This window comes from Taurulus bubalis (genome assembly GCF_910589615.1).
Source record: "Taurulus bubalis genome assembly, chromosome: 1".
Classification (NCBI taxonomy): Eukaryota; Metazoa; Chordata; class Actinopteri; order Perciformes; family Cottidae; genus Taurulus; species Taurulus bubalis.
In genome coordinates this window covers 7,685,796-7,829,974 of record NC_136589.1, presented here as the reverse complement: position 1 = coordinate 7,829,974, position 144,179 = coordinate 7,685,796, and the positions used below count along the sequence as shown (strand labels likewise).

General features: G+C 39.8%; 9 protein-coding genes and 1 pseudogene across 10 annotated transcripts; 4 read left to right on the top strand and 6 right to left on the bottom strand.

The window, feature by feature from the left end:
• Window positions 1-34,429: 34,429 nt before the first annotated feature.
• Window positions 34,430-37,460, bottom strand: LOC306736574 (large ribosomal subunit protein uL13). Its single transcript, XM_079218221.1, has 7 exons — window positions 37,435-37,460; window positions 36,727-36,799; window positions 36,386-36,451; window positions 36,074-36,175; window positions 35,432-35,517; window positions 35,181-35,240; window positions 34,430-34,674 (listed from the first exon to the last, which is right to left on the bottom strand). Exons 1-7 carry the CDS (start codon window positions 37,453-37,455, stop codon window positions 34,465-34,467), a joined length of 618 nt encoding a protein of 205 aa, XP_079074347.1. The 5' UTR covers window positions 37,456-37,460; the 3' UTR covers window positions 34,430-34,464.
• Window positions 37,461-41,147: 3,687 nt separating this feature from the next.
• Window positions 41,148-43,700, bottom strand: LOC306746414 (large ribosomal subunit protein uL13-like; annotated as a pseudogene). The gene is made up of 8 exons (XR_013771249.1): window positions 43,680-43,700; window positions 43,472-43,523; window positions 43,123-43,185; window positions 42,821-42,909; window positions 42,175-42,260; window positions 41,903-41,962; window positions 41,668-41,752; window positions 41,148-41,457 (listed from the first exon to the last, which is right to left on the bottom strand). The product of XR_013771249.1 is annotated as a large ribosomal subunit protein uL13-like (transcript).
• A 508-nt stretch (window positions 43,701-44,208) lies between these two features.
• On the bottom strand, window positions 44,209-46,477 carry atp5if1b (ATP synthase inhibitory factor subunit 1b). Its single transcript, XM_079232483.1, has 3 exons — window positions 46,384-46,477; window positions 45,544-45,656; window positions 44,209-45,360 (listed from the first exon to the last, which is right to left on the bottom strand). Exons 1-3 carry the CDS (start codon window positions 46,450-46,452, stop codon window positions 45,219-45,221), a joined length of 324 nt encoding a protein of 107 aa, XP_079088609.1. The 5' UTR covers window positions 46,453-46,477; the 3' UTR covers window positions 44,209-45,218.
• Window positions 46,478-47,525: 1,048 nt separating this feature from the next.
• On the bottom strand, window positions 47,526-53,027 carry zmpste24 (zinc metallopeptidase, STE24 homolog; the record flags this gene model as incomplete). The annotated part of the gene is made up of 9 exons (XM_079219334.1): window positions 47,526-49,007; window positions 49,123-49,266; window positions 49,399-49,500; window positions 50,097-50,272; window positions 50,442-50,583; window positions 50,743-50,895; window positions 51,436-51,639; window positions 51,917-52,063; window positions 52,920-53,027. The coding sequence occupies 9 exons, from the start codon at window positions 53,025-53,027 to the stop codon at window positions 48,783-48,785; spliced, it is 1,401 nt and encodes a 466-aa protein (XP_079075460.1). The 3' UTR covers window positions 47,526-48,782.
• A 1,512-nt stretch (window positions 53,028-54,539) lies between these two features.
• Window positions 54,540-68,525, bottom strand: rlf (RLF zinc finger; the record flags this gene model as incomplete). The annotated part of the gene is made up of 8 exons (XM_079221320.1): window positions 54,540-59,384; window positions 59,983-60,124; window positions 60,330-60,466; window positions 63,169-63,371; window positions 63,497-63,632; window positions 65,395-65,476; window positions 66,027-66,181; window positions 68,346-68,525. 8 exons carry the CDS (start codon window positions 68,523-68,525, stop codon window positions 54,768-54,770), a joined length of 5,652 nt encoding a protein of 1,883 aa, XP_079077446.1. The 3' UTR covers window positions 54,540-54,767.
• Window positions 68,526-69,195: 670 nt separating this feature from the next.
• znf593 (zinc finger protein 593) lies at window positions 69,196-71,900 on the top strand. The gene is made up of 4 exons (XM_079226441.1): window positions 69,196-69,230; window positions 69,422-69,629; window positions 70,986-71,048; window positions 71,191-71,900. Exons 2-4 carry the CDS (start codon window positions 69,430-69,432, stop codon window positions 71,330-71,332), a joined length of 405 nt encoding a protein of 134 aa, XP_079082567.1. The 5' UTR covers window positions 69,196-69,230; window positions 69,422-69,429; the 3' UTR covers window positions 71,333-71,900.
• A 794-nt stretch (window positions 71,901-72,694) lies between these two features.
• selenon (selenoprotein N) lies at window positions 72,695-78,080 on the top strand (the record flags this gene model as incomplete). The annotated part of the gene is made up of 12 exons (XM_079216606.1): window positions 72,695-72,883; window positions 73,600-73,717; window positions 73,844-73,974; window positions 74,257-74,469; window positions 74,549-74,673; window positions 75,310-75,447; window positions 75,541-75,622; window positions 76,296-76,484; window positions 76,580-76,685; window positions 77,275-77,387; window positions 77,483-77,584; window positions 77,872-78,080. The coding sequence occupies 12 exons, from the start codon at window positions 72,695-72,697 to the stop codon at window positions 78,037-78,039; spliced, it is 1,674 nt and encodes a 557-aa protein (XP_079072732.1). The 3' UTR covers window positions 78,040-78,080.
• A 2,218-nt stretch (window positions 78,081-80,298) lies between these two features.
• Window positions 80,299-92,229, bottom strand: LOC306735148 (oxidation resistance protein 1). The gene is made up of 16 exons (XM_079216592.1): window positions 92,164-92,229; window positions 91,224-91,437; window positions 90,133-90,329; window positions 89,821-89,900; window positions 88,263-88,409; window positions 87,646-87,801; window positions 86,317-86,448; window positions 86,049-86,233; window positions 85,570-85,952; window positions 85,312-85,471; window positions 83,693-83,891; window positions 82,038-82,148; window positions 80,984-81,136; window positions 80,779-80,874; window positions 80,545-80,618; window positions 80,299-80,436 (listed from the first exon to the last, which is right to left on the bottom strand). The coding sequence occupies exons 2-16, from the start codon at window positions 91,322-91,324 to the stop codon at window positions 80,301-80,303; spliced, it is 2,310 nt and encodes a 769-aa protein (XP_079072718.1). The 5' UTR covers window positions 91,325-91,437; window positions 92,164-92,229; the 3' UTR covers window positions 80,299-80,300.
• A 764-nt stretch (window positions 92,230-92,993) lies between these two features.
• Window positions 92,994-99,032, top strand: mtfr1l (mitochondrial fission regulator 1-like). The gene is made up of 8 exons (XM_079226182.1): window positions 92,994-93,052; window positions 93,908-94,019; window positions 94,515-94,622; window positions 94,735-94,844; window positions 95,238-95,449; window positions 96,358-96,730; window positions 96,883-97,044; window positions 97,215-99,032. The coding sequence occupies exons 2-7, from the start codon at window positions 94,005-94,007 to the stop codon at window positions 96,998-97,000; spliced, it is 936 nt and encodes a 311-aa protein (XP_079082308.1). The 5' UTR covers window positions 92,994-93,052; window positions 93,908-94,004; the 3' UTR covers window positions 97,001-97,044; window positions 97,215-99,032.
• A 10,997-nt stretch (window positions 99,033-110,029) lies between these two features.
• On the top strand, window positions 110,030-136,506 carry stac (SH3 and cysteine rich domain; the record flags this gene model as incomplete). The annotated part of the gene is made up of 12 exons (XM_079218066.1): window positions 110,030-110,143; window positions 111,279-111,311; window positions 113,351-113,684; window positions 121,004-121,137; window positions 124,650-124,731; window positions 124,942-125,048; window positions 125,851-125,932; window positions 127,354-127,421; window positions 130,153-130,250; window positions 132,863-132,914; window positions 133,368-133,505; window positions 135,226-136,506. 12 exons carry the CDS (start codon window positions 110,030-110,032, stop codon window positions 135,322-135,324), a joined length of 1,341 nt encoding a protein of 446 aa, XP_079074192.1. The 3' UTR covers window positions 135,325-136,506.
• Between the last annotated feature and the right edge of the window lie 7,673 nt (window positions 136,507-144,179).

The window sequence follows — 144,179 nt, the reverse complement described above, 5'->3', positions numbered from 1 at the left end:
CAGACTAGATGACCTGGCAGAGAGCAAATGGAAACAGGCCGGTATATATGCTGCTCGACTATTCAGGCGAAATGAGAATCAGGTGAGTGAGTGGGTGGCGAAGTTCATATGGTGGATACAGCAGGAAAGAGGTTGCTGCAGGGCAAGAGGTTGGGGCTGGATCTGGAATGACATAAAAGTGTGAGGCTTCGGTCAAATAGTCTTTTTTGTTCCTCACTGAGTGAAATGACCCAGAATTATTTTAGTGGCAGCCATAATAAGAGCTGGTCAAATTATTTAAGGAAAGGTGCTTCAATGCTTTTCCTTTCCTTGCTACAAAACTAGATTGTGATGCCTATCTCCTTGGTGTAGCCTCTGAGGGGTTAAAAAGACTACAGTGTGACATGTGGTCCAGGGAGCACATCACCCCTACCCTTCAGAAACTGTATTAACTTGTTTATAAATCATGGCTACTGTACCGATCCAATCTTCTCCATCATTAAACACCTACTTGCTCACCTACTCTCCACTACCCCCTCCATGTGCTGCACTATGGGTGACAGGGCCTTCAGTGTGGCCTGCTCACCTCTGGAATGCTCTCCCTCAGGGTCTGCGCCAGAGCTCGCAATTTATAACTCACCTTTATAGATTAGCCTTTCCTGGTGCTTCATAATGTGATATCATCTCCACCAGAATATAATGAGATTGGCCATGTGTGCAGATGAGTGTGTGCGTGCGTGGTGCGTCTGTCCACAGCTAATCCTGCATACTGCTGCACCAAACGGTGTCATATATGTGAGGTGTTCATTTGGCTGCATGCTCACCTTTTACTTCCTGTTTGATACTGCCATTGGGGGTTTAGTGTTTTGCTCAAGGATACTTCGACATGCGAACTATGATGAGATCATGAGAACCGCTACCCTTGCAGTCGCAGTCCACGACCACTCTACCCATGAAACGTTTGAAAAGTTTGCTTCATGTTTTGGGAACATAATCCTATGTTTGTGTCTGTGAGTTTGTGCAGATTTGACTCAATATAAATGTGGTACTATTACAAGTGACTCTAGTCCTTGTAACACTTTTACTAGAGCTAGAAACTGGAGTGAGGTGAAAAGATTTGCTTGATTTGACTGAACTGACCCTGTGCTGAAGTGCATTTCAGGAGTTGTAAATTAAGTCTGGGCACCAAGCTTTGTACATAAACTGTAGCTATACTGTAGGATAGTATCTAGCACCTCCAAGAAATGTCTCTGGTTTAGTATTTAACATTTTCTTAAGTGTGTTTATGAGAGTGCATGCACATGAGTTTTCATGAGGGGCTGTTTGCTCCGCTCAATATTTTATATATATATATATATATATATATATATATATATATATATATATATATATATATATATATATATATATATATATATATATATATATTCGATTTTCACTCCAGTCAAATCGCTCACCGGTTGCTCGAGAGAAAAAAAGTGCCTCGTATTTTAATTGGGCTTTACCAATTGTCATTTTATTCATATGTTAAGCTTCTCTTGTGTTTTTTGGATAAAGCTTTGATTATCTTCAACCCCATAGCACTATCATAGAAAATCGTTGGCGCCGCCACCGGCTGTGTAAACCTGCAGGGAGAATCAGGGCTTGTCTGGGAATCGTGAGATTAAAAATATATGCAGGCATTCATCCTGTAGTTGCAGCAGTTATCAGTAATCCTTCAATCTAAAAGATAAATATTCTGAAGGGTCTTCATGCATTTGGCAGATTTGCATCAGAATCCAGCGTTGCACATGGAAATTACGTGACTTTTCCTGAAAATCATCTCTTCTTTGTAATTAGTAATTAGTGTTGTCATTGATGAAAGCCTTTTTCTGGACTGATTTCCAGTGTGTGTGTGTGTGTGTGTGTGTGTGTGTGTGTGTGTGTGTGTGTGAGAGAGAGAGAGAGTGTGAGAGTGTGAGAGTGTGAGAGTGTTTGTACAGGTGTGTACATGGATGTGTCTGGTTTACCCCACACTCGACAGGAAATTAACTGACTGGACATCCAGGAAAAGGAGAGACGACGGTCTTATTAAAATGTGTCAGATGCTGGTAGATTCAGAAACATGCCAGACTGAACTGTACAACATGTCTTTGCAATCATCACCTTGTGGTTTCAACATTTTAAATACACAGAATAACACATTTCTCCCGTTTTTCTCGTGCACATGTTTGTGTATCTAACAAGATGGCTTGTGATCTGATTACCCACCAGAGCAGGGATGGAGTCCGCTATCTGTACCCTCACTTCACTGCTCGTCTTTCAAAAAGGACAGTTGACTTCTGCTATCAAACAGAAAAAAAATACTGTATTTTCCTCTGGAAACTATACAGCAGAAGTAAAGGCAACCTCTATTACTTTTTAGCTCAATAGAAGCAGCTTTGCAGAACCTTCAGCTCGAGTACCAAATCAATATTGGCTCAAACACTCGTCCGACAATTATTTTTATCTCACTCTATTACAAAGAGTGGATTCCTTACAGAACATGTTGTTCTGTCATCTCTCGGATGCTTCCCGGAGGAAAAGCTCATGGAAGCAGCTGTGCACTGTTCTTTGATGAAGGTGGGGAAGTTAACCAGACATGTATTTGCGAAACCAATAGGACTTGAAATAGTTTATATTGCTATGTACATGCACTGGTGCATGTAACCTTTACAATGAACTTGACTGTTTTTATTACCTGCTCCACAAAAATAAATGTCACTGCACCTTCTCTCTCACCACCAGGCTGCGATACGAATGAAAGAAATCCAGCATCGACCATTGCAACATTGCTGTAGATATGAAGAAATCATTAATGTCTACACAAAAATAACTTAACATTTTACAAGGGCATAATGTCACGGTCATCCCGAACAGGGTTAAATTGAAGGTCATAATAAAAAACATTTAATATAATTTGTGAAAGTTAAAAAAATGAGGCCATCTTCAATCTGTTCAAAATCATTTGAGTAGTGTAACTACATCACATTGTATATGGTCATAGTCTGAGACATTTTGAGCAGAAATCCATTGTGCTTCTCAACAAGCCTATTATGGAAATGATGTATTTAATGTGTGATGAATAATTGCTGTAATGTAAGTCTTTCTTTGTCCTTTGTGGACGCTCCAAGTGCCAGTGATATGCTAAATGGCCTTTCGCATAGAAGTCGAAAATGGAAAATGCAGAAAAAGTCGACATAGCAAAAAAGTCAATCAAAGCTCAACGCTTTGATTGACTTTTTTGTATTGTTGTTGAAACTGGATATTTGTGTTGAATTTCATGTCAATCAGCCATAATAAATAAGATGGGTATGGCTTTTCAAACTTAAAAACAACTCTAGGGGGCGCTGTAGAGCCCTTTCCTTATACCCAAATGCAAGACCCTTAAAATATCAAAATTTTCACTAGTCCTGATAAAGCCCCCAAAAAGCCAATTCATTTGGCAGAATAAGAAAAAGAAGAAGCACTACCGTTATTAGGGCCTTCGCTGGTGCTTGGGCCCTAATAATAATCCAGGTAGTGACTGAAATGAAGAGATCATGAATTTAAGAGGCTTAATGAGTTTTCTTCTCACACAGACTTGTCTGCCCCAAAGGAATGGGATGAGCTCAGATATCAGAGGGAACTCTCACCACTCACTGCATGTTAATCAAAACCAGTTGAGACAGTTTGGGAACCTGTCGAGGTATTCCAGGCATGCCCAGCGGAGAGAAGACCCCGGGGCACTGAGCACATACTGAAGGGATTACATATCCTGTCTACTTGGGAACGCCGTAGAATTCCAGAGAGGAGCTGAAGAACGTGACTGGAGTGAATGACATTAGATTTAACTTGCTGCCAAAGCAACTTAAATGGCAAAACAAAATGGACAGATGTAGGAGTGACAGACACAAGTTTATAAGCACCGTGCATTATTTTCATGTTCATACAGCCTGCACCATTGATAACCATTATCTTTGTTTACTTGCACATGAGAACGATATAATTCCATTGTCCCAATATTATCTACTTTTTAAAACAAATATAAAAAAGTGAACTTTGACACGTTTCGAGACAAAACTTGCCGACAAAACCAAAATGCAGTCGCTTCTTATTTGGTGAGAAACAAAAGCAAATTTTAAAAGAAAAAAGAAAAAAGTGCTGTCACAGCCTTAGTAATGTAGTTTGTTACACCACATACATAGAGATTGGGTTGTCAAAAACAGATTACAGTTTGATTTAATTGTATTTACATTTTTACTCTATTAGACTCTGGATGAGCAGCTTTGAAACTTCAAACCATATTTTCTCACATTCACTGTTTCTTTTGTTTTCTGCTGTTTGCCTTTGTAAGGCAGAAGAGATACATCTGTGAAGATAAAGGTATGCTTTTTATAATACATTTGCAGAGAAAGACATGGTGAGTGCCTCTAAAATAGTTATAGGGTTAGAATATTTATGTCATGTGTCTGCACTTTTCCTCGTTCCCGTTCTCAAGCCTCAAAGCCGCCCTTGGCCTGAACCTTTGACGGTTGGATAATACTCAGTGCAGTTAACCTTGTGCACCACAGAAAAAGAGCATACCAGGGAAACCAAAATGTTGGAGTGTTTTATTGTTCACCCCCTCCCCAGGAATAGAAAAGTAGCTCTCTTTGCCTAAAATGTTATCCCTGAAGAAAATTAAATATTAATATCCTGATATATTCATTTTATAAACAATATTCTTGAATTATGTAAATGTCAAGAATTACTTTGAATAATGTTGCACTTCTCTTTTATCGTCTTACTTTGGCCTTTCACAGCAAATGATTCTCCACGGCACATTATTTATTTTGAGTGAGAGGATGTGATGCCTCAAAAAAGAAAAACAATGATAACCTCAGTCACCAGTTCCCGCAGTGCTCTAATTAATTGCTTAATAAACAAGCCTGAGGAGTAGATTCTGAATAAATAATTGCCCAGGAGTTTTGAGGCAATGACTCAAACTGTGTGTTGAATATAAATCACAAAGTGCATTTTCAATTTGATCATTTTTAATTGAAATCAAACATGATGTTTCTAAGATTTGATTAAAAAACTGCCCACTTCATCCCCCTGGTTATTGGTAACCTCAAAGTCCTGCCACTGAGTTCCTACTCTGGAAACGGCACAACGTTTCAGTGGGTGAAGAAGACGGTTACGTAACAGCTGGTTATGGCCACCGCGAGATGAATGTGGGCTGAATGTGGGCTTCTTATCCACCTGATTATTCGGCCATCGCGATGACTCAAAGCTCGCTGTATGGCGACTTGGCACACTGTCACACCCACACGGCTGTCAGATGAAAGAGTTGTCTTCCATTATCAAACTGTAAACTTCTAAGGGAATTTAGAAAAATTCCAAATCCACCATATTTCCGTCAGATTGGCTACAACAGCGATTAGCATTTGGAAGCCAGACCTTTAAGACTTTGAAGGCCAACGTGATGCAATATGTGAAACACAAGCGTTCGGTACTCTGCTCCCCTCGCACGTACAGTCAAGAAGCCTGATTAAATTAGCCTCAATAATATGTTTAAAAGAGCAGGTTTGCACAATTAATGGCGTGTTTGTTTTTTAAATGCAATACCATGATGACAGACTCATCCCTTAAGGCTCTGGGCTCTAGGAAAATAAATTACTCTGAAGCTTTCACATTGATCAAACGTAATGGCACTTTCCTGTCTTAGCCATTGAAGATCCGGAGGTAGGAAATCTACAGGTTTATATAACTATTTGTCTTTCTCAATATCTGTTTGTGTTTGGCTTTTACAGTTTGTAAACAATGATGCAAACGTAAATGTGTGCATACAGTTTGACGACGGAAGTACAGTGGATTGCAATAGCTTGTCAAGATATGCAGCGGCATTAACCACCAAAGATCGCAAATGCAGCCAAAACAAATTGACTTTCCAGATCCGTGTGCAAGTAGTGAGAGGGTAGAATATATTAGCAAGTAGCTGAATATTTAACGGCCTAATGAAAACATTTCATTCGCGGGAAACCCGACAAATACCTTCATTGAGTCATTGAATCAGTCCAGTCATTTTCCTCAAACTGTACTGACTGATTTCTAAGTGCAAAGCTGTTGATAGAACAAACCTTCGCCCATTAAATGTCCTGGTCTCGGACCGGCCAATACCAACGGTTTCTCTACATGTGTTGGGTCGTACGCGGCGCCACGAGAGGATAAGGTGCTGATATTGGTCCACGCTGTCTCCGGAGGAGAGAGCAGGAAGGAACTATATTATGGAGGAATACAACTTGCAACCGCAAGTCACATTCTGGAGTCGTTTACTGGCGGAAGGAGAGCTCCGAGATCATATTTATTTTAACTCTGAACACCATCAACATAGCAGCTGCAGCAACAACAGATGTGTTTTTGATAAGACAGTGTTTTCGCATTGTGGTCATCACCACAATACGAAGGACTTTGGATTGTTCTGCTTTAACTCGTTAAACTCTATAATAAGTCTCTAGTTGAGCAAAATGTTTCGAGACTGACTTGTGAATCTACAAAGGACATAATCAGTGTCCTCACTCCTCACTACTTGTTTTATTTCTCTCTGGTCAAATTGCAGTCAACGCCTCTTCGTCCTTCCACCACACCAAAGGCCCCTGTTGTCAGCGCCCCATATGGCTAATAGCCATTTATATGGTTTTATCCCTATCAACCAATAGTCAATGGAGTCCATGCCAAAGTCTGCCTTTTTGTTTGTCGTGTCTTTCCTGATTGAACTTTCTTCCACAACATGTTCCTGTTTGTTATTTATGATGGATGCTGTCTAGCTGTTTTAAAAAAATAATGCTCTTATCCGGATAATTCTCCAGAGAAGATAAATAAATCCTCCCAGCACAAATAAAGTGCATTATGAGTTGTCAGTCAAACTTGTTTTCCCTTGTGGGTTTGTGCAGCACAGAATAACAGGTCACCAAAACTTTCCAATTAATTAGTTATCTCTCCGTCCATGTCGCTTCATATTTACAGCTCTTGGTTTGACAACAACAAATCTGTTCTGCTTTGGTCTAAACCAAGAGAACATTAGTACAGATGTGAACATAGCCACAGATGTGTGAATGCATGTGTCTCTATGCATGCGTTTGTGTGCAGAGACGTTGCAGTTTACAAGGCAACAGTTATTTAGATGCGTCATTCTAAGGGCGGTAAAACCTTGAGGATGACTAAAAAAAGAAAGCAGGTAGACAAAAAACTATTTTTGGTTTTCATCCGGCAAAGTGCATCAAAACACAAAAATAGCATTACAGATATGTTTTCCTGTGGTATACGGATGCCACTGAAAATGTATTTTACAACCAAATAAAGAATGTGTGTTTTCTACCGGCTGGCAATGGCATCGTCTATAAAATGTTGTTCATGCTGACATAAAAAGAAGCAAAATCATGAATTGATTTGTCACGCAGAGACAAAAATGTGAATTACAAAAAAGAAAACAAACCATGGAAAATTGATAAATCTGCCGACGTAATTACCACAAGGATCAAACACTGCTGTAGAGCCTGTTTGAGCCTCAATGTTCTGGATTTTACTCTTATTGCTTGTATTTGCAGTCATTGGAAAATGTCCTCAGAGTGTTGGAAGGCTTGGTTAAACATTAGGATTTGTATCAAGTATTTGTCGAACCAAGATGTTTCTTTGCTATGCCCTTTTTTTTCACAAAATGTTGATGAAAATCAGGATATTAAAAATCATGAAACTGTCTATTTTTCTGCACTCTCCTGTGGTATAATGAAAGAGGACTCTATATCCTCCAGTGCAACTTTCATTCCACCCAGACTCGCTGAAATGAATAGACTGAATGCAACAGAGAAAAACGGACAATGCTATAAACACATACAAAGAGTAACTCCATAATATTTATTTGAAGGAGTAAAAACACTGTAAACACAACACACACTTATATAATACTGCTGAGAACTGCGCATTCTCCCTGAACTTCTCGACATTGTTTTTAAAAGTACATTACACAGAAAAGTCAAAGAAGAAACCAGAGATAGACTGCAGGTGCAGCTACTCCAGTTAATATGGTAATAGCTTCAATCAATTCAGCCAATGCTGATGGTGTCATTTTTTATTGCTATTACATTATGCAATCAAAATGTATAATAATAAGTTAAAGCAAAAAAAGTGTTTATTGCCACTTTAAATGTACTTTTTAATGAGTAGATAGGATGACCTTTGGCCCCCAGTACAGTTCAATGGCTTTGTCTTCATTTAGAACCATTAACAGCACTGGAATACAAAATTACTTTTTTAATGCGAGTGAATAAAACAGTCATGGTTTTTCAAAGTCATCCATCAACTACTGATGTAATGATATATTTAGTCATTAGTAAGTATAGTAATTTGGGAATGAAACAAAAATCAAGCTAAAATACAACAGTCTCACACTGTATGCCAACATGTCTGCACCGAACTCTGGTTTCTCCGAGCCTCTGAGCTGAGTATGTTTGTGTTGTGTCTTCCTGTGTGTTCAGTATAATATGAGGCTCCCTGAATCATGTATGAGGTTCATACTTAGCCACCCAGCAGACACAGCAGGTCTGATTGGCACCCTCACTTGTAATTGCTCTCACAATTACACAGCTCCAATAAGACACTGACACTGCTTGTGTCAAAATACCTGAAGGTTCAAGCTGGATGACTGTTGATTAAGCTGTCACATGACAAACATGTAACCCAGTGTCAGACTCATTAAGGCCTGCATTCATTTATTCTCCATACACACTGATTATACAAATGTATTCAGTGGAAATAGAAGTCTTGCTTCCACAGTGGAAAGTTGAGGAAAGACTCTTTGTCACTGGCAAATGGAAAAAATACTTCCTCCCCCTCTATTCTGATGTCAGTTTCCTGTCTGTTTCCAGCGCTGTCTCCTCTTTCATGGCGTGGAAACAAAATTCTCTTCCTTTCATTTACAAAGAACATGATTTGCATTTTAAGACATGCTCATTTCATGATATTTCATGAGCCTGCAGACTGTCTGGAGCTTAGCAAAGAGGAAGACTCCCAGCAATGCAAGCTAATTAGGCAGAGGGGCAAGTATTTTTGAAAAGCTCATACGTTTTCTCTTTTTTATTTTAAGTCTGTGGTTGGCCTGCTAACTAATGCACTCCAATGCTCTTCCAATCAAGAAAACGCGATGAAGTGCCCTCTAGTGCACACTTTCTGTGCAGAAAACATGATGCTGTGCACTAATGGATGCTCTTAAAATGGCAAAAACTGTATTCAGCTAGGCTGCCCTTTAAGCTATGAAAGGTTTGGAACTGTGAACAAAATATGTAGTTTTATTTGCCCTTATACAAACTATTTTAAATGTTATTTTGGGAATTTAATCTGGAGTTTCTTCCCCATCCTCTAATGCCACCCAACTACTGTAAATGTTCACTTGCGCTTCAGCTCATGAACTTTGTTTTTACCCGCCAATATGATTGCAATTAGTATTGTGAAAGTGCAGCCTCTCAACAGAGATGAGTAGGAAGTGAGATGGCTCATTTCCATCATCAGTACTAGGACAGCACAATGCAAGATTTACGAGCCTGACGTGTTATTTTACTTGACCCAGTGCAAGCTGCAATCCTTATTGTTTAGCCTTGCTTTGTCATTTAATTTTCACATGGTTACATTTTGAAAGAAGAGAGGCTCTATAGGGATGGGATGTATGTGAGTCAAATTCCACCTTGTGGAAACGATTTCCTTTGGCAGCAGTGAACTGAATGATTTCCTCCCTCTGTCGCCGATTCTATCGTTTCAATTGTATGATAGGAAATGTAGAAATAACTTTCATGTAAGAAAAGCTGCTACACCGAAGGAAAGATTTGAATGTAGAGTGATTCACAGTGGGTATTCATGTATCCCAGGTGGCTGCAATGTGCAGTTCAAACTATCTTGTATATCATTTGTCAAATCTGCGTATAATGAAATCTGTGAAAAGAATTATGGTATATTTAGTTAGTGTATTCTAACACATTTAAGTTTAGCAACTCTTAACTTTGTGTTATCTGCTTTAGTAGTGACTCCAAACACATTTCCTCTAGATATACATGTCTGTGGGATTCCTACAGGGAGTTCTCTGTCTGGCTGCTTACACATTGCAGTTCCCCACAATATTTACAGCAGTGAAATTATAGTTTGCTTGTAACCATAGCAGGTAAGACTAATTCAATGCTAACTTCTCTTTTATTTCCTAATGAAATTATAAGTAGTCTACAGTAATTGCACAGATATCATAATATTCTCAAGTAAAAAGGCTCAAATTAAGCCGGAAGCTTTGATTGTAATTTGCTGAAAAATAGAAATGTAAGCAGTCGTAGATCAGGAAGTCTTTCCTATCTGTCTGTAGTTCTCAGGATTAATGTCTTTCCTTCAAGATTTCAGATAAAAAAAAATGGATCCTGTGCGAGTTTCACAAAATTTGCGCCGTCCAATCTTTGTTTGGCATGATATCTTTTCTCTTTGATTTTGACTAGTTCAACAAATCAAAAGCACCCCATGCGTGATCATGCCAGAATCCTCAAGGACACGTGAATTGATCTGCAACTTGTATGTGATGATCATTTCTGAAGCATGTAGCGGAGCCCCTGGAGTTTCGTCATAGACCATTAAACTGTGAGGCCTGTGATGAGAGAAGCTAATGTGATTTGTTATTATTGAAGGTCACCCACATGTTGATGATTTATTCCTTGAGCTAACAATTATCCGCCCTGCTTCTTTTTCCCTTTAACGTTGTGTCCAGATATAATTTGCGCCTTTGACCACAGATGCGTTGGCCACACTTAAATGCACTCCCTTGGAAGCTGCAATTGTTCTTGTCTCCCGTTTCAGGAAATTTGTCTTCAGAGTACATCTTTTTTTAACGTAAATTAATGAGATCTTTCATTCAAGTTTCTATAAAAGTGACACATTTTCTTTTCCTATGTGCTGAAGAAATTGTTGTGTTTAATCTCAGTCTTGTCCTGCTCTCGGATACGCTGTGTGTGCTTCAAAACTATCAAAGCTTTTGCTTGTTAAAGCAACAGTAGTTCCAGTACTTGGGTCTCCATCGTTTATATCAATGTAGATGACACTCAAAGTCCTGCCAAGCAAGTCTAATTCCTTTTTAACTATTGCGTCACTGACATTGATTTACTGTAGTGTATTATGGGGCATATGCTTATAGGAAAAAAAGATTATCAGTAATGAGAATGTCAGAAACAGGGAAGCAATAGGAGATGTTTACAGCGTGGACCACAGTCAACTGTCATGATTTATGGTCCAAATTTATTTTTCTCTCACCTCATCTCTCTTCTCTCTTCTATTCTTGTCTACATCTTAAATAAATATGTTGAATCACCTATTAGCTCATCCATCCAACCAGGACACCCACTGCAGCAGTAAAGAAGAAGAAGTCGGCAACTTAACAAAAAGCAGAGAGACTAACTCAGATTTGTTAAAAAATAAAATATTGAATGCAACATTTTCCATTCAGGTTTTTGTTTTGTTTTTAGATACATGCCTAGTAGAGGTTTCTCTGAAAATGGACTATAACTCAACAGCTGTTTTAGGGTCTGCTCATTCCTTCCAGTGGCAAATAAATGCTCCACCCATCATATGATGATTCATTTTTGCTCGTCAAATTAGGAAAATAAAACCCAAACTATCTGCATGGCTAGATAAAATAATGAGAAATAGTTTGTTTAGTTTTTTTCCATGTGAGTGAACCCCAGAGCCCCCCGGCGCCTATTATCGGACAGGAAAGAGAAAAATAAGTCAAGTGACGTTTCGGAAAGTATCTCCGAAACCACAACGTTGATTAACTTCATTTAAATTGCTGAAATACAGTAAAGCCTTGTGGGAAAAGTTCTATCTGAACAGAAAAAAAAAACGTTACGTTAAGTTAATGTAATTACATAAACCCAGTAACATCGCCGTCATTTTTGGCGGCGGCCGTAAAATTTTACAAAAGAGTTCATAAGTACACTTTACAAAGTCGGATTTCAATAAAGGATCCGTGTGCACCCGGACTGTTTTTTTTTCTACTTTCTTGTTGCGTTTTCGACTCTGGAGGCTTCTGTGAAGGTGGGAGGTTTCTTAGACTGCGCAATACGTTTTCGTCAGAGCTTCCTGGAAATTTTATCTTTTGTTTAGGCCTTGGAGTTGGAAAAACTCGGGGACGGCTCGACAAGGCATTTTTGGGGAATCTTGATAAAATTATGCTCAGATCATGCTGGATGTTCATAGTTAAGATACAAATATGTTATACAGGTGAGTTATTTGAAAATATACATTTTTTTCACAACTAAATTCAGAAAAAAATGATATAAAATAACACAACTATTAGACCTCATCTTGAAGAATGCGTAGAGGGAACCCTAGAGTGCCTGATCTGGGGTGTAAAAGTTTAAAGAAGTTATGACCTGTTCAGAAACATATTTGTCATCTGCATCTTTCAATGTGGGTAAAACAATACACTTTTCTGTGATGTTCCTATTGGTAGCTAGACTTGAAGGCAAATTGCCCCAGCATAAACAAACTCAGAATTTATTTATGCAGTCAACCAAAACTCTTTCTGAAACAACCAACAATGTGTCACCTTCAGCAAGAGCCTGAAAACAATGAGAGGACACTATCTGAACCAAACCACCCTTCTATCTCACGTCTGTCTCTCCAGGCCAGGGTTGAAAGCAAATTCAACAAAGCCAAACATGGAAACGCTATATCAGTTTTCTCCTCTCGCTTCAGTTTCCAGTCGTCTCTTTGTCAGACAGGACAGACCATTTGTTATTTTGCACAACAGAAGGGATTTTTCCTCTTTTAAAGTTGCAATGTGTAAGATCTGGACAGAGTTTTTGTTAAAATCATGCAATAAGAGAACTAACTTTATCGACTGAATGTGAAGAGATCACAGGGTTGATATTATGTCAAAGATGTTTATGCATTGTGTTGCAGAGATAGCAACTGAAATTGTTATGCTAACCAGCTCGCTCCATCTAACTGATGACTGTACATTTAGATTGTGTGGATAGAGGTGAAATGTAGCATGTGGCCAAATCCTACTCATTGCACCATTACAGTAAATTGACAATGGATGAATTCAATAGAGCTGATTCTTCTTCTTCTTCTTTTTTTATGCAGATTTATACAACTAAAGGTGCATTACCGCCACCTACTGGCGTGCCAGCTAGCAGGCATCGTCATATAGTTTAACGGCCCCCCGATTCCAATGTGATTGTGAGCAGACGCTTAACATGCGCTCTGTTGCTCAGCCTTCAGCCGAATGCCTGCGACAAGCAGGGCGCAGGCTCTGCAGAGTCTGCTGCCTGAGCAACACAGGAGCTGAGCAATGAGAAAATAAGCTAATAGGGGAAAATAATTATAATACATGTAGTGTATTTGTGAAAAACAATTGCATTATAAAATAGCTATAACTTTTAATTACTTAAAAATAAATCTTCTTTTTTTTAATTTAAATTTAAACTTTGTGATTCTGTTTAGGCCAGCAGAGAAGGCTTAGCAGGCCCTGACGGCCCACCACTGCCTAAACCCTAACCTCCACTGTTTCAATGTTTGCAACGTGCTACAAAGTTCACCACGCACAAACTTTCAGCATCGAGTTATTACGCAAAAGAAGGAGGATTCTTGTTCTTCTTGTTTTTCTTGTTCTTCTTGTTCTTCTAGCTGCACATTTGATGTCTACAGGGGCATTTGACACAGAACTGAAGAGAAAGCAAAACTTAACATCAATATCTTGCTTCATCCAAGGAAGGGAAGTACCTCAAGGTCGGTCTGAAGTTACAGTTTGTGATTCCAAAATAACCAAACTATTCATTTATGCCAAAGCTGCTGCTGATGGTTATTTGTGGAAAGTTGCAAAAAAACTCCCAAAGGCGGTCTCTAGTTCTCAGTGTGTATGTTGCTAGTGCTATAGTCAGCATTTTCTGCCTTGCAGAGCAATGAAGGTATGAGAAGTGAGTGTAAATAGAAATAAATTGAAATGCAGTATTCTCCCCCATACAGCAATGAGGTCTCCATCCCTGAGGAAACCCTTAGACAGACTACTGTTTGTGGCTGTAGCTCATGGGGAGAGTGGTTGTTCTGAGTCCACAAGGTAGCCGATTCGATCCCTGGTTAGTCCTTGAGCAAGACACTGAACCCCCAGTTGCTCCCCGGCCGACTCAGGGCAGCACACTGCTCCTAAAAAGGATGGGTTAAATGCAGAGACCAATTTCCCCAAGGGGATTAATAAAGGATCATTTCTTCTTTCTGTTGGCACCTCTCAGGTTTCCATACAGAGCCTGCAGCTTCCACTGATAACAATGGCAGATTTACTTTCTATCTTCGAAACAATGGGTACATGATATTCGACAGACAGTTGATTTTACTCATGAGTCAAAAAAAAAAAATCCAGCATCCTCAGTTATTTGTTTCAAGTAGAAGACATGGGAATATAGGAGCAGCATTGCTCTACTATGGAAAGATCGAGTCCAGGTTCACCAGGTCTGTGACAAAACCAGCCGAATGGCCATTAAAAACAGTCCAAACAAAACCCAATACCAAAACTCAAAATAAGCCCCTGCCGAGCCTTACACACTGCTTTTGAAGTCCAATCATTGCTAAATGTATTGTAGCCTAATATCTACCAAGTAACACCATTCATGTGAACTATGCCAGTATTAAAGGCAGTTTTCCCCTACAGTTATTTAACCCGAGTCCTAAAACGTGATTAGACACATTATATTATCTTAATTCAAATATAGATATGTAAACATATAGACCAATTAACTGATGAACAAACTAACCTGTTACTTGCTATGCATTATTGTAGTCTTTACTTCTGTTTTTGCATTCCCAATCTTACCCTAGTCAAACAAAGCCGTGAAATTAATCAGAGAAGTTTGTTAAAGTTTGTTTGGCAGCATGAGTGTACCATCTCATATATATATATTATTCTGTGACTCAGTTGTTCTGACGTGCTTGTTTTCTGGTCCTGCTTGTCTTTTTCAAGGCTCAACAAACCCCGATGTTGTTTGTTTCTGTCCATTGGTCTATAGGGAGCTGCAGGCTGGCACACTGTCTTTATGCTTGTTAGAGTCGAGTATTAGAGTCTCAGTGGAAATCCTCCAGAAGAGACTGGCAGCACAGAAATAATGACATAATGCATGAGAAAAGAGGAATGGACAAAGCAGTGAGAGTTGGGAAAAAATAATTCAATTGTGCTTTCCATGCATAAATAGTCTGCTATACATGTCTGCAAGTATGGGAAAGACATCGAAGGAGGATGTTAGCATGGAAATGAGTATTCCAGCCATATGTAATAAATATGCATTCTTCTGGGCTCTCAGATGCGAGCAAGTCATCTGCCTCCATTTCTCATTCTCACCTGGGCTTTCACTTTCCCATGGGTGTTCCTAGACTTTAAAGATCCACGTTCCTTGACATTAGACTCTCACAGAGTCTACTCACACAGCGACAGAGAAGAGAGTGGATTGAAGACAGAGGAAATGGAAACAGCAATGGGAATTTTAAGTATTAGACAGGTAACAAATTACACATTGACACACAGCTGATTATCTGCTGCTATCATTCCCTTAGAGATCTCTTCATTTCTGTCCTTCTGTCACCTCTGTGTTTGAACAACCGCCATCATTCCCGTCCCCGTACATAACTGGATCCAACAAGGGCCAAGACTGGAAAGGCGGCCACAAAGAGAGCTTCTCACTAGGGATTAAGAAGGGGAGACAGGATTCCCTGGGAGTGGACAGTTGCCCGATAAATATATTAACAGTATAACCGGAAGAAATTGTTACGTTCCAGAAATGAAACAAAAAGGCTGATACACACTAAAGTCTGGGTATCATGACATAAATATGTAAATTCTTTGAGTGGCTGCAACACAACATGCAGTTTAACACGCAACAGAACATAAAGTCAGTCTCAGCATTTACAAATTTGTTTGGTATACAATGACAAATATTTAAATATCACGTCTATGAGGCTGTTCTCAGCAGACAGATCACAGACAATTTTATATTCCTCGCAACTAAAGTGAAACCTTATGTTATCAATCAATCAGTTTATGTGTCACACAAACTCGTACAATAATATATTATTGAGGAAAATATGAATTACAGTGCATTCTCTAAAACGTGAGCAGAGCAGAAAGCAAAACAGAGCTGCTGTCCGAAAGACGCTATTCACATTTAAGCATGACTTAACTGATTAATTCAGAATCTAAAAGTTTAGTTCTGTTTCCTTTGTTTATGCATTATTCATAATAAGCACACGCCGCCTCCTTCCCTTCTGCCAGAGTCTCCTCTGCCAGATTGGTAGACAGAAAAACAGTCCCCTGGTTGAACTTGGCTGTCCTCCTGGAACCCCAGGATCCAGGCAAGTCTCAGAAAAGCATAGGAAACTGCAGCTCATTGTTGTGTTGACAAACATAAATTACATTCTTGTAATAATTGTTACATTCTTAACAATTATTAATACCACCAAAAAAAACCTAAAACGTTCAGGTTGGGAACCCATGCATATTTTTCTTTGTTGCATTTAGTATTGCTTGAAATATGCCCAATTTGTCTTTACTGTAACTGAAGTTGTGCTTCTGCTCCTAGGACCGAAAATGTCAAATTTTCAGGAACAATATGAATCCCTATTTACACTACCGTAATAGTGCATTTGTGATTCCTCATGATTTGCTATTTAGTGCTGCAGAAATGAGTCCTAAAACCTGAAGTGTGAGTTAGCATCTTCAGGTTATCTCATCTCAAAGTCAATGGGCTTTTTGAATGGGTGTTTGGTTAGATGCTTGAAATAGGTCTGGGGGGAATACTAAATGCAAAGGAGAGTTTCTCGTTCTGTAAAAATACATCATTAAATACTCCACTTGGGAATTTTGAAGCATTTACATGTCTTACAAAATGTGGTTGCTCACAATTAGCTTGACAAGAATTAAGAGGTTGTCCGGTTGTCTTCACAGAAACTCAAAACGTTCAACCTATGACATACGAGTTGTAAGCATCTAGTGACTTGTATTTTCTTAAATGGAAGCTTTTCAGAGGCTTAAGATATGGAGTGTGGAATTCCACAAGGAAGTTTACTTGGCCCTTTACTTTTTTCTGTTTTTACTAATGATCTTATACTTACTCTTTAAAAAGCCTAGTTGTCCAGATATGCTGAAGATACAACACTATTTAACCTTAAACAAACTGTTGCAGACAGTCTATCTAAATGACGAAGAACATCATATACTGTATGGTTCAAATCCCTCCTTGAGTTCTAGACCCCAGCAGAATTTGATGATGAAAAATGTCCATCAGCTGATGCAGAACATCCGCTATTGGGATCCTAATAAAAACCTAATGACGCATCTTTACAGTGCGGTCATTTTATGTAAAGCCATATCTAAATATTTTCTTAACCTCTTAAAAAAACACAACAATATTGCAGCTTGCAGTTTTTCTCGAGAGCAGCTCATCCAAACAACTTGACACTCGACACCACACCCGCCAAGTGTGAAGTCAATTGGATGAATGGTTGCTGAGAAAATCAAAGGATGGACAGACAGACAGAGACTCCTTCTAATTTAGTTAGATGTCCATAACTCATCAGGAAGTTACCCAGCATCTTCCTGCTAATGAATCCCTGAGCAAACACACTTTACTTTTGAGTTTGAGAAATAATTCCACCTCCGAGGGCAATGAGTTCTCTATTTTTCTCTCTTTCTCTGTGAGTTCCTTCTGCTCTGAGGGAAAACTCCAGAGAAATGCACGGGGACAGGGGCCAGAAGAAAAAGGTTTCAGGGAAAGAAATAATGTATTCCTAGTCATTTCCAGGTGAACATCATGAATAAATTCAGAGTTAGGTCAGCATTTGTACATGCCTCTCTGAATGTGTCATCTTGTCATGGTAAAAACATGGGAGGTGTTACTATTTACGATATGTACATATTTTAAATCGTTAAACTTATGCCATAAAATGAATATTGTATACTGATCATTACTGATATTACTGTTTATTATTTTATTAAGGTTGATTCAGGGGAGGTTGCCCTGTCTGGCTAAAAACCTTAGTTTGAAATACATGATCATAGTCAGAAACGCACTAGAAACGGGGTGCCATCATTTCAGAGATTTTAAACTTTAGATCCCTGTCAGGAAGGACCTTGTAGCAGAAAGAGAGAAAAAGAAATGCACAGAATAGCCCTTTCCACCCGGACAGGAAAAGCAGGTGGGAAAATGAGGAGGTAAATGAGACACACTGAGCTGGGGGAGGGGAACAATCAGCTAACAGAAGCAGCATGGAGGAGATCAGAGATAGGAGTGAAAGTGGCTAAAGGAGGAGATAATTTAAGTAATGTTCAGTTTCTGCTTAAAGAAGCTAAAGAATTAAATAGTTTATGTATACTAAACTAAACGGAGCAACAAGGAATCAAAGAACTGCCTGGTTGTATGAACTTCTTGGACAAAAAAGGCATTGAGGAGTGCAGATCCCCGGAGTAGATGGTTTCCAAAGAATCTTGTTCAGCTTCATCCTGGATCTTAACCTGTTTTTCTGTTTTTACCCAATTCCATGGGTTTAAATTGTGTTTGAACTTGTTTCTATTTTAATCTTGCTTTATTTCCACATCTATGCATATGTCTTTATGTTTGTGTAAACATATATGTCTGTCTTTGGGAAGCACTTTGGAGCAAAAGTTAAAACGTGTTGACCTTCAAGAGGGTTCATGAATGAATTACATTTGAAACTTGAAGTTGTCCTGGTCCTTGAATTGCTGTAAGCAGTTTTACAAGAAGGATTCAAACTTTGTCTTGTCAGCTTGAATTCAACTTGAACTTCACTAACCTCAACTCAAAGTAATATTAAGATATTGTTCCATTGTGCAAACTATTTTTGCCAAACCAGAACATGGAAAAAACAATGTGCTCTCATAATTTTTACTTAAGGTTACCCAAGAGCATTGCAATAATGGAAATGGTTTGCTTTACCACTTTTGATTTTTATATTTTTTGTATTTAATCTTTCTAAAGCCTCTCCCACACAAGCTTGCATATTAAACAAAAGAGGAAATTGCATCAAAAGCTAAATTATTTTGGTTTTATTGGTATTTGTTCAATGAAAATAAATCTAATCTGAAACTTGCTACCATTTCCAAATACACCATATTGTATGGAAAACCTGGACAAAGGTACCTTATTCTCACAAAATCCACTGAACATTTTCTTATGTTGGTGAAAGTGAAAATCTGTATTTCCATTCAGAGGGGAAAAGCAAATGCTGTTTAATGGTTTGATGTGGGGAGGTAATTGGCTTCCTCAATAACTCACTCACTCTCACTCACTCACATAGTTCCAATTACACTTCAAATATATTTTTGTCTTTGCCTTTTGCTCACACTCTCTGTCTCTCCTCATCATAAGAAAAAAGTACACTGTGTGTGCTGCTCTTCATGTATATAATACTGGGTTTTTAATGAGGTTTGAAGAACAACTTACACACCATCAAAGAATAAAGGAGAGATACCAAAATGATAGAGTTTGTTAGGTTGCTTGTTTGTTTTGTTTCAAACCAATTTAATTTAAATTAAAAGTTTTAAACAACTTAAATATACTCTATTTATACCCTGTCAAAGACCATCAGTGGTCAAACAAACACAGGACTTTTACACAGGGGACCAGCGTTGGTGAAAACAAAAGTTGAGTGATTTTTACTGATGGTGCTAAATCATGGGATGTTATGTCACATGCTACATCACTGAGTCACATAGCGTTACTTCCCTAGCTTAGGTTACATTACAAGTCTTATTTTAAGCCAAACCATGATGTGTTTTATAACCCAAACCATGTTGCTTTGTTGCTTAAACCTAACCACAACGTTACCACGTGTTACAACGTTAATCGTGACCATTTCATAATGTTAACCACATGCAACCTACTGCATAAAAGGCTTCCCCTGGGGGCTTCTACCCAAGCGGCACAATATGAAGAGTAGGGATTAGATCACATTGACTATGAACACAAGATCCACAATGGAATATCCTCAGGTCAATGTGTTCACACACTCCTTGCTGTAACAGTGAAAACAGTCAAAAGGGCAGTTGTACTGTGGTCTGTATCCGTTCTTTTTCTACCCCAGTATCAAATGGTAGAGCGTTATACCCTTTTTTCTCAACGTTTTAATCATTAAAAATAAGCAAAAATTAGGAAATGAACATCAGAAAATGAACTGAAAAAGAGGATAAAATGAACAGAGAACTAAAGTGAGAGGAAAAGTAAAAGGTCTTAAAAGCTGTCGCAAGAAAAGCCCGATGCTTATTGGAGAATTGATGAATGGAGGTAAAGCCAGAACAAAGCAGAGTCCCCTGTGACTGTGCTGCAGTGGCGATAGAGACACTATTCGCTTGTACAATCATGAATGATTGTCAAAGAGAGGCTTCATTGTGACTGGAGTGTGTTACTGGAGAGAGAATCAATACTGAATGTGCAACTCAGTGAGTGTCATTACGGATTATCACGATCAATTTACAATTCTCTGAGCACTCCGTCGCCCTTCCTTATATTTGCTCATGTCCCTATTTGTTAGAATCGAGGAAAAATAAACTAGAAAACGTAGTTTCTAAATTATTTTTGCCAACTTGCAGGTGGATATGTGGGAGTACAGCAACTTGCTCCGAGTACAAGGATACCGCTGTTCTTGTACACTGCCTCATTAGAGATGTTCATCACTGTGTGGGTTTCTGTATTCAAAGATCTATCTTTGCCTCTGTATGTGTCATCTAAGATTCCCCAGCAAGCTTCATGCAGTGAACAGAAATAAAAAAAAACGTTTGTCAGTGGCTTGAAGTAAGTTAAACTCTTCTCATTTAACCTTTTAAGCCCCAAGGCATTTTTTAGGATTTAGCTCGAAATAGCATACCCAAACTAAAAAGGGTGTATCTCTGCAACCGCAAGGGCTATTTGAATAATTTTGGTGTTATAATAAAGGCAACCCTTGTGAGCTTTTGGTCAGATGTGTAAATATTAGTATATATGTTGCTGGCTAAGAGTAAATGAAGATTAAAACAAAGAACAAATAGAAGTTCCAGGTCCGTCTATAGAAAAAAGCATTTTCAGGATGATTATCTCCTTGAAATGATGCTTCACTAAGCCCTGTGGCTCTCCCAAATCACAGCACAATATGTGAACAGTCTCTCTGCACTGTTTTCACTTGAAAAAGTGAAGCAGAACAAAGTCAGATTGGGTAAAGTACAGAAAGAATTCAGGCGAGGTTTCCAAATTTGCATTTCGGCACATTTGCGCATATTTTCGTGCATCTGTGACATTTGAATTTTTTCATGTAGCAAACCTTATATTTCACTTTCATATGACTTATGGTGTTAAATAAACTTGTATCAGTGTGGATTTACTGGGGGAAATGCATTTTTTCAACAAAAAAAAATAAAGTTTCAAAATGTGCTGACTCAGCGATTTATGTTGCTGTGTTCTTTGGTTCGTATCTCGGTGATGCTTTGCAGCACAGGGATTTGGTGAATAGATTTGGAATCTGTGTGGAATTGTCTTGCTTATTGCTATTTGTCTTTTTCTGATAGCACCAAGCTACGGGCTGCTAGTTCCGGAAACATGCAGAGTGGGCTGACTCGTGACAAAATTATAACTATTTTATTTTAATAATTATTTTAGTTGGTGTTTGAATTGTGTTGAAATGGCTGACTAATTATTCTAGCCCAGGTTCTCTTGTTTAATTTGATGTGTAGCATCAATATATTTGTTCATGATTATTGTAATGTTTTACACAGTTTAATTAAAATTTTAAAAAAGGACCTATACAGGTCCATTCGGGGCTTAAAAGCGCTCGCTGCTATATTTGGTAATATTTGAAACGCGTCTCTTCTCCTCTGGTGCATCTCATCTAATTAAAATCCCATACATACAGGATTTGAATACAGATACAGTTTACTGTCTAGTGAGATTTATAATGCCCTAAAGTCACAGTTAAACAGTATTTAGAGCGGCGTGACGCATTTTTAAACGACATAGAATAGAAAATCGAATGAAACATGTCACGATTTGCTGCAGTTTACTTTCCCTATTGTAAGACAACAGCATCCACTACAGCACTCGATATTCAAACTGGTCTCAAATACCGCGCCTTATAGGTGTTTGTGTGAGACGCACCGGGCTTTCAACCAACTCCAATGTGAACCCATTTGCTCACAGCAAAGGACATAGTGTTAAGAGCGAGAAAGTCCTCCAAGGGTGTGGTGGAGGGGCAGTTATTAGGTTAAACCAACACAGGACTTTCACCCAGGGAACTGGTGTCCATGTCCTGTGTGAAACCAAAAGTTTTGTTATTTTTGTAGCCTAAATCTAACCATTTGACAAGGTTAATCACCTGTTACAACGTTAACCATGTGCGAACCTTCTGAGTCAAGAAACTACGCAAAAGGTTTCTGCACAAGTGATAAAATCTTCTGATTGAGATCACGTAGTGATATTAGAAATGTAAACCTTTCTTGGAAGTTTAAAAATCATCATAAAAATTGGACTTGCTCGTGGACTCGTCTCTGTCGAATTGTGATGTTCATCCTGCAAAGGTCGATGGCTTTTGGGAGAAAACACCGTCCATATCTAAAGATATGAAGCAAACCACACAACATGTTGAGAAAGGCTCAGTTGAGGACTTGTAGACGTTAGCGTCTTTACAAATGTCAGTGGGATTTTCATATTGCTTTGTTTCCTACCCAGACTACCGGTCAGCACTACTGCAGTACCTGTTTGTGGCGGCTTCCAGCAGCAAGTATGCAGTCAATGGGCGCTTTTCGCTTGTTTATAAAAATTGACATGTCACTCTTTTGGATCTCTAGCAACATAACCGCCAAGTGTGAAGTTGATCGGATGAACGGTTCTCCAGATAAGTAAAGAATGTACAAATAGAGACTCCTGGCTTCCTGTTAGATGATGCGCTGTGGTTGTTTTTCATGATCAACATAATAGGATATGTTTATGTGACTGCCCCCAAGTTGAAAATTTGTTATCAAAAATATTCGTATGTTTTACAGGAAAAGGGAGATTTTTTTTCCTACTTATTAGCATTTAACATGAAATGAATTAACATAGTGGGTTGAAGTGAAAACATTTTTAATTTGAGTGTGTCTTGAAATAGCTCGAGGGATCCTTTCAGCAGTCACTCTTTTTGTTGTATTTTGTATATTATATAAGCCACATATAGTATATTAGATAGATATATATACAAACATATTTAGTGATAATCTGCTGGCATGTTGATGGGATGTTGTGCAACTGACATGTTTCAAATGGTGTTGAATTTATGGGATTGAACTCAACTCCAGCTTTCAGATGAAGTCTCTCTCTTAATACCAATAAGCATGAGGACAGTGCAGATTGATGTCAACACAGAAGAACATCTGAAGTCTCTATCCATTGAGCGGTCATAGACATGAGCTGCTTGTGCAGAAAGCAGATGGCTAGAAGTTATGTGGAGGATCATTATATTTGCTGTGGCTTATTATGACCTTGGGAACATGGGAGTGTATAAAAATAGCTCTTTTGGGTATTGCTTGCTCTGGCAGTGGTGGAAAACCAGTACACTCAGGGGGATTTGTGCATTGACATATTTATTTAGAGCAATTCCATATCTTGCTCATATTCCCAAGTGTGTGCATGTATGTTGATTAGTTGGGGAGGAGGAGGGGATTGCTGCATATTTGTGCTTGTTGTCTATCCCACAATTCTCTCAAGACTGGTTATGCAGTATGCAGTCCACATACAATACCACCTGAAAATCTTGGATGTGCAAAAATGTTACTTGTGTGTTGACCTTCCTCAGCTTGTCTGCACAACATTTTATCTGAACAATGGTGGGGTTTTTATAGTGAGTAAGGACATATTGGTGTGAAATTAGTCCCCTGACATCAACAGCCTCACTCTGTATCTCGCATTACAGGTCATTTCTATACAAGCAAAACAGCCTCCTCGGGGGTCACGTGATGCAGCGAAGCTAGGTAGACGCAGACCCACAGGCTCTTCAAACAAGTCCATTTTAAATTATTTTAAAACACCCAAACTTCGTCCGAACTTGGTCGGATAGCTTTATTATGGTCCGAAAAAACAGAAATAAGCAACTGAACTCAGCTGGTGAGCAAAACTAGTGTAGCTGTAGCATTGGATTCTGAAAAGGCCTCTGATAGGCTAGAGTGGCTGTATTTATTAAAAGTTTTGGACAAGTTTGGATTTGGCCTTTTGTTTATCAATTGGGTGAAAACACTTTACCATAAACCCAGAGCCAAAATTACCACAAATGGACAGACCTGGACAGCATTTCCCTTGAATAGATTGAGTCGACAGGGCTGCCCTCTGTCTCCAGGACTCTTTGTCCTGGCTATTAAACCACTGGCTGAAGCAATTAGACGGGATCCAGATATAAAGGGGTTCAGAGTGGACCAAATAAATCATACAATTAATCTCCAGGCAGATGATGTAATTCTGTATCTAACGGACCCAGTTAACTCTCTCACTAAATGACAGATGCTGCTAAACACCTACGGTGCTATTTCAGGATACAAGGTCAATTTGGAAAAAAGTGAAATTATTCCACTCACAAACTTTGATCACACCGAACACCAACAAACAACCCCATTTAAGTGGCTCCAGAATATTAAATATCTAGGAATAATTATAGACTAGAATGTGTACAAACTTAATTACCTCCCATTACTGAGTAAAATGGAGGAAGACCTAAACAGATGGAGGAACCTAACCGTTACTCTGATTGGTCGAATAAACTGTGTGAAAATGAATATTCTCCCGAGGTTACAGTATCTTTTCCAGTCCTTACCCTTTCCATTACCTGAAACCTTTTTTAAAACACTCAACAAACACGTTTTTGTAGTTTTTATGGAACTGTAAAAAAAACTGTCTTTTGAAGAACTGAAGAGGAAGTATGACCTGTCCAGTAGAACTTTATTTTGCTACCTCCAGTTAAGATATTTTTTGAGAACCAACCTGGGCCCTGAAATGACTCCACCTGTGTTAACTAATGTGGAGAAAAAATGCTTCATGAGGGAAATGTGTGTACATTTATTTCTAAAATGTACTCCATGTTGCTGAATGAGAGCTCAAAACCAGGATTACACAGATCCAGGATGAGATGGGAATCAGACTTGAATATAGCAATTGATGAAGATCTCTGGTCAGATTTGTGCTAGAACAGTTTGTCAGCAACGGTTAATGCCCGGTACAGACTTGTACATAATATATAATTTTCTTCATCAACTGTACCTCACACCACAGAAGCTACATAAATCCAAACCTGAATTGTCAGAAATGTGTTTCAGATGTGGTATAGCGGTTGGCTCCTTCCTACACTGTACCTGGCTTTGCACAAAGGTGAGGTCCTTTTGGTATGACTTTTGTAATGTCTTAATTAAGATCACAGGGGTTACCTTTCCGTTGGATCCTGAGCTATGTTTACTGGGAAACTTCACAACTTTCAACGGGTCTTTAACAAAGCTTCAAATTAAATTTGCAGGAATTGCTCTATGTGTGGCCAGGAAATGTATAGCAATGACTTGGAAGTCTGATTCCCCAACTCTCATCGACAGATGGTCTGTGGAAATGAACAGTTGTATTCCTCTTGAAAAGATCACATATAGTCTCAGAAAGAAAAATGAGTTCTTTTTGAAAATCTGGCAGCCTTATTTGGAGTACATGGGTACATCACTAACGGTACCATAGAACTGTAACTATTTGGAGCTCTGAATAACTTTATGCATCTGTGTCATTGCGGTATCTCTCTCTGTGCTTTGTCATCCTATGCATCAACCTTTTATGTATTTTTATTTTTCTTTGGGTGGGGGGAATTATCTATTTACTTTATTTATTTAATTAGTTTTATTTCATCTACATGTGCATTCTTTTTCTTGTTTTTTTATTTTCTGTAATGTTTAATGTAGTGTGCTCTGCATGCTCTTTTGCAGTGTGAAAATATTAAAAAAATAAAAATATTTTAAAAAAAGAATAAAGAAGATTATAATAATTAAAAATAAAAAAAACAGCCTCCTCAAAGCTGCGACAACAAAAACATATACTTTTACAGTCCACGTTGATCAGGGTTCACATTGATTAATTAAGGTTGTTCTGGAGGCGCTCCATCAAACGGGGTGGTGCATGTGTGTATGTGTGTGTGCTCGGAGGTGGATGACTGCATCTGAAGCCTTAAAGGGTCATGTGCTGTGCTGCTGAGAGGTCATTCCTGAGAACATGACAGTTTTAAAGCCCTGTTCATGCTGAAAGAGACTGAAATTGGCAGCAGGAATGCCTCCCAGATGCGTGTGGAAAGAAGCATTAGCTCCACAGGAAATTCACTTGTTTCACGTACAGCTCCAGGGTAAATGCCTTCTCATTTGAAGATCAACCATTTAAGGCGCCGTTTTACAGAATGTACCAGGATATTTATCTGAACAAAACTCAATAAATGCACCAGTTCCTTTAGCTGTAATATCACCTAAATTGCCTCTTTGTTTGCAGCTATAAATAGAAAGCTGCACTGGATATAGCCAACCAAGAATCAATACACAGCAATTGTTTATTGTTCCACAGAGACCAATAATAAAAAATGGCTTCTGTCCTTCAACTTTGATAACCCTGCTCTTTGCCCTCCTGTGGAAAATCAGGTTGCATAATCAATGGAGCAGTGGAGCAACTTGTGAGCCCTCCAAATAACCAATGATTCCAAAAGATGAGGGAAGAATACAGGTCACATTCTAACATGTTTGCTTGTCACAACATTTCTGAATTGAGAAAGGCATTCCTTGTACTTACTGCATTATCTTGTCTTTGTTCTTGTCTCTATGTGATTTGATATGTCAGCTAAAACTTCGTCATTCAGCATCCATTTATTTGCGTTTTACCTTCTAAAGCTGATTTAATTCCATTTATTTTCTTTGCCACATACATGTATGTATGCATGCATGTATGTATGTATGTCTATCATATCGTATTTCTTTGGATTTCTGTCTGTTGCAGTTCCTTAATATGTGAAAGAGAAGGTTAAAGCTGCCCACAGGGCTTCTTGGGATATCTATTCTTTCCTGGGGTAGCCCACATTGAATTTGAATATAATGTTAAGCGATAGATCAATTCAAGAGGATAATGTGTCTGATAATTCTTGCTTGAACTCATTTAATGTGTATCTATTGTTTTATAAGACCAACTAAGATGTTTATTAAAAATGCAAGGTAATAAAATCTCTGTTCCTAAAAAGCTGACATGTAGAAAATACTGCCACTTTACTGCCACTTATCATGAAAAATGTACCAAAGCTACAAGCAACAAGACAGTTATACAAGTTCAAAATTAGATAGCAATATGTCTCAGCTGCAAAATGCCTGACTGTCAACATATTTACAAGATTAAACACCCAGAGGCAGTATAATCAATAATTAAATTAGAGTTGCAACACTCAGAAAGTTGCCAAATTGCCTTAAAAAAAATCCCTTCATTAATGATGAAGAAAACTGCATCCACTGATGAACACAAAGAACATGATAGTAGATTAATGGCACTTAAGACCTCAGAAATTACCACTTAACTGAATCAATATCTCTGTGAAAAAGACTGCAGATGGTGAACTTCACGAAGCTGCTTATTATGTGAGGTGAACCTGGAACAAGGAGAATAAACGCTGGAGCCTTGAGCAATGGAGAAGAAAAGTAATATAGAGCAATACGTTATTTTTCCTTTTTCCACAATCATAAAGGGTTTACATTCAAAGGAAGCCGAAGGATGCCTTCATGCTGTTGGAGGAGACAATCACACAGGAGTCAGTGATTACTCCAATGTTTAAATATAGGGGACAATGTTACAGGACAATGGGCACTCACACTATTATACAACACCGTTTGTCTCGTTATGTCCGCATAACCCCAAGACTATAATGTTTCAAACTTCTTTCATACCCACTAGGATGAAGTCAAGAGTCAATCATCGCATATAGAGAATAGAAGTATTGCCCTTAATCAAAGAATACAACTATTTCACTTTAGACAGCTTAAGATTTAAAGGCAGCGTGTGTGATATTATCAATAAAACTTGAGAATGTAGAATATTTTAAACGTACCAAAACACAGATGTGAGATTGTGTTATGCGACTGGAAGCTCCAGAAACGCTACACAATTGACCTTTTGGTGAGATTGATTTGTCATCTGTTATTTTATGGTGAAGAATGGACTTAAAGATCTCAAGGGCAAATGGCGAGGCTCTGGTGACCACTTTACCAAAGATGACTTTGACAGAAGACAGAGTGAAACGTAAATCTAATTAATCTCATTAAATTTAATAATAAAATCAAATGAATGTGGAGATCCAAAGTTTCTAAAAATGTCAAGATGAATTTTATTGAAATATGTATCAATGCACAAGAAATATAGAATATCCGTTTTTTTTAAGAAATTATGCATGCATAAAAATGTGGATTCTTGGGTTTGAATATTTCACACTATTGAAATAGAGAGAATGGAGAGGCCAACTACCACGTTCCATACGTGGTAGAGGTTCTCGTTGTTTTTGGATCTGAGCTTGTGTGAACGTTGTATCGTGTGTGTTTGCGTCAGATGTGCTTCATTACAATGAACTGATAAAAGTCTCTGTGATTGGTCGTTCCTGGATCTAAATTTCTGAATCCAATCGGTGCCTCTGCGAGCCCAATTGCAATCTCTCACCGCAGCGCTCTTGTCTGAATTCTACAGCTGCTCTTATCTGTAAATGGATGTAATGACTTCAGCATGAGTGAATGAATCGAGTTGCACTGCTGTCATTCTAAATCAATTCAATTACACTCAGAGGTCAGTGAATATAAACAAGGCGGGGACATGGCCGACTCCATTTCATGTTGATGAAAATGCATTACAGGGCTGCACAGGTGCATACATCATGTAAGGAGGTTGTTTAAAAGGTGCTTATGACCTGCCATCAACGGCTCGGAAAAATGTGTGTTGGTCTATATTGCAGGGATAAGCAATTTCCGTCTTCATTTTTTTTCCCATATGTACGTGCATATTGTGTATATATACTATTGCCCAGTGATTCCCAACCACGGTTCTTGTATCCCAGTCTCTTGTATATATATTTTTTTAAAGGAAGGAACCACAGTTATGGAAGGCAGATCATTTTACTGAGATGTTATTTGAAAAGAGTTTCAGTCAGTGCAACATCACAACAAGGGAATATAATTGACACTTTAGACATCATGATTGATCATCATCACATCAAGACTAAAGATGAGAACATGTCAAAGGGATGTACCTCAGTGACCAATGAGGGAAATGCTCTGTCTCTTAGTGTGAGGGACAGCAGAAGCATGAATACATTATATGAATCTTTACATCACACTAAGGAGAAGAATCAAAACTATTGATCTGAGTACAGTGGTCGTCTATCTGTGGACAAATAATGGGTCATTAAATTCATGTGGCAGTTTTTGTTTTGCAGATTTATGGGTACCTGAAGTTTGCTTCTCAGTCAGGTCGGTGATTCTCTGAATTTTTTCCGAGTTTTTATTTGTTTGACCAGACTCCAACTCTTTCCTAAATCTCTTTCTCTTGCTCTTTATCTTTTTGTAATATTTTCTCAAATCAGCCTTTGAAACATAGAATAAATGTGTTCCCATTCAAGGGTGACTTCAGCCGAGACCGGAAAAACTTTACTCTAAGGAGGGACTTGGCTCGTTTATGGCACTTCTTCATAGACACACAAAAATGCAGCATATTTTCACCAGGAATAAATTAGGTATGATATTCAAACTGTGCACCCTCCTCGTTGCTAATCTGATTTTAAAGCTATCTTTGGGACCATAATGACTCAAGAGCATAAGGTTGAGACAGACTCAGTAGTAATGAGACATTGCTGAAACATCAAATGAAGGCTTAAAATCTAATCAGCTGGTGTTGGCATATGGGAAAGCCTTAATATCGTCCTCATTACTCACACCTTTGTGCTTTGGATGCACACTGTGGTAAAACCTGCATCAGATGTGGTACAATCTCTCAGGTGTGTCACAACAAGAGCAGATAAATAAAGGTTAGCATTGTCCGACTAAAATCAAGTGAGACTTTAAAGTAAAAGTAATTCTTTGCTCGGATATCAGTATATACATTTGTAGGGTTCTGATGTGTAAAAGGCTACTTCTACTTGATTACTCGAGAACAAATTGAAATAGTATTTACGTCTTTCAAATCACAGAATGACAGGAGCTGTTATTGTGGGTTTTGACAGGCTCAGCTAATGCGAGATGAAGCCCTTCTTTTGTATAATGGGCTATAGGGCGAACACAGTGGGAGCTGTCAATGACTCAGCAGGTGTTGATATAACATGAATGATAGGCAACATCTGTTATAATTAGGTATTAGCGAGCTATGCTAATTAGCTTCCACTTTCTGAATGAATGAGAGACTGCATCAGCACAGTCTTTATACTACAGGTTTAAATATTGCATGTTGTCTTAAATTGCTGACAGTAGATTTTAGGACTATGGTCTTGCTGGAAAAAGGGAGACAAAAAATGTGTTTGTTCGTCGGCTTCAGAGCTATGACGTGGTCCAGACATTTAAAAGTACACCAAAGAAGTTGACAATATATATGGGAAACGCTCATCCACAGTTGTAAACACAATGCTGTTTCTACTAATATAAACGGATATGTGCAATTTGAAAAATATGCACAGTAGCTGCGCGTCAGTATATTTGATATATCCTTCAAGTTGCAGTTTGGCTTTAAATCTCATCCAATTACGAGACTGTTTTATCTCCCACACAGATGGACGCTCACATTCTGAAACTGAACACAAAACACCAGCCAGTCAAAGAAGGAGGAAGAGGAGGAGGAGGAGAAATCTCTTGCCTATGATTTTTGGAGCCCATAACAGGCTGGGCCTGCGGGACCAGTTTCAGACAATCATGGTCTTTTCAGTCTATCTCAGATTGCGTGATTAGAGAACGATTTACTGCAAGCATCATCCAAAAATCTCATTATTGGAGCCGTCGCAATGATTTCTCCATCTGTGTGCTGAAGACATAGCGTCCCTCCTTAACGCAGGTAGGCAGGCGTCAGATTGGCCTCCCGCCTGATCCACAGTGGGCCTGCTTTTAGGAAAAGCATGTGTGTTTGTGTAGCATATTCTATGACACAGAAAGAGGGCAGACAAACATAGAAAGTATGGGATGTCTTGCCAGCTTTGGATAATACAAGAATCCTCCGTACAACATCGGCTTTAATCAGAAGACGTTTCGCCTCAGTTGGAGTAACTCAAAATGAGAAATGCCATGACACAAATACAATGCCCACACATGCGCAACTAATCACTTTAAGACATTGCAAGATGCTTGGAGGAAGTGCAGGGGCAGGCAGGTTTTTGTTGAAGGATGTACTTCAAGCGTTTCGTCTCAGTATCCGAATCCAACTTCAGCAAATAGAGGAGCTACATGCTGGGTCTGAAGGTGTCACAATTTGAGACATCAACATAATTCTTCACACATCTTCTATGATGTCAAAATGAGATTAAGAGGAGAGAGCGAAAATACAGTTAATCCATTTAAAAAGAAGCCTTCAGAGCTTGTTGGGATTACATACTGAGCAGTTATGAAGATTGACAGTCAACAGGCGAATGATCTCAACAAGGATTTAAAAAAGCAACAAATTAAGATCTCTGGATTATATTTGGTTTAAAAATGTTATCAGCACAAAGACACGATAAAGCTGAGTATATTTATGTTTAAAGGTCAGCAACCTTTTCGGCGTGTGACCTCTTGCCATAGTGCGCGCTTCTCTTTCTCTCTCTCTAAACTTCTCAGATTGTTTCATTTGAATAATTTTAGAGACATGTTGAGATGAAGAGTTTTGAGTATTTCGCAAGAAAAAAGATAAATACAGCCATTTCTGTATATGGATCTGTTGACTGTACTTAAGCAAAGCAGTGATTTAAGCTAAATGCTAACATCAGCATGCTCACACTGACAATGACGACATTTAGCAGGAATAATGTTTACAGTGTCAACACGCTAATTTGCTAATTAAAGTTAAAGTAAACCTGAGGCCGATGGGAATGTCGTTAGTTTTGCAGGTGGGCTTATTTGGTCTTGAAAAACTCACTAATTAATTTGCTTTTTCATGGCGGAAAGGGGCGAGGTTTATCTCTGTGGCTTTTCTCTGTATTATCCGTAGGCACACACAGCTCCAGGAACAGAGTCTGAATGAAGCCACTTCCAGCGCTTCTTCAGGCGGACCAGCAGCAGTTTGATTCAGCAACGGCAGGACGGCAGTGACGACGGGTGGAGCTTCTCAACGCTGATTGGCTTCCGCAACTCGGCGTCACGCACATTTTTCGCCTGAGTTGAAATATTTCAACATGCGTGAATGAGGTGAATTTTTCCCAACGCGCCATTCGCGCCGCCCGGCAGAAATTTGCGTTGTTCACAACCATTCGCGCCTGTGCATTGACTTTGCATGCAATCTACTCACGCGAAAAATGTGCAACGCTTTTGGTGTGAACGCAGCATAAGCTCCTCCTTAAGATAATTAGCTTTTTTGGAGGGTAATCTTAAAAAAAAAATCCACATTATCAGAATTGTGTTTTGAATTATCTAACTAAAATCATTTTTAAGGTTTTTGAAGGATTGTATAATTTTTATTTAAAAAATACACACTATATTGACAAAGAAGATACCTTAAGCTAAAAACGGATCTTCTTTTTGCTTAATGTCCTCAGTGCAAAAGAAAAACAGCAACCAGTATTATTTCATTTACCGCTTCTCTAATAAAAAAATGTAAATACTGAAATAATTTTAGTTAATTTTCTTTATTTTGTATGATTACTCTAGAGCAGTGAATTCTTGACAAAGCTCCAAATGCAACTTGGTTAATTTTGTATATATGAATCCTTTTGAATTGCACTTTTTGTTTAATTTGTTTTGAATTTATGGAAAAGCTGCTCCTCAAGACAGTGACTTTTTCTATAGTAAAGTGTTTGTCATAGATTCAGTGAGTGTCTATTCTCAGTCAAAGTTAGGTAATTTGAGTCTTTTTGAAACTACTTCTTAGTTGTTGGACTTTTTTGTTTGTGAATGAAAGCTGTTGAGTCTGTTTAAAAATGGCTGAAGATTCTGAATTGTTATGTATGTTGTAATACCTCGTGTCCTGAAGATGCACTTTTGTTTGTTCATTAAAATGCAGCTAATTGAGTTTAAAAGGGCATAGTTTCCTCTCTAGCATCGCCACCAGTTGGTCGTTTTGGTTTATCATTAAACTTGTTTTTGTGTTGGCATTCATATTCTGTACTATCTCAGGTTCAAACTGCACCATCTTTTCATTCAATAAATTTGAGAAATTGAGAATGTTTCTCGATTTGGGTCGCAGCTTGTCATTCAGGGGTGATGGTGGGTCCCAGTTGAGAACCACTGCTTTAGAGAACCATGATTCCACAACATAAAGTCAAGTAGAACACTGCACTCTGCTGGTAGAAAGGTTCAACTGCAGTCGGCAAGACGACTTGAGTTCAACAGGTCACCTGATTTTGATGAAACTCTGGTTCCCATGAAAATGATTGAATTGAGACAAGATTATAATATAATTTGTCTTGTCAACTGTCTTTAAATGTCTCGTCATCTGTAAACTAAAACAATGTAGCAACCTTTTAATTATTGCAAAGGCAAAAATTGCATTGAACTCCCATAATCCTATTCTCGTGTGTTTCATGTTAATTGGCAAGCAAATATTTCGATAAAGAGGGAATCTTATATTGATTGGTAATCACTTAGTCCTAAAAAAGTCATTGCACCATCTGGGGAAATAAACGCAACTTCACATTTTAATTTAATGGCATTTAAAAACTATTCAAATGTTATATGGTTACTTTTGAGATTTAAATCGAAAAACATTTGAAGCATCAGATTTCTTCAATAGCAGCTTTCAGTTGAGAACTCAACATGTAGACTTCAGAATTCACAATTGTGAATAATTTAATTTCTGAACATTAAACCCTCACATCATGATGTAAGGTTACTGTCAGACATCTGAGAGAATGACTAGCTTATACAATATAAACTAATTATTTCCTTTGCCAGGAGAGCAGAAATAAGATTGTTCAGCAGTTTCTGGAAGTATGCAGCGTCTTTCCAATTACAAGCAAGATAAGGTTTCGGCAAGAGTGATGAAAGCGCAGCAGGGACTAGCAGCGTTATACATTTCTCAAGTATAACTAAATTGACAGGGTTTTGAAAACTACTCGTTTAGTACCCCCTCTCCATACTTTCAGATCTTATCTATGGTCAACATTGTTATTAGCCTGGACGGAACTTATTAGCTAACTTAATTTCAACTGAAGTGCCACTTTCAGCCAAGATAAAGAAAAAAACAATACACCTTCTATAAACATTTATTCATCTTTATTGGCCAGACAACCAGCTCAAACAAGGATTCCATATTGTTTCAGAACGTTCGTGTATTGTGCAATCTTGCTCTCAACGTTCTTCTCTGCCAGCTTGGTCAGCTTGACCTCTGTCTTTTTCTTGCCATAGCGGAGCTTAGCCTTCTCCTTCCTCTTCTCCTCCAGAGTGGCTGTGATAGCCTGGTATTTCCAGCCGACCTCATGTGCCAGACGGCCAAGGAGGGCGAACTAAGAAAGAAAGTGTCAAAGTCAATACGTGGCAGTGTGTCACTGGCAGGTCTAAATTTATTGCAGCAGCTATTATAAGATTACCATAAACAGATCTGCAATGTCTGTTCAATATAGCAAAAGTATTGAACGGTCTCTTCTATATTAAAAAAAAAAAAAAAAGTATGGATACTTTGTTCCTGTAAGTTGTCAACAATAAATTCCTTTTGTCTACGACAGGCTGCAAATATTTCTTTAAAATGATGGGGATTCCACCCAACACCACGTTCTTTGATGTTTGTTTAAAGCTTTAATACAAAAACAGCACAACTTTTATCCAACTCAAAATCAGTATCCGAGAAGTTGACTCATTAACAGATGATCAGCTACGGGATAAGGTTCTCATCAGTCAAGAAAGTATTGTTGTGGCAGGTAATTTGAAGCGTTTGCAAATTCTACAATACAAATCAATGTGACCAACATCATATTTATTAAGTCAGCACTGAAATCAAATATGTGTGGCTCACCTTGCGAGTGGGCTTCAGACGCACAATCTTCAGGGCAGCTGGAACAACCATGCGCTTCCTCTGTGAAACAAAAGCCAAAATCAGATACAGAAGAAAACTAAACATCTTTCCATTGACAGGATAGCATGTCTCAGATATTGTATTTCTTTTCATTTGTTTTTCAAATAAGGGTGATAAGGGTAGTTGTTCATCATCACAGACAGCAGAGTGTAACATGTACAGGCCAAACAGGGAGATATTGTGTTCCTCACCTTGTCATAGGGTGGGGGGATACCGTCAAACACCTTCAGTCTGTCCAGAGCAGCCTGTCCTCGCTTGGTTTTGTGGGGCAACATGCCTGGTTAGCAGAGGACAAATTGCAAGTTAAATACATTTACAAAAAGAAACAATTGCAGTTGTAGCAAAAGTTGAATCTGTCCAAGCACAAACTTACTCAACTCAGGAATCAGATCCGAAAAGTTTCATCAAAAGATGATCAGTTTTGGAATAACGCTCATCATTGTCGAGCAAAGAACTTGTGCTGGATCAAATTAACGCAAATATCTCACTTTACAAGACAACTCTGCACTCAAATTATCTCTATCCAACATTGGATCATTGTTGGGTTCTCTTAAAAAGGCCCACTATTGGATCAATGGGGCATCTTAGCCACATTTTTGCAAATCGCCAAAGAATTTAAATATCGCATGGGTTATGATAAATGTGATGCTTTCATGTGCAGCCTACGCTTAAGAGCACATATACTCATCTTGAACAGAGATCTGCAAAGAATGTTTGTGAACAATCTACAAAGTACATTAAATGACATTTACTGTATATGTATGCCAAATGCGCCGTTTTAGAATCCTTCATCAGTATGGCAATAATGTATTTCATGCAAGTGTCAAACTCACCTCTAACAGTCCTCCAGAAGATCCTGCTGGGAGCTCTGAAGTGGTACGGTCCACGAGAGGGGTTGGTGTTCATCCTCTTGCGCAAGAAGGCAAGGTACTTCACTGTAGAGGGGAACAAACATTTAATCTGAGTTACAAATACTTCAAGCATTAGGCAGTGGCACCCCATTTAATATTCAATGTCTCAGATGGTAGTGCATGTAAGGTAGTCTCATGGTCATTGAAACTCGAACAACAGTGTTAAAAACATCACCGACAAGCATATAAAAAAGGAGGAATAATGAAAGGTTAATTAAACAACCATGTACTTACGCTTGTTACGGTAGAAGTTTCCGGAAATGTTGATTCCTTCACATCTCACCACAACCACTTTGTGTCCTAAAAGACAATAGTTTAGTGATTGGACATCAAACAAATCCAGTCATTTTAATGATTACTGGTATCCTGTCTCAGATGGTAGTGCATGGGAGTTTTCTCATGGTCGTTAAACTCAAGCAAAGCTGTAAATTCATCATCATGGACAGACTGCGGCAACACTGCATCATCTAATACTGTGCTGCTTAGTATGTGCAATTATTGTTCATCTGGCTTGGGCAAAAACAGTTCAGTCAAATTTTAAAATGGTAACACAAGTATTCGTATTCAAAACTTACCGAGCAGAACCTGTTTGGCCACAAGGGCAGCAAGCCGACCGAGTAGGTGGCCCCTGCCATCAAGTAGCAGAACCTGCAACAAACAAAGATGTAATGGTACCGTTTCGGACATTTTTCACCTAATGAAGGTAGCATTCCTACCATACACTAAATCAGACCGGAGCTTCACATTCTCACTGTTAAGAGTTACTGGTCACATTGTATATCAAAATGTACACTTAAAGCAATTACACGTTGAAGAACTTCGAGAAACGCATTTGCCCACAAGAGCATTTCAATAACTGCCACATGGAACTTGCCGATGAGAATGTAGCATTAGCTTAGCATCAACGTAAAGGCACGACGACACGTTAGCTAGCATTATTATTTAGATTACGAGGTTATACGTTCAACTAAATGAAAGTGTGACAATTAATGTTACAACATTTGCGCGTGTGTTGCCTAGACCTACAATATAAACAAGACACATGTTTAAGCTAGCAAGCTAACGGCATTGACTGGCTCGGAAGGCTGCCATGATGAAGGCATGTACCCAGACAAGCGGTCTCAAACATGTCTTGAAATCAAGTCTTAAGAGTAACACCGAAAACAACTAAGCTATCACTAAGAGGTACCGTAGTTATCACCTGTACATCATCTAAAAATTATCGGATTCAACTTCCAATAAATAGGTAAAAAACAGATATTGACTCCGCAGCGGTTGCACACCTTATTGAACCGGTCCGCCATGATGCGCGAAAAGAAAGACAGACGGGGTTGCTCGTGCTGAAAGGCACGGGCAGGCGGAAGTGACGATGTTGTTCCTTTACGTGGGAAGTGTGCACAAACGCTGCATCGCCGCCGTTTGTATGGAGGGAGAAGTTTACCTATATATTTTTTATAATAATTTGATCTATACAAGTTAGTTTGTGATTATTTGATGACATTTATATTTTTTTGGCGGTATGCACCACTAAAAAAGAATATCAACTGAAATGACACACAATCCCATGTTCACAAAATGCATTTAAACCCAGTAGGGTTGTGTGTCAAAATTGAGACGGTGCATATTCCTAAATATTCCCATTCCATTCCATTCTTATAGAAGCAGCATTGAAGCAGCATATATTTTCAATGCTTCACATGGCAACAACTTCATTAACGTATTTCCTTGTGTTTTGTATAAATACATTTGTAGTGAAAATTGCATTTATAGCTTTATCTTTTAGTGCTGGGACGATTAGTTGATCAATAGAAAATCCAATGATTTTGCCAATGAATTTGAAATTACTTGTTTTAGTAATTTATTATGGAAATTTACCAAACAATCTCTAATTTCAATGTTGCATATGTTAAGATTTGCTGCTTTGTTTTATGTTGATGCACATTAAAAATGGAAAATTACCATTTCATTATCCAAACCGCTTATCCTATTCAGGGTCATGGGGCGCTGGAGCCAATCTCAGCTGACATTGGGCAAAGGCAGGGTTCACCCTGGATAGGTTGGCAGTTTGTCGCAGGGCACATACTGTATGTGGCACAGTGGTTAGCAGGGTCATATAAAATGATTGTATATATATATATATATATATATATATATATATATATATATATATATATATATATATATATATATATATATGTATATATATATATATATATATATATATATATATACATATATATATATATATATATATATATATATATATATATATATATATATATATATATATGTATATATATATATATATATATATATATATAATGATAATATAGACAGACTTGAAAGAGATTTAAATTTTATTTATTCTATTCTTTGAAAAAGCACAGATGGAGGAGTCACAAAAGGTTGGACCATTTTGTTACAATTTTTTAATCTGAGCATGAACAAAATTCATCCTTAGATTCTCACCTATGTGCAATTTTTTAGAGTCTTCAATAAACCTTAAGATGCATGTATTTGGACTGTGGTAGGAAGCCGGGGGAATCCGGGGGGAACTCACACTGCGACGGGGAGAACGTGCAATCTCCACACAGAAGGACTACCCGGGACAACCATCCCATTGGACGTCAACAGGCTCAAAACCCCCGCAAAGCAGCCGGCCCAGACTCTGTCTCTCCCTCCACCCTGAATCATTGTGCACGTACCAGCCTGCTTCAAGGCCTCCACCATCATCCCTGTCCCCCAAAAAACAAGGATCACAGTTACTACAGGCTGGGGCTCTGACCTCTGTGGTCATGAAATCTTTTGAGCACCTTATCCGGTCCCACGTGAGGCCGGGGAAACACGTCTCAGGCTCTCAGACCATCAACACCGGTCCCCCCCCAAAGCTGCATTGTTTCCCTTCTGCTCTTCTCCCTGTACACCAGTGGTTCTCAAACTTGTTCTGTCACACCCCACTTTGGAGGGAGAAAAATGTTCAGGCCCCACCACCCCAACAACATTGTAACAAAATGGTCCAACCTTTTGTGACTCCTCCATCTGTGCTTTTTCAAATAATAGAATAAAGAAAATTTAAATCCCTTTCAAGTAATTCAGATCACTCCATCAGACAAAAAACAATAACATGTGCAATCACTTTGTTAGAACAATGCAAATAAAGTTATATCTGTGCGAAAAATAACTACTATTTGGCAAAATAATTACCTATTGTTGCTGCAAATAACCTGTTTTGCACTGAATATATTTTCAAGATAATACCAATAACGTTCAACCTGTGCAAAACAAACGAGTGCAAATGTGTGAGCCATCACGTTGTATCACTATTAGTGGCTGCAGTGATCTGCTTTCCTATACAAATATTTTTAAAACGGGGTTGTAGATTTGATATGGCCACTCTCAATTCATGCTCATTGTTGAGCTTAAATCTGTATTCTGTTTTGAGAGACGCAACAGCAGAAAAGACCTCACAGAGAGCTCACGAAGGGCTTTTAGCAAAATGCCAAGAATCGACAAGTCGCAGATGCGCAAGCGTAGCCTGTTAACGGCGTAACATAAACATTTTCACGAAAGTACAGGTATTTCGCCATGTATTTATTAATGGCAGTTTATGTCCATGTACTTTGTACTTTGTGAAGTTCTCATGTAGTTCATGTAGAGAGTGGTCGTCCTGAAACCAGCCGGTTCGATCCTTGTTCTCCCCATAGTTTGCATGTCAAAGTGTCCTTGATCAAGACACTGAACCCAAGTGGTGGGATGTGCATTTTTTACCTAGGCCTGCTGTCTGATATCATATACATAAATATGCACATGACAGGATGCTGTTTGGCGCGCACCCCCCCGCGATTCTGTTTAGCAGGCCCTGACGGCCCGCCACTACTGAACCCCCAGTGCTTCACAGCAGCACACTGCTCCTTAATTACTAAGGATGGGTAAATGCAGATAATAATTTTCTCCCTGGGCTCCACCATAACCAAGGACCTCAAGTGGGCGCTGAAAATCAGCTCCATCAGTTGTGTGATTTTCTACATAGTTTGAGGACTTTGTCAGGATTTAGAAAGCACCATAGTACAGAAACAGCACTGGTGACAATTACCAATTACCATCAAGTTGCATCAGATAGGGGACTTGTCTCTGTTGTCTTGTTAGACTTAAGTGCTGCATTCGACACCATTGACCATGTCATTACAGAGACTAGACCAGTCGATTGGTATTAAGGTACTAAGCTGTTTTAAGTCCAATTTATGAGATCAATCTGTTTGTATATGTAAACAATGAAGCCTTGATGACCACCAGCATTCGTCTTTGAGTTCCACAGGCTTCTGTGCTTGGACAAATGTTATTCACCATATGCTTCCTTTAGGCAATATTATTAGGCTGACTCAGAGAACATGCGCGTTATCCACCAGGTCAATACATTTCAAGAGTCTTAAAGACATAAAAACCTGGATGACCTGCAACTTCCTGATGTTGAACGCTGACAAGACTGAAGTTATTTTACTTGGCCCAGAACACCTCAGGACTTTGAGGCGGGAACGATGAATACGATTGTCCAGGGTGAGAGTGATCGGCGACAGAGTATTTTGAGTTCCATCATGGCCAAGACCTCACGCCACAAAAAGTTTCTTCCAATCTGCAGTTGGCTTCATAAACCCCAGGACCCTCACTGACAACTTTTTCTATGAAAAATAAACTTTAATTTATTGGTTCTCATGTTAAAGCAGTTTAAGTTTTGTATCGTTATGCACATTTTTCCCCAAGTCAACTTTCTTGTACATCTACTGCCCAATGTCAGCTGATAATGGTAATTTTCCACAACTGATACTAAAACCAGCAATTCATTATAAATAGCATTGGATCGTCTATCAACTAAAAGATTATTTACATAAAATGTATACATTAAGGAAATAAGCAGTTGCCATGTGAAGCATTAATATCTAGTCGTTTTCACTTGTTCTGCATGCTACATACCGTGACCACAAAGGGAAAAGGCTTGGAGTATTACAACTTTATTCACAGCACTCCATAGAAACAATAATTAACATGAACGATTTGAATAATTCTCAAGCATTCACAGAACAATTACCCATACATATATGACGTAGGTGAGAATACGGGAACTTGTTTTCTCTCAATCGTGCTTCAACTTCCTGATTTCTCCCTTGTGGCTGTCGATCTTGCGTTACATTAGTTGAATCTCCTTTGCGGTGGTCAATTTCCTCCCGGTGATACTGCGTCAATTTAGGGATCACCTTGCGAGTGGGCTTCAGACGCACATTCAGGGCAGCTGGAACAACCATGCGCTTCCTCTGTGAAACAAAAGCCAAAATCAGATACAGAAGAAAACTAAACGTCTTTCCATTGACAGGATAGCATGTCTCAGATATTGTATTTCTTTTCATTTGTTTTTCAAATAAGGGTGGTAAGGGTAGTTATGTATCATCACAGGCAGCAGAGTGTAACATGTACAGGCCAAACAGGGAGATTGTGGCCCCGTGTTGTTAATTGAAATTAATTACCTTGTCATAGGACAGGGGGATACGTCAAACACCTTCAGTCTGTCCAGAGCAGCCTGTCCTCGTTTGGCTTTGTGGGGCAGCATGCCTGGTTAGCAGAGAAAATACATTGTCAAATAGCAACAGCTTCAGGATAAAGTTCTCATCACCATTTGCAAATTCTTAACCTCAAATCCATGCATGACCCATAACATAATATGTATTAAGTCAGCACTGAAAGCAAATATTTCAGGCTCACCTTGCGAGTGGGCTTCAGACACACAATCTTCAGGGCAGCTGGAACAACCATGCGCTTCCTCTGTGAAACAAAAGCCAAAATCAGATACAGAAGAAAACTAAACATTTTACCATTGACAGGATAGCATGTCTCAGATATTGTATTTCTTTTCATTTGTTTTTCAAATAAGGGTGGTAAGGGTAGTTATGTATCATCACAGGCAGCAGAGTGTAACATGTACAGGCCAAACAGGGAGATATTGAGGCCCTTTGTTGTTAATTGAGATTTCTCACCTTTTCATAGGGTGGGGGGATACCGTCAAACACCTTAAGTCTGTCCAGGGCAGCCTGTCCTCGCTTGGTTTTGTGGGGCAACATGCCTGGTTAGCAGAGAACTTGCAAGTTAAATACATTTACAAAAAGAAAAAACTGCAGTTGTAGCAAAAGTTTAATTTGTCCAAGCACAAACTTACTCAACTCAGGAATCAGATCCGAAAAGTTTCATCAAAAGATGATCAGTTTTGGAATAACGCTCATCATTGTCGATCAAAGAACTTGTGCTGGATCAAATTAACGCAAATATCTCACTTTACAAGACAACTCTGCACTCAAATTATCTCTATCCAACATTGGATTATTGTTGGGTTCTCTTAAAAAAGGCCCACTATTGGATCAATGGGGCATCTTAGTCACATTTTTGCAAATTGCCAAAGAATTTAAATATCGCATGGGTTATGATAAATGTGATGCTCCTTCATGTGCAGCCTACGCTTAAGAGCACATTTACTCATCTTGAACAGAGATCTGCAAAGAATGTTTGAGAACGATTTACAAAGTATATTAAATGACATTTACATTGTATATGCATGCCAAATGCTCAGTTTTAGAATATTTCCTCAGTATGGCAATAATACATTTCATGCAAGTGTCACAAACTCACCTCTAACAGTCCTCCAGAAGATCGTGCTGGGAGCTCTGAAGTGGTACAGTTGGTGTTCATCCTCTTGCGCAGGAAGGCAAGGTACTTCACTGTAGAGGGGCACAAACATTTAATCTGAGTTACAAATACTTCAAGCATTAGGCAGCGGCACCCATTTAATATTCAATGTCTCAGATGGTAGTGCATGTAAGGTAGTCTCATAGTCATTGAAACTCGAACAACAGTGTTAAAAACATCACCGACAAGCATATAAAAAGAGGAACGATGAAAGAGGTCAATTTAACGGCATACACCCTACTTACGCTTGTTGCAGTAGAACATTCCAGAAATGTTGATCGCTTCACATCTCACCGCCACCACGTGTCCTAGAAGACGACATCAGTTTAGCGTTTGGACAAACAAATCCAGTCATTTTAATGATTACTAGTATCCTGTCTCAGATGGTAGTGCATGTGAGTTTTCTCACGGTCGTTAAACTCAAGCAAAGCTGTAAATTCATCATCATGGACAGACTGAGGAAACACTGCAGCTTCTAATACTGTGCTGCTTAGTATTTTTCATGTTGCGTTTATATGGCCTCTATACATGGCTTGTGCAAAACTGTTGAGTCATTTTTAACGTTGCACAGAAGTATACGTATTTAAAACTTACCGAGCAGAACTTGTTTGGCCAGAAGGGCAGTAAGCCGGCCGAGTAGGTGGTATCAAGTAGCAGAACCTGCAGAAAGAAAGAGGTTCAACGGTATTCTTTCAGAAATTATGTTTTAACCTAACCAAGTTAGCTTTCCTATCAACTTAAAAATACTAGATTCAACTTCCATTAAATAACAAAAAAAATAGATTCAGCAGCGGCTACACACCTGACTGAACGGGTACGCCATGATGTGCGAAGAGAAAGACAGACGGGGTTGCTCGTGCTTAAAGGCAGGGGCAGGCGGAAGTGACGATTTTTTAAATTTTCTTCTTCGTGGGAAGTGTGCAAAAACGTTGCATCGCCGCCGTTTGTATTGAGGGAGAAGTTTACTTCCAATATATATATATATATATATATATATATATATATATATATATATATATATATATATATGTGTTATTTATAATAACGTGATGCTCTTTTGATTCCCAATTCAGATTTGTTTTTACTATTCTCAATTCTCAAGAAAAGAGTTGTTTCTGCTGGCAAATATTGGGCTAAAATAAAGTACTCAAATTGGCTTTTGCTGAATTGAGGAAAATACATGTTACTATGTAACATGCTTGTGTTTGGTCATGTATTTAGAGATAATGCAAACTGGAAGAAACAACAATTTCAACGAATATGAAACGTTTCAATTTCCAACAACAAAAAGTCGTGGAAACAACTTGAGAAATAATAACTTTGAAATCCTCTAGAGTGTGCATTTAGAGCTCATGCAGATTTATTTAGTTCGGAAATCCAGTGTATGTGACCTCTGTGCTTCAAGGACAGATTATCAATCGGGCGAAGTGAAGCCCTACATCAGGGCTCATTGGCCCCATATTCACTGTGCAAGTTAGTTTGTGGATATTTGAAAGAAATAACAAATATAATTTGGTTGGCGGTATGCACCACTAAAGCAGAATATCAACTGAAATGACACACAATCCAATGTTCACAAAAAGTAGTGTCCAAATCGACACATTGCATATTCCTAAATATTACTTTTGACCATAATTCATTATTGACCCATTTGTTTTACCTTGTCATATCAAAGATGTCAGGGCTGCAACAAATGATCACTTCAGTTAATGACATCTATTCGTAATCGGATGATTATGTAATGTATATGAAATTATGATCCAAAGGTGAAGTCCTCAGACTGCTTGTTTTTCTGACCAACAGGCCATAACCTTAAATGTATTTAATGTGCATCAACACAAAACTAAAAAGCAGCAAATCTTAACCTGTGCAAAATTGAAATTAGAGATTGTTTGGTAATTTTCAACAATAAATTACTAAAACAAGTAATTCATTGTCAAAATCCTTGGATTTTCTATTGATCAACTAATCGTCACAGCACTAAAAGATAGCTATCAATGCCATTTTCACTACAAATGTATCTACACAACACAGGGAAATAAGTTGATGAAGTTGTTGTCATGTGAAGCATTACAAATATCTAGTTTTTTTACCTTTGGGGTTTTGCATTTAACATACATCTCACTGACCACAAAATGGGAAAAGGCTTGAAGGAGTTGTACAACTTGATTCACAGCACACCATGAAAACAATAATCACTATTAATGGTTTTAATAACTCAAGCATTTACGAACAATTCCGATACATTCATGAACGTCCTGATGGCAATCTAAGTAGGTAGTAGAGGTGTCTGGCTGGGTAGGTGAGAATACTGGAACTTGTTTTCTTCAGAGGGTTTCACTTAGTCGTCGTGCTTCAACTTCCTGATCTTTCCCTTGTGGCGGTCGATCTCGCGTTGCATACGTTCAATCTCCTTTTTGTGGTGGTCAATCTCCTCCTGGTGATGCTGCTTCAATGCAGCCAGCTGCTCCTGCTCCTTACGCCTTGTGTGCAGATGGATATAGTGGTGGATGACAGAAGCATTAGGATAAAGAGTGAGAGAAGAGTGGGAGGGAACAGAGAATGGACAAAGAGAAATTGGGACAGTAAGAGAAGAGCTTAATAAGAAAAAAAACACTTATACGGTTAGTCCGCATTTGTTTGCTGTAAAAGAAAGAGGTGCATACTTAAAGTACATCTCCTCCTCAGCCGCCTGCTTCTTCCCCATGGCGCCACCTGCCGCTCTGATGGACCCTCCACCGCCACCACCTTTTCCTGCACCTTTCCCCAGCTCACCCAGCTGAAACAGGGCAGGGAAATGAATGAATATATACTTTATTAATCCCCAAAGGGAAATTTGTGGTCGAGTAGCAGCTTACAGACACAAAATAAAATTTAAAAACAGGGATGAAAGATATATACAAAAATAAAAACATAAAATAAAAATAGCTGGGATGAAAGAAGTTTAATACAGAAACAAATACTCCGTAGAGAATATTGTTGACATAGTGGCTTCAAATTAAGCAGTTACAAAGTTAATTTCTTTCCTGGTTTTTGTTAGACTTGCCAACGTAATATTTAGGGCGAAGCAGTTGGACCTGATCACCCTATGCTGAAGGTCAGTAGGGCAACAGGATTCTTTGTTTGCCAAGTGATAAAAGGAGGCACTTGGAACAGACCAACAACTGTTTGTGTAACAATGCAACCAAAACATCAGAGAACAAAACCAATAAATAAAAATGGATTCCTTTCCTCAGCTATTTTAAACACGCAGCTACAGGTGTTATATTTAGACAAAACCTGCTGCGATTTAAATGAATCCTTTGTAATTGAGGGAATTGTTGTATATCGGTCCCTAAACTGTATTACGACCAAATTCTTCTGACCTACAATCATGTCACTAGTTGTTGTTTACCTACTGGCCAGGCAAGCTTTTCGTTAGCTAAAAGTATTAGGCTAATTCATTTTTAAATGATTCTCAGACAGCACCACAACACTCAAATTGTCTGTTTCCAGACGTGTTTTACCTGGTCCGATGACATTCTCAGCTGTGAGGTGACAAAAGTCCTGACGCTAGGCCTAAGAAATCTCGCCATGTTTGATACTCACATGTGAAAACACTTCTGACAGGGGATCGTGTCCTTGTCCTCAAAATACGCCACAGGACGGCGCCATTATTAGACAGACAGGGGTGACGACACCAGCATTAAGTTGGTCTGTTGGGAAATCGAGGTCACTAACAATTCATATATTATCAAACACTACGCAAACACATTTTATTTGAAATATAAGTAACAAGTAATTGAATATAGGATGAGGAAAAACACCGTGTCCCTTTTTCGAAATGGTATGGTCTCAGCTTGTTTCAGCGTGATTCTGCACGTTCTCTACGTAGCTGCTGTCGTCACGTTGATTTCGGCCGTTTCATTTTTTGTATTAACATATATTACCATAAACAGATCTGCATTTTTTCTGTTTTCTTGAAGCAAATAATTTAGGAAGACTATTGAACTGATGAATCATTTGTTTAAACAAATGCCTGTCTCTAATATATATATAGTTGGATGGATAATTTGTTCCTGTAAGTTGTCAACAAAACATTATTCCTTTTGTCTACATTACGATTTAAATAACTATCACAAACGATTTGTTTTTATTTCTTTATAATGTACCTCATGATTTTTTTCCAGGCTTTTATATTTTTTTTAATGTTGTTATTTGTTATAAATACATTTTCAAATAAAGTTGTGGGGGCAAAACAAAAATCCTGAATGAAAAACAAAAATCTTAGATTTTTTTGTTTATATCTAAAGCATAAGTTGTAATACAAGTTAAATATTAGAAAGCTACAAGAATCCATGGGAAAAAAAAAAATCCGTTCCCAGGCCTAGTGGTAAATGAGTCCTAAACACTACTACATTTCTGTCCACTAGTGGCACAAGTAGTGCATTCATTAAAAAGTGTATGCCCAGTCACATGATTATTGCTGGCATTTAACTAAAACTCATCAAGGTGTAGGCCCATTACTGAAAACTGTCTTGGTAAGACCTAAAGGATGTAGCCATGCTCTATCATGTTTAGAAACACATGCTTACTTTTAATTTTTCACAACCATTTAAAAAATAAATTCATCAACAATAAGGAATTTGAAGGATTTTATTCAATGCACTAAAGATAGAATGCAGTCCCCCTCGCTGAACAAACCAAACACTAGCGTATGTGGTGAAAGGAACCTCGCCACATAAGCCAGGTTGGGAAACTTCCCCAAGTCCCCTGTCAATCAATACTTTGCTTGCCAGGCAACTCTGGGCTCACTCTGGCCCAAAACCAAGAGAAGAAACTAAGAAACACAGCATCAACTTAAAATTTCAAACCACATTCAAAAGTGTTCACAATTCACATCATACACCATTACTCTAACTCATTTAAGTTACATATGTACAGGTATGGTTGGAACCTTGTCGGCAAACATATGCTTTAAAAAAAATAAAACAAGTTCCCTGCAGTGCATGTAAAAAATGATGTCTAAACTAAATTCAAATGAAATATTCTGCACTGCTCTGTTCATAATGTGTCCATCATCTGAACAAAAACAGAGGCACTCACATTTGTTTCACCATGACTTAGCATCTACATAGTTCCTTTGCAAAATTGAGAATTTGAGTTGATGACTAGATTAACGTTTTTACTCTTGAGCTTGCCTGGAGATACTTCTAAAGAAGCAACAGTTGCACTTGAGAGACAAATCCAATTCTGGCCTGTGTATTAGCAAAACGCATTGTCTTGAGAATGTTTGTTATCATCATGTCTTTTTGCTTTTCAAATCTACAATAAATAAAAACTCTGAATACTGCAGGATTAACCACTTTTTTTTTTTTCATAAGCTTAAAAAAAATGATGAGTCTCACGGTTGGATGTCTTTTTCACATCACAACAGAAACACATAATTCTATTGGTTAAATTTCAGGTTTTGAAATGAAACATTGTCTTTTTTTAATTCTAAAAAGGAAGTGGAAACAAATTGGAGAGGAATAAAATAATTTCAGAAACTAAACCTTCAGGTCGATCTGCAAAATGTGACCTGTGCTCGCTCCAACTATAGTTCTTGCCAAACACACATTGCCCAATTATTATTGCTCCCAGCAAGTGCATATTAGGTGTCTCTGTAGAAAGAGTGCAGACTTAAGTTCAGGCTTAAGATACTTTTTAGGCTGGCTTGTGCTGATATGTTTTGGTTTTGTTTAAAACAAAGTTTCAAAAGGGAACAAAACAGAAAGTAGGGCAAGTAGAGAAATTACTAAAACAAGATTGGGTGGGGTGAGAGGGCAGATGGGTAGAAAAAGGCCAGGGTGCATCACAGGGCTAGGAGCGGTCTGCGGAGGCCCTTTGGAGGAGGCAGCAGTCGGCCCTCCCCCCTCCAGCCCCGTCAGTCCTGCTTGATGCTGCCCAGTGCTCTGAGGCGCTCCAGAAGGGGAGGGTGGGAATAGTGCCACATGGAGAACAACCAGTCGGCCACGGGGAAGCCCAGGTTGTCTTTGTTTAACTTGATCAGGGCAGAGCAGAGCTCGGAGGCTTTGCCCATGCCACGGGCAAAAGCATCTGCCTGGAACTCGAACCTGCGACTCAGGACTGTCAGACAGAAGGACAGGACCTGCAAAGAAAAATTATATAAAAATCTAAATTTGCAAGGATGTGTTTTGTGAAATAATATACATCTCAACAGCTCAAAAATGGATGGAAACTATGTTTATCAATCCCACACTCACCTCATTGTACGGGGAGAAGATGAACTGGAAGATAATCATCAAGCCTATTAATGTGGGTTGGCTGACATTGAAGCCAAAAGCTACAAACAGCTCCTTGCGTCCAATCAGGACGGCAAACAGGGAGAAGCACAAGAAGGAATTCATCTGCAGAAACAACAGAGCAAGCGGATGTTATTTGCATATTAAATGAGATCTAAAATGTCTGTATTTGATCATGTGTAATCAGGCCAACTTGTAATTTTGATGATGCCGACATTGAGGGAAAAAATTAGTCACCTGACTGATGACGATATTCTTGACCATGTGGCCAAGCTTCCAGTGGCCAAGCTCATGACCCAGGACGGCAAGGATCTCTGAGTTGTTGCATCCCTTCTTGTTCTGTAAAAGTAAACAAAAACAAATCAGATGACTGGCAGGTCACAGGTATCCCTACAACAGGCCAATTGAACATGTTACCATGTTGATGATAAATGTAGTCGATTGATATTGTGTGCACTTTATTGACAGAAAAAGCAAAGTTTGCAGCTGCAATATCCGTTGTCTTTGCAGCGCCATACTTTGCCAGGACAGTGATGAAGCTGGATGTAAGGAAGAACTACAGGCTACGATTTCTGATTGGATTTGTAGTCTTCATCTCTGGGTAGCCACCAGGGGTTGTCCGTGCTCTAGATAGCGCTCAAAATGAGCCCTTCCAAACCTGTTGTTAGTTCCATTGTGCAAGTTTGAAAGGGAAAAAAAAAAACGGAACTTTCTTGTTCTCCTTTCTTGCATTGCAAAATAGCCATGATTCCTACAGATAAAATAGCATTTTAGTCAAAATGTTGTCAAGTCAAGAAACTATATGACGATTATTGGATGGAGAAGTCCAAAGAGACAATCCATGTTGATATGTTTGGGTGCTGTTTTAAAAAAAATACTATATCCTGGTTTGTATGAGCGCAATAAGAACTGAATAAAGTTCATGGATATGTAACCTTGGGCTTGGCTGTTGATTCGTTGGATGTATCCTCTCTCTCTGGCTGCTCGGGCTGTGGCTCTCCAGACTTGTTGAGAGGCGAGTAGTCTTCCAGCAGAGTGTCAAAAAGTACAATGCGTTTGTTCTTAAAGAACCCATAGAAGTATGCATTGCTGTGCGACGAACGCTTAGAACCTGAATATAGAAAAAACGTTCAAGACAATTTAGGAGTGACATATTTACAATCAACCTGTAGAAATATTTAACACATCGTAAAACTATATATAAAAAATGCAATTATGACAAGTTGTGAAAAAAGAACATGACAAGTGGATGATTCAACAGGTATGTAGTCTTACTGTACCTTCAACCACGTAAACCTTAGTGAGGGGGAAGCTTATACTCTTGGCCATATCCTCAATGTCTGTCTTCAGCTCCCCTTCTGGCAAAGGAGCAAACTTGTCAAACAGGGGAGCAATATAGTCCGCATAGATCGTGACAAGCACCTGAGAACACAGGAGAAGACGACATACGTTGACGAGTTTTTAGTATCAACAACTAGCCAAAGTGCAATTACAGAGTCAGTGCTTTATCACGCAAAGAAGCCTTTTTAACAAGTTATCTTATTGTTTAACAGAGGAGCACTCATTGCACAGAGCACTAACCAGAGAAACAGCCAGGGTGAAGAGCCAGGCGTAGATGAAAAAGTAGTCTCCGCCTATCTTGATGATGTAGAGGAGCAGCGAGGTGACAGGCAGCAGGATACACTGGGTCACAATAAACTTCTTCACAGCATCCTTGAGGAAGAACCCCAACGTCTGACAGGAGACATTCATATAAAAAAGGCATACAAATAGAAAATGATGTGTATGCATTTGAATGCCGGACTAGTGGTCTGGGTCATAAACTGGTGATATTTTAAGTATCAAATAACCACACCGGACTTCAGATGTGGCTGCAAAAATGTTTTAGTTCAGTTCCCAGAGAAAGCTGCTCTGGTTTGCTTGAAATTATATCAGTTACAATCTATGATGGTGAGAAGGTTTCACAGTGAAAATAATGAGTTCCTGTCGCATTATTTCATCTTTGCGGTCCATCTGCATGCTTTTCATGTTTCCAATTGTCATTGTTGTTTTGCCAAAATACAGTTAAAACACAACCTCCATTGCAGCTTTGAAGCTCATGAGAGGATGCTAGTGTGAAACATCTAAAAAACATGTTGGTTACAATACATTATACCAGTCATGCAATCAAGCTGATCACAGCTGCTGTTCTTCCTGAGGAAGGAAACTACAAACATTTAACAGCCACATTTCAGGCCGACAGAGCCGTGTGAGCTGTGCAGTCTGTCAGTGTACCTGCTGGTTAAAGCCATGCTTCTCCTCTATGACAAATGTGTTGTACACACTCCAGGGAAGTCCAGTGAAGGCACTGAACAGGGTGGCAAGCGTCAGAAACACGAGTGACTGGGTGATCTCGTACTCCGAACCCAATCCTATGCGAGTCATCACAGAACCAGCAACATCCCACATAAATGGGATTCCACCCAGGAGCAGGATCAACTGAAACCGTTTTGAGAATAGCACAAACCCATTACATTTCAAATGTAAACATTGCATTCACATAAATAATGAAAATTGGATATACATGGTGACCTAAACAATACCACATAAACAATCTGAGTAGCTTGTCCCATTCTATGTCCATGTGAAGTGACATAAGTTAGGCACAAACATTTTGACACTCACAGCTCATTTATATCAACACATCCTCAGTAACTACTGACTGTGAAAGTACAAGTCAAGCGATCGATGGCTTTTAATTGACTGGTTGTCTTACCGTCCCCTCAGTCTCAGAATAGAGTCCAGACCAAAAGCTGAAGTTGCTTTTATCCAGCTGATACAGACGCGACTTCTCAAATGTTTCGGAATCCATGATCTTCCAGAGTTCCTGTGGCACTTGTGTTGTTGATCTGTATGTCCTCCTCTGTGAAGAGGGAAAAGATCAGCACCAATGTTACACATCTGTATCTTGACCAAACAATAAAAATGAACTGATTTCAGATATATGGGACCTCATGAGAAAATATAGAGTATACTGACCTTAAAATAAATGTAATCTATTTGTGTAAAATATATGTTGAATCCTAATTTTTCAACACATATGGCGGGTTTTTAATTAACTCTTTTTTAATGGGTTAATTTCTTACCATGGGAAATTACTTTGGGAAATGAACTAAATTAAGAAAACTGCAAATAATAATAGTTTCTTTTTTTGAATGACCGTACTTGTCCTGCTCCAATGTTCATGTTGTCAAGAAAAACTACATTGGTATGGTAACACACACATTTACACTTTTTATTCAGCCTGCATCATATTGTGCTACAATATCCTGTTTCCTGGGGAAATACACCCAACTCAGAAAACCACTCCAACTTAGAAACATAGATGTCTTCCATCATCTGTCTACTTAATTGCCAACACGTATTACATATAAAATGAGAAGATTACCAAAGATAACTTTGTAAAGATTAAATGTTAATAATTGTCAGTTTCACCTAGTGAAAAGACATTGCAAAACACTGCAGACCATTCGTAACCTTAAAAAGTGTACATGTATCTTGTGTAGTCAGTATATTTGCACAGGTTCGTGAGTAAACACGTTATATAAATGCTGTGAAACAACTAGGTTAAACACATACTGTTGTATTAACTTATATTAATCTTAAACTAAACTAAGTTTCAGTTACCTAACGTTAGCTTCTTTATTAAATTCATTATATTTAGTGTCTTTTCCCCTCAACGGAACTTTGAGCCGGATGCTGTCAAACGATGAACTTACCTGTCTGTAAGAAAGGTATGCTTCCCATAGATACACCGTCCAGGAAAATCCCAAAACAGCATAAAATATCTGCTTCTCCACCGGCAGGTCAAATATACCTTCAACCATCTTTGCTGTGTTTTGGGTCTATGTTGTTGGAGCAGGGCTGTCTAGCTCGCGCGCTAACCGAGGTGGTAACGTCACCTAGCCTGACTGGTAGTTTTAGCCTAGCAGCTAGCTTAGCTATTTATCTTTCACTATACACAGACAAGACAGACAACACGTTAAAGTTGAATAAAGGGAACACGGTTTCCAAGTTAAATCGACAGATACCAACTAAAAATGCAAACTGCGAGATCCATACATCCCGTTTCCATTCCTAAAGGCTTTTAAAGCTAATATCATTCCATTCATGCGAGATGCAAAACTGACGGCGAGGTGCGGCAACAAATTCTACCCCCGGGGAAACCACGACTATGACTTTCGTTCCGACACGGATTTATTAGCGTTACACAATTGTAGGTTAACCCAGTGGTTCTCATTAAATAACAATGTTTAAAGGATTTTTGAATAGATGTTACTTTTACATATATATATATATACAGGGCTATCAAGTTTTTAAAACAGGTAAGAGTGACATCTCTCTCTCTCTCCCCCCCCGGACGGAGGCGCGGCCGGGGGGGTTTCAGCGTTTTTTTTTCAGCGTGAGAAATACGATGTGTGGCTGGAGGGCGTGACCGAACAAATATATTATTGGTCTTTACAGAGCAAGTATGGCAGAAGTAGTTAACTGTTCAAGGCCTCCATTTTTAAAAATAAAATAAAAAATGCATGTATATATATATTTAGTTCAAGGTCAGTGAAGGCTATTTTTACCACCCCCAAGAAAACTAATGCAAAAGACAGCAGTTTTATTCAAAATAAAATAACCTTAAATGCACGACCTTAAATGTGTGTAGTATTTTATCGGAAACACTGCAGATGATGTGAAATCACTCTCCCACAATATTCCCATGCTGCAATATTGTAGCGCACAGCCCCAGAATGTATATGTGAAACTTTAATTCAACACATTTGTTTTAAAAATGTGCACCGCACAGTCTCTCACACACGCACACTACATTTCTGATAATAGCACCTCATTGTGTACCATTAACAGTAAATACTATATTCCAGGCAGTGGAATAACAGACACAACAGAGATGATTTTAAATTAGTTAAGTGTATTTTCAACTTAGCAAACAGCTTCTACTATGCCATTTCATAGCACATATAAAAATAAAAAAAGTCACTTACACAATTCAGAAAGTAAAGGGCTTTGTTTCCACATTTATTTCTTTAAAAAGTGTTTGATACATATCTGCCAACATCTGTCAACTGCATCCACACACTGATTTAATAGAAACTGAAGTGAAAAATAACCAAACATATTCCTCTAGTATTTTTTCAGGAAGGAAATGTTTTTAAGTCACATTTTCACACAACTGAAGGCCTTGCAATACGCTACGGACCATTTCTAACAATCTGAAAAATCTGTACAATATCTTGGAATAACTACAGTATATACATACACATGTGATAATAATTAGTTAACATAACAGATGTTATCTGAAAGCTTTCATATATCACTTGTGTTATTTAAAAAAAAAAAAAGAAAAGAAAAAAAATCCACTTGGATCCAATTTGCACTGTTTAAGCATTTTTTTTTTTTTTAATCTTAATGCTAATAGCATTTCTAGAATTATTCAGTTTGGCAACTTAAAAAAACAAAACAGCCAATACTAATATTTTGGAGAAAGAAAAATACTTGTACAGAATGTGAAAATACTAAGTATTTTGTCATAGCTATGTTAAAGGTGCTCAGTTAAATTAACTTCCAAGAAGCAGTTTGCTGTTGGAGTCTGAAGGGAAGCGGTCTGGCAGGGTGGTGCTGCACACTGGTCTCCCCAGGACCACCACAGGTCTGAGGTACTGAAGCTGCTTAATAGCCAGGTCCCCACACCCAGCCAGGGCTTTGTCCAAGATGGATTTCAAGTTTTGGATTGATGTGAAGTCTCCAGTCATAGCGTGGGGCTTCAGCAGCGGGGAATGAGTGCGCCTGCTGCGGGTGTGAGAGATTCCCAGCTGGTTGTTCTCCTTAACAGAACAACTACGTCTGAACGAGTCTCGCCGTTTCCCCGGCACCGTATTTTTGTCTTTTGGGCTCGTCTCTTGGATGAACCGCAGGAATGAGGACTCAAAGCCAGTAGGCTTATAGGCGACAATGTCAAATGGGTGTGGAGGAGGACTATGAGGCTGAATGTCTTTCAAGTTTGAAGGCGGTTCAGACAATTCGTTTTTCCGTTTTAATGGCTGGCGAACAGGAGTAGGCAACAGAGCTGAACCGTTCAACATTTTACCCCCATCCTTGGTGCTCGACACGTCTTGGAAGCCCTCCTCGGCAGTAAAGCGCAGCGAGCACGGTGGAGAGAGGTCAACAGTGAGGGGACGAAGAAGAGGTTTGATTTTATCCAAGCTTAATCTCTCCTCCGGTTTCTGACTGTTCTGTGTTGCTGCAGCCGTGTCTTCAGGGTGCCCGCCGGTGCTCGGCTCACCGTAAAGAACCTCATCTGCACCAACAAGGACGCCATTTCTCTCAACAGGTGGTGAGTCCTCCTCTGGGAACCCGAGTGCGTCCTGATTAGCCTCCTTCTGTGGCTCTGCCTTGATGGCGTGTAAGCTCATGGGTGCAGGCAGCCCCCCCGTGTTTTCTGGCTCTGCCTGATACTCCATTTTGCGAACTCCATTGGGGGAACACGCTCCTGTGACTGTTGGCCTGGCCGACTTCCTCTGAATCAATTCCTCCAGCTGCTCAGCAGTAAAAACCAGCTCCGCCATATTCTTAGAAAGCTCTTCCCGACCCATCTGGTGAACATTCAGATAGTGACGGTGCAAGCTCTTCATGTACACAACAACAGAATCACAGTCCTGGACCATGCATGGGTAGGCCACACGCATACAGCGATCCTGGCACATCTGTAATGCTTCTTCATGAGATCTGAAGACATACTTCCTTCTCCTGCTTTTTTTCCCTCCCGATACTTTCTTCTCCACAGCCACCTCCTCTCCTATTTCCTCTGACTTGGGGGTCACTTCGGGTTTTGGACTCGATCCCTCAGCCTGCGTGGTGGTTGAACCGGGTTCTTCTTTCTGAGGACTCTGTGGTGCGACGATAAGCTTCTTTTGGCATCCAGTAATTGACTTTTTGTGAGTGCTCTGCAGACGTACCACCAGTGAATCGTAGTACTCGCAGTGACTATAAAGTGTATGTTTTTTAAGTGCATCATCATGGCTGAACACCTTCGTACATCCTTCAAAATTGCACCTTATTAGCTCTGGTGGCGGAGAGTGGACATCACGAGTGTGACGCACTAGGCTGCTCTTAAGGTGGTAGGAAGAGCTGCAGTTGGCAAAGTGACACTTGTACTGGGGCTGAGGTTCATCTAGGTTTGACCTTTTCTTGGCAGGCTCTTTTCTGACTTCAGGACTGTGATGCGCATCTAAATCTTTTTCCAACAAGAGCTGAGAGCGATTGTAATGATGTATCAACTGTAGGTGGCGTACCAGGCCTCCCTGGGTGGAAAAAGCAGCATCACAGTTTTTCGCTACACAATGAAAGGGTTTACTGAATTTATTCAAAATATAGCAGAGATTACCTTTGGCTACCAGACGTCTTGTAGTTCTGACCTGTTGTGTGGTCGATTCCTCACCCTCTCCCTTCTGCTCGTCGTCTTTCTCCTTTCCCTCTGCTTCATCCTCTCCTTCCTCTTCAGACAGAGAATGATTGTCAAAGTTTTGTCCATTTCTGCTTACCACAGTTGAATTTTGTTTCTCCTTTTGGCGTTGCAACTTGGGGATCTCTTTCTTCCATACTTTTAGACCATGGTTCGCCAAGGGCTGAGATGTAGGTTGTTTAGGGTCTTCTTGCTCATGCCGTTTAGATGCATAGCTTATTTTGTCCACCAAAGTCTCACTCAGGTTATGTACCTGAATATAGTGAGACCTCAACAAATTTTTCTGTCTGTGACTCTTGGAACAAAGCTGGCACACATAAGGCCTAAAAGATGTTGTCAACTTTCTGGCCTGCTCCACAGTGTAGCCATGTTTGGTGTTATAGTGTCGCTGTAAGCTGTAACTCTGAGCAGTCCTAAAGCCGCAACCTTTCATCTCACAGACATATGGCTTAGCAGTGGCTAATGAGTCAACACTGTCTTCTTCATCAGCTTCTGTTGCTTGCTCAGTTTTGACTTTCACCTTTTCCTCAGGAAGGGGCTTCTTCTGAATCAACACAACAGGAGGCTTTGCCATGATGGCCTGATGAAGAGATATTTGGGATGCAGTAGACTCTGGGTTGGACTCAGGGGCCTCACTTTTCACACTGTGATGCGATGAAGAATTCAGGTCCAGTTTACCGAGACCAAAGAGAATTCCACTCAGAGCATCATTTTCAGTTTGAAGGCTTAAAGAGTTTGTTTCGTTATTTTTGGGATGAGTGGCTCCTTTTCTCTCGTTGTCAGCCTCCATGGGTTGAAATGGAGTCGACTGCTCCTCTTTTCCTTTCTCCTTACTGTCTGGCTCAGTTTCAGTCTTTATCCCTTTGGATTTTGAGCCCCGCTCTTTGTCATGTTTGTGCTCTTTGTTCTCCAGTTTAAGGTGTTCTGGGTGGGCACATTTGAAATGCCTCTGGACATCTCTGGCTCTGGAGAAAGTCATGCCACACTTCTCAAAACCACAGGTGAACTTGCTTCCGTCAAAACACACAGCAACCAAGGTCATTGAGGCTTTGGGCTCCTTGCTGTCGGTCATTGTGGCTTTGGGCTCCTTGCTATCAGATGCTTTCAGAGAGGAGGCACAACTTATTGCAGAAGCACTTCGGACTTCTCCATTTACAGTTTCCTCTGCATCTGACTTATTGGGTCGTATTGTTGCCTCAGTGACAGTCCTAAGAAGTTTCCGCTTTGCCTTCCTCTGAGCCTCAAAGTCTTCTTCAGAGAAGGTGATGTTGTGTGTGGATAAATGCTTTATGAATTCTTTTTTGGATAAATAGTATTTATTACATTCAGGGCTAGAGCAGGTAAACGCTGCATCTCTGAAATGCTGTGCTTCATGGTGATAGATTTGTCCCAGGTCGGAGCACGTGACGTAACAATCCTTGAGGTCACACCGGTAGTTTAGGTGATAGCCATGGGTCTGTTTGTGTGTGAGAAGTTCATTGGAAGTACTAAACTGAGCGCCACAATCCATAACCACACACATGTAAGGCTGATCACCATAGTGAACTCTTCGATGTTTGCGGTGATGGTATGCAGAGACAAAATGGCGTCTACAAAAAACGCACTTCTCCCGCTTGTCTCTCACCTGATGAAAATGTTTCACATTGTCATCAGTGGTGTGCTCCGACTTTAAATGGACATACAAGTACTTGGAATGTTTAAAAGTCCGAGTGCACCCGGTTCCTGGACACGGATACTCATCCCGGTTCTGCACACTGAAGTGGTGGTCAATGTATTCGAATGTTACATGCTCGTCATTGTCCACATTCGTCTCCTTCACCGTCTTGGCTTGTTGCACGATGTGGTGCAGCACATCTGGATCATGTGTGGATTTGTAATACTGCATTAAGGAAGGGTCAACGGTGATCTCACCTGGTTCAATATCAATATCATCATCCTCATCCACCTGTTTCTGCCCGTCCTCTTTCTTGATGTTGTTTTTGTTAAGATGCGTTTCACTCTGCACATGCTCTTTCAGATGAGGAACGAGATCCCTTCTAGTCTTAAACTTTTTCAAACATAGAGGGCAGGGGTGGCTGTTGTCCTCTTCATGTCTTTTGGAGTGGTGAATGAGTTGGGTGTCAGTGACCGACCTCTTACAAATCTGACAGCAGAACCTGTGTTTCTTTGTTTCTGATTCGCCTGGGATTTCTGCCAAGTCAGAAGACTGCTTTTTATCAAGCTGCCCATGACCATCAACACTTCCATTTATCCTCTTTTGGTGCTCAGATTCTACTTTCACTGTGATTCCCTGTGGCTCATGTTGACCCTCCTCTTCTTCTTCATCTTCCCCTTCGGACTCCGGTATCAACCCTAGAAGGGAGATGCAGTGATACTTGAGAGTTTTAAAGTCCCAGAATTCCGGGTCAAAAGGCCAGTATGCTTTCAGTGCTAGTAGCAGCTCGCAGCGTAGCGAGTTGGGTATGACCTCAATTTCCTGGTCGTACTTTTGGTCTGGGCGTAAGTAAAGCACCCGAAGGGACCCAAAGACGTCCTGGCTGGGGCCGAGCAGGAACTCTGTGAGTAGGCAGGCACGTAATACTTCAAGGTCCCCTGGAAGTAGGCGGGACACGGTCTTACAGACAGAGATCCTCGAGTCAGAGTCATCCTGCTTTGGAAGTTGAAGGGATTTGACACAAAGTTCTACCGAGGCAGGTATCCCCATTTCCTCCGTCTGAAAATAAAGTGATGTATTATTAGGATTATCCCATTTAAATAATCAAGCATTTAAAAAAAAAAAAAATAGTAATCACACACTGTTTTACATTCATCACACACAACATTTACACATTCTGCACATACTTTTGCTCACGGGTTAAATACATAGTATATAAAAAAATCTGGTATCAGACTGATTTGCCAAATTTTTATGGTTCTATCTGGTTTGTGTAAAAACTAACCAGAAGCACTTGATACCAACTTTTAGCTCCTGTGGCTCCTTAGTTCCTATACCTACCGTTTCCACCGCATGGTTCGGCTCTGCTCCTTTTCTCTATGCTGTGTTTCCACTGCAGATTGTACCCTCAGTGTAGCTGTTGATTCTGAGTTGACTACCTCAGAGGTTCCTGTCTTCACTTTGTCACTTGTACAGCATAGCGTACATTTTATTTATTTTTTATTGGTCGAGTGAAAATTGCAGTTGCTATTGATGGAAATGTAGCAATTTAAAATGGCAGGTTTGTGTGGAAATGCTGGTTAAAAGGGAACATTATATAACCAATGCACCAACTCAAACAGCGAATGAAAATGGACCGTATGGCTGTTGAGCTCACCTCTGTCTGTATGACGCGGACCAAGCAAAGCAAATGGTGGACGGTTTTGGCAATAGCACCTAGCTGAAGGCATCGTTCCAGAAGAGACATCGATGAGGGGTCGATCCTCTTCTGAAGCTTACTCCACAACAGAGTCAACTCCCTTTAAGAAAAATGAAAATAGTTATTTTCAAATTTCCCTTTCCTTAAAACTATGCCCACATTTGACTGACTATCTGATGACCACAACAATAACAAAGAAACAACGTATTTGTTAAGGCAACTTTCATTTGACCGTAGCCATAAATACATAATGTACTTTACATGCAGTCCACCCAATCTCTTGACCTCAAACAGGGACTACTCACCAGGAACAGTAAAGGCTCTGCTGCTGAAGCTGCTGTGTCAGGAAAGTTGTGCACAAGATGAAGGCGGTGTTCTCCTCCCCCTCTGTCTCCAAATTACACGTGATCTCCAGTACATCCTTACAGTCAAGTCTGGATATCTGTTCAAGGAGTAAACACAATGCTGACAGCTTAAAAAAAACAACATGACAGACAACACACCCTCTATGCATCATCTAAATTTAAGTTTGGAAATCACATGTGTAATATTGGGTATAGTCAATTCCTCTATACTCAGTGATAAAGTTAACAAGTCAATTAGATATGCATGCTTATGATATGCCGGATTGGTACTCGTGCTGAAGCTGAAGCGGATCAGGTATAGGTTGTGAGGAGATGCAGTTGCTTTGGCAATACAAAATTTGGTGTTTTCACTATCAGTTACATTCATTTAGGCATAACTTTTAGTGACGCATAAATTACTTTCAATGATTATACTAAACACAAATCAAAAAAGCACTTTATGCAAATAAAGACATTTTGATTAGTAATCTGTCAGGGTAAAGCTCTAAAAGAATGAGGACTTGTATTTTGAGTATAAGGAGGACTACTGCTACACAAGTATCTCCGGTTTAAACAAATAACAAAATTAAAACGGCACAGATTTGTGTGATTGTCCGAGTCAATGCCAACTCATTGTCCTTATGATCAGAAAAGCAGTGCTGGAAGACAAAATAGATGTCTGTTCCTCAATCTAAAGACCTCTTAAGCCCCTGTGCGTGTGAATTTGGGGCTCTATTTTTGGAGGCGGTGGACATTATAAATAGACATCTTTTTATATTTATTTTAAAAAGATTTGACTTGCAAATATTTCCACATTTGTATTCAGCATTTGAAATCAAATCTATTTTATGTTACTAGTAGGGAGAGAATTACTGTTCCGGTGAATGTTTGTGTGTCCGACTTCTGACAATAGATGGTGCTTCATCTGGACAGTCTGCTGTGACCACTCAACATGTCCTGCCAGAACCATACGTCTCTTCATGCATGTTGAGCAAAAGCTGGACATTTTAACCATTTAGCCATTAATTTGAACCGTTTAGACCAGTCGATCGCAAAGGTAGATTGCATGCCATTAAAAAAATTAATACAATTCATGTCAATCACCACGGACGGTGGTGCGCCCGCAATGGTCAGCCGCTTGAATGGATTTATTGCCAAATGCAGGGAGGACGATGTTTTGCCGGACTTCCTTAATTACCACTGCATAATACACAAACAAACTTGACAAGTGTCTGTCGGAGTTTGACCGACGCTTTCAGGACTTTGCTTTACTGGAGCCAGTCGCTACATTCATGTGCTACCCATTTCGGGAAGACATTGAGGTTGATCACTCGCATCAAAAATTGCAACGCTGTTAGGGGTGCACAATTAATCGAATTTTAAATTGCGATCACGATTTTGGCTGCCACAATTAAATGAGCATGATTGTCAGTGATATTGACGTTTAAAATGCGTGCTCTGCTATATCGAAAATCAAGCGCTTCCTCAACTAACAGCCAGCCAACTACCAGGGGGAGAACGAGATGAGAGGTGATGCACCCAGCCATCATGATGCACCCAGCCTCAAAAAAAGTTCTGTCTGCAGTCGACTCCAGTATTAGTAGAAGAGTAAAGAGACAGACAACAGAACAGAGACCAGATGGTCACGGTGTCGTGGGAAAGGTAAATCAAATGTCAGGAGCAGAAGGCGAGGAGCTAGTCTCTCGAAAAGGATCATCATCCGTTGTCTGGAAGTTTTGGGGATTTAGGGCAAGTGATATGAAGAACAAATCATGTGCAGAGAGTGTGTTAGAGTTGTGTCTGCGCTGCATAGCAATACAACTAACTTGTTCAACCACCTCAAAAATCACCACAAACCCCAGTACGACGGATGCATTAAGGCTAAAGCTAACGTTACCGCACTGAATCTCCATCCATGTCCAACGTCAAACCAGAAAAACACAACAGCGACCCTGCATAGCGCGACAGTGTATCCATCCACCTCCCAAAGACACACTGAAATAACGGATGCAATCGCATTTCATTTGGCCAAAGACATGTCCAATAAATACTGTGAGCAATGAAGGCTTCAGAAAAATGGTCAAGACACTAGAGAAGAGATACGTGACCCCCTCGTGCAATTATTTCTCCAAACAGGCATTATTTGCACTCTATGAAAAACGTTGGGGGGAGTTAGTTAGACCTTTATTTTGGGTAAACATTTTATTTATATTCTGCTTCAGGTGAAAAAGTACCGTATACGTTTTATTTTGATGCAAAGACGTTTACATTAGCTGGAATATAGCACAACATGGAAGTGAAAGCAGTGCTCTGTTGATTTAATTTTAGGTAAAAAGTGTTGGTACCATTTTATTTATATTTTCCTTCTACGAGATGCACTGTGATAAGGACCAGTCTGATGCAAAGATTTGTATATTAGCCAGAATGTAGCACAACAATGGAGTTCTTGTTCATTTAAACGTGAAACCGCAATAAAAAGATGTTGTCCCTAAAATTAATGAATAATCGTGATGAATAATCATGATTATGGCCATAATCGTGCAGGCCTAAATGCCGTTTCACCTGAACTCATCTGGAGTGGAGGATGCGATGTTGACACTACAGGCTGACATTCAGCTGAAGTCCAGAGCTCATGGAAAGTTTTGGAACTTACTCACAGAGGAAAAGTACCCAAACATGAGGAAATGTGCTACCTTCTGGACTGCATTATTTGGCTATGCTAAAAGAGCATCATGACAATAACTGAAAGTCTAGTGCAAGTATTCCTCTCCTTGTTCACAAACACAAAGTGGTGCAATACCTCCATGATGGCCTCCTCATTGGGCAGCAGGTGACAAAGCAGGGAGAAAAATGTTTGACGAAAGGTTGCTTGGTTGGAAATGACGCTGCATTCAGTGCACGCTTTGGCCAGCACCACTGCCTTGGCCACTTCACCCATCTTCTCCAGGTGCTTCACCCGCATCTCCATAAAGCCCTCGCCCTCCAAGCTGATGTATGCATCAACTAGCGACAGAATGCAAAGAAGATCTCATTAGCAAACTACCATGACACGGCCAACGTGACACTAAGCACTAAAAAGGTAAAGCAGTCAAAATGAAATAACCTAGAAAAGTTAATTATACACCAACCTTCATCTAGGTTGGTGGGCTGGCCGGTGAGGAGCGACGTAAGGACAGGGTTGCTCCACGCTCCTCCCTCTCCTGTGATCTGGAGTAAAGCTTGGAGATCTGTGCTTCCAAACTGTAGCAAGGTATCATGGGCAATCTGCAGGAGAGACACACACACACACTTTATTTATTTATTTATATATATATATATATATATATATATATATATATATATATATATATATATATATATATATATATATATATATATATATATATATATATATATAAATACAATTTTAAAATAACTATTTACTCAGTTCCTGATAATAACCCAGAAAATCTAATAAACTCATCCATATTTTCGTACACCGTGCTACACACACACACTTCCACTAATACCATGCGATAATGTCATGAGATTATGAGTTTTACAAATTAACTATATAAAAGACCATTGGTTCACATTACTACAAAACCTACCTTTATCTGTGGGCCAAATGCATTTACTTTTTGAAAAAAAAAACACTTTAAACATCAGGACCCTGTTTCAGAAAAATATATTTTTTAATCCTGAGATAAGGGAAACTCTGGAGTTTCAGTTGCAGGAAAGAGGGGACTTAAACTTTGGTTCAGCTACCGTGTCATCAGAGAACCTAAGCGGCTTGCTGGTAGATAATATTTAACAAACCCTGAGTTTCTCTCCGTCTCTTACGGAGACAGTTTTATTTCCTCATTGATTCAGTCCACGCACGTATCAAAGGTTTACTGTACATCAGAATTAAAATGCTGTTTTAATAGTTTGTTACTCAGGACTATCTAAAGCTACTGTTTTGATGTGTTGTCGGTCATTTCTTTGAACAATGTTCTTTTGTCATCACATTGAAATATTACACGGCATTAAGTCACTCAACTAAATTCTCTGCATGTCCTTTTTGAGAGTGGAAGTTGTTATTTATAAAAACATATAACAATGTGACTTTGTGCACACAGACAGCTGTCAGTTGATGTCAGCTGTCACTGATGAAACATCATTTACATAATTATATGTTAATATTTATGAGTGAGCAGGTTCATAGTGCAGCTGCAGAATGTAGTTGTAAAGGTGAAGTAGGCGGTTTGAAGTCTGAATGTGTATCAACAGGATTTCATTGACTGTCTAAATTGACTATATTGTAGCTTAATATAAATCCACTAAATGCGGTTGAGCCTTGAGCTAAATAGATGTAAAAATATATACGTCTACCGTATTTTAACTTCTACACCTTTTCAAGTCCAAATCCTCAAACACATAATAACTGGATTTGATTTAAAGGAAAACACTGAATAAAACTTTATTGTGGGAAATAATTGACACTTTTCCCCAGCTCCATTAATGATGCCTACACAAGCTAAACTCAAAAGGGAAAAAAAATCTGATTAGATGTCAGAGTTTTCAATCTCAGGATTCATCAACTCAGTTTGTTAAACCTGCTTTTTGAAACAGGGCCCAGGTCTGGAAATGAAACTTTAACACAGCTCAATCTTTTCAGTTTTTACTTTTCCTTTGCCGTCAACCCTGCTGACTATATTAATTAGCTTAAGCTCTGTGTGGCAGTAAATTCATATGGCTCTTCATAGTATTTCACATTTATGTCCAGCAAGAATGTATTCATATTTAACTATCTACCAAGGATAAATTAGACGTGATAAACACTAGTGGATTACACTCAACAAGGGGCAAACCGAAATTAAACCCTGCCGTCTCTACCAGTTTGAATAATTTTTTCTCCCGCTTTACTCGCCTCCTATCAGAAGGCTTTTGATAGCACTTGCTGAGGCACGAACAGAATGGCATTTTTCTTTACACCACCTTATTTTTCCTCGAGGAAAAGTCTGTAACCAATCAGCAAACAATGTTTTGAAATAAGGTCCTGTACCTGAACAGAGTGGTGGAACTGAACCCAGGCTTCATACGGGATTTCATTCTCAGGCACTGACAACAGCAGTTCAAAACAGCTCCTACAAGAAATGACAACAAGATTACAGTGATTTATATATTACTAATACGTAATATTACTAGTACTATTTATATTATAGCCAGGACAGAAAATCACACTTGTCTTTATTATTTATTCAGAACCTTGATTTGGTGGGTAATTTGTAAGTAACCAGAAATTTCCAGAACCGCTGCCCTGTTTTGAAAATCGTCGAAAAGACAAATGACGACCGAGCAAGCTGCACATTCATCCAGTCAGGTATGAAGGGTGTATACCGATGTCTGAGTGAAGAACTGAATGGTCTATCATCCAATGTACAGATAAGAGCAATGTTCAAAGCAAATGCCTGAATTAAAACTACATTAGGCAAACTAAGAATTGTCAGCTTATGTTGCCAGGCTATTAAAGACTTACTAAAAGACTTGAAGACAATCTTTTATCCTTAAATCCAGATGGTGAACAGTTAAAAGGGCTCGACAACACAAACGGCCATACAAAAGTATACACATAAGATAAACAATACTCGCTATTATACTCTTTTTTATTTATTGGATCCATTTTTCAGTACTCACAAAGCTAGTCTCTTCAAAACAAGGGCAACTCTGTCCGACTCTGCAGTGAGGTGAGATCGGGCCGCAGCAAAACAGTTTATGGACAGACAGTAGACCTCCAGAAGAGGCAGACCATGCTCCATGGAGTTCCTACTCCCAGCATAGTGCATCAGTGCCTATAAACAAACAAAAATGACACAAAATGTGAACAATGAAGAAAAACGGTTATGGTAAAAGTAAATTGCAGTGAACAGAAGAGATCAGGTGAGAGACATTTGTCTGGATAAAACAGGTGTTTTCCACCTGAGGGAGATACCAGTCTACACATGATCGATCCCAGCTGACACCATATGGTGTGAGATGCTCCTGATTGGGCCTGAGGGGTACTTGACTGTACAGCATGCCACAAACCTGCACCGTCAATAGTGAGCGAACATGCACCAAAAAAAGACCTCACGTAAGGAGGGACACATATTTACATCTTTTCACTTTAATTACTTACCGAAATGTGTAATGATTGCACGCTTAATTTACTTCCTTCATTCAACAAAATCCAAATATAAAAATGGATTTCTCTGAAATATACTAACAATAAATTAATAAAATGTTACAAATAACATATGGCAGTACATACAATGTTCTGTTCTCTTATTGACAATTTACTTTGAACAAGGAGCGCAATGTTAGTAGCCTGCTGCATCACAGATTAAATATTGCTATCTATATCGCAGAAGTCCCCTTTTCCAGACAGCAGAACCCTTGCTGTTTGCTGCTTGTGTCTACAGGGGCACTACATTAATTCCCTTAAGTCTAAATATATGGGGCCCTCTCAAAGGGAGTCAAGAATAAGCTCTCAGTCTCAACCCTGGAGACCCAGTGTACTAATTACATCCAGACTACTTCCGACTTCACAGAAAATGAATACAACACAAACTTTGGTTAATATCGAGCACCAAAAACACATTTATCCAAGTCAGGAAGTTACTAAACAATAAGATGTGTCCATTAACATAGTTATTGTTAAGAAATTCCTTTCTAGCATGACTCCAATGTGAATTACACAATATATTTTGAGTATACACTGTTTTTTGTAACACGTGCATATCACTGCCAGATATCAAACTGCTGCATGTACTTAATAAATGGTCTCTGCATGTATATATTGTACATATCCACCTACATTCTTCATATAAAGCAAAAATGATTTACCTGATTATATTAGTGATTCAAAATATATTCCATCATATTTGTACTGCACTATTGTATGTTGCAGTTCTATTGTACTTATACATTTCATATATATTATTTATGTGTATGTATGACAGCAAAACCCCCAAATGCTTGGTTAAAAATCCCCTTGTGTTAATATACCCCCACTTCAGCAACAAGACACTGTTCAGGAAATTACAAGTTGAGAATTATCTCAATAGAGATCAATATCTCCTTCATGCATATTTGTGCATGCAAGTATCACTTCAGGCTAACTTAAAGCTAACACACTTGAACATATCGTTTAACCAGCTCCCATCCTAACACAGTACACATGAAGTGACCTGGCTAATGAATAACTATTCTCTAATATCAACTTTGGCTGGTGATCAAGTTTTAGTGGAAGACACGTACATTGCCTTGAGGAGTGAACATTAAAAATTACCTCAAGACAGTTTGTTTTTACATTACTCAAAGTTCTATGCTATTGAGAATGAGTCTCCATTGTTATCAAGAGAAAAACCATGCCAGCCTCACAATACTACACTGTAACATTTGACATCGCAGAATTTGACACGACAACTTAAACTAAAGCATGCAAATAATTTGTAACAACTTCTGAAAACGACCTAGCCCAACTGTCCTTTCTGCAGTCGCTGCAACGTTACACGCAACTAGCGACTACATTTGGATAAACATGCCGCCCCGCCCCACACACACATACAATCGTGCATGATTTACAAACTGTGGCAATGTCATGTGTAATCAAGCATCCGTGAGGTTTCCCTTCATGACAGTGTGTTTTGAAATAAAACCAAGCTGCGCGAGTTAACGTCACATCACTGAGTTCATCGTAATAACTTAGCAAAACCAGCAAACAGGCAACACATTACTCAGCTGACAACGTCACGTTGCATTGCCATTAGCCCAACGATATTAAGTTACAGTGTCGAAGCGTGATATTATATGCATGCACGAATAAAAACACAGCGCAGTAGTGGTTACAGACCAACCCTAAACGTGAACAGGTAGCTAGCGGGCCAGCAGCCGTCGCAGATTAGCTAGAAAAGACAACCGTGGGGAAGCTAACGTTGAGCTAACGGTCGCTCCGCTGCTGCCTGTGTACGTTACCTGACAGAAGTTGTCGCAGTACTCCGTGGAAGACGCTGTGGATAATTCCTGCTGCCGGAGTACGTCTTCAAAGGCTCTCAGTGTGGCCAGAAGGGTTTCCATTGCCACTAGCGTGTCGTCGGCTGTGTCCAGGGCCCGGTCGCTCCATTCGTGCTCCGGTTCGACATTATTCTCCGCCATCTTCGCTCTCCGCCACGGCGCGTATGCAGTGCGGTCTGACGCCGCCTTCAAGTGCTGTCGGAATATTTACATGTCAGTTAAACTTCACACATAATGAGAAATGGGATGTTACGTTTATTATTTGCTGTAGGTTGCTGTTATTTAGTAAACATTTTTATTTTATTTAGTTTAAAGTTCAATTGAATTACCTAGCCCTCACAATATTCATTAATTATGTGTTTTTCTTTTTTCTCTCCCTTCTTCCAATTCGGACGTTTCATCGTGGAGTATACAGTTCATTAAACGACCACCACATACACTTCTGTTACATATTTAATTCTAAGCATAACAACACCTACATTGGAAAAGAAAACGAAGAGGGCAGGAAAAACAAATCACATTGAACAAAATTGCAAAATTGTCCTGTTAGTTTAATGCTTTTCTACTCAATATGTGATATGTACTTAATTTCATATGAGTGAGAGTTAGTGCCATAAATAATAGGCTTATGCAAATGTTAATGTATGTATTTTGTGGTTTAATGTATCCATTAACTTTGTTTACTACTCATATTTCATGATTATAGCATGCCATCATGTTTATTTTCTTTTTACTACCATGTTTGCAAAATAGTGGGGTTTAGCGCCCCCTACAGTGATGTACTTTGTTTGTACTTTTCTTGACCCGGAAGTACAATTCATTCCTCTCGGCCACACGTGTGGAAAGGTAAGAAAAGCTCAACTTGGTTTACGACGGTGTTTTTAAAAGGAAATCTGCTAAATCACTTTCTTGAGCTGATAATTTCTGATAGGCACACAATTTACTCCCCAAACCTTATTTGATGGCGTAAAATCCGTGTCCGTGTTTAAAACGTCTACATTGACTGATATCTGGGATTACTGTTTTCTACTCACCAGGATCGACCATGGGGAAGTCCAAACAAACAGGAAACCACTCAAGTGACAAAAAGAAGCACATTGCAAAGACATGGAAGACGAAACGCAAGACTAAAGACCTGGATCAGATCCACTCGGACTTGAATCCTGAGACCGCAGCCAAGCTGCTACATCAGGAGGTGGACATCGATGTGACGGGATGTGCTCAACACTACTGTTTACACTGCGCGTGAGTTGGGATGAATTGTACCTGTTTGTCCTTAAAGCGAGTTAAATCAGGATAACTCTTGTTATTGATCATTTACTTTGGTCATCATCCTTTACTTCAGTCTTATCATTACAAATGATAGATTAACTGAACTGACCAATGGTGGGGGAAGTACTCGGATCTTTTACTTCAGTAAAAGTAGCATTATTTACTCTGCACCAAGTAAATGTGCTGCATTCAAAATCTTACTTGAATAAATGTACATAAGCAGTATATTGCTATTGTGGATTCTTTACTGTTTTTGTATTACTGTTTTACTGTTTATTTCTGCAAATTTCCCCGCTGCGGTGAAAGCGTGTGTCAATTATTGGATGCCTGGTGTGGCCTCCGGAAGAACTCAGTTCAACAACTTCTCTCGTCCTCTAAATGTATTTACTAAATGATCACAAGCAACGTAATAGGCGCTGCAAAAGCAGTGAGTGGTACAGCCAACACGCTGGTTTGGCACAGAACAACTGCCCCACAAACGGAAGTGGGGCCTTTTCATACACAGGTTATCGTCACAGGTTCGTCTCGCCTTGTCCTGACATCTGATTCGCTCTATCCTGTCAAGAGGAGGAGAATCCTGTGTTCTCATCTTTTCTCACAAGACTGGACCGTGCAACGACCAGTCTGCTTCACTAATGTCAATATACTGATAAACAGTTGTGGGTGTTGAAGTGCGCAGGCGTGTGACTAAATTCCCTTGAGAACTGGACATTTCATAGACACAACCAACTCCAGCTGCATAGCTGTGTTATACTGACCTTGCTTACCTGAACTTTAATAGACATGAAGAGTAATGGAGAATATCTGCAGAATATAAGGATTTATATTATCAGCGGGACTAATAAAGGAATATCTTATTAGCATCAAAATCGTCTTACTGTATTGAAAGTTCTCATTATGCAGGATGGCACATTTTTTAAATAATGTACAATATTGTTAATATATGTTAATTATTGACGCATTGGTGTGCAGGCATCACATGTTGCAGCTGGTAACGGTGGGGGCTGAGTTGAACTATCTTCGGTACTGCAGAGTAGCTTAATTCACAACAATAAGTCGTAGCTTATTAATTAATGTTTTGTATTATTAAGCAGAATAACACGCAGCACAGATATTAGACATTCTGGAATTGACAGAATGTTATGCAGATCCTGAAAGCAACTCAACATTTTGTTGTGTCTTATCTCCGTTGTTATTTCTCCTGCTGTGATCAAGTCTCTCTTGCAAAAGAGATATTGAAGTCATTAAAATGTCCTGATTAAATAAAGGTTATGATAAAACTATATTTTGCTGTTAGCTTTTAACACTGTGGCACTTCATGTCTTGCAGGAGATATTTTGTGGATTTGAGGTCCTTGAAAGAGCACTTAAAAACTAAAGTGCACAAAAGACGGTAAGGCACCATATTTTCTTGTACTATACACTCTCACATTTCTTGGCGAAAAATGTTGCCTAACTTCTGTCCCCTATAACTGTGCAGTGGCCAAGTATCCCTGTAATCTTCAGAGATTCCCTCTTCTTCTTTCTCCATCCAGGTTGAAACAGCTCAGAGAGGCGCCCTACACACAGGCAGAGGCCGAGAGAGCAGCGGGGATGGGCTCCTACATCACTCCACAAAAAGTAGAAGTGAAGTCACAGACCGTGGAAGAGGACATGGACTCAGAGGCGCTTACTTGAACCCATGGACTGATCAATTACAGAAGCATTTACAAAATGAATGATGCTTATATTATCTCTTGCTGTCACCTGTGTTGAGTGCATTGGTAAATGTTGTTTTTGTGACACACTTCATTTGTCTTTTCAGCTTTTAGACAGCTATCCATCACCAACATTAGGAAAGGTTTAACTTAATCTGGTTAATGTAATGCAACATGTGCCTATGTAAATATTAGGTATTTGTGGAATACTAATAAACTATAACATAGAGCAGATTTAGATTGCATTCATATGGGACTATAAAGTTGAATTAAAGCATTATTTCCTCAGATTTTGTGTACATGACTACTATTCACCCTGTGCTCATAACCTGAAAGAAAGGGTCACACGTAAGACTTCATTTGGTTGAATGGTTCAATGGTTAAAGGTACTTAAGTTGGAGGCCTTCGGTCCATGTCTTGTTATAGGCAACATCACATTTATGGAGTTATAAGTTAAATGTTGTAATGGTCGAACCCACATGCCTAATAATGACAGCAGTCTGAATCTATCTTGGGATTTTAATTGCGTATGGATGGTATACCCTTTGTTTATGCCCACACTATGCAGAATGAAAACCTCCAAAAAATAAATATGAAATTGAATTAATGTTACTATAACATTATAAAACTGCCCCATTCTGGACGTGTTAAAATTCTAAAGGCTAGTTGAGGAGAAACTGAGCCTTCACTTCCACTGGTAAACACGAAACTACACAAAATAATAACAGTGTGCATTGGCAGAGAAACATATAATTGAGGCTTTTCAGTAGACATTCCTTGGACGAACAATGCAACACTGCCCCTTTAAATGTGGCGACTGTGCCAATAACCTTCACAAAGTTAGAGGGAATATAAACAACCACTTCCGGTTATTACTTTCAAAATAAAGTCATCACCGCTGAAACGTCAGAAAGCGGGGAGGTACGTAACAACGTTCAAATCCTTTGTTTCCAAGAAAAAGCCGGCAACGTTGTGAACTAAGCCAAACAGTGTGTGATCATTATGGTAAGCTGTGTGTAACCTACTGAAACACACATAATCACGGCGGAGGAAAGCATCGTGCTTTTATTTTGAATATCCGGGGTTCATCCGGGCTATTCTGCTATTACTTTGTCACTTGACGCGTTTTAACCACATCCATATGGCTCTAAATTAGATGTGGGAAATAAGAAATCTGTGCTGCTAGCTAACAATTCACAGCTGTTGCCAGCGATCGCAACGGCCGGAACAGACGCCCGGTCCTCGGCTACAGGATATCAGAAGTGCTGCTGGAGTTACTCTTTTTTTTTTACGTTATCCAACGATCATGTCTTCGTTCAAATAGCTGTGTTGGAGGTCGAGGATGGCCGCAGACGTGGATAAAACAATCCCCGAGGATGAGAGCAACGTTTCACAGCGGAACGTGCATCTGAGTCCGAGCTCCGGGTCCTGGATCTTCAGGGGGATCTGGACGCTGCTGATCCTCGCCGCTGTCCCTCTTCTCGCCTTTGGGATCAAGTATTATCAAGATGCCCAGCTCGTCCAGCGTCATGTGAGATCTACATCTGTAAAACGTTACACACGTCTTATAATTAAGCTGTGATCTAAACTTGAAAACAACTGAAAGAAATCTAAAAAGGCTCAGAAACCTCAAATTCACTGTAAAATGTCTGTATTAATAGAAAGTTTGCATTAACCTCAAGGTACATTTTATGACCTATATAAAGTGATTATTGTCGCACTACCGTAGGCATATGTAGTCGTTATATTTCACTGCTATTCTCCCAAGAAGGTGTGTTCAGGGTCATTATTTGTCAGACATCAGTCGCCACAAAACACCGCATCTGCAGTTTTCCACCCATGGTGTTTTATTAGGGGAGGTGGATGTGAGTCACAGCTGGTGTAAATCCACTCTTGTTTGGCTACACATGGTCCTCCAAATTGTTCTTGTACTTCCCTCCCCCTCTCCCTCCATTATACAGGCGCTAGTAGGCACGCATCAGTCTGAGAACTAACATCTGTGGCCTCTGGGCTGATCTTTATCCAAACTGAGGCTGAATGAATGCTCTGACACCATGAACAAAACACGATGGTAACATGGATATATTGTGTAGACCATGCATCTACAACTGTGTTTTAATTTCCCCAAATATCTGTGTTTTATGTGAAGAGACAGCTCACTGTCCTAATTTGAAGAACGCATTGAAAATCCCTGAAGCATGTGAACTCACAATAAGGATCAGTCTAAAGCATGTGTCCCTCCAATAGGAAGAGAGTGTTCGAACCCTGGGTGCAGAGGGTCTTTTTCTTTTCTCCTCCTTGGATACCGACCACGACCTGTATCTCAGTCCGGAGGAGTTTAAACCCATCGTTGAGAAACTCACAGGTACATCACATTATATTTCTCTCCTAATTTCCAATTTATTTAATAGCTTTTCCTCTTTCACGAACAAAAACTCACTGGGTCACATATAACCCCATGTTGCCTGTGATCCCTGTGGCTTCCTCACAGGAATTACACCCCCGGTGGATTTTGAGGAGGAAGTGACCCATGACCCCAATGGAGAGACGTTAACCGTGGAGGCTAAAATGCAGCCTCTGCAGCTCGATTCTATGACAAAAAGCAAAGATGGTTTCCTCGGGGTAAGAGATTAGAATTAATGCAATTCACATTCATTAACTTTTGCAATACATTTTCTCCGTCCACATCAGCTCTGTGTCTATGCAGTTCAATCAAAATATGTAAGCAACCAAGAATTTAATTGATAATGAAATAGCAGATAATTAACTTAATAATAATAATAATCACTTTAGATTGATTCAATTGTAACACAACTTTTTTTGAGAAGCAGTTCTTCTAATTTTGAACAATGCACGAGTAGTAAATGGATTTTATTTCTGGTTTTCTGCTTCTTGGTCTTGCAGGTGTCGCACAGCTCTCTGAGTGGGCTGCGCTCATGGAATAGCCCAGCAGTGCCTTTTTCCTCCTTCTCTGCCAGCCAGTTTAGGGCCCTCTTGCCCCCAAAGAACAAGGGGCAAGTGGGCGACACGTGGTGGGTGATTCCTAGCGAGCTCAACATCTTCACTGGGTACCTGCCCAACAATCGTTACCACCCTCCCTCACCAAAGGGCAAAGAGGTACCCTAAAAACTCCCCAGTGTTCAGAGACTTGTGATAATCAGACTGTATATTGAGAGCTGTTCTCATCCTGCTGCAGGTTCTCATCCACTCCCTGTTGAGTATGTTCCACCCGCGGCCCTTCATCAAGTCACGCTTTGCACCTCAGGGCACGGTCGCCTGCATTCGTGCCAGCAACGACTTTTATTATGACATTGTGTTCAGGTGAGAAGCAATTTAGGGCAAGGCATAAAAGGCCATAGAGGGGCTTTTTCTCCTTTTAGCCCATTAACTACAACATTATGTATACTTCACATTAGTGCTGCCTAATATCCAGAACATTCTATAAACGTTAATGTTGTCCCTGGCAGGCAGCCACTGGTTTCAATTTAATATCAGCATGCTCAGCCTGAGTCCTCTTTACTTTGATGTCAATGTGACATTATGATTGGGCGCTAATGCAGTTTCAAGTACTTCGTTCCTATTTTGAAAGCTATTTGTTGTTGGAGTCAAAACACAAATGAGTCAGATGCTGGAGAGCAACTTTTTTTAAATGAAAGAAACTTGCAGATCCATATTACATGCTGAATTTCGTGTGTTTTGCACTCAGGTTTGACTTTCTGACACCGTGTTCTGACATCTTGCAGTGCTTTTTAGCTGCAGCTTCAAATACCAGATGTCTGAATTTGAAGACGTTCAAAACCGTCCTCACTTACAACTGCACTTTCATGCGACAATAATGTAACATTAGCAAATAGAAAGCTTTCTTTAAAGTCTATAACTACCTGGATAGGTTGGAATTAATCTACAACTGATGGTTGCTCATGTATAACATGAGCAATATCATGTTCAACTCTCCAGGATTCATGCAGAATTTCAGCTGAATGATGTTCCAGACTTTCCCTTCTGGTTCACCCCGGGGAAGTTCACCGGCAACATTGTTCTCTCTAAAGATGCATCTCACGTCCGTAACTTTCACCTCTACGTCCCCAATGACAGGTAAATCCTTCAAACACACATTGTTCCCTTTGTGCACGCAGTAACCACTCCGCATTGTGTAGTTCTAGTGCCATATATCCTGTTGTGTGTCAGGTCTCTGAATGTGGACATGGAGTGGCTGTACGGGGCCAGTGAGAGCAGCAACATGGAGGTGGACATCGGATATCTGCCACAGGTACAGCTGCAGTGATACATTGACACTTCAGAACAGACAAGTGTCTCTATTTCATTATTTATGTGATATTCCAGCACTTCCTGATTTAGTTCTCGGTCGTTAAGGCAGTTTAAAACTCATTCAGCACAATTTATAACCATTTGGGTGTCAGGAGATCCGTCTTTTTTTAATGTTCCATGTCACTGTTTTGACTTATTGTTCTCATCAGTGTGTCCTCTCTTTAATTTAATTCCTTTTTTTGTTTTTGGTTATCAAACCTGTTAAGGAGCATTAGGCTAGGGTCCCACTTCCTTTTTAACTTTAATTATTTAATTATTTCCATGCCTCATTGAGCCAGTTTCACTTTTTCTGAAGGGACTTCTGCATAAAACATAAAATTTCACAGATGATTAATGTGGTGATTTCCCCCCATAAATATGTCAAAGATCACAAAATATTTTTTCTGATTTTCCTCAGACAAAAAATGTCATTAAAAAAAATGCTATTATGCTGCGTTCACACCAAAATTTGCAACGCTTTTTTGCCTGAGTTTACTCGCTCAACTCCATGTGGTAAATTTGCGTCATTCGCTTGACTTTGCATGTAATCTACTCCCGCAAATAATTTGCGACGCTTTTGGTGTGAACGCAGCATTAGAGCTAGCTTGTACAAAAAGTTCTGAATGTGTTCACAGTTAGAGCTGCAGTCCACGGGCCCGTCCACTCCCTCCACCATCATGGATGAGGAGGGCAACATCATCGACAGTCGAGACGGCATCGGTGAGCCGATCCAGTTCGTCTTCGAGGACATCCACTGGACCTCAGAGATAAGTCGGCAAGAAGCCACCCGGCGCCTAGAGGTCAGCCTCTACCCTTTCAAGAAGGTAAACATCCATGAAGCATTTATTCAACACATCGTTAGCTTAAATTCTGGGAGGTTTCACAACTGTTACATTGTCCTCATCTTACTCCCTCCCAGGTGTCCTACCTGCCTTTTTCAGAAGCCTTTGAGCAAGCTGAAGCAGAGAATAAACTGGTGCATTCCATTCTGCTTTGGGGGGCATTAGACGACCAGTCCTGCTGAGGTGAGATCATCATGTAGCTGATTTTACAGCATTGTACGGTCATTGCTAAAATGGACTACATCCAAACAATGATATACATAAGGGATGCATTTTTTTCAGACAGGGGCTTCCACAATCTGGGCGATATGGAGTTATTGTAATCTTCAGTCAGTCGAAAACACTTTCACTGTTACTTAGAAGCCTTTCAAATCAATTATATGAATTTATTATGAGTGAAGATTAGCTAAATTCTATCAGATTATGTTTTTGTGGAAAAAAAGACTTATAATAGAGCACGGATACTTTACTTTATAGCGTTGAAAAGAAGAATGAATACTTCTTCCTCTTACAAATTAAAAGTTGAATTTGTGAGTACTAAAACACATACGTCATCTTTAATTCAATACACTCAGCGGCTTTGTGGCTGCAGCCTTATTTGGTCTGGTGAAACCAGTAACCTGTGGTGGTTAATGTTCAATAAAGATTGCCATATTGCTCACAGTACTGACTCACTCTGCTGACTTTATGACTCTTCCATTAGTTTAGCTTTTTAGCTCAAATTTATATTTTGCACTTTTTCAACATCGGTCTCTCCTCCGCACTTCTGTAGGTTCGGGGCGAACTCTCCGGGAGACAGTCCTGGAAAGTTCGCCCGTCCTGGCCCTGCTCAATCAGAGCTTCATCAGCAGCTGGTCTCTGGTCAGAGAGCTGGAGAACATGCAGGTGAGCAGTTCAGGCAGTGTAACACCCGAGAAACTCAGCCAGTGATTAGTTGACTGAAAAAAAGTTTAATTCTCAAATGTTCTGCTTTTAAACAGGCTGATGAGCAGAACCCGGTGTTGAGTGAAAAGGCCCAGTTACACCTGGAGAAGTACAACTTCCCTGTGGAGATGATGGTGGCACTGCCCAATGGAACTATTGTAAATATTTTACTCTTTTACTCAGTTAAATTATATGTAGAAACACTCCAGCTAAGTCAAGCAAAGTCATTTCATTTAAGCATGTATAATTCTGGTTAAAATCATTGTTTTGACCTGGGATTGAGCAAGGTCAGGGGAAAACATGTTCCATCTCAGTGGTACTTATTAATGTTCATAGTCTTTAATTTAAAAGAAGGAATGCCTTTCACATCTTCCAGTCAATCCTGGTGTGGTAAAAAAGAAAGTCAGACTTCAAACTTGCATCTACTTCCTGTGTTTGGCTTTAGCTCCACCACATCAATGCCAACTTCTTCCTTGACCAGACGGCCATGAAACCAGAGGAGGAAGGAGCAACGTTCAGCTTCTCTGGTGGGTTTGAGGACCCCTCAACATCCACTTATATCAGCTTCCTCAAGGAGGGGTTGGAGAAAGCCAAGGAGTACCTGGCACAGTAATGTGTGTCTGTGATAGAGCCAGAGAGACTAGACGGGAGGAAACAACCATCATTCCTCTGGGTAATGACCCAAGATAAGGAAAAGCTTTCTCATCAGTGTTGGCAGCTGAAAAAATATTTTTGTCTTCTGTCCTTTTTGTTACTATTTATTTGGGCGTTTCTCCTGGTCAGAAAGTTTTATATCCAGTGACTAACAGTACAGGGAAATATTGCTTCTCAAACCTAATGATATGGTCAATATAGTATATTTTACTGAGATACAAAGCAGAAACATATATGTTAACACATTTAGATCGTCTCTCTGTGCGTGTAGCTGATGATCAAAGTTGATATAAATTGTAGACAGAGGCTCATCATAACACACAGCGAAAATCCGATATTTCTTCTTTTACGTCCCGGTGTCTCATGTGCAATATTTAATGACTTGAGTGTGGTTTCCTGCTGCTGAGCGTCCCCAGAGATGGAGGCCGGTGCAGCCATTGCCTTTAGTTGCGTTTCAGCAGTTTGTGAAGACGTTGCCTGAAAGCTCTCTTCGGGCCGGGCGACGCCTGATGTTATTGCTGAGGCTGCTGGAGGAAACGCCCATCTCTGACTCAGGGGACAAAAGCAGCAGGAAAACTAAACTAAGCTGTCGCACGTAAAATAATTAATTCAGTTGTTTTGGATTTTGAAACCAAATGTTGGAATATTTAGCAGTTTTTTTTGAGGAAAATGTAAGCACACCAAAGAGCTTTGTTTTTAAATGTACAGAAGCTGGCCTGCAGCTAGAACAGCTGTCGAGGTTCATATTTATATAACTAAATGGAACCAAATGGTTATAGGTTTGATTCTTGAACTGAGGCACATGATACCGTGTTCTGCTGTTTTCAGCTTTAAGGATCCAGTCAAAACAATGTATCTGCTCATGTCTTTAGCTGGATAAGTGGAAACACTTGATGTTAAGAAGAAGAAAAAAGTGACAATCTGGCTCTACCATTAGCTATTTTTTCACAATGTCTCTTTTTCCAGTCATGCAACAAACAATGTTTCCTCTTCAGGTCTATAATCTCCCTGAGCACAGGGATTAACAAGTCATTTTAAATAGTAATAGTTAAGTAGTAATAACAGTGAAAGTAACATTAAGTCTGAATGTAACTTTGTGAAAGGTCATACAAGGTCCTCTACATGCAAAACATCTAATTGATTGGAGCCTTGAAGGGAGAAACACTGTTATTCTGTAACCTACCAGTACAATTTTTCCTCAAAGGTAAAATAATTAAAATGGTTTTTTTTTGTACAAACTGAATCATGTGTTTTTTGGCAACACCTGCAATGCGCTGCACAGTTAAACAAATTATACAAACGTGTTTTAGATGTTTAAATGTTCACTCTGTGCTGTTTTTATTAACTAAGCTACAATAATGTACAATGTAAGCAAAGTAGACTTGCTTTGTTCGAGCGTGGAGCTTGTTATGGATACAGTTGACTTGAGACAACACTGCATTCATTTAACGCTTTTTGTCATGCTCAGAAACCACAGAAGTGAATGAGTCAGCACTTGAAATGAAAAGAGTTCAGAATATTAATGAATTCTTATGAGAATAATGAAAGACTGAATTGTAGCTTGAAGAATTTCATTGCAAGTACAGATGTTTTTCAATTGAAAGGCTTTTCTTTAAGTGGAGCTTCAAGTGTGAGCACATGATTATTTCCAATATTTATTTATGCTGTCTATGACACTAACTGATGCAAACCCATAAAAATGATTGGTGTCCGATGACTGGTGTTTGTGCTGTGTGTGTTTTTGGTTTTCTATAGAGAAATCTACTCATAAGAAGACAAATGGGCGTTTCAAATGTCCAGCATTCACTGAACACATATATACATGAAACCTTTAAAGACAGGTGTACCGCCATGTTCACATGATAAATTATGAGATATGAAGTTACTGATTCACATTAAGAGCAAAGTACAGTTTGAGACTTACTTCTGGGACTCAAGAATCCAATTCAGGTCTACTCAGTTCAGGAATGAGTCAACCATGAAACAGTCCACCATGAAACTCCCACTCCGGGAGATCGGGTCGCCTCGTACAGTTTAGTAAAATCCTCAGCACTTAATCACACGGATAAATCCAGCAGTTTGTAATAGTTCTTGACATGGACGTTACCATGAAATGAATGAGCGGCTGCATTACTTTTTGCTCAGTGATACAGTAAATGCTGTCTTGATAAAGCTGATCAGTGACAACGAGGTGAGTTAAAGAGAAACTCAGCGACCTTCTCAGGTGAACGTCCACACCTCCAGCTCCATGACTCGGAAGTCGTTGGTTTCTGAGAGGCAACAGTTGTTGAAAGTGTAGCAGGGGCTGCTGCGACCGAGGTACAGATTCTCATCCACCCAAAGACCAAAGTGGCCGCTGCAGAGAAAGAGACAGAGTAGTAAAGGTAAAGGAATGACTAAAATGCAGATGCAGATTTTTTTTTTCCCCAGACAAAATAGAAAGGAAGTTGTAAAAATGATTTACCTGCCTCCACCAATAGCAAAGGAGTCCAAGTCTCCTTTGATAAAAAAGGAGTTCTCTCCAGTCCATTTGAAGCACTGCAAAGAAAAGACTGAATCAATCACCACAAAACAGTTTCTGCCACCTGTCTTAGTCGTGTTGTAAGTTATTGTGAAAAATATGTCTCACGCAGGCATCCATACCCTTTCTTAAATTTGACTCAACAGAACCCCTCGGTGGGGCTGCTTGTTAGCTCACCTTGAAGCGAGGATGCAGCATGAAGAGGAACGTTTCTCCTGTGCCGTAGAACGTCTCACTGAGCCTCAGAGGGTGAGAGAGGAAGGCCCCGAATATCTGATGAAGAAATGTCACAAGACACAGCAACAAGACACAATGCACATTTTTAAAGATATTACAACATCCAAAATGAATATTGGAGGAAACATGCAGTGTTTTTTCTTACATCCTCGAGTGCATCCTTGATGACAACGAGCACAGGGGAGTCTGTGGCTCTGAGTTTCCTGTAGAGGGACTTGAGGCTGGCGCCGTGACGGGACGTACTGTAAGTCAGCTGCCAGCTGTAGCCAACTGTCCTCGGAGGAAGCTCCTTACATAGCTGAGAGAAGATTAGAGGAGGAAGGAAGGAGCACAAATATGAACAGGGCCAGATGCTGAGATCTAAATTTGTGCAGCAATCACAATCAGTGTACTCTTCTACTCTGGCTCTTCTGAATACATCCAAGTGACAGTTTTGAGCAAGTGTTTTCTAAATATAAAAAAAGCTGCACCACACAAACTAGGTGCGACATAGAGATTAGTCAAATATTCACACTCCGAACTCCTAGAGTGTAGCTAACTAAACAGCTGACTGAACCAACTGGAAACTATCTTGTCAATTTTTAAGCTGTATGAAGTGAAGGACATATGGATTATAGTCAAGTAAAGTAAATATTATCTAAATAGAAAATCACATCTCACAAATATCCCAAAGAAAGACAGTATATGAAACCGTATATACGGTTCACATATCGGATTGATATTTGATAGAAATGCTGTATAATAATGCAAACAATTGCAAGCTTCACTCTAGTGTAAAACTAAGCTTAATATCACTTAAAACCATTTTATTTTTATGTTACACATTTATGTTACAGCCAGTGACTCCCTGTTTTAGTTTGCTTCAAATTGAAAGGCCGCAGATGTCTCTCGAGCAAACGATTTATACATTGCTAAAGTCTCAAAGTCCCATTGAAGTCACAATTAATCATCTCTTTTGCGGGCACACATTCCTGTCAATGTGATTTTTCCGTTCATTATTAATAGTTTTTAATTGTTAAAAGTAAGAAAGTGAAATATCAGAAGGTTTTGTTGGTGCAACATGATTCTGACAATCACTGCTTTGAAACAAACACAAACTTAGTGCTGGATTTACAAAAAGCTGGTGCATGTGTGTGATGAGTTTGTGTATACTGCTTTATGTGTGTGTATGTGTGCATGTGTGTGTGTGTGTGCCCCACCTCTCTGACATGTGAAGCCTCTAAAATGTGGCTGCTCTCTGTGATGTCATCGAGTCCGTCAGGGTCCCTGTCGACCAGCGTTGGCTTGTCACTCTCTTCCATCAACACCATCTGCACAATAACATTAATACATTATGAAACAAAGAGAAGCGGTGAGCGTGTAACACTCCAAGTTTGTGATTCTTTTTTTTCCTTCACACAAATTAAATAATTACAAAGAATGCAACCTAATTATAAGCGTGAAAATGCATCAGTTATCAGAATCGTTCATATTTTTTTACAAGTACGTTGGACATACAAGGAATTTGACTAGGTGAAAGGTGCATGACAATAAACATAAACATAGAATATAGCCCTTTCCCTGCCGCAGATCTTTTTTACAACAACATTGTACGCTTGCATGAAAATACTCCAATGCACTTTTCTTTGGCACCCAGGATGGTACGTACACGAATGAACGTGACTTTATCCCAACATCATCCCAATATCTTACCTAGTGGTATTGCTCCAGGGAAAAAAGTGAGCATGTTGAATGTTGAACATGTTATCAGAAATTATTAATATCAGACTTGCTTTGAGGGTGTGGGCCAACACAATCAATAACTCACCTACAGACGAGATCGGATACAATGGTGCAGGCGGGACCGTCTGATTTAGCTTACCAGTCTCCTTATATACATGACAGGACTTACAGTACCGGACCACATCCTTCTTCAGGCCAGAAGAAACGGTGCAACACCCGATCATATGTCTTATTTACACCAAGATGGCCAGCGAGCTGATGACCATGAGAGTTTCTGAATGTCATGACGGTATTTAAAACAGGAGCACAATCTGTGTTACCTCACTCCGGTCCCAAACAGAGGTCTCCGTTTACACATAAGCACCCAGTGTTCAACAAACTATCCCGACTGGACACACTGGGTTGAGACGGGACTTGAACCTTCCTTGAACCTGTTGTCACTAGACCTGGGTTGCGTAACAGACCTCTCACCAAACACTCATGAATGAGTGCATTTTCTTGCACCATTGAGCAAACAATGACTTATCCTCACGAGAAAACTCAGTGTCCCGTTGATATTTCTGTTTTCCGATAAGTCTGCGGCACAAGCCCATGTGCCTTCAAAATGCCAGCCGGGACCTTCTCATAATCCGGACTAGTTTTAGTTCACTCTCTCCTGAGCATTGCCAGTTAAAGTTGTCCCAACACACTTAAAGATAATTCAATATTAATCCACATCTACCTCACAAAAGACTTGAACAACGCAAATACATCTACTCGCATCAAAACCAAGTGATTGCCCAGCTGATTGTGAAGTTGTGGAACCTTTAGGAACACTGGTGCATTAAATTCAAATTCCTTCAAACACAACACAGCTTTCTCTGTGTGTAAGCTTTCCCATCTCAAGATTACAGTCAATGCCCTTCTCCAACTCAAACTCTTTCATCTGTTCGGCAAAACCTGCCTCTTCAGTTTTAGGAGATGTAACGGCGGTCACCCCAGCTGACAACAATCACTGGAAATTCCAGCATGAACTGACAGCTGGCAACCAGCTTGAGATACTAGCCGTGGGACCCAGAGAGAAGGAGAAGAGCACAAGAAGTTTCCATCATTTATGTCCTCAGAACATTGAGACTGAAATGAACCTACTCACCTCCCAGTCGTCCCCTGAGCTGCGGTGCCTCTGGAACACCTCCTCGTCCTCTTCCTCCTCTTCTTCTTCTTCCTCCTCTTTGTCCTCAATGAGTACAAACTCCTCTTCGTCTCGGTCCGCTTCCCTCTTCTCCTCTCCTCCCTCAAATATACACAAGTCTGGTCGACAGTGTGTCAGGTAGGCGTACAGCTCGTCAGAGCTGCAGGGGGAAAACCAAGCAGTCACTCAGACATGTTGACAAGACAAACAATCCCGCAGCTGCGTCAACACGGCCAGGAGGGACATTAGTAGGAGGAGCTTTTGAATGCATTGAATTAATGCGCATGAAGACTACAGTTACTTAGTTACAGTATTTAAGTAACTGTGTTTAGTTACCTCCCAACAGTGTTAAATAGTTACTGTGTGGATGCCATACTCGCCCTTTCACTAACCTTTGTACTTTTACTGAAATGTTTACTGAATGACAAGAAATTTGTAATCAGAGAAAGTAAATGTTCAACTGAAGTGATCAGTTTGAGCATCACAAGTAGATGGAGTGTGTTAATAGCAGGCTGGTTAAGTTAACCCATAAGGACCCACGGTGACACAGGCGTCCCACGTCCTTTAAGTGTTCTGGAAAGTTCCATATACAGCTTCATCCTTGATTTTAACTCATAGAGTCCCTAAGTGACACCTACTGAACATCTTGGTGGGTCATGTAATTTTGTGTTCCCATAACAACCTTTCCAAGATGGCTGATCCAGGTTGTGACAGATCTGAAGAAAATGCTGAATTTAAAAAGCTTGTTTTTCATTGTTAAAGGTAATATTTACCCATTTTAAGAATTATAATGCTTGATTAGCATGTCCTTTAATGTATTGCACCTGCTGCGAGCACATTTCTTGAAGAAACTGATATAAAACAAATCAGATAAAAATCGTTGTGACACATACGTCATGTGAACCCAGTGTTCTTTTGACATTTGTAGGTAAATCATAAAAAATAATTAGGATCTGCTCAGTTAATTTGGCTGATTCAATAGTATTTAGCCAACAGATTTTATATTGTTCAATCCAAAGCATATTAAAAAAAAATAAAACCCAAAAAATCATGTTATAATTATGTAATTATTAATACCATTTTTTTTTTTACCATTAACGGCCAATGTGACATATGTATCATTTAAAAAATGTGACACTATTTTGAAAACAATGTCAGAAATGTGTTCTACGTGGTCTATTTAGTCTGTATTATGTTCCCCATAATTGTCCTTGAAGGAGAAATGGGTAAGCACAACACAGCCAGTGAAAATGTTTGTGTACAGTTGTTCTGTGGCTCTGGAGGTCATAGCGATGTCGTCAGGGTTATTTTAGCTTGGGCTTGAGACGTTAAATTCATAACCAAAAACCTGAGTCAACAACTGGATGCGTTTGGTTTGAATGGAGTTCGTATTTAAGGGTGGGGGGGGGATGCTAATCTGCCACAAAACCGCAGGTCAATTTGTCTCCTCGACGGTCTGACGCGATGTGAAAGTAGCCTCAACTCTCTTGTGAGTCCTCTAACTATGATATTAAATCGCTGGAGTATCCCTTTAAATCTCTGGTCCATGTGCATTTCTCTGTCATTAGTTACTTTAGTACCTCTCTTGTGAAAGGGCCAGCCAGGCATCCCTTCTAGCTAAAGGCTTTGACGACCCCAGCTGAAGGCCTCCTGCACCCTTTTTCTTTCCTGCAGACGGCTGAACCCGCAGCCGCAAAAACATCAGACTCCCAGGATTTCCAGCTGATGACCTCCGAGGCACTGAAAGTAAACATAGAGCCATGGTCCACTTGTGGTAAAGAAAAATACAAACAGAAAAATAAGCCATCTTGGAGACCGATCCTGATTCACATCCGTACCTGCAGTCGGATTCTTCTCAGAAGACATCCCCGTTTCATCAGTGGGATGCGGCTCCGTCTTCACTTTACTCGCCGCCTCTTGACCTCCACAGCAGAAGGTGGCAGCGCTGTTCAGGGCAGCCACTCCCAGGTCGCCTCCAGACGCCTCCGACAGCACCTCCAGAGGGCTGCTATCAAGCTCCACCTCAGCCTTCGCCATGTCTCTGCTCTCTGCATCCTCCTCCTCCCGAGAGACCTCTTTGGTCAGGCTCAGAGCCAGGCGGGACAAATCTGATGCAGCCACAGACATCAGAGCTGGGAGCGACTCCCCTTTTGGGTTTGGGAAGCCGTCTGCTCGGCTTTTGCCGGTTTTCAAACTCTGGAAAATGTTCTTGCCCTTTCTCCTGATAAGAAATAGATTTTTTTTAAATGCTTGCATTGCCTTTACATGTAATCTGTGTTAAATGTGTTAAGTTTAAGAACAGTGGATCATTGCTGACCTCTGCTGGGACGTGTTGAATCGAACGTGTGAGATGTCAGAGAAGAAGGCGACAGATGCCAGATTGTCGACAGAGCAGGACAGGAGGTATTCCTCACAGCCATGTTCCTTCACCAGGGCATGTGTCTTGCACGGGTCAAAGAAGATCTTGTGAGACGTCACCAACAGGATACCTGAAACTACCCCCTAACAGAGACAGCTGATGTTAGCGTACAGATGTCTCCTGCTGTAGAGAGTTGAAACCAGACAGACGTGGCGGTCACACCGACCTTACGGTCTGTTATGTAGCGGCAGAATAGTTTGAGGTACCGCATGGCCTCTGGCCCCTCCCCCTGGCAGCACTCTGGTGGCAGAGCCAATAAGCAGAGCTGTCCATCCGGCATTGGCACCGCCTCCACATCCTGTCAACGTCACAAATCGTATCAGCATACAACAACAAAATGTGCTTTGTGATATATTCAAATATATCTTTACAGCAAGAATTTTGAATATGTATTCGTCCCCAATGATACACGGTCATGTGAACATTTTCATTCAGGTTTCTTTTTAATATTCTCTCATACACGTTCTATTTTTAAATGTTTGTTGCCTGAGGTTTATGGAACACAATTGATGTTGCATTAAGAGGTCAATATATATTATGTACCCCACAACTACAGAAAGGCATATTTATCCTGGATTAGAAGTACTTAGATGTTTTACTTAAGTCAATGTACCAATACCACAGTTTTAAATTATTCCAAAAGTACAAAATCTGCTAAATGGAACTAAAGTATCAAAGTAAAATGACTCATTATGCAGTGAAATGTTCCCTGTAACATACATTTTTATTATATATTACATAATTAGATTCTTAATATTGATGCATCAATGTATTGTATTTACAGTTCGGTAAGTTTAGTCTACAGGTTCCCAACCTAGGGGTGGAGCCCCTCCTTAGAGTCACAAAATACGAAAGGTCAGATAAATAATAAGTTTAGCTGCACACATTTGTTTTTTGGACTTTCTCGAACCTTTCATTTTGCTGTGAAAGAATGGATACATTTTACCTCTTTGAACAGTTATTTACATGAAACAATTTGAGAAGTTTAGAGGTGAAACCTGTCACCCCTTCCCTGTGTTTCTTGGTATGTCAGCTGTTTGTCCTTTCTCTGCCTGTGGCTGGCTGTGGCACTCAATCTCTCTCTTGCGGCCAATCACCCTCCTGCTGTATATTAACAGCGGCTCTACACTCCAGTCTTCTGCCATATAGTTTAGCATGTCAACATGGTGCAATGGGGTTTTCTAGTTGGTCTCTAATAGGCCCTTTTCACAACATCATGTAATTTTGACATGTAATTGCAAGGTAAACACTGGTGTAATTGTTAAATTGACATTCCCTGCTCTGTTCCACCGCAACCTCCGAATCTACTTTCACCCTCATTTACTCCAATAAAGTTGCTTATAGACTTTGTTCAAACCCGAGTAGGGATGCTGCTTTTGATTTCTGAATCCACTCAACTTGTCAACAACTCAAACTCATTTTAATGTTTTTTTGCACTCTTCACTTCAATTTCGAAATGCAAAACATGGAGTAAAGGAATATGTTTTTTTCATACCAGTAGTTTGTCATATTCTGCTTCTGGTGAGGATGGCTGAGGTTGAAGAGCCGCCTCCGCTTCTCGCTTCGGTTTAGGATCAGAGTCCGAGTCCAGTTCTAGTTGAGACGATCCTTGGCCGGTGGAAGTGTTTTTTCCCTTCGGAACGACCAGCTGCTTCAGAATGGAAGCCATGATAAGAACAGCTCTGACATTGAAATAGATACAACCCGATGACAGGAGTGACTACTTCCTCTTTCTACAGGCCAGCATTTCCCCGCCTCTCTTTGTTTGTGGTGACATCTTAGTTCCATGTCACACATGGGGGTTGTGGATAACATGCTGGAGGCCTATCTTTACAGCTAAAATACAACAATTTACAAAGTACAAATTGAACATTATCAGCCCGAGTTTGCTCACAAGGATATGTTTCGTGGTGAGGTATTGATTTCCTGAATGGGTTAAAGATGGAACAACGCACTTCCTACCTAAAGCTAAATACTAAGACAGACATGAGAAATGCTTCTGTTCTGCATATCCAGTCAGCAACAACAGGAAAAGAAACCTGTTCTCTTTTCATTCTTTTTCCACACATAACATACACACTGTGCCATCATCTGTTTACAATGAACTCTTACCTCTCTGGGCACGAGGATAGCAGACGAAGAAGGTACATTTGAAGTGCAAATGGAGGGATGGTGACCCATTTTGCCCTCTTCTACTGAAGATGTTTTGTTACTGTTGAACTGAGATGAGACGCTGAACACCGTGTCCCCGGGGAGACCCTGAAACACAAGCGCAAGAAAAGATTAAAATCTAATGATAAACCAGATCTCAAGACGTTTTTCTTCATTCATGCACAATGTGGTTTTGCATCCATCTTCATGCATGCAGCGGCCTATGGAGGAAATCTTTCAGTCGGTCAGGAGCAAATAATATCGAAGAGCTCTAGTAACTGCTACTTTAATATAATTAGGAACTAAAATACCCACTGCTATTTGTTTTGCAGAGCACTGCATGCTCCCACTCTAAATCTGTTCAAATGTTTGGCAATCTGATGTGAACCTCTAAATATAATAGATCATAGCTGTCATCCACTGACAGATGGACCCATTGACCTAAATTAGATTACTGGTCGCTTGACAGATTATGATCACAGAGAAACTGTGTGATTTGGTGTGGCTGTGAGCATGTGGCTGTGTCTGGAGCTGTGTGTGAGGAATACACTGTGTGTTTGTGTTCATGTGTTTGTACATACTACATATAAATGAATAAATAAATGGGTGAATATTATTTTAAACATAAAAACATGAGCAGCTCAAGAGTTTAAAAAGGAGGATTTACACCTATACTCTAGGGCAGTGATTTTCAACCATCAATCCCAACATACTCTTGCTGCAAAATACACAAAGTTGATTCGACACCATTCTGAAACAGTTTCATCAAAAACTCGACATTATAATCTTCACAAAGTAAAGATATATTGCAGGGCTGCTCTGTTAGAGTACATTACTTTTAGCTTGGTATACTTAATAAACTGACAAGAGAAAATACAATATGTGCTTATTCAGCTCGGAAACCAAAATGATTAAACGTTTTTTGACTTTACGGAGGAGAAGAAGATGGAAAACAAAAGGAAATTCAGGAAGGAAAGAAAAAGGAAAAGCAGAGATCAAACAAATTAGACTGGAACACTTAGTTATGAGCATTAACGCCCTTTCCACATTCATGATAAATACAGGGCGGAAAGAAAAAAATCCCCCAAAAACGTGCTTTCATATTTAGCAGCTCAGCAGTGGACTTAAAAACTCAGCAGACAATACCTTTGAATAAACATCTGAATATACATTCCTCCGGCTGCACTTGTTGTAGAGGCTCTGAAACAGACTCTGTTTTCCCATGGCGCTTGTGAACGTCTCTGAGAGCTCTGACACTCAACTCTGAACCTTGGACGCTCTTTATCAAACTTGTTCATGACCATAAATCGTGAAACCAAATTACCAGCCACAAAAGTCTTGCTCTATCTAGCATACCTCCTCAGATGATATATTGATGCAGCAATACATTTATTATCTGTCTGTCGCTTCCCAACTTCCCAAATTCATGTCTCACTTGTTCCCACAAGCTGTGTTTCTCAATGCACGCCAGAAGTACAATAGTCTGAAACAAAGCCAAAAACTAAAACATGTGACTCACCCTGCTGCTTGTGCTGTCATCTGACAGTCCTCTCATATGCTCTTGCTTCACTGCAGTATTGTTAAGATCCCATGAAGGCCCTGAGAGGGGAAAAACAATTTATGTCACATAAAAACATCCCGAGTTCTGGTGCCTCATCATCAAGATGAATACACTTCAGCTCATTTCCCTGTATGAAAAAAACTTCATGCAAAATTGCCAACAGACTCAGTATGAGTATGCTAAAATGTAAATTCAAACTAGAAATCCTCCTGTACTTTGCCCCTACTCAATGCATATACAGTATATAGATATCAAACACAGGAAGTGCACCTTGCAAGTAGTACTGCCGCAGTTTGGGGTTTCTGATGTGGGGGGTGTGCTTGAGAGGCCGGCTCACGGTGGGTTGGTGCTGACGCTGGCTGCTGGCTGCAGGCTCCTGCATCACTCGTGTTTGAGGTTGAGCCTCCCAGGGCCGCTTAGCAAACTGTGGCGGCTGAGAAACACCAGGAGGAAGCTTGGAACCCAACCTGAGAAAGAGCAAAACAAAAACACTGATTATATCACGCTGTATTTAAGAACGTTACACATCTGCTGAATGTATTCTAAAAAACACTGAGAGCATGTTAGAAACTAATGAAGGTAAAAATGCACCATCTGTTTCTGCCTCAACCTCACACTATGACAATACTATAAAAACAATACTATAAATCACAATACTATAAAAACCCAGGATGGCATCTTCAAAGTGCTTGGTATGTCTAATAACAAGTAAAAAACTGTCATACAAGACAGAGAAAAGACGTAAATAAATACATTTCGAAAGCCAGGAAAAATACTCAAAGGTCATCTTACGAGTGTTTGTAGTTTTCCACCACATCACATGATCTTCATTCTGATTTAATTCATTAGGTTTCCATTATATCTTGCGTTTAATATTGACTGTCCACACTGAAATATAAATTCTATTTCAGGATGGATTACCCTTTAACAGCAGAGATTGAAGGATTCATTTGTTTTAAGAATTTGAAGTGTGATTGACTGAATAGAGCAGGTGCTCACAGTCTGATCAGAGTTATTTATAGGGGGAGTGGGTGTTGTCTGTGCAATGGATAGTTCCTGTTGTAGCTCTCCCCCACATGATGCTCTTTGATGGAGCGTGGAGTCCTTCAGTGACAGTGGATGAAACCAGCTGATGAAAATGTGCATTTTGTGCTAAACAAGCATTGCTATTTGTATCATAGTCTGGCATGACACATTCTTCATGTTAGCCTTGACATGTTACCATTTTTATGAGTATAATTAAAGACTGAATTGTATCTTGCTTAAATCTGAGAAGCAAATGTTATGCCAAACTTGTCACATGTCTGCTCCGAGCTTTCCCCTGTTTTCTCTCAAGTAATCCATGTATTTAGAGGCCTGACCTGGTCTTGACGTTGCCAAAGTAGCTGGTCCTGGTCTTGTCCCTCTGGGGCTCATGGTCCATGGCTCCTAGAGTTTCCGGTCTCCTCACGGACTGAGCCATTTTATGTATTTCTTTAGTCTGACGTTGGCAGTGGTTGTGGTGGGATGAGGGGCTCAGCAGGCATCCTTCCTCCTCCTTTTATTCCCCATGCCTACCTTTGGCCCCAGTTACAGCTACACAAGACAGGAAATCATATGACATGAGGTGATTTTATAAATATCTAGGCGGATGGAGGGAGAAGGGATGGTCAAACTTCTACCTGCAGCCACATGACCCTATAAGGAAGTGAGCTAGAAAATCATGCAGGGTTATGTAGCCAGTTGTCAATCAACCCATACAAACAGCATGTGTGTGTTTACTATTAATGTGTCAATTTGAGCTCGTGGCCCAAGGTTGCTAACTAGGTACAATTTACATTTCCCAACAGCTTAACATTTCTATAATAATATAAAGTACAAGAATATTACACATCAATCGTCTTATGGTGCTTAAAAAAGGATAACAAACTGTATGTGAGCTCTTAGCAGCGCACAGTTTCGCTTAGACATGACCAAGAATATGATCCTTTCAGGACACATAGGAATGCATTCTGGCTACATTCCTGTTTCGGCATCTCATACAGCAGTACACGGCTCACACCCTGGTAGCTCTGCATGAACAGCAACATGCTGCTGTCCTGCAGCCTTCACATTACCCATATGGGCATTTGATTGAACGGACCACAGACCGCTTCCTGTTAATTCTGGGCGTGCAATAATCACCGTGAAGTAAGCATTTTAGACGACATTACAGAATGATCGAGTCTGCTGTTTTAGCAGAACAAAATGTGGCATCAGCAGCTCAACAGAGATGAAGAATTCATGGGCGCATCATGTCAACTGAGCAGTATATTTACAGACCTGTGCCTTGCCCAGGGATGGAGACGGGTGGCGGTCATGTGAGCGTATCCTCATATTGCAGTGTTGTGATATCACTGCAGACAACAGTTACAAGTTCAATATTCAAGCTCCGCCCAGTCAAGATAGATCCCGGTGGGCCAGCTGACAGCAGTGAAGGCGGAAGTAGATGGGAGTGATACATCTTGAGCTATATACAGTCTATGTTGAGGACCGTTCTCTTTCGTTTACTTATTCTGAAATGAGTTATTGTTATTGTATTAGTTTGGATATTGTGTACTTTATCTATTATAAGGTGTGCTTTTTTTTTACTCTATGTGATGTCTTTCTCGTGTAATGTGCCTGATTGAGACTTTTCTTCTTCCTATGCTTGATGTTTATAGATCAATAGTTTTACAATTACATCATAAAAAAGGTGTTTCTTCTACATGTAGAGCTCCACAGAAGATGAGGAAATTGAGGGTTTACAAGCATAGACATAGAGATGATAATATGTTCAGATGCAGCATCTTTAGGTGGTTGCTGATGGGTCAAATGGATATTTCTTTGTTATATAATTCGGTCAAAATAATAGTAATAAAAAAGTTAAACTGAGGGCAAAAGTTCCTGTCATATTTAGTGGATCAAAATAACCCATTTTCCAAAGTAAAGTTACAGTTGTTTAGTATTTAGCACGTATCTGCTCCCCTCCACCTCTGGGGGCGCTGTTGCACAGGTTTCAATGAAGGAAGCTCACGGGCTTTCAGCCAATCAAATCACGGGAAAGGGAGGAACAGGTTTTCCGGCCTAATGAGCGAAAACACACAACTCCCAGCTGAAAGACGAAGAGGAGAAGCGGCTGCTCGTGAATAATTGAACTGCTCAGCGTTCCCATTTGCAGGCGAAATCTACCGTAAGTTGCGTTCTTGCGGGCGTTGATTTAATTTCGTCAGGGGAAGGGAAACACGGTGAAAAATAGTGATGTCGGTGCCCGTTGAGGGTCAACCAGGGGGCCTTTATTGCTGCTGCTAAGCTAACGGACGCTCACTGTGTTTGATGCCCGTAACGTAGCTACCGACTGATGATCGACCGAGCAATGGTGTCCACAAAACACCGCAACTAAAGCTGCTGTCCGGTCGGTCATCAGTCTCCATCTACGGTGTCGTCAATGCAACCACATCCAACGTCAGCTATTTAACAAGCAGGACGTTGGTTAGCTAGCTGGCTGTTGTTCCCGGCTCATTAATATATTTGTGTGGCCTTAGTATCACGAGGAGAACACTAATTACATGGTACCAACACTGGTAGGAGTTGGTTCGCCAAACCTTTTAATATCCGTTAATTAGCTAATAATGTCTTGCTCTTTTATTGTTTAGCTCCTGAAGCCAAACATAACGACTTCTTTTTTACTTTGGACATCTAGTGATCATGCTTTCTGTTGGCTTGCGTGTGACGGGCCATGTTTGTTGTGGAGCTTCTTGTCCAGTACTCAGGCCTCTCACATTTATAATTTATAATGATCATTTATAACTTTAAAAAACAAGAAGCCATTTATATCCAACCCATGCAGTTCACTTGAACAAAAGTTTTCACTTGAAAAAAAGTTACCTGCAAGCAATCATCAAAATAATCATTAAGTTTTGCGACGCTTAGTTATCATTTCTAAGCAATTTCCCTTTTAAGTTGGTGAGTGAAGTAATGCAATGTTCTCCTCCTGCTTGTGTCTCTCAACAGATGCTTTTAACTAATCACTAATTTATATTCCAAGAGTTGGCAGTCGCTGTGACATGGCATCTGTCCACTGAACTGCTCTGTCATCGGCCGCTGTCAGCACAGAGGGTTGGTGTGCAACTTCCATCTTCACCATGGAAACGGATACAGTAAGCTTGCTTCCTTTGCTGTTAATGATGTCTTTTAACACTGTTTAGCTTAACACTGCCTTTCTCACACAATACTCTGCAGCTATGCAAATGATGGGCTCAGAGACTGACATTTAAGTATTATATAATCAACATATATATATATATATATATATATATATATATATATATTAATAATAATATATATATAATCAATCAATAGCCCTTGCACCGCTTTTGTTGTTTGTTACTCACTGTACATGTTTATATACACTTCATATACACTACACTACACATACTTTGCATTTTTGCACTTTCTCTATTGTTTACATTTAATTTCCTAAATTGATACTCTCTGCGCTGTGTATATATATCTTTCATCCCTGTTATTTTTATTTTTGTGTCTTTAAGCTGCTACTTTATCAACAAATTTCCCCATGGGGATGAATAAACTATAGATCCATCCGTATACGTTGTGTAGAGACTGTGTTTTTTTTTATAATATATGCTTTACAGGAAGTTATTCCTATCTGGCAGAATAAGCCTCATGGATCCACTCGTAGTGTTGTGAGAAGAATAGGTTCCACTCTTCCACTCAGACCTCCACAAAGGGCATGTTTCCAGGTAAATATCAGATCCTTCATGTCCTGCATGTATTTTTTTTTTTTTTATCTATCAACAATGTTCCCTTTTTTGCAATGTAAATGCAACATTAACTTGTTTCCTTGTGCATCAGGAACTACCGGGCATGCCTGCTCTTCGGCCTATGGCTGGCCCCATTGTTCCTACCTTGGCAGACATAGCCTGGATTGTTGCTGATGAAGAGGAGACATATGCCAGAGTGCGGTAAATATCCACTCACGCCCTGAGACACACCCACTAAGGTTATGGAGTAGTGCCAAGTCACTGATCTATAATTGCATTATTCCAGACTATCCATCTTAGTCGGTGCACATATACAGCCTAAATAAATGCAGTACAGTTTTTGCAGCTGTAGGTAGTGCTGAAAACTGAACATTATAAATGTAACAAATGTATGGTTTATTCTAGTTTGATTGGTTTGGGCTGCATCTGTAATAAACTGCTGATAAAGTATTGATTAGTACTAGGGCATTTTCTGAAGAATACGTAAAAGGAAAGCGAGACATGAGATAACTTGCAGCATACTTCAAAACCTGGACTCTGATAGAATAAAGATTACTGTTCAGTAACGCTTATCGCCCACTCTTTTCTTTTCAGGAGCGACAGTCGACCTCTGAAACACGAATGGCGGCCCACGCCTCTCCTGGTGCTCCACAGGAACTCATCTGTACCCAACTTCCGCCGTGATTGCAAAAGGGTGGAGGGGCTTAGGAAGCCGGGGGTGACGGCACTAAACCGTACTACTGCCCTGCAAGACGAGCTCGGCAGACTCCGTGCACAGATCGCCAAGATTGTGTCAAGTGATTCTGGTAGGTAACCAACACCAAAATGTAAGTGTACTCGCAATACATAGACATGTCCACTATAGATCATGACAACTGGTTTGACACTCAACTTGATATTCTTTATTGATACTTCAGACTATGTTTCCTGAAGCTGCGCACAACAATGTTGAATGAAAATTGCTATATTGAGTCCATGTTTCACTGCTGAGATACTGTCTTTGTGTGACTGTGATCCTTTTGTTGCCAAGTCAGCTGCCCTGATTCTCCTAAAGCTCTTTGGTACCAAGATGTCTTGGCATCACTTTGTAGGCCATTGGCAAAAGATAATCTCTGCGGTTCAGTGGCAGTTGTGTCTTTCTTTGAAAATTTCAGCATTTGTCATGGGAAAGTTTCACATATTCAAAAATATTGTATTCCCACTGGTTTTAAAGATACTTTCTGATGTCTAAAAGAGACACACAAGGATCATCAACTTCAGCTATCGGATTAGAAGACTATTGTTAAACGAGCCTGCTTCCTAAATTTTGTACCGAGACTGAATGGGGAAGGTCCTCAAAGAGTTCAGGTTCTCATGCGCAGTGATAGTGTTTTCAATAGAATCATACTGTTAAGCTGTGAGGTAGATAATGTGATCCTTGACGCATTTGGGCTTTCAGGGGAAGAAAAAAGAATAAATGCTTTTCTCATGAAGAAATCACATACTACTTAAGAGAAAATGTGATTGGAGCGTAGACTCTCCCACAGCATTCCACTCCAGCTATAATGGAGCCTTGGAGGAGAGCCACTGAAAGCAACAATTAAATTCACATTAGAAATGGCATTTCTCTCTCTGTGCTTTTGATATTCAGATCAACACTGTCCACCCCAAACTTCATTAAACAAGTACCCACAAACAAGACTCTTCTCTTCCCTGCTCTTCTTCTTTCTTTCAGGCTCCAACCCCCTGACCCCTGACCTGCTCTCCCCAGACGACACAAGTATGAGCTTCTCCATGGCGCCTTTCGAGACGGTGCCCTACCAGCCGGCCGCCGCAGCTGCCGCTTCCTTTGTCATCAGTGATGTCACAGAGGAGGAGGAGGAAGAGGATGAAGAAGAGGAAGATGTGGTCTCTGTGGTGTCGGAGCTTGTCCCCGACCCTCTGCCTCCTGTTTCCATGACGGCATCAGCGACCTTTGACCTTGATAGACCCAGCATGGACTTCCGGGAGGCAGAGGAGGATACAGTGTCGCTATCAAAGTCTACCAGCTTTGCTGATGTTATGGACATCCTGAAGGACATGAACCGCATGAAGATGAGCAAGGACAGGTAAGAGCTGGCAGTTGGACTACATGCGTTTGTCTTTATAAAGCCATGTTTGCTATACAGACGTCTAATTACAATTTTGTTTCAATATTTATTTTTAAGATGATTCCTGCTAAATGTGCTTGGTTTGTATTTTTTGGTGGGTGTCGTTGCAGGTACAACCGAGGCTGCACATCCCTGAGAGAGGAGGACTCAGCTTCTCTAATTTCAGAAGCTCTGAGGAAAAAGTTTGTCCTGAAAGAAGAAGATACTGACGCTGTGAAACGGAAGTAGCCTAACCACGTGTTTCTCATCAATACCCGCTCCTGCTGCTCCATGTAAGTCAGGACAGGGTTATGGAAAGTAGTTTTTTTTTAACTATATTTTGTATAATGAGCCATTGAAGGCATGTGGTAGGTTATCATTGATAATGCGATCGGTGGCAGAATGTTTTTAGCTCACTGGGTTATTAGTTGTTGTGTTCATTTTTTCCTCCTCATTATTTTAGGCCTTTCCCTGTGGAATATGTACCCATGGATCCACATCTTTGCTCCTCAGGCCCAAGGCAATAGCTGTCAGCCATAGCTAGAACAAAAAACACTCTGTCTCAGACATTTAAAATCTGCTGGTGCAGTGTGAGGCGGATCTGCCAACACTTGATAACAATAATCGCATATTGCATCCAGTTTATTTCTCTCTTGGGAAAAAACTTTTATGTTAAATTTATTTTTGGTTAAATTCTCAACTGACTGCGGTCAAAAAACGTACTCTGTTTGTGCTATTTGGATTTTAGATGCATTTCTTTGACTGTTAAAGGAGATCGTGGAGGGGCTGATATCCAAACAAACATCACAACGTTTTGGGACGTTATCAGGAATGTCCCTTTAAAAAAAGTAGCCCTATATTCAGCTATAAAGACAATTCTTTGTTCCTTTTCAATTTTTCACAGAAGAGATGCAAATACACATTTGGTTGTTTTTTTCAGTGTCAAGAAGCCCTCTAACATACTTGAAAGCATTTCATGTACAAATGAAACATCTACTGTACAAGCAGAAATGTGCTGTTTCGTATCGGAGTGTGTGGGAAACTTCAGATCTTTGCTGTTATTTGCATTACAGGTGTGAGTCTGCAAACGTGCACAGCATTGTGTACATCATGTTGCTTGCTCCACTGCACCTCTTACGCCTGTCCTCTTGTTTGTGATTGATATATAGATGAATAGTCACTGAACCATAGGACTGATATTGAAACGGAAACGAGAATATATATAAGAGTTACCTGTGTGGTGTAAAAAAAAAAAAAAAAGTGTGAATGAAATGTGCACCCATCATTGTTTGTAGTCATTTGTGTTTCCAGGCAATGACCGATACAAGCTTACAGGTCTCTTTAGACACACATTTCCAGTTTTCCACTCTGTGTACATTGTTATAAGTACTCGCTGAAATCACCTTTTTTTTGACGCAACATAACAGAACATTCTGTATGCAGAGTTTTGACAAAGCTATGGGTAAAGTGCTTGTTGTGTGAGTCGCGATGATAACGATGAATATTCTTGTTGACGCCTTACCACGAATCTGTTGCCTGATTCTATTCCCTTATTAGTTCAAGTGCCATGGGTTTGTTTAGCCCACCCCTCATTGCTGGCCCTTTACTGAATGTGCCCTCTATCTCCATCTTCATCTTTGTTATTTCCCATGTTTTTCTCTCTCAAACAAACCAGTTGTGTGTGTTGAAAATAACCCCCAACAAGAAAATACTTGCTCTTAAGTCCCTTTTACCTCCATATGTCACTCTTTTTATCCGCCATGTTTATGCCTGCATGGGAGTCCTTACGTGTAGTGTTGCTGTATGAACAGTTATGTGTGTGTGTGTGTGTGTGTGTGTGTGTGTGTGTGTGTGTGTGTGTGTGTGTCGCCGTATGCAGTGGAGTTAAAGTGTGTTTCGTCCTGCTAGAGTTGGCACTCAACTTGTCCTCGGTGATCTTCTCAATAGTTAATTTCCTCATCGGACAGAGTGAAGTATAAAGTGACTGGATGAGAAAAAACTACTATATGCAAGTTTAAATATATTAATCGTGTGTCCTTACTAAAGATGTTAAACCTTACACAGCATACTCTGCCAACTGCATCACTAGTCCTGCTGATAAATAGAGAAGAATTTAGTTGAGGATTTTTCACAAAGAACTTTTGACTTTGTTTCTCTTGTCCTGTTAAAGGGATTCATCATTTGCAGGGTTGAACCCACCACCACCACCACATGTTTATTTAATTTTATTTTTGTCATGTTCGGACTTGTAAATAAAGATTTGCTGATGTTTTGAAACTGACCATGTGTTGTCTGTGGGAACAATTAATGTGTCTTTGCAGTGCCAACTATCACCACATGGGGGCACTGCAGGTGAACACAATTAATGAGTTTCTTATTCTATAATAGAGTACTGATAAACATAAATAGAGTGTGTGATAAACCTTTGAAATGTATCACACACATTTGACACAAACGTCAAGCAGATACATCTGATTTCACCAATCAAATGAAAGCCGTGTTTTCTGTCAGTGAATGGGATTGTTAGAAGCTGTAGAGAAAGGGGGAAGGAGATAATGGCTTTTACTCTGAGTTTTAATTATTGTTAACCCACATTCTTTCCCATGATGATCTGGCCCTTCAGTGAAACGTAGTCTATTTTCTGTGAGAGTCCTTGGCCTACTTTGTCCCTCTTTACCTTCCACGATGGACTTCCTACCTATTTTAGAGTCTGTCTGTGGAGAGCTCAATAAATAGAGCTCAGTGTCAGAATGAGGCTTTGTTAAACTTATAAATACAGGCCTTCGGTTCAAAGTGACACTGGGACATTTTCATCACTACGAGTTTGTAGAAAAGATTTCAAAGCAGGTTATTACACGTGTGTATGGGCAGTTTGTGGAGGTTCCTGAGCTGCTGAAAGTCCTCACACTTAGTGACTTCATTGTTGTTCTGTAAAATATAAGTAAAATCAAACTCTTTATAGTAATGAAACGGTGTGCTACGCACAGCTGTAAATGCGAGTCAGACTTGAGTCATGAATCTGATGAGTTTGGACTTGACCAAATCAAAACAGACTTGGAATGTGTTTTTTGGGTTATTAAATCATCGTACTCCTGGAGCATTTTCTCTGAGTGTCTGAATAAGACGCTGATGGATTTACATTGTACTCATTTAAATCGTGGTGCGTCTCACTCAAGCGCTAAAGAGTGCCTTGTGTGTTGGTATCAGAGGCCGAGGAGCACGACAAAGCGTCTGTATTTGACACCGTGTGTTTGGGAAGAGGCTGAAGAGACTAACATTGACATTAGAGCCACACTGCTAGCATCGCAAAAAAAAAAAAACATTTCTGTGAATTTATTGTATCTCACTGTGTTTGAACTTAAAAAAAGAAAGAAAGAAAGACATTAAATTAGGTAAATTAGTGACTTTATTACTTGAGTTTGACTAATAATTGCGACTTGCAAGGCACCCACTTGGTCCCACCCACTTGTTGTGTCTCCACCATGCGAGCAGTCGCTCCAGACAAGTTCCCGCTCTGATAAGTGGCAGCGAAGCAGCAAACACGCCGTCAGGTAGAGTATCTGTCATCCTGACGGGCCAGCATGGCCTCTCCATCTCCCTGACCTCGGAGCTTTTTATCAATGTCTCCTTATGTTGCTGGAAGCTCTTCACAAGTAGACCTGTCACTGGAAACCGAAACTTCCCTCCATGTTCTTAATGTTTTCTCATGCTGCCCTGAGACTGCCAGGTTTCAAGCTCATTTGTTACTTTCAGGGGCAATATGATCAAATGAATTGCTTTTTGGTTTCCCTTCGTGGAGGGAGAATTGTCTTGTGTCTTGAAGTTTTACTTTGGACAGAAACATTGTTAGGGTTTGTGGTTTTGATTAATCTGTCTGACAAATGTTTCGAGCATGGCTGCGGCAGGGAGGTTGATTGTGAGCTACAGCTGTGCTGAAGCGAAACCAGGGGAGCACAGATCACTCTATCACGCTCATGGAGCAGGTGTTAGGAAACACGGCACAGTAGGTAGCCTATTATTTATTGGCACCTTTCCTCGTGCCTCCATTCACGGTTCACGTCTGAAAATGCTGCATAAGCATTTCCAATCCTAAGTAATAGTTGAAAGTGCACGGAAATGGTTTTATCATCAACTGAACAAAGCTGACATTTCTAGCTTTTCAGAAAGAAAAAGACAAATGATTCATCAGTGAAATATTTTCAGGCAGAAATGTTTTTTTAATTTTGTTGGCAATGTGGATTGAGACGATGAGACGATATTTTGTCTTTCCATAAAATATATATGCCTTTATATTTATATAATAATTATCTTTTCAACATTTAATCTGTGACACACTGACTATATCTCAATGTTGAATTAATACATTTACATATCTGGGTACAAGTTCCTTTAACACAAGGCTTTAGAGTTAGTTTCCTCAGTGGGGTTATGAAGTTATACCCCTTTTTGGCATCGATATGAAGCTTTTATAGACTGAATGGCCTTCAACTTTGGAAGAGGAAATACCAGAGCAGTGCACAGAGCTTTATGATGATTAGAAAAGCTCCCAAACTCTGTCCTCCTCATCATCCACATGAGATGAAGTGAGCCCCAGAGCCAGGAGCTGCCCTGATCACCCAAAATGCAACTCATCTTCATTTGACTAAAAAGGCCATTGTAATATGCTGACCGCTGCAGATAATTTGTTCCGTGTTCACAGTTAAATTACCCTGGTCTCCACACTAAGTTTAAAAACTTTGTCCAGACATATCAATAGTTTCAGAAATAGAAAAAAAATAATCTGAATGTGTACAAACATACAGCTACTGTGTGTGTTTGTCTGCGTGTTGAGTTTGATTGTCATCTCCCATGTTGTCTCGTAGCAACAACCATCTGAATGAAGCCGAGACTGAGTGGATCACAAGGGTCTGGGGGAACGCAGGCGATGCATCTGCTGCGGCCCCCCGAGCACCCACCCATCCCTCCCCCACTGTCACCCACCCATCCCTCCCCCACTGTCACCCACGCATCCGCCCGCGTCATCAAGACTCCAAAACTAACACTTATGACTCACAACAGGAAGAGCGCCACAAGAGCGGCTGCAGCTCCATTGAATTCACTCTGTTGTTTCTATTTTAGGACCTTTGTCGTGTTTCTGTCTTATTAGTGGGTTTGCCCTCTAAACATGATTGCTTTGTGATGCAAAGTAAATTGCGTCCATAAGTGGAGCTGCTGATGGCCCATAAGTGCAGCGTTGCGCTCCCTCTCACTGTGGACCTGTTGCTGCTTTTTTTTATTATGCTGGGTTTAAGATCAACATGTTTCCCGTGAAGCAGATGCAAATATCTGTAATTCAAATAGTTTTGATTTAGCTTAATCTGCTTTCCTTAATCTGAACACTGCACCTTAATGAAATACAGTAGTTTTACATTTTGGGAAATATACCTAAATGAAAACCCCTCTCACGTCTCATAGCAAAAAGACTGGACACCGAAACAACCGACTAGCCCTGTAACAAACTAACAAAACCCACAGCTCCTCTAAAGCTAAATAATTAATATACTTTTTGTCATTTTGAATGTAACAATTTGAGTGTGGTTTTACGTGGGGACAATTCTTTACTCTCTTAATGCTAATCTAAGCTCGTAAACTTCTGCAGCTATTCAAATGTCAAACATGTTATCTAACTATTGGCAAGAAAGCCAGTACAATATTTTTCCTAAAATGTCAAAATATACTGTTATGCCTAGTTTCCACAACACAACTTTAGCACTGATTTTCCACTCGCCAACAGTTTTAGTTTTCATGACAAACGGTGGCCTCCAAAATGTACAAGTAGGGTGGAAGAAGTGATGAATGGGGGAAAAAAGAAGCAAAAGTGAACAGTGTAGTGATGAGGCTGATGGAATCTGTCTAAGGACAGCACAGCACCCAGATATCCGCGGTGTGTTCCCATCCATAATTTTACACCATTAATTGGAGCAAATTATCATCATGGCCTTGTTTCAGACTGCCAGCTCCTCATGGGTGGCAACTGGCACTCATCAGTCATCAGGAAAATGGTTGTATTGTAAAATGAGGACCCAGATAGTCTCTAAAAAGTTATCAGCAAAAGAAAAAATTATCTCAGGTTCATGCAGTGTTAAAGAAAAATTCACCCGAAAATATGCTTATTCTCTTTTCCTCCTCTCTCTCTTTTCCCTCAGCTCAGAGTCACGTTTTGATAATACATTGATGAGAGCCAGTTTGTGAGTCCCAGATGGTGCCCCAGTATCATGGCCTATGTGTCAGCCATTCATAAATTATGCAGTTTTTGTAGAAAAATAACTAAATGGAAGAGGTCAATATGCTCTCCAAGTACTGTAAATACATTTGTGATACACTATTTAAATATTTATGGTGGTTACATTAAATAGTGGATTTCAAGAGTGCTGTTTTCAGCTGACACTGGTGAATAATTAAACAATTACAAGACAAGTGTTGCTAAATTGTGATAATAGTTTTTGGGTGTTTATTGTTAAGCTGATAAGCTTTTTCAATGAATAGCTTATGAATACATCTTTACCGGTCCCATTTTGATCATTTATCCAAATATGACCAACAAACAAGTAGCTTTATTGTATCCACGGCCAGATTAACCTGCCTGCTGTGAGCCCACCATTTCAGTTTATTGTGCTTTAGCTGTGAATATTACCACATACAACTGTGATTAATCAAATAACCACAAGTGCTACAAAGACAACAGAAGTCTTCAGACTCTTACTCGAGGTAATTGGTTTAGCACCACCATCAAATTCTAACATTATAGGTTGATTTGCAATGTGGTGCTTGAATGGTTACAACCAGAAATGAAACAACTGGTGCCAAATATACGATTACAACCAATATGAATAAAGGCAAGAACAGAATATAGAAAACAGCATAGAGTCTGTGGTTATGGGTATTACATCCCTATTGCATCCGACTGGCAATGCTCATAAATACACTTGAGGAATGTCCTTAGGTGTATAATAAGTATCTCCGTAAAAGTATAAATGTAAAGAAATCAAAGACAGGAAAGAAAAAGAGAGATTACTAACCAGCTTGCATGTTACCACATGAATTGGTATAGCAACCAAAAAAAAGCCAAGCTATAGCTATAGCCATGTGATTATCCGCATGGTTGGACCCCGTCTTTAATAAATCTGATTTCTTGGCTGAAGCAACCTGTGGTATGAATAAAACAGCTCACTTCAAGCAAACTGTATGAATGAAAGCCTAGTTGTTCTACATCAATTGCATGTTTGATGACGTATTCAGCCAGTGATAACATTTTAGTTTAATAAACAACCAGCTTTTGATCCATTCTTTATGTATAGTAGCCTAATTCATACACTCATCTTTGCAACTATCATGAGACCACAAAATTATGTAACATTTGAAAATGTTACATTTATAAATGGCATCATAGTCTTCTGACTACTTGTCATCATTCACCCATTCACACCCATTCATACACTGATGGCAGGAGCCACCGTAGGAACAGTTAAGGGAGCAATTTAGGGTTAGGTGTCTTGCCCAAGGACACATCGACATGGACTAGTGGAGCCGGGGATTGAACTGCCGATTGAAGGATGACCCTGCTCTACCACTGAGCCACAGTCGCCCCTCGGTCTCCCCGTCAATTAAAACAGAACAACTTGGAGCATTAAATGCCTTATCCGTTCAAATTGTGGTGACGTATGTTTATGTTATTAGGCATACAAATAATGAAATGTAAGCTTTATTATGTTCATCTTTCTTTGACATGAATTGATTAATGGACTGTTGCTTTTTAAAAGTAGTTGTGTGTTTTGCAGTATAAAGACCCTAAGATCATAAAGCCGGTTATCAACATAACTCAGTAAACTTGATTCCTTGTACAGGCACATAACGAGTTTGTGTTTATTCAGTAACATATGTTGTGACCACAAACAATTGCCAATCATGCCACATAAAACTAATAAAAGCAAAACCTGTGTAGCGCTCAGGTCAACCTGTCTGAGATGTGATGCAGAGGTGCAGCTGCTGTGCTGTTTTTAGCCTCTGCCGTCTCATTTGCTGTGACCAGCTGGAGACCAGTTACGGTCCTAGAGGTGTCCGCATTGCGTCATTTGAAGAAAATACAGTGATGAAAGAACAATGCCCCAATCTGAACAGCTGCACTCACTTAGATCAGTGTCCAGAGAGAGAAATGAACAGTGTTTAACATGTCAGTTTAACACCTTTGAAATGAGAAATGCTGAGAAAAGGTTAGCATTTCATAATCTTTAGAGTGATATCACATGGTCGCAATCCTTCCAAGAGTTTGTTGAGAAGATCGTATGATGAGATGGATCTGTCTGAAGATAAAAAAATCCACCTTAAAAGTTCTTTAATGAACACATTATATCTCATTTGATTAATTTCTAACCAGCTGCTGGTTGTAGCTTTGTATTTAACACGAGAGGGCTATCATCTATAACTCTACAATAATAACAGTGTAAATGTTTTGATTAGAGGTGGTGTCACTTTGAAATAAAAGCAAGTCTGAGTCATGAGAAATTATAAATTATTGAAAGCTATATTGCCATATTATATATCAACGGTCTCGGGTTTGTTAGGCCATTGGATACCCATAATTTGACCTTTTAACTCTAAAGTGAAATGTCTCTCCCACAAACACACACACACACACACACACACACACACACACACACACACACACACACACACACACACACACACACACTAATCCTCATTACTTGTTGTGTACCCTGCAGAGACTATTCCTAGGATAATAAGATGGGTTAATTAGCTTTGGTTCTTAGGGAATACATTTGCCCATGACTGTAACACATGCTGGGACAAGTGTGTGTGTGTGTGTGTGTGTGTGTGTGTGTGTGTGTGTGTGTGTGTGTGTGTGTGTGTGTGTGTGTGTGTGTGTGTGTGTTATATCAGGCTGGGTAATTGCTAATATTTTTAGATGGCAGACGTTAAAGGGCAATGCCTACCACTTAATATTGTTGTACTCTTTATCCATCACTTTGCAGGACATGTGATCACAGTTTTCATTATCATGCTTCATCTATATGCTGTTGGCTCTGAAATTATTACATTGACAAAAAGAAATGCTTTGCAATGCAATATGAACCATATAAATCATAGAACTGCTGCAGTGTTAAATTAAAAAGCTCCATGGTACAAAAGCTCCAATAATACAATACAAATTATAATAACCTCCAAAAACTAGCTACCTTCTCATCAATTATATGACTAGTTGATACAAAGTTGATACAAAGTCAGTGTTGTATTAAATCTAAAGAAGAGCAATAATGATACAAATTAATGGATCATTAATTATGACACTACAATCAGACGTTAGCTCTATTACTTCTCGCATGAATATGATAACGCTGATGGCAGAAACTGATGTGATCATCATATGCGTGAGCAGGAAACTTTACTCCAATATATCGCTGGCTCACGTTGAGTCTCCCAGAGAAAAATGCAAAATGTGGAGTTTGGCACATGCAATTAAGCTTGAGAGAGAGACAGAAACCATTATGATTTAAAAACAGATCATCCTCACTTACTTCAACTTTCATCACTCATTTGTTTTCCCAAAAATGTGTTGTAACATATAATTTTCATAGTCAATGCAGCTACCACAGAAGTTCTTTATACTAAAGATCATGATAATTAATGATGAAAGAAAATGGCTACAGGTGTTATATTTATTTGATCAAATATAATTAAAAATACATGCAGTGTATCTTTTAGACCCTGTATTAGCTCTGAATAGTGAGCAATATGTGTAACCTTAAAAACAAAGGGAAATATTCCATTTACATGCATATCTTTCTTATGTTAGACTGGGTATGCTGAATCCAGTTTGATTAGGTCCAACCAGCAACAATCCAGACAGCTGGAGATCTTTTTAATCTTCCAAAGGCAGAAATAAGCTACAGTGAGAGGTTGTTTTTTTTTAAACCAATGCAACACCTTTATGTGTGAATTCATTACATATGCAGCGAGCTGCTCGAACAACCATTTACAACTCTGTGGAAGCGACCCGCGAACAGCTGGTGAAGCACAGTTACTGCAGAGCATTATTCACACAAAGAAACAGATATTTCAGCACATCCTAATATACATGACTTCATAAATAACTCTGCCAACACATGTAAATCCAAGCGTGATCCTGACAACGTCATAGATTAGTGCACAACATACTTTGTTGTTTAACAAAAAGAAGTTTTAGATTAATGAATCATTATCCAATAGACAAGTTCCTCACAGTCTGCAGTCAACGCCACTGATGAAGAAGTCGAGTCATCTTGAGGTGTGTTTGGTTTGACAGTTCTGTGGCAATCAGACTTTAAAAAAGATCTTTGATCGTCATAGCCCCTGAGAAACTGAATGCATTGCTAAGAAATGCATGAAAACGACCAGAGCAGGTTGTAAAAAACAAACTGAGATCGGTTTCTGGAAAGTTTGACTACGATCCTCCAAACGGAAATGTCTGCTGGAAAGGAATGTACAATCTGCTCAACATTTCAAAAGCATTTTTACAGACTGCCTCATCAGGTGGCAGGTAAACAAGAGGAAATACCTCAATGTTAGAACAAATGGATGGTGGTCACACTGTTGTCTTTAAGACTTGTTTTAAAGTCTCGTATTGTTTATCAACATACATAATTATTGTAAGAAAGAAAGAAATCCTTAAAAAGACATTGCTGAAACCTCCCACTTGGAATATTCTCCATTACTCAGTCCTACTCTCCTCCATCGCTCCGTCTTCCTCTCTCGTCTTTTCATGCCCTCCCTCCACTACGAAGGTCCAGCAGCTGAGAGAGAGTATCATAACGTTCTCTCTCAGTCTGTCCCTCTTTTCCCACTTTGCTCTCTCTCTTCATGGCTTCCTGGCACAACTCTTCATGCATTTCTGCAGACATGATTCACAGTAACCACAGACACACACACACACACACACACACACACACACACACACACACACACACACACCACGTGGACATACACACATCCAACATTGACTCATGTTCTGGTCGTCTTGCTCTCTGACTAACTCGGGGGCTTGTCTTGTGCACTCTCCAGGTGGTGGGCTACCATGTGAATGCGTACGACCTCAGCTCCGTTGTAGTCTCTCAAAGTTTCCTCTCAACGCTTTAGACAACTCAAAAAGTACTATACCTTGTGACAAATTAAAAAGTAAAAGGCTAACAAGTAAGGATCATTTAGAAAACACTATAATCTAATATATAATAAAAGGATTCTAACAAAAGCCCTACAATTATTATTATTTAGACTATACAAGTCTAGGGTCAGGGGTTAACTGTGTGTTTGAGGGGGAATCCCTTCTGATTTCCAGCAGGAAGCTGGATATTCAGACTAACTTCCTGAGACTGTGTTGGTGTGTGCATGCCTGTCAAAGTGAGGAGGCTGCAGTCTGGCGCCTGCCTCCTTCCTCTCGCAATATTACTTCAAGGACATCACATCACAGGGGGGCCTTTAGGTGGCCGCGTGATGTATCACTACAGCGGGCATCACATCCAATCTGAGGCCGGTGATACGCCTCATATTTCACTGCAAAAGCTTCAGTGTCATAATGGTGTTTGTGGCGAAGAATGGCTTATCGATGTGCTAATATATATGACAGTGTCATTGCTTTCTTGGCTGACTTCAGTCTCATGAGAAAAAGAAAAAATAATTCAACACATAGCCTCCACCTTCCAGTATATGTATTCATTAAATAATAATCTGACGTTTTGGTACGCTTATTCATTTTTTTGCTGAGAGTAAGCAAGGTGAGAAAATGTATTGGGAAATGAACAATCATTTACAGTATTATCAATCTTCTCACTCACCTTTGACAAGAAAGCCAATAAGCATATTTCCCCAAATGTCAAATTATGACTTTCAAACATTTTAGTTTGTGTACTTTTGCTCTGAGAACTTTATATTTTCTATCACTCGTCTTTTGGGGTTCTCTTTTCACAGAATCACAGAATATTGTAACTTTAGGGGATGTTTCAGGTCCTTCTTTTGTTTGTAACACCTTTTGTTACTTATCCTGTGAAGATTCACACACAACAAAGGGAACATGGATAACATTAATATCGTAAGGGTCTTGCAGGTGAGCACCAGGAGGTGTTCCTCTCAGTATGAACTTCAAGGTGAAGAAGGGGACACCTGCTTCTAATGCTGGAGAAGGACCCTCACCTTAACCAACTGCTAACAGTTAGCTGGAAGCTAACAACCAGTAATTATGAGCTAGATACCACCAGCAGACTGTGAGCCTAGCATAGCACAAATACAAACACTATTTATTTGAGTTTTCTTGCTTTTGGTTTGTTGATGTAGAGGTGGTCCCTCCAAGAAAGTCTGGCACATTAGCCCTCCATAAGAGGTGCATTTGTGTTCTTGTTTTTTGAATTGAAAGGTCAATGGTGAGCTTTACAGACACTGGGAGGTAGGAAGTTAGTTTTGGGAGCGAGCCATGCTTCCCTTAAGTCTTTAAGCTAAACTAAATCCAGTCTAATTGTGGTCAAAACAAAGCTTCTTTCTGTTCTTAAATGCAACTATTTCCTCTCCCTTTGTCTTGACCATACTTGAGTGAAAGGGGAAAGCGTTGCTGTCCATATCATTTATTTTCAGGAACATCCTCTCAGTCCATGCTTGTCAATTAGATTTTAAACGAGGACTTCCACAATTTGTTTTATATATTTAATAAAACACATGAAATGACGTGGAACATCGTTTTACTTCGCAGTGATTCCATTGTACCATATGGGTGTTTTACACGGAGAGTGTCTTCCCTCTGAATCCTGGCAGGACGCAGTCGTTGTGTCACATTTCTCCTCCTTCCACATCCTTCCCTCCCTTAATCGCTTAGAGCTCTCCTCCCATCGGAGGGTTGTCAGTGTGTGGAACGCAGCGTGGACTTGGAGATGTCTTGGCAGCATTACGCACGACGACACGATACACGCGAACGCCTCATTTAGACGGACGGGGCACTTTCAAGCGGAACTGGACTGGCTTTCAACTTTTGATTCCGAAAGCACTTATTTCAGCCTTCACAAAGCGTTTTTCTCATCTTCTCCTTACGTGCGGATGAAACTCGGATCTCTCCCTTCGCGACAGCAGCAGCGGGGCTGAATGACTTCCCCTCCACTTATCCTCAGGTCACGGTGACTACAGAGGAATGGAAAAGATGTAAAGGGCTTTGGGAGGAAGCAAACTCTACAGAGCAACAGTCCCAAAAAGTCCCAAAAAGAAAGGATGATCCCACCGGCCAACATGATTCAGGACGAAAGTGGGGGCAAAGAGGACGAACGGGACCAGAATGAGACTCCCAAATCCCCGTCGGCGAACGCCAGCCAGCAGGAAACCAAGGTAGGACTATCCTGTTGTTATTTATTATGTATCATCCCGGATGAAATACTTTGGGATCCGTACCGTTCATCAGTCCAACAGCTAGTATGAATAGAGCTGGGCAAACAAACTATGACAGGGAAATCGACTCAACAGGGACCAGCTCCCAAAAAGAAAAACATGCATGCAAACCAAGTCGTTTTTGTATTTATGACTGTCAGAAAACCCCATTTAAAGTGCCACAAAGGATCATTACAGACTCATTATAAGAACAGACCTCAGTAAGGATACCATAAGAATAGCATTATGGTAATGTACCATTTAAGAAAAAAAAACTTTAGATAAATCAGTTTAAACTCACAATCAAGCCCCTAACACACTCTTGTTATGACTTTCGTAATAAATGTAGTGTGTGGGGGGCGCACAACCTAATAGGGGTTTATGGTATTTCACATTTTAAATGTATTGTTGCGAGATCAATGACGGTGTAACGGCTCTTAAAAGCTCTCGATGAACCTAAAAACATGTTCGCAGTGTGCTGTAGTGGTAAAAGACGTACTATGGTGTTACTGTTATGTGTACATTAATAAATAAGTGAAATGTGGGATTGTGATTTCAACTTGTGGCTGATGGAGGAAAGTAGGCTGTGTGATAGAGATCCACAGCTGCTGCCTCAGGCGTTTTGCCATCTATGTCGGTCACATGTTGCCCAGACTACTACAGTACAATATTGGACTCTTCACAATGCTAGTGGATGGCTACATCAGCTCTTCTGTTCCAAAGCGCATATAAATGGCATTTGATAATCATGCTTTATCTTTATTTTTTTTTAAATGAAAAAGGAAATTCAGAGAAAAAGTTCAAGTTTTCATCAAGATCATAGATGTACTTTGTATTGCGTGTTTTAAAGCTTGTGCATGTGAGCTCTTACTTTGGCACATCGGTCACTATGTATTTCAAGAGAGTCCTGGCTGACATTTCACATAAAGTCTCAGCCAAACAACCACACTCCCTTCCATTACTCACTTTATTAGTAGTAGAACACTTCAGAAAGACTAAAACGTGATTATATAATTGTTTAATCCTCCTTACAGACAGTTAGTAGAGTGAGTTCCACACAGTGAAGCTTTGTTTGTGTTTTTATTCCTCCTTTAAGAATACTGTGAGGCCTGAACATCACAAGCGCAAGGTGAGCTTCCACTCTTGTGTAAACTGTAGCGCACTGTTGATTTTAGTTAATTGTGATATAACAGCATATTGCATGTACATAAGGATAAACAAGTTGTTTTGCGTTACAACTTTTCCTGCTCTTTAAGATAGATCACTTTAGTGACATCAATGCCACACAAGGTTTCATCCACCGTCACTCGTGTTTCTAGAGGGCACTCTTTGTATAGAGGCTGCAACATTATATTTATTTATTAACAATGATTTGATATATAATCTTATTTTTTCTTTCTTTTTTTCTGCATTACCTAGTCTAGCCCCTATTAACCTTCTCTGCTTCGAATAGAACTCAGCTCCCACAGATTTGGTGACGTCAAACCCAGCATGAGCTCCTCAATGCATGCACATCGCCTCATTTTAATTATTTAGAGAGATATTTATTTAAGTTTAGATATATAAAACCACCTTACAGTAAATATGTATAGTATTCTTTACCATTACATTATAATGCCCAGTCAAAAATGTCTTATGTATATAATTCACTTATCAAGACCTAACTGCGTTAACATTATTGTTATGTATTACCATCAACTTTCTTTTCAGGGTGTGTAAAAGCCATGCAAATGAAGAACGACAAGAGGTTGCAGTAGAATATATGTGTGCTGTCCGGTCATGTCGGTTGTGCATTCCTGTGTGTGGGTGGTAATGGTAGAGAAAGGTTCCAAATTGATTTTTCCCACAGTGACCCATTCAATTGATTGATCATCAACATACCAACGCTTCAATGATAAGCTCTATGTGCTTAGACCAGTGGTTCTCAAACTTGTTCTGTCAGGCCCCACTTTGAAGGAAGAACATTTTTCGGGTCCCAACTAAATTGTAACAAAATAGTCCAACTTTTTGTGACTCCTCCATCCGTGCTTTTTCAAATAATAGAATAAAGAAAATTTAAATCCCTTTCAAGTAAGCCAAATTGCTCTATCAGACAAAAATTAATAACATGTGCAATCACTTTGTTAGAATAATACAAATAAAGTTCTATCTGTGTAAAAAATGACTAATATTTGACAAAAAAACAACTATTGTGGCTGCAAATAACCTGTTTTGCACTGAATATATTTTCAAGATAAAAACAATAACGTTCAACCTGTGCAAAACAAAAAGAGTGTTGATGTGTGAGCCATCACGTTGTATCAGTGTTAGTTTGAGAACCACTGGCTTAGACGTTTTAGCCAACAACATCAACAGCTAACAATTCTCATTTGTTTTTTCACTTAATTGTATTGTTTAAGTCTGGGATTGCATGTGAGTATCTCAACTTAGAATCAGTTTTAAGTTATGATTTATAAACATTGTCTGTTTGTTCATAGGTAATACTTTGGAACAAATTTAGAAGAGGACAGATCAACCTTTCTGCACCAAGCAGAAAAACTGTAAATCCACACAGTTATAAATGTAGGCCTGTAGTGTGTGCTAAGATATAAGAAGATCCTTTGGAGTCCTTCCTTACCTATCAGTCACATAAATCAGAGCCCTGCAGACACACACCAGCCAGAAACCAGAACCATAAAAGCAAATACAGTAGCTTAAAGATTCTTTATTGCGTGTTTGAGCCCAGGATTAAGTTGGTTTCATGGAGGAGGAAGTACACACTGAGAGGTTAAATGAGGGGTTGTCACTGTGGAGTGTTCTGAATAGCATTACTGTAAAAGAGGAGCCTAAGGAGATTGATAGAGGCTGCAGCCCGAAATGGCAGCACAGCGTGTGAGAAATAGTGTTGATGTGATGCATTGCTTTCACCAGGAAATCACATTACCTTCCAGGTGGGGAATCCTAAAGGTTTTTCATTGCGCAGTGATAAGTTCCCCCTCTCAATGGCCTTTTGTCAGCCATCAGACACTGAGACATTTTGCCAGAAGGTTTTAGAGACCCACTTTGTAATTTATTTCGGTTATTACTGGAATTGAATTATTCTATGTCCTCTGTCATTCTCTCTCCTTTCAATTTCCGTTTCTCTCCCTTGCTCCATTTTACTACAACAATTTCTCCTCTCATTTTCAGCTGCAGAGACTCAAGCGCTCCTTGTCCTTCAAGACCAAGAGCATCCGCAGCAAGAGCGCAGACAACTTCTTCCGAACAAGCAACGACAACAAGACGGAGCTGCTCTCAGATGTGAGCAGCAGCACGGGCCATCTCTGCAACATCGGGATGGCCCCGCCGCACACCACCAACCTGCCCATCCCTCCGGTCCCTCCAGCCATCCCCTCCGCACCTCCACCCACATCACGCTCCCAGTCGCGCAACCCGCTGCAGGTAGACTCGGCCGGACACTGCTTCATGGAGCACATCTTCAAGAAGCCCACGTTCTGTGACGTCTGCAACCACATGATCGTAGGTATGGTTACAATGCAGCCCTCCTTCATTGGTGTGATCAGAATACCGAACAAAGCACAGTGACAAGATCAGAGGAGAAAGCATGGTAAAAAAAAAAAAGTCCTGCACATTATCTAATGAATTTTGCAATCTCAGCATTGAGAATAACCTTTTCATAATGAGACCTTCATCAGATAACCTGATGGAAGTTATTCGGAAAACTTTTCTGTCATCAGAATCCAAATAAGAGAGTAATGAATATGCAATAGTATGCTCATATGGTATGGACAGGGCAGGATGTAAGAGGTTTTAGTCTCCTAAAGCACCAACCTTTGTTTTCATATCCTCGGTATCACGCTTTTTATTCAGAATGAACACAAGGCGTTTGTATCCAAACACTCTCCGACTTCTTGGCCCCTGACACCTGAGCATCCAACCTGACGATACTGACGTGACCAAAATGTCTCAGTCGTCCTTTTTTCGCACACTGAGCCAGGTCCCTCCATCTGTCTGGTCGGGTGTCAGATAGCCAACAACAGTGCCAGCTCCTCTTCCTGTTCTCCTCTCGCCAGATGTTCTGGTTTCCTCTGGCCGCTCCCCTCCTTGTTACCATCAGTACTGAGGGAGCACTAAGTCTTTATATCTCAGGGCCTCTGCAGCACGATAATGACAAGGGCTGCCCGTACCATCTGCTCAACAAGCCCCTGATTATATATTTGTTAGCCTGAATACAGCATGTGTATATATACGGTATACTGGGGTAACAACAGTACTGTATTAGTTTGCCAACAGTCTTTGATTTTCTTTGCATAATTGAGATAATTTAGTTTTGTCTCGTGTACATAAGTCTGAGCTTAAAATCTCCCTCTTTTAACCTGACAAAAGCAAATTTTAAAAAGTCCTTTAAAGTTCTTTGTTCGAAGATTAAGTCAAAACTCAGTTCCAGACTTGATTTGAAATAAACATGTCAAATAAAAAAAAAAAATATGACTTCATATACTATATATTCTTATTATCGATTTTGGACATTTTGGTTGTTTAACGAATCAGCATACCTGAAAATGACTATACTCAATATGTTAACATTAACAATGTATCAAATGTGTAATGTGAAAGGGGCGTCATAGCGAGTTTCAGCTCATTGTTTTGGTTTTAAGGCCCACAACTTTTCTATGTTAGTTCAGTCTCACCGCTCTCAGCTGATTTCCAAATGGACAACAATTCAGTTGATGCTGGTTCTTGTTCGTCGGTAAAACCTGTAGACTTCTAAGTTTACAGTGCTCTTGAGCAGACAAACATTTGATATCTGTGTTTCCCACCTTTGTAGATCGAATGCATAGAGGTGTTTGACACACGGTGACTACAAGAAATAGAGATAAATGCTCTTCAAAGGCTTGAAAATTATTCAAGAAGCACACATTTCTTTTGGAAGACACTAACACATCTATTTGTTTTCAGTTTTGTTATTGGTCATCCAACATCCTCACGTAAAACTAAAGTTCATCCCATCATAAAACATTTCTATACATTTATGACCATTATTTCTTTACACTAGTCTGTTGGTGTGGCCAGTGAGACGCATCCACTGGCCAAAGCCTTGAATGGGCCTCTGGAGGTCTGTTAATAATAAAAGTATGATGTCAGGCCTTCCTGGCTCGGTGATAGGTGCCGAGTCCTCCGGTCCACTCATGAAAAGAGATGCTACCCTCTTCTTCATTTATCCTGCTTTAATGAGAACACAATGCGGTCAGCAGAGAGACGGGGTGGAGGTTGTTTTTCTGTGTGTGTGTGTGTGTGTGTGTGTGTGTGTGTGTCTCTGTAATGAGCTGTGATGGTGTTGTCAAAGTCTGACTGTGACTCAGAGTCAAAGGGCAGCACCCAGGAGAGAAAAATATAGTTGTGGTGGTGGGGCTCAAACTAATAATACAAGCATACTATGATTATTAAATCATAGTGCCCGGTCATTAGAAATTGATGCATGTTCTTGGAGTTAAAATAGTGCAGTAAGTGTTTTATAACATTGATAATGGTGGATAAGATTGTGTTAAGAGGAAGATACTTGTAATGAAACGAATATTAGTACACAGCAAACTAAATACACATTTACACATTTCAGTGTGCAAAAAAACTACATTGTTGGTTCTCTCAAGTACAAAATACAAAGATATGATTTTCATTTGTTCATCCTGTCGATAAAGCCAAATATAATATAGAAATACGCCACTGAAACTAATATAATTTTTTTGGATTTCTATTCAGTATATTAGGAAAGTTTGTTTGTTTGTTTGTTAGTTTGTCTTTGCCCAATAAACACAAGTTGAAAAGATAAATAATATAGCATGTAATCTGATACAGTGATCTTTAATTGGACTAAATTAAATATACACCCATTTTGCCTTTACAGTCAATCTCATAATCAATGTCACTATTTTAGTCAAAAGGTTTTTCAATTCCCAACGCACCCGAATGCGTAGATTAATAACAATATGCTAAAATTGCAAAAGGCTGGAAACATTAAACAGCCACTTCATTCTTAGATGAGGATCATTTATTGTATTGTATAAAAGCCTGTACAAATGAATTGTGTCATCCATAATAGAAACGGCAGAAATACATTAAAGTTCTCGCTGACTCATTCATCAGGTTTGCTAGATGAAGCAGAACTAGATTAGTAAATATTTGATAGAGCAATAAATATATTACCATTTTTCTGTAGGCGTTTATATTAGTTTTAAAACCATTTGTTTATAAGAGACTCGCTCATACACTATGCTCAGTTGAACAGAATAGTGCAGTCAATATGTTTCATTAATTTCTTTAACCAAGATCAAGGTCAACACTTCATCTGTTTGACGGTTTTGATATGTGTTGTATAAATACGATTTTGTATTATCAACCACACGTTTTCAGATTAAACATGAGACTAATAGTCAACAATCCAGCGTTAAGTATTACAACTACACATAAAATAAGGATTTTCTACAACACGTGGTGTTTGCTGTCAGATCTAAGAGCCAATCAGCTCTCTGATGTGGCGACAGCCAGGCGTTTCCCATCATGCACTGGGCCACACAGTCGCTGCAGAGCTACTGCGGCGCCTGGCTCTAAAATTGACGGCCTTGTTCTCGTGAGAACAACGTTGACCATGTGTGCATGACGTCAGAGCAAGTCGGGACCAAGTCGGACACAAATCTAACCGGCATGCATTGCGCTCCGATTGCCGCCGATCAATTCTGCGCAGAACTGGCTCATCTTGAACGAGCCTATTATGCCGTAAAGTTAAGCACAGCTCCACCCAACTTCAACCTGAGTAGCCTTCTTGTCAGCCAGAGTAATTTAAAACACCTGTGTGGATGGAGAGAGCCTTTAAGAAGAAGAAGTTAAGAGTACTATTGCAACCTAATTAAGACGTGTATTCAGTGTGCCTGTCTAACCACATTTTCCTGTATTTATTCCAAGGTTACTCTCCTATTGTGTTTCACTTCATTACACTGCCTAAATACTATGTGCAGTGCTCTACTTTTGTCCATAAAAGCCAGTGTCCTTGTTGTGAGGCACCCAGTGAATTTGTTTCACTGGAAAATAAAAATGCTCTGATAGAGTACAGGCTGATGATGAGATATTGATTGCAGGTCTTTGCAGCAAATGGCGTATTAAATAAATGTCTACATGAGTGAATGGGAGAGTTACCTGCGGCTGGCAAATATAATTATTTGGGCAGGCTTGAAAAATGTAATATTCACTCCTTTTAGGTAACAAATTCCACACAAAGAGTTTTATATGATTATACTTTGTACAGTATAAGTGCATACTGTATGACGGATGTATGCAGATGGAAAATGCAGAAATTTAAGATTCTATTACAAAGTATTACAAATTGTTATCACTGTCAGTCAGTAATCACTGATCCTGCATCAACATTTAGGGACTAGGCAGTGATTTACTTACACAATCCCTTAAATGCCTCAAATCAAAGCATCTAAATGTCTGGATTAATTAATACGACAAGTTGATACTCACCACGGATAAGAAAGTAATCTCACTTGATTAACTTGCACTAATCTGTGCTATGAAATCCCAGAGATACACATGACACGTTTGGTGGACCCTAGAGAGAAATAAATCAGAGGGGTGAGAGGTCAAGGTGGGGTAATAGACAGATATGACTGTGATGCAAACTGAGGCTTTCCTACGTCTCCCTGCATTAAAATAAACGATGCACAAACATGTCAGACAAACCCACACTTACTGTGTAAGAGGTGCATACTAGAGTTTTCTCTCTTTCTGTCACACAAAATACAACAGCCGTGTGTTGTGACGACCTTGCACTTCCACTAATACCCCATCGATTAATTTTAGTGTTACAGTTGACAGCTGACATTGTCTGCCATGTATTGAAAATGTCAGCTGAAAAAAACAGTTCATAAATAGTTACTAGAATGATTCACATGGTAAACGTTATATCTGCAAAACATAAGCTTGTCGCCATTGTGAAAATGTTAGCAGGTAGTTCTAACTGTAGTCTCACAGAGATGCTGGCATGATTGTGGACTTATCCTTACTCCTGACAATCCTTGATCGCAGATGGACACATAACAAACAGCTATAGTTCACCTTTGTATTCAGCATTCTAGGCCTTAGTTCCCTGATTCTCTCGATGGATAAATGGGATATTTAAAGGTAAAAAAACAACAACTAATGGACGTGGGAGAAACTAATTAAAGTATGTAAATTAACCAAGGACTGCTGCTCAGGTCAGTGTTTTGAAGGAGCTTAATAAGAAGGTGGAGGAGTGATGAAGGTTATTTGTTGGGAGAAAGATTGGGAAATTGAGGAAGAAAGACTGTGTGGGAAATTTATTTTGAGGCAAGAGGTATGGGAAATTTGGCAGGAGTCTTGTCCTTTACGGTTTTATAAATAAAGATGAAACTTTAAAAGCAGAGTAGCCAAGAAAGAGTAAATGCCATCCAGAGCTGCACTGTCACTCACTTTCCCCACAGTTGTAATGTCCTGTCCTCCTCTCCAAGCCTGGAGGAAAAAGCACCTAAACACACACAGATGCACTAACGTCATTATCCAACCATTACTGAAGGAAGTCGACAATGTCAGTTTCTTGTATCAGTCTGCGGAAACACAGTGGTTTGTTCCCTTCGTAGCTGTTACGAGTTAACGTGGAGGCATCTCGTTATTACGCCATGTTGGAGTGAGTTAGCTCAAACAAGCCAATCAACAACTCGTTGTCAAGGGCTTCCTTTGCTTCCTGCCCCTGCGTATTCAGAGAGACAGGCAAGAGTCAGGGTGTCTTAAAGATGACAGAATGAAACTCACAAGTCTTCATTGAACATCGCCAATTGACCTGATTTAGAGTGACCTAAAATTTGGTCCAGGTGGTGCTCATTGCTTCGGCTCCTGCTGTTGTTGCTTTTTGTGTCGATCTGTGCTTACCAATGAAAAGTTCCAGCCAGGATCTAATTTCTCTCGGTTTCAATCTCAGGTTCACTAAGTCTGCCAGCTCTGTGGCAGTCAGGCTCAGCCAAGCAACACAAGAGCTTAAAATGGGGAATAAGATCCAGTTTTCCACCCATTACTGAGTTCCTGTCACTGCTCTCCAGCTCCAGATATTCGTGACACCAGTTCACATTGCAGCACGTGAAGAGCAAGCAGACATTTTTTCCCCCCTGTTGGCTAAGTAAACTACACAAAGGGCTTTGCACCTTAAGTCCACAGTATGTGTTTGCTGTCTTGTTCGGGGATCAGGTGTTCTGCTTGGTTTCATAGTTACAGTGTTATCTCTGCTCACTAAACTCAATATGATGCAATATAGATTGAAATGCTGGAAGTGTGTGCTTCTACATTGCCCATTCACAATGCACCAAAAAAACTGTACAAAACTTGACAATTGTGAACAACGTTGATAATCTTTCAGTGAGGACTCTCTGATTATTCTCCCTGTGCTCACACGCTGATGAAGATCGATGAATCCTTTGCACGTCAGAATTTTCAAATGCATGCATGCAGAGTGTAGTCCAGGCCAGTGCACATGCTCATTGACTGATCAATAAAGAGCTGGAGGTGCATATCTGTCAGACTACAACTAATAACAGCCCTGGGACTTGTTAACACTGTCCTCTCTTGCTAATGTGGAATGACTGGCAAATGGTACATCACTGCTGGCTGCAAGTGGTGTTTTTTGTCCTGTTATGCGTAACATGATAATGGTTTAGAGATAATTCTTCTCATGAACCCTTCTTTCGTTTTGTCTTTTGTAAGGATCATTTGAAACATTATCCTCCTGAAAAGAAAATAATTCAACATTTTTATATATTTGTACACAGTACATGCAGCTGGCTCTTAGCCTAAGTAAAAGTCAGCCAGTCAGCCAAACGTATTATTATTTGAATGCAGAATATTTATTAATACTTGTTTTTTTAAGTTCTGGACACATCACTCCCTCCAAGCAGTACAAAATTGCTGCAATCTAATTAAATGTAAGATGAGCAGTGAAAAGATGGATTTTCCCCCAGTGAAATTACTCTCCTCCTTCACTACCCAATTATGGCAGTTTTAAACACTTACGCTGTACCTGCCCATTCATCTCTCAACCTTTTGTTGTATGTCATTCTGTCTCACAAACACACACAATGACAGAGCTCCAGCCCAGTGATCCTCATTAAAGATTACATTGATCTGTTGTGGTTGCCATGTGAGCTTTTATTCTCTGACAACATCTTTCTCTTTACAATCTCACATCCCCACAAAACTATCTTTGTCATTTTTGTCTCCTCATCCATCTCTGCCCATATTCATCTGTTACTTATCCACACACCTCTGTGTATTAATGTGTGCAAGCATGCTGAAGGTTTGCTATTGCAGTGTTGCATAACTTTGGTTCACTGATAAATCAGATTAATCTTCATTTATTCCAGCAACTGTGAGTCACGAATTAATAAGTGAGGGTGAGCCTCACACAGGCAGCAGTTTGAAATGGGTTATCATGGTTTTGATAGCACTTGGTCAATTACAGTCAGTTTGTTTGAAATGTTTTTTCAGAAATGGACATCATGTGTCACGTTTGCTAGATTTTGTCCCTGTTAAAATGTTCCACATGTTTCTTCACAGTTTTCCCGAGTGCATGCTGGGAAAGACTCCAGAAACCCTAGGCTACGAATAAGCACGTAAAGACAATTAATTTAATGAATTAATTAACGAGAGCGCGTTCTGAACAATATATTTTTCCTCCTTTTGTGCATGTAATTTGCTGTTCACTTTGAGACACCATTTGAATCCCCTTCCTGCATAACACATCTGAACCTGTTGCCTCTTTTTCTGTGTGTGTGTCAGGCACAACAGCCAAGCATGTGGTGTTCCTGGCGGGAAACACGGCAAAGCATGGCCTCCGTTGCAAAGCCTGCAAGATGAGCCTACATCACAAATGTGAAAATGGAGTGGGACAGCAGCGCTGCATGGGCAAACTGGTAAGATGCACGACACCAAATAATACAGACATGAAGACATTCAGTACATTTGTCTCTTTGCTGTCAACAGTTTGTGAGCTTATAATTACTATGTCAGTATGATATAAACCAAAACAGACATAAGAATTGGCTGTCTCACCGTTTCCCACTAGAATGTGCTTATTCAGAAATCACACTTTATGTGTGAGTGTGCTGGTACATCTGTCGCCACCATCCATCATCATCACCGTCATCGTCCTCATAATCGTTATATCATCACTGTCTAAGTGTTAGATAATAGCAATGCAGCGCACTATTTACAAAAATGCTGACCTCCTCCTCACCTCTGTTTGGCCGTCAGCATAAACCATTGAAACAGAGTCAATACAATCACCCTGAAGCCACTTCATAACCTCGATTGAAAATGTCACATGTAAGAGTGTTATGATGTGTTTGGCATTTCACAGTTTCAGCCTGATGTCTGTTTTTTAATATGCAAGTCAAGCATGGGTTGTTTGTGAAATAAGGGGGTGTAAAATAATATTTGGAACAATTATCAGATTATTAATTATTCAATTTCATCTTTTATCACAAAAATGGGAAAGTTGGCAGTATTGATCAGTGGTCAACTCGTTAGTTGTGAAGCATATTGACCTCTTAAAAGTGGAGGAAATCCTTGAAAACGTTATGCTTATTAACCCTTTTCAAAACCTTACTGAAAACTTTGATCAAACTTAAAATGATAATTGATTTTTTGTTTGTTTGTGAAAAGCTGGAGAGAAAAAAAGTTTAAAAAAAGTTAAGCTCGAGCTGATTTTAAATGTGCTTACATGTTGTCATAAAGAACTAGAGCAAAACTACCTCATTGAGTAGGAGGGGTTTATTTAATTGTAATTTGGTCCCGTCAATGAGTCAGTAGTATTACTTCACGACCATGTACTGTAATAACCTCCTCCCTTAAAAATCATCGACTGAGAGATCAAGCCTTGTTATCATTCATTGTATATCATTTTCCCTCCCAGCAACAGACTTTCTTGGAGCCTCTCTTCATTTTTTGGATGATGATAATTGAAATTGTTGGCTATTCTGTGATTCCAAACAATGTGAACCTGCAGTAAAATATAACCGTTTGGTTTTGTTGGAGTTGTGTCTGTTGGGAAGGGCTGAGCATTTTTACAAGGGAGGATTCAGTTACACTAGCTCCAAGAACGTTGTTTTACTTTCATAGCAGTCCAGCAAACTTGCAGTCAGGACTGAACTGGGACTCTTTAGTCATTCGCACACATCCCACACTGAGGAGAACGAGATTGTAACACTGTCAGACATATTATGTGTGATTTCCTACCTTTTCTTACCTTGTTCCCCACAGTATTTGGCTCCACCACTGTCGAGAAAATGTGGCTGGAATTCTGAGAGGAAATTTGAAATAAGCTGAGTTTGTGATAATCAGCGAGAATAAAGTGCATAGATGTCATATGGAAATTATATGGAAGTAATGCTAACTGTACAGGCGGCCCTGTGACATCTCTCCACTAAGATGCCTAAGGGATGAGGCTTTAAGATATGATCGGCTCACAGGAGTGGAAAATGAGGTTGAGAGGTCAATAGATAAAAAGGGAAGTTTCCCCAGTGGAGTACAGCTCTAAATTCAACTTACTCTAAACTTGGAGACTTCAGCAGCCATGATTGTTTCTCTTGGCTTGAGAACTCTTTAGCAAAGAAATCAAGTTACCTCATGCTCTGAATCTTTATAAGCCATGGAACCAGGGTTTCACCATTTCTTCACTATAGGTTTCTTACTGAAACAGTGACAATTAATTCATAACACATAGTTTAAAAATGTTGGTATTAACAGTCCGGCCTTTGTGGTTCAGCTATTTGGTCACATAACATTACTTCATGTTTAGCTTTGGCAACAATCAGCTCATGATACTAATGTTTTATGATTTTCAAAGACTCTGTGGAGGAATAGTTTGTTTTTCAGTGACATTTTGAAACTTAACCAGGATGTAGCCCACTGAGCTAACAAGTGGCCAATCCACTAAGATGAGATGCTTTAGCTTCTCCTGGCAAACAGTTTTGGTTTAGATTCAATCTCGACAGTTTTCCCAATTTCCAGTTTGCAGCCACAGCTTCATCCGGATGTCTTTCTTTCCCTGGTGCCCAGTGTATACGACACACATTGATTCAGTGTTTGACAGAGACAAAATCACTGAAAACATTCACCATGAGCATGTTCTCTCCCAATATTTAAAAGCTTTTACAAGAAATTCTCAATGTCTGTGAGATCAAACAAAGATTGATTGCAGCTCGAAGGGTAATGCTGTTATTTAGTATTAATAGTTACTTAATTTCTTGGTGCTGAATCTTCAAAATCATTAAGAAGACAGCTCTCAAATTCAATTATTTATTCATGCACAGATCCAGGCAGATATTTTTCCAAAAACTGTGTTTGTTTTTGTCCAACTTTGGTATGTGTGGTTGTAACCTTATTGCATAAATAATTTAAGTGGAGTGACTTTTGATGAACAGAAACAAGCACATTGTGAATTAAATACACATAAGAAAGGCCACCATGACTCTTCCCCAGATTTTCCCAAAACCTACAATCACTGCCGTCACAACATCAGTGTATTAAATAAAGTCACTGACGGCAACATTGAGTAGTTTATTTTCATTGCAGCCAAATAAACCAGATTCCTTTATGAGTTGCCCCCCCAAAATCTGACATTTCAGTTCCTGAGATGGACTTGAAGAGCTCAGGGTGGGATATTTTTGCCTTCTCCTCATCAAACGAAGAATGAATCCCGATCACTTGAATACATTAAATGTAAACAAACAGGTGAAAAGCAGTCCTATGAGATGTAGGTCTCCAATGCTGATCCTCACATCCAGTAAAGAATTGAAATAGACAAATATTTATCCAGGACACTCTCCAGAAGAAAATGAAATGCCAAAAAGCTGAAAAGATGTATGAATTAATCATGTGATTGAGGAGAATTTCAATCTCCTGTCTTTCTTCTTTACTTAAGAAGGATTCAAAACAGATGGGGAAGTATTGATTGGATGGGACGCAGGTTGGTGATGGATATATAAATTACAAATGTTTTAGGGCCTTTGGAGATGAATGGAGAACATGATGAATAAAAAAAATGAAGACAGTGACTTTAATACCATTTGTTTCCTATCTGGTACATGCCAGTGAAGCACCTCGACACATTCTCTACTCCTGTTGTCCATGTTCAACTCTGTATGGAACAAATCTGTTATTATTTCCGATGGCCATGCACGATTTAGAACTGCAGTCCTTAATATTTTTTCATTCAAATCAGAATTTGATGTCTGTTTAACAACATTAACAACAGTGATGCCCGACATTAAGTGTGGCAGAACTTTATCTCTGTCAGTTGTGCTCAGAAACGTCAGACTAAAGAGAGTTATGTGCAGTATTTCATCGTCGGGTTGTTGTGGTGCTGCATATTGATTTGTCTTTAAAGTCTGTCGCTTAGCTCTCTTTGTTCCCTCTCTGTCAGCCAAAAGGCTTTCGACGGTACTACAGCTCTCCATTGCTGATCCAGGAACAGTACGGCTGCATCAAAGAAGTCATGCCCATCGGTGAGAAGCTTAAATCTCCATAATAATTTCAACTCTGTGTTGGATGACATGCAATAAAGCAAAAACTGTCCTACACTCTTCCAGAACCCCTTATCCACTTAGCTGTTATAAAAGATTCACCTTTGTGTTTTTATAATATTGTAAAGCAGCACATGGCTAACTCAAAAGCTTAACATTAGTTTGCCATCATGTCTTCATTCTTTTCTAAAGCCTGTGGCAACAAGGTGGACCCTGTGTATGAGGCCTTGAGGTTTGGGACGTCGCTGGCACAAAAGGCCAAGAGGGCGAGCGGCTCTGAGTCGCCACACAGAAACTCGGTAAGAAGAGGATCATTTATCATGCTTGCTTGTGTTTGTTTTTACCCCGTCAACACAAAATACCGGTCACTAAAACTTTCATTTTATTTATCCTATTTTCTACGTTTTCTTTTCATCAAGATATAATAAAGATTATCACAATCCAGTTGATATATTATACTTGTTATATTTTGTCCCACTGCAGCAGACATACTGTAGCTGATGGTCTAAATAGATACTGCTGCTGCAGGGCTGTAAACACTACCAATAAAGGAAGTCGGGTACAGTCAGTGATGAAGGGAGATGTTGGTGCAAACACTCATGTTACAGCTCTGAAGATGGACGAGACCGATTGTATTGTACAGCTACACTCTCCAGTCTCCTTTCTGTCCCTGTGGAATACACAAGGAAATCTGTTTTTTATAGCTTACCACTTTTAACATAATCTAAACTGTGTATGCAGTCTGGATACGTGCCTCTGTAAGAAGACAAGTGAAAGCTTTTGGGTTTAGGCCATTCTGTCCTGTGCAGCTGTTAGTGAATGGACGTGTGTGTTGGTGACGGCTCACAGAGACAATGTGATCTCAACAGGGGTTATGATAATAGTTTCCAAATGCAGACTTAGAAACAGCATGTTTGCTACGCTACAGTTTTCTCCAAAACAGCTGTTTGGACTGTGAAAGCGAGTGCATTTTTAGCTATTTTTAATGGAATTAAAGGAGTGAATCTCTGTCTATCTGTCATTACAGTATATATCTCTATCTATCTAATCCATGTTATCTCTTCTATCTGCACTCAAATCATCTTTGAATGATCTCTGCAGACCAGTGACTTGGATAAGGTTCCAGAGGAAGTGGTGGCTCACAGCAGCAGGCAGGAGCTGTCGAGAAAACACAGCGATGATGGTGAGTATCTTTTGCGGTACACTGTGTGCATCTGGATTACAGCCATGTAGTGACACATCGGAAAAAACACACTGCCATTGCTCTTGGCACAAAAGAGTCTGAGAAAGTTGCAACATTTAATTTTTCTCCTCTGAACCATCAACGATTCTTAACTGTTGTCCACAGAACGGAAGGTGCTCCATTTGCTTGCTCACTCTGACCCTGCTCGAGAATATTTTTTAGAAAATGGCCAAAGAAGCATGTGGACCTCTCTTTTTTAATCTGCATTGTGTGCAGCTCTTAGCGGTGACTGGGTTTTTTCATCTGAACAATAGTCTTTGTAGTGAAGTGCAAGGCACTGACCCTTTACAATCTGGAGCATTCACTCTGAGCAGTGAAGGCAGAACTACAATGAGAATGGTGCTCCAAGGTACTCCCTTTGCTTTGGAAAATGTCATTTGGAGTGTGGATACAATGCTGCTGAGCAATTTTTTTCCGAGAATAGCACTCAACAAAAGAAGAAACGTGTTCTTAGCCTGGGCCATGTGTCGGCCACGACGCTGCTCTAGCTTCTTGAAGGTGCTTGGATTAATGGAAAAAAGAACGTAGGTAAAGAAAAAGTTCAAATAAATGGGATAAGACGAGATAAAATAAGCCATTATTGATCCCCAGAAGGGATGCTGATACAGCAGCACAAAAGTAAAATAAAATATACAAATATTCAACTGATATAAGTAGAAACTATACAAGAATGAACAAGAGCAATTAAAGACAAACTTGCGAGGTAGTGACAAGTTAGATTGACAAGTTATACAATAAAGTGACACTGTATGATTAATAGCTGCAAGTCTAGTACGTTAACACTGTACACCAAAAATAATATGGCCTGTGATTATGGAATGATTCTTTGTGTTCTCTGCAAATATAACTATACTATATATGATTTGGTAAAACAGTATATGATATTAACATGGTATAGTATTACATATAGTATAGTAGGAATGATAAGATACAGTATATGGTGTAATTTAATAGTAGTCATAATAATACATTATTGTATAATATAGTTGAGTATAGTGCATAAATATACATAATATAATATACTGCAGCAGTATAACAGAGTTGGTGACTCTGATTTAGTGCTATCAGACTCGTGTTTTCAGCTGCAGACAAGCTATCTCCCCAGTTAATTGCTATGAAATTTGCCTTTTTGATTTGTAATAATTATTCATGGGAAAAAGATTATAATTTGTGCCACTTTTCTGGCACGGCTCTTAAAGTTGCAAAGAATCAGTATGTTTTTCTACGTGTCCAACATATAATCTAACAAACATGCTGCTTTTAGAGGCCGCAAACAGGGCTTGAGAGCAAAATATATTATTTATTTAAATGATTGTTGATTTCTTTCTGTAATACGTTTTCTGTATTTTTTTACCTTTCAGTTTTCACAGTTATTGAGAACGGGACAGATCATTACTTCCAGCCAGAGAGAAAACCTGATGATTTGCTGGTAAGAAATGCATCTATCTAATTGTTAATAAATAATACATATATTATGTCAAATTTTGAGGGGGATATTTTTCACAGACAAAAACAAATTGGTGCCATTTTTGAAAATCAAAAACAGTTTTCGCAAAAAAATTAACTGGACAAATAAGAAAAAGAAAACTGAATGTACTGAATAATATTTGAGAGGAATGGCAAACTTAAACTGTCCTGTCAGCAACTCTGGGCGTGAACCCTTTTCCTCACTTTTCACACTGATTGTTATTCTGCAGCTCAGAGTCTTACAGTAACGTGTGTTATTGGTGCAGTCTGAGAACAGACTGTCCACTGACCAGGGCCTGAACTCTTTGTGGTCTCTCTGAGAACTGATACCAGGCCAGTCCGTCCTGTGTCCATTAAGCATGCTGCACTTTGCCCCTCGTCTCCATCGTCACTGCTGAATTTCCCAGGACTCTAAGGGAAAACTTCTCTTCCTGCTGTAACAAATCATATCCGATTTGACAGGACCACTGGCCTGCACTGATAGAGAGAAGCTTTGACCTTATGTAATGTTTGGATCTGCAGCTTTGGGGTCTGTGCTACTGTTTTTATTCTCTACAGTGAATATGCAGTGTTGATGGTGCACAACTCATGCTAGTGAGAGGAAATAGGTGATAAACCTCTGTGAATGTCTTGGCACCCCCTGCAGAGTAACAATGAATATTTCATGGGCACATTTCAAAACGGCTCTTTTCCTTTCTATCTTCCATGATGGGGTTTGCAGTATCAGTGCTATTGGCACACATTTTCTATGTGCAGCCATCTATTCTGTTTACTTTTATAGTTTAACATGTTTATCTTCATTGTCAACAATGGAAAAAGACCACAGACACTAGGACAAACACAAAAAATAACAAATAACCATACAAGGAAAAACACACACACATGCACACACACCTATCTTCTGCAATACAATCTAGCAGTCCAGTCGACCATTTTGGGGAAGAGACGTGAAGTGCATTGTGCTGCGTTATCAGGCTGGACCAAGCACAGCTGGCAACAGGCTGTTTGTCTGTCAGCCGACAGGTCCATTAGCTCAGGCTGGCGGACAGACAGATGGAGGCTCTGCCGGGTAATGAGCAGAGAAAAACGCTCGAAAACAGCTTTGCCAAAGTAGGAGCCTCCAATTTGAGATGAGAGGCTCACACGCACAAATGGAACACATGCAGTCACACACAGGATCCCCATCTGTTCACTCTTTTCTGGTTTCTGGTTTAGAGTTAAACAACCTGAGATCAGTTGACAGTAAAATAGTCTGGCTCATGCTGGGATTTCTTTTTTGGCTGGATTCTCCGTTTGGGAAGTTTTATTTTGTTGTTGGTGGCTTCTTGTTTTGTTTTGTTCGTCTCCTCATTTGAGGCAGCTTCTGCTCATCCAAACAAACTTCTGTTGCTTTTGTTATTGCAGGAAATGTATAATGTGTTACTTCCAAAAGCAAAACGTTTCTTGAATATTAAATATAAAATTAGCTCTTGAAGCTGCACTAATCAATATTTTTATAAAACAGTGGATTAAATGACTATGTGTAGCGATAATGGAGCATGTAGCTGCTATACAGCAAGATATTCTTCTCAGGAGTTGGTGGAATCTAAACAGACAAATTACAAAAGAATACTACGAAAAAATTCTAAAGAATACACACCAGTGCACGTAAATAAAGAGGATAAAGAGGAAGAGTGAATATTGGATTTGAAATTGCCAGTTGGCCAGAAACATGACTTCATAAAGCCTCTATGTTGGCTGGTTATGTAAATAGACATTGGCTGGCACATGCATCATGAAAAAGGTTTATAAGGTGATAGTATGTTAAAGTTATGTTCACAGGTTACTACAGATTTAAAGGATCAGTTACAAAGGACGCAGTTATCTCGACCTCTCGCTCAGTGTTCGAGGCTCCCACAGCATCAAGAGCCTCTAAAGGCACTAAGCAGCTCTAAGTTAGCGGTAATGGATGTTGTTGTTTTTACCCAGAGGCCACAAATTTGCCTTACGGCTGCTTTTAACTTACCTCTTCCATCAGGCACATTGACACATGGATGATGCCGGAGAGCCACACAAGAACAGAAACACGTCTCTTCATTACCTGTACAGCACCACAAACAGCCATTAGTGTGTTTAAAAAAAAAGTAATTCTCACATCTTTTGACAAATTTTCCATCCAGGCATTATGCAGGGACAAGTTATGATTCGGAGGGATCATTTCAGGGACACAGCAGGCAGCATTCAGACTCAAGGTATAAGTGATGAAATAAGAAGACGGCCACCAGCTTTGTGAGCAGGTGTGAGGAGCCCCAGAATAGCGGCTCATCTCGCTGCTAATTGTGCTCACACCTCTCTGACAACTTGTTCTCCACCCACACCCCTGTCCTGTTTTAACTTCCTGAGCATTAAAAACGCCGATCCTGGTTCTCCCACTCATGTTGACGGTGGATTAAGAGGAACAGATTGCAGAACAACTTAAGCTGCTCCCCGATCTAGCAGTGTTCTGTAAACACAGGCTTTTCCCTCGCTATGTGAATGCCAAAAGACTATTTTGAGATACGACTAGGAGAAAATTGACAATCGAGAATTTGATGTTGTTTTCTTAATGTGTGACTATGAGCGTTGTTTAAATTGTCAGCAATGTTTCGCTTTTCCCAAGAGACTCAAAACCAAATCTGTGTGTTCATGTGTTTCCGCGTTTGTGTCTCGTCAAGGTGGAGCAGAGCCAACTACAGAAGGATGTCCTTAAACTCAACACCTATGTGGCCTTGTTCAGCTTCTCTCCCCAAGACAGCCACGACCTGGACATGAGGTTAGTTTGCACACGACACTCAATCTTCTCCTAATTAACACGTTAATCATAATATACTGATTGCTTGTATGTGCATTGCCTGCCATGCACAAACAACATCAATGACAGAAAAACAGAATTTTGAGTGACTTTTTTATAAGATTAATAAATGGACACCTTTAGTCGCATTAGCAACAATGAACTTCATGTGTGTTGCTGTTTGCAACTGCTCTAAACCTGCCTTGTATGCTCTGCAGCAACACATGTGAGTTTGCAAAGATAAACAAACAAAACAACTGTGAAATGCAATCCTAGTGTACATTATGCTCATAGACAGCCATTCAATGCAAGAGCGAGGCACACAATCACAAACACACAAAGTACACGTGTACACATAGTGTTTCATTTATGTTGGTAAATACGATGACATGCTGGTGAAGAGCTGTCAATATTCATCTGCCTTTTAATGCCAAGATTGATGTTGTCTGTTAATTACTGTGTCTGTGTTTTATCTTATATAACCAGTGTATCAAGGCAAAAAATAAAAGAATAGATGTACAACATGCACTAATTAGCTTCCTCTTTGTAGGTAATGGTCCTCAAAGATTAATTTCTCTGGAGTGGCCTCATTAATAGTACCTGTGTGTGCGTCATAATGGTCTATTAATATCAGTCAATCTCATGTATTCTTGGATTTATCTTGAGAGTCTTTGGAAAGAAGTCTATTTCTAGGTCCCACGAGGCGTACACAGTGTACCAGTGGTAAGCGGGGATATATTATTTTTGAATGCTGGGAAAAAAAACAACATATTTTGGTTAAAATTATGAAATGGATTATCCTTGATTTGTGCTGGGAAATATTCAACTAGGAATATGGAGAGAAAACAACAGAAAGTGCTTTAAGAAAATGAAAAACAGTCCACGTCAACCGTTGTAATACCGAGTTGGAGATATCGGGAAATTCCTACAGCAATAATGTCTCCCAATTGGAAATACAGAAATGTCAACAGAGCGCTGGCAAAAAGGGCTGCTGCACCATCATCATCAACACTTACACAATACATTTTGCACAGTTTGTTTGTATGTGGTTTCACTTGTCAAATAAGAAAAAAGCTAATTTTAACACCAGCAAATAAACTAATTAGGCTATTTAGTAAATCTGGTGTGACTACAAGCCCAGCAGTTAGGGTAACCATAGCAGAAAGTACATATTGTACACACTTAGTCTGTGGTATGGACTTGGGTCTATGTTATTATCCCCAATACAATCTGAAACTCAGGCCACAGATAGCATCCCATCCGTTAACCATGCTTGAGAGGGCATCGCCTGTAACGTGCTTTGAAATAGACCCTCAGGAAGAGAGTATTCATCATGAGTCCTTCAGCCTATCTATAAGGATATGTCGAGAGAAACTTCCATCGTCAGGCATCATTTCTTATTCGTTGACTTCTCCTCTTGGACTCCCCGTCCACTGATACCTGCTAAATTCACCAAGCTTTGTTTCAAATGTATTCTCTTATGAAAGCATCCATCAATGTTTTTCTCCTCTGGGTTTCGTTGCACCAATACATAAAATGCTTAGACATAAAGCGCAAATGGTGGGTGAAATATAATCTTTAATCAAAAGGTTCAGTTTTCATTTTAAGTGAGAAAATCAGGTTTTGTGATTAGCTTTAGTTGCAGCCACTTGCTCTGATTATCTGATTACATTCAACTATGTGGTGATTGTAATGATGATGAGTTCTGCACTTTTAGAATGCAGAATTAGGAAACCCACTCTTCCTTTTTGTTATTTAAGAGACAATGATTTCACCAACCATTTTTTGTCACTTTCATGGTTCTTGTTTTCATAATTTACCTGATTTGATGGCACAGTACTTCTAGGAGATGCTCATACGGTACATTTCCTGTTATTCTTTGAAACAACATGTGTCTACTTGGTTTTCACCTTAGAAGTGTTTACAGTGTCAGGTGCTGTGCTGATTCTCGCTTACAATAAACAATGTTCTCTGAGTCATGGCACTCATATAAAGCAGTGTTGTAACGGAACCACAAGAGGAAGGAAAAGGGGATATTGCGTAGACCAACATTTAGCTCAACTGTGTGGCCCTTTTGATTTTTATTGGACAGATTAACCGATGGCTTTGAACAGATGCTAATAGTTATGGTGCATGGGGTAAATGATTCATTTGTTTCCTGGACAAAGAAGAATTAGTCACAGCAAACAGGATTAAGGTGCATTCAATAAAAACACAAACACCTTCTCTAATGCTTGACTATACGACACACGCATAAGAGGGAATCTTAAAAAAGATCAGGTGGATAGGTGAAGCTCTTCTCAGTGTCAACAGTACGTACATTAACTATTAATTAGGTGTTGCTTAGTTCACCTTTTTCTAAGCCCTGCACCCCCTTGTTTGATGTGGCTAAAAACATCGGTTAGCAATTTCACACACACACACACATATATATATATATACATGACCATTGATCCTGCTAACTCTGTGGTGGGCTATTGAGACCTGCTTTGTGGAGGGACTCTATGTTAAATTGCTTGGATTCATCTGACTATGCCGATAAGAAGATAAAATGTTTTTGACTAATTTGTCCTTTGTTTCGCTCGATACTGCAGAGCTGGAGACAGAATCTTGTTGGCTGATGAGTCCAATGATGACTGGTGGAAGGTAGGTACGAAACCAACATATTACCCCACATTAAAAAAATGGATTTGATAAATTACAGGAAGTCAAACTGTAAATTATAGGAGCGAGGCAACAGGCTTCCTCAGGACACAACTGCATGACAGATAAATTAGGGAGACAAAAGGGCCAAACCGTGACTGCACAGAGGCAGCCGGCTGCCACCAGACCATGAAGCAACTCATCACGCATTTTAACTCTGTTGTTGTTCTCTACAGGCTGTAGATAAACAAAGACATCTGGCCTGTTTGGTCTTTGAACAGTGATACTTTACCTGATTTCACACATGCATACAGTACAATGTATAGCTACTGAAAATGAAGACATATACAGTATAACTTATTTATGTCTAAGAACCAGCTATATAAAAGATAGTATGATCCAAAATCTAACTTTATACATGTACTGTAACCAACCCCCAGTTTGATTTTCTTTCAGGGGATAATTGAGGACAGGATCGGTTTCTTCCCAGCAGCCTTTGCTCATCAGCTGCGGATTGAGGACCAAGTGTTCAGGTGTAACAGGACGTTCATTGGCTGTAAAGGACAAGGCCAGATCACCCTGAAGGAGGGACAGGTAGGAATGCTTCCCTTAAAATAGTTTATTTATATTTTAAATCATTCTTGCCTCATTATTATGGGTTTTCTGTGTCAATGTCTGCATCTGCAACTTCTTGTGGAATTGTTCAGGAAAATATCACATTCAAATTAAACACGCGTGGAATGTATTACAATTAAATAATATAATATAATATATATTTAATATTTTTCACAAATATGAAAAAAACACGAGCTGAATAATGTCTGGATGTCTGCAAAAGTGTCTTTTTGATGCTACCACTGGAGAGCACCAGTGGCTGAAATGTTGAATTACACATATTGGCTTTTAAGGAATTCTTGCAAGAATCTCTGCAACCTTCTTGTGAATAAATGCCTTTCAAAAAATCTGCCGGATAAACCTCAAGTTATTAACAAGGACTTAGTTAGACCAAACATTAGCAAGCTTCATCACATGAGCGTCCTCTTCATGAGAAGCAATGACCTTGGACATTAAAACATCGACATTACGTCTGTGTCTAATTCATGATGGCACCCCAGCCATTAGAGCACATCCGATTCACATTAACCAGCAGCTCTTCCATCTTATTACCCTCCTGCAGCTCCCACGTAGCCTCTTACCTCCTGCAACTCTGCCCTTGCATGTGCTTATTCACTGGAAAGCTCAACTGGAGTTGGCTGACAGAGGATCCTTCCAAGGACTTACCATTAGATTAGCATTTCTGGTATATTGGCTGTACTTAGATCAGGCTCCTTTTTCCACAATGCTTTCCAGAGCATGTTGGAACTCATAGGAGACTTAAATCAAGTAACCCCGAGGGGAGATGAAACCACCAAAAACAAGATGAGTCTGTGACCCGCTGCCTTTCTTTTCCTGTCACACAAACCCAGGGGAAGATACGGCGAGTACTCAGAGCAAGCATGCAAATACAATGTGTTCTGGTCCATCATGAGGGTCAATGACTGAGTTGGAAAGAAAGTAAAGTGTGGTCACTTAATTGCCGATAAAAAAATAACAATGTATTCTTCATGTATCATCTTTAAAAAAGGTTTCTGAAAGTTATATTTGCACAAGACCATGTGTAAATATGTATGTAGTATGTCGTAGAAGAACTTTAAAATCAACATGAAAATAGGGGACTAAAAGTAACTGGCCAGATGTGTCAACAGGCTGTCAATATACTTTTTGCCACATAGTGTTCTAGTGAAAAACTATTGCCCCAGTATGTATATGTACTTTGACAATTCAACATTAAGTTATATACTGTATACACCTACTCACATATGGGCAATCAATGACTGCAACGAGAGGGGGTCGAATAATTCATGTTGGTTTACAGTTATAGATGTTCATATTGATATAGCATCAATAGCCAATTTGAATTAATTGTGATATCGTTAGGTTATATGATTTCAATTGCGGAGATAAACATGACATAATATCAAACATAATTATGAAGTTCAATTTATATCGGGTTTTCAAACTCAAAATAGCTTCAAAGTAATGAAATATACAATCCATTAGTGTAAATCTTAAACTTGGATTGCGCATGACTCCCACAACAGGTCGGAACCACTTGTAAATTGTATTTGGAGGCCCATTGTGTCCTTTAAACAATTACTCAGATCTATTGAAATGTTCAATCAAATGTTTTGTGCTATGTTTGACTGTACTTGTCAACTGTACGTTCTATTCTTTAGAGTTTTAGCATTACAGTAACTTTCATTTTCTGCCTCAGATCTGTGTGAGCAGTGAGGCCGAACGCAGCGGCTTCATCAGAGTGGCGAGTGGAAAGAAGAGAGGCTTCGTTCCCTGTGACGTTCTGGAAATCATCTGAGACAAAGAGACAAATTAAGAAAGAGAAAGAGAGAATGAGAATGAGAATCTGGAGGTGAGAGGAAGGAACTGAACCTGCAAAATGGCTACAAGAAACCAGCGAGGGGGTTCGCCTCATCGAGAATTTGGAGTTGGATGTAAAAATGAGTGTCAGTACCTTCTTCCCTCCCTCTCAGCACAGACACAGACCGTTTGTTGTGAGCAGAGAGACATGATATTTTACTGTATTTTATTTAATTTATAGAGCCAATATGTGTGTTTCTTTTGCCATTAGTTTTATTCCACCTGTTTATTTTTTTAAAGGGAAACTACCCATCTGGTTGTTTAAGCCAAAGAAAAGGAAACAAGCACTTACTACAGTGATTATTTTTCAGGGTTTCAGCACATACAATGGCATTCCTCTTAAAAATGTTTTAGTTTCTCATGCTTTTACATTATGTTGCAAGAGAAAGCTTTTAATGCAAATTACATTCCAATAGACTCTAAAATATCTCATTATTGTGGGTGACAAAATCCTTCGATGTCTGAAGATGATGAGATCAGAATAAACAACACGTAAAGACAATAAGAACATTTACTTTCTTTGAAGCCTCAAATTAAATATCTCTTCGAATCCATTTAAGAAATGCAGTCCAAAAAGGTTTGTGTTTCAGGTGCGAAACAGCACATCAGATCACTTTTTTGTATCATCATTAGAATCAGAAACAAAGATATTAATTAATATCTGTGTGTCAGTGGACACACAATTGTATATGTTGCATTGTGTCCAATCTATTAGATTCTATTAGATTTATGTTGAAAGGCTTTGCTTAACTTTAATTAATGTTCTCTCTTTTAAGTTGTTTTTGTCAAAGACTTTACATCTTATTTGCTATAAAAGTGAACAAGAAGGAAGGAGTGCTCTGTGAACACATGATGGCGCCTGTAAGAAAATGGAACATGTAAGAAAATGATACATTTCTAGTGTGCGTGTTGACTTTAAATGTGATCACTCATGCGGTTTTCCTCTTTCTCAGCACAGACAGTTCTGAACAGCACTCCAGTTAAGTGCGTTTATGGAGAGGTGTTGCATCATAGTAGATATAGTATATCTCTTGAAGGTTGTTCTGCACTGAAACTTAGTTTTATTGAATGTCCAAGAACTCCACATTGTAGATACTGTACATACAAGATTAAAATGTCTTCTTTATCACAACAGCGATAAGTGTATTATGATGTTTTTTGTCTCACTTCTTTTCTTCTTACTGCAACACAGAGTTACTGCAATTAATTCTCTACATATACCTAATATTTCACATATCTCATCCTACGTCTCTCAGAATGATTTCTAAATGTCTGTCATGGTTCTCTCTCCTCTCTTGGGCATGAATTAGTTCCCACTAATAAGCTCATCACTTACTCAAGTGGGCCCCTAAAAAATTCTGCGTCATGCAATTATGCATATTCTGATGTTATTTAGTTGACAGACAAAACAACTGGATTGTGAGTTATTCATGGTGCGTAAAGACCCCAAACCATTTTTGCAGCAAGAAAGACCAAAGTGGGGAGAAGACAAGTCAAACATTTTGCTGGAATGCACAGAGATGCACAACAAATCTCAGTTTTCACATCAGTCCCAATCTCTCAATGCTGAATTGTATATTTCTAATTCTGAACTAAGAAGCACACGATACATGGAAAATCAATTTAAATTTGTCAAATGAGTCAGTGTATCGTGCACAAAATAGCAGGCAAAGATCATTTCTTTATACTTGAAAAAGGTCTTGAACTCCACTGACAGCATTTCCTTTGTTATTGTGATCGTGTATGCTGATACACTGCATTATGAATGTGTTGGAGCCCATCCCAATGCAAGAAGGACTGAAAAAGAAAGCTACAGCTGTCGGAAACTTAACGCATTAGCACTATTTTAAAGTTGGCTTATAGTTGTTAGTGGTGTGTGTATCACTCTCAACAGCTAAACCTGCAAATCCAAAGACAAAACTAATGTAACTCTGAAAATGCCCCTGTTCACATTTTTGCTGAACAGTGAACTACACATGTGGACAATTTATGCTTCTTCATGTGTTTGTGGTCAGGATTGACACTTAACTGGTCACTTGACCGCCGTATATTGGAACTTCTGTGGTATTTCCATAATACTCACAGTGCAGTTGCACAGAAACTGCAAGTTTCAAGTCTCTGACAGCTGATTTCTTAAAGCATACGTAATTAATACAGACCAGTGGTCTGCTTTAAACACTATGGTACACTTTTGGAAATCATTGACAGTACTGTAAAGTAATTTTGTCTTGTAGAAAAACAACTAATACATGCAAAGTTATTTCAAGGGGAAGAGAACTATTTGAGTGATTATGATTGAAGCCCATCAGATGAAAAAAGAAAAGTCTGATTTCCAAAGTGTCTCATGTGCAGCATGGTTCCACCCTCAAAATGACTAAAAACCCTTAAAAAAAACTCTTAACTCTTAAAAAACTCTTAACAGCCAACAGTCTGAAGAGGAGGCACAGCTTGAGAAGCTTCTCAACAAAAGACAAGAATTACCGCAACTTATTCTTGATTTTATATTCAATCACGTAAACACTCCTTCACACATTTCTTGGGTGTCACAACATAACAAAATTGATGATATCTGTGATTTCTAAAAATTAATTATTAAAATGATGTTTATAATACACATATGATAATATCTTGTAAAATACCCCAGTACCTCTTAAATCATTTTATACAGTTTTCTATAACAAGTTTTCTTTCACTGACATTATCGCAGGTTTATTGCAAACAGGTTTATTGCAAACTACTCTGCTATTGTCCGTCCCCTCACCGAGCTCACAAAAGACTATCCGCCAACTTGGCATGAGAAGAGAGATCCAACCAAGGTCTACTTCAAAGAGTCAGAGCCATTTGGAGAGCGTTGTAACCAGGCTTGTCGAGATGCTTTCAAGAAGATCATTGAGTGCCTGATTCATGCCCATGTGTTAACATTTGCGGACCCCACCAAACCCTACATTGTGCATGTAGACACCAGCATGAGTGGTTTGGGCGCCATTCTGAACCAGGAGTACCCTGACGGTCTTAGGTCAGTAGTCTTTGCAAACCGGAAACTTAGTGTGTCTGAACAGCTTTACCCTGTCCCCCAGTTGGAATTTCTGGCACTAAAGTGGTCTGTTGTAGACAAGTTTCATGATTACCTTTACGGAGCTAAGTTTACCGTGAGAACTGACAATAACCCATTAACGTATGTGCTTACCTCAGCCAAGCTTAATGCACTGGACATCGCTGGCTGGCTGCCCTATCCACTTATGATTGTACGATTGAGTATCGTCCTGGGCGTCACAACATTGATGCTGACCTGTTGTCCCGGCAGTATGCCACAGCAGAAGCTAATGACTGGACAAGCATCCTACCGTCAGGCATCAAAGCTGTCTGCAAGCAAGCCTGTGTCAGTGAAGCACTAGGTGCTCCTGTCAGACTAGTTGAGCAACTAGGAGCTCCAGCAACAGCTGTACCAGAAGTATATGCATTTCCTGTGAACTTAAGCATGAGCACCCTGGACAAGCTGAGTCCGAAAGACATAGAGACAGCCCAAGACATGGACCCAGTGATTGGACCTGTGAAAAAAGCAATTGAAACTAATAAGGTAGTTGACTCATGCTAAAAACAACCCTCCTGATACTGCATTGCTCATTCGTGAAGGCAGTAAACTTGAGTCAAAAGATGGAATACTCTTCAGAGTAATAAAGAAATTGTCTGGAAGGAAAATTAGGCAGCTTGTCTTGCCTGAGAGATACCGGACTGTGGTATTAAGGTCCATGCATTAAGAGTGTGGACACATGGGAGTGGAACAAACCACCGAACTGATTAAAGACCGATTGTATTGGCCCCGCATGACAACTGAGGTTGAGCAGTACATCCGAACCTGTGGAAGATGTATCTCTAGAAAGACGCTCCCTCAACGTGCCTGACCTTTGAATCAGATACCAAGTCATGGCCCCTTGGATCTAGTCTGTATTGACTTCCTGCAGATAGAGCCTGATTCCAAAGGGGTCGCTAATGTGTTTGTGGTAACAGATCACTACACACGTAATGCCCAGGCATTTCCTACTAAGGATCAAAAAGCTCTCACTGTAGCAAAAGTACTCTGGGAGAAATTCTTTGTGCATTACGGTTTACCTGCAAGGATACACTCTGATCAGGGCAGAGATTTTGAGAGTCGGCTGATCAAAGAGCTTCTTACTATGCTGGGGATCCGTAAATCACGCACACCTCCATATAAACCGGAAAGATTCAATCACACTCTTCTGGCAATGCTTCGTACCATGGACACTGTACACTTTACAGTGTAAAGAAACAATACTGGCGCCAGCATATCAGTCAACTAGTACATGCGTATAACTGTACTAAAAACGATGCAACTGGATACTCTCCATATTGCCTGATGTTTGGCAAGGAAGAAGGATTACCAGTCGACATCTGCTTTGGTACATCACCTGATGGAGAGAGTGAGTCCTCTTACCAGCAGTACATTGCACGGATGAGGAAAGAGCTACAGAGTGCCTACCGGATGGCCTCTGAAGCCGGAACAAAAAGTCACCTGAGAAATAAGGCATACTATAACCAACGTGTAAGAGATCTGCCCTTGGCAGAAGGTGACCGAATCCTTCTTCGAAACGTTGGATTAACTGGAAAGCATAAACTGCAAGACTGATGGAAATCCACACTGTATGTTGTGGTGGAGAAGTTGCCAAACCTGCCAATGTACAAGGTCAAACCAGAACATGGACCTGATGTAGTCAATACTCTGCACAGAGACCATCTTTTGCCTATAGGTTATTTGGTTAGGATGTCCAACCCCCATGATGATACAGGACCTGTTAGGAGAAAACCTGTCACAAGATCACAGTCAAAGACCAACTACGTCAGTTGTTCCACCATTGGAAAGTGACACAGCTTCATCAGATTCAGACTTTGAAACTGCCTGTAACCCTCAAGCTTTTGATGTGGATGAGGTCCGGAGACACCTCTCAATACCCTATGCAAATCCTGGGGAAACTGACAGCCAGGAAGAGGAGAGCTCTGAAGTCTCTGTGAGACTAGTGATGACACTGTTGAAGAACCAGATTTATACATTTTTCACTCCTTATACAAGGAGTGAAAAAGCTTCTATTATCCGAAAGTCCCAGAGAGAACTGAAACCAGTCATTCACTTGACTTATGACAAACCTGACAACCCGTCTCAGGAGCCGGTTACCATCATGCATCATGGGATGGCCATTCAGTTCAGTCTCTATTCACCAGAGGAAAACACATTAAAATATTATTTCAACACTAGATAAAAGAACTAAATAAGAGACACAGACCTTATCATACTACCTAAATTCTATTGGATGCACCGCCAGTTAATTCCGTATTAGAGAGTAACGGTTGTAGCAACCATTATATTAATTTATAAAAAAAACAGGTAATAGCGCCATCATATTTAAAACTGTACCCAGGACCTCGCCCCTAGTACTACAACACCGAGCCGATTCAGATAATATTATGTAGCTACATGGGACGGGTGCTACATATGTGAACAAGAGAAATTAACTAGTTTTATTCAGTAGAGTTATAATGACCTTAGAGATTTTTCCTTTTACATAAGTTGTCTCATAAAATTTTTTTAATTACAAACTGATGTGGGTAAATAGAATACTGTAAAGCAACTGTTCCTCGGTTTTCTTATAGATCTCAAGCTCAAACAATGACTGTAAGTGTCACATGATCTTCATCATTTATTATTCTTTATGATCTTGAAGTATTTACTCCTATCGTTCCTCTTTATGTTTAGATGGAACATCCAACATTCATCCAACATCCTAATGGGAACCTCATGCTTAGGTCCTCTCAAGCGGCCCAGGCTCTTGGCCCAAGGAGGTGGAAGCGGAGGCCAGGGCCCACGTCGCATGACTATTAGTACATTATTAGTACACAGTGCTGTCCCTGCACTGTGTGTAGAGAGCGGCTGGAGGGTAACAACGGAGCCTGAAAGTTAAGATATGTTTAAAATAAGAGCTCAGTTGTGTGCTGCTTTTTTCCCAGCATGCAATACAACATATATATATATATATATATATATATATATATATATATATATATATATATATATATATATATATATATATATATATATAAATCCTGTTGTTTACTCATGGTTTATGCAGTGCTTTGTATGTTTCCCTCCTTGTTCTGCAGGCAGACCACAGCGCCCCTCTCTCCACACACCGTTCTTAGAGCGACACCTGCTGGTGAGTTGGTGAAACTGCACCTTACAGTTTTGTTTTTTTTAAACATGAAGTAGTAAAGCAGGAAGAACCCACATGATGTGAATAGAGAATGCAAACAGTCCTGTTGTTTAAAACACACTTCTTGACTCTAGAAGTCTGGACGAGGTGGACTAGATGTCCCTGTTGTCCCCCTCAGTCCCGATCGTGTTGACTGAACTGAAGCTGGTTGGGTTCTAAAGGCAGGGAGGGTCAAAGGGCATCTGGAGGAATTCAGGCGGAGCTGTGAGCAGATCCTTTTCTCCTCTCGTCTGCAGCTCACCAATGCTGACCCTCTGACGTATAGACGCTCACTGAAGAGTTTCCCAGCAGCCTCGTGAGTTCCTCACCAGGGCGGGCAGAACCTGAAGTGGGTCAGACCGAGTAAGACCAGGTTCTGGAGCCAGTGGAGGTTCAGGGCTTCACAGGCAGCTCCCAAACCTGTGTTTCCTGCCCAGAGAGAGGCATTTAAAGCCGAGTTTCAGCTCCCGGGCAGAAGCCCCTGTATACCCCCCAGGAACATTGGTTAGTTGTGTTATTTCGATAGCACATAAACTAAAATTGGAACGATACAGACAAGATTAGCATGGCCCCTGTGTGTAAGTGTGTGTGTGTGTGTGTGTGTGTGTGTGTGTGTGTGTGTGTGTGTATATATATATATATATATATATATGATAATAATACAAAATTAAAGCTGTGACTGGGCCCTCGCTCCAGCACGTTAGGGACGCCTGCGGGTCGCCGGCTCTCCCGGCCGAGAACCTCCGCCTCTGTGAAAGCAGGGGGGTTTTGCGGGGGATCTCTGTGAAAAGGAGTGGGGGCTTTGCGGGGGATAAGAGCATGAAAAGAGGGGTTTACGGCTGACTGCAAGGTTGGTGGTTCGAACCCAGCCAAGGGCAAAGAAGATGCTTCACATCTGTCCTGGTCGCCTGATGCTGAAATGGACTATATGAGGTCACCAGACAGCAGCTGGACAGCAGCTGGACAGCCTGAGCTTTATGGTCCATATTCAATTATTTATTGTCATTCTCATTCACAGCTGTATGAAGCTGCACATCTGTCCTGGTCTCCTGATGCTGCACATCTGCTGATGCTGGACTGTACTACATGAGGTCATCCGACAGCTGGACAGCCTGAGCTTATTGTCATTCTCATGTCACCATTTCTATCATAATTTTTAGAGCTTGTCTGTAAAATCATATAAAAAAATAACCCAGTCTCTGATGCTGGACTACATGAGGTTAGACAGCTGGACAGCCTGAGCTTCATGGTCCATGTTTAGCTATTGTCATTCTCATTCAAAGCTGTATGAAGCTGCACATCTGTCCTGGTCTCCTGATGCTTGACTGGACTACGAGGTCATCAGACAGCAGCTGGACAGCCTGAGCTTCATGGTCCATGTTCAGTTATTTATTTATTGTCATTCTCATTCACAGCTGTATGAAGCTGCACATCTGTCCTGGTCTCCTGATCCTGGACTACATGAGGTCATCACACATCTGTCCTGGACTACATGAGGTCACCAGACAGCAGCTAGACAGCCTTAGCTTCATGATCCATGTTTAGTTATTTATTGTCATTCTCATGTCACCATTTATATCATAATGTGGAGAGTTTGTATTTAAGATCATATAATAAAGCTTCAAAAAGACTTTTATTGAAATAAATAACAAACACAAAATAAATTATGGTTAATAATAAATAAAGAAATAAGATAATAAACAAATATATATATATATACATATTATAAAAGCAAACAATAAAATGTCCCTCATGGTCCCCCCTTGTGTCTGTCCCTCATTTCTTCCCTCCACTCCATAGTTTTCCCACCAACAGATGCGCAATACGTCACTTCATAGAGGCGTGTGTGGCCAGTGTCGAGCCTTCTGGGCTGGCCACACTTGGTGCAGAGGTACTGGGACATTGTCTTGGGGGTTCTGCTGCCGGGAAACGGCTCCTGCCCGGCAGCAGCAGCCTCGGCCGCCTTCCTCTTCCTGTAAGCCGTGGGCCTGGGTATGGCTGGTCCAGAAAGAGGAGGTTGGCTGGGAGGGGGAAGGCCAGCAGAGGATAGGCCGCTGTGAAATATTCTATATTCATAGTTATCGTCATTATTACACATTATTGTGGTCGCTGATCTCACCTCAGAGTCTGAGGATGGCTGCTGGGGAACCTCAGGGGCCTCAGGAGAGGCGTCTTAGTCGGGGGCCGCCGGACTCGATGGCTCAGACGGTGCGTCAGCAAGATCACCTGACCGGGCTGCTGGTGGATGGGGTATTGGGCTGGAAGATACCCCATCCTCCTCTTCCTCCTCCTCCAGCGACTCAATGGCAAAGTCTAATTTTAAGTGCCTCATCACCCAAATCAATCAGATTATATTTATTTAAATGTGCCTGCTGGCAGTAGTATACACATTAATATATACTTATGAGGATATATGTACTGTATGTGTGTATGTATCATGTACTATATATGTGTATATACATGTATGTGTAGATTACCATATAACTAGGAGTTTAAATATATGTATGGGCGGATCAGTATGTATGTATTATTC

Coding starts and splice junctions, on each gene's coding strand:
- znf593 (XM_079226441.1), top strand. CDS start 69,430: ATGGGGAAGTCCAAACAAACAGGAAACCACTCAAGTGACAAAAAGAAG. Junction 69,630..70,985: donor CACTACTGTTTACACTGCGC/GTGAGTTGGGAT, acceptor CATGTCTTGCAG/GAGATATTTTGTGGATTTGA. Junction 71,049..71,190: donor ACTAAAGTGCACAAAAGACG/GTAAGGCACCAT, acceptor TTCTCCATCCAG/GTTGAAACAGCTCAGAGAGG.
- atp5if1b (XM_079232483.1), bottom strand. CDS start 46,452: ATGGCGAGATTTCTTAGGCCTAGCGTCAGGACTTTTGTCACCTCACAG. Junction 45,657..46,383: donor TGAGAATGTCATCGGACCAG/GTAAAACACGTC, acceptor GCCCTGTTTCAG/CTGGGTGAGCTGGGGAAAGG. Junction 45,361..45,543: donor GAGGAGGAGATGTACTTTAA/GTATGCACCTCT, acceptor TCTGCACACAAG/GCGTAAGGAGCAGGAGCAGC.
- LOC306736574 (XM_079218221.1), bottom strand. CDS start 37,455: ATGGCGGACCGGTTCAATAAG. Junction 35,518..36,073: donor CTTCTGGAGGACTGTTAGAG/GTGAGTTTGACA, acceptor TCTGCTAACCAG/GCATGTTGCCCCACAAAACC. Junction 35,241..35,431: donor TCCCCCCACCCTATGACAAG/GTGAGGAACACA, acceptor TTTGTTTCACAG/AGGAAGCGCATGGTTGTTCC.
- mtfr1l (XM_079226182.1), top strand. Junction 94,845..95,237: donor GAGACATATGCCAGAGTGCG/GTAAATATCCAC, acceptor TTTTCTTTTCAG/GAGCGACAGTCGACCTCTGA. Junction 95,450..96,357: donor GATTGTGTCAAGTGATTCTG/GTAGGTAACCAA, acceptor TCTTTCTTTCAG/GCTCCAACCCCCTGACCCCT.
- LOC306735148 (XM_079216592.1), bottom strand. CDS start 91,324: ATGGCTCAGTCCGTGAGGAGACCGGAAACTCTAGGAGCCATGGACCAT. Junction 85,953..86,048: donor TTCAACACGTCCCAGCAGAG/GTCAGCAATGAT, acceptor ATTTCTTATCAG/GAGAAAGGGCAAGAACATTT. Junction 80,875..80,983: donor TCAAGGATGCACTCGAGGAT/GTAAGAAAAAAC, acceptor TTTCTTCATCAG/ATATTCGGGGCCTTCCTCTC.